At 45.7% G+C, this 144,179-nt stretch overlaps 4 protein-coding genes, 1 long non-coding RNA gene and 1 other non-coding gene across 7 annotated transcripts; 3 read left to right on the forward strand and 3 right to left on the reverse strand.

The window, feature by feature from the left end:
* The first annotated feature begins 229 nt into the window (after positions 1 to 229).
* On the forward strand, positions 230 to 4,650 carry LOC119946685 (tubulin beta-2B chain). The gene is made up of 4 exons (XM_038768101.1): positions 230 to 337; positions 833 to 941; positions 2,927 to 3,037; positions 3,356 to 4,650. Exons 1-4 carry the CDS (start codon positions 281 to 283, stop codon positions 4,417 to 4,419), a joined length of 1,341 nt encoding a protein of 446 aa, XP_038624029.1. The 5' UTR covers positions 230 to 280; the 3' UTR covers positions 4,420 to 4,650.
* Positions 4,651 to 37,315: 32,665 nt separating this feature from the next.
* LOC119946689 lies at positions 37,316 to 51,509 on the reverse strand. 2 transcript variants are annotated; one of them, XR_005456453.1, is made up of 3 exons: positions 51,408 to 51,509; positions 37,758 to 37,901; positions 37,316 to 37,490 (listed from the first exon to the last, which is right to left on the reverse strand). It is a non-coding gene; the product is annotated as an uncharacterized LOC119946689 (long non-coding RNA). The 2 variants fall into 2 exon arrangements; XR_005456454.1 differs by lacking the exon at positions 51,408 to 51,509 and adding an exon at positions 49,508 to 49,585.
* Positions 51,166 to 55,090, forward strand: LOC119946686 (tubulin beta chain-like). Its single transcript, XM_038768102.1, has 4 exons — positions 51,166 to 51,291; positions 53,110 to 53,218; positions 53,557 to 53,667; positions 53,856 to 55,090. Exons 2-4 carry the CDS (start codon positions 53,129 to 53,131, stop codon positions 54,942 to 54,944), a joined length of 1,290 nt encoding a protein of 429 aa, XP_038624030.1. The 5' UTR covers positions 51,166 to 51,291; positions 53,110 to 53,128; the 3' UTR covers positions 54,945 to 55,090.
* An 816-nt stretch (positions 55,091 to 55,906) lies between these two features.
* Positions 55,907 to 84,470, reverse strand: RIPK1 (receptor interacting serine/threonine kinase 1). Its single transcript, XM_038768082.1, is given in 13 exon segments — positions 55,907 to 55,934; positions 61,618 to 61,708; positions 63,626 to 63,702; positions 65,570 to 65,783; positions 69,441 to 69,467; positions 69,720 to 69,854; positions 69,974 to 70,138; positions 74,913 to 75,130; positions 75,133 to 75,142; positions 77,737 to 77,874; positions 80,012 to 80,186; positions 82,096 to 82,295; positions 84,465 to 84,470. Coding segments are annotated over 13 exon segments (1,467 nt in total). The 3' UTR covers positions 55,907 to 55,923.
* A 1-nt stretch (position 84,471) lies between these two features.
* Positions 84,472 to 89,986, reverse strand: NQO2 (N-ribosyldihydronicotinamide:quinone reductase 2). Its single transcript, XM_038768083.1, is given in 6 exon segments — positions 84,472 to 84,489; positions 84,789 to 84,864; positions 84,866 to 84,902; positions 86,461 to 86,625; positions 89,817 to 89,847; positions 89,906 to 89,986. Coding segments are annotated over 6 exon segments (408 nt in total).
* A 53,783-nt stretch (positions 89,987 to 143,769) lies between these two features.
* Positions 143,770 to 143,907, forward strand: LOC119946703. The gene has a single exon (XR_005456460.1). It is a non-coding gene; the product is annotated as a small nucleolar RNA SNORA7 (small nucleolar RNA).
* The last annotated feature ends 272 nt before the right edge of the window (positions 143,908 to 144,179 follow it).

Raw genomic sequence — 144,179 nt, forward strand, 5'->3', positions numbered from 1 at the left:
CTTCCTCTGGCCTCCTGGGCTCCCCGCGCGCTCATTGGCCGGCTCCCGCCTAGCGGGTCCGAAGCCCCGCCCCTCACGGCTCCGGCCCCCGCCCCCGCCGCAGCATTACGTCACCTCGTGCTGGAGGGGCGGGGCGGGGCCACCGCGGGGCTCCCGCCCCCGACATAAAGGGAGCCAGCGGGGCGCGGGGGGCTCGGAGTTGCGGGGTGGAGAGCCGCAGTGCAGTAGCCGGGGGAGATTGGCCCAGCCAGCCAGCCAGCCCGCCCGCCAGCCCAGCGCCATGCGGGAGATCGTGCACATCCAGGCCGGCCAGTGCGGCAACCAGATAGGAGCCAAGGTGAGGCGGGACCGAGACCCTTCGCCGGGGCCGGGGACGTCCCCGCTCTGTGCGGCGAAGGCAGGACCACGCCCCGATGAAAGGCACGGGGACTTCGTGGGGGCCGCCGCTGCTCCCCATCCCCGTCCGCGAAGGCGAACGGCTCCCTGGAGCTGATGCTCCCGAGGACTCGCCCCCTGCCGCCCCCCGCTAGCCCGGGGGCGGCGGGGGAGGTTGCATTTAGCCGGGAGAGGCCGCCGCGCGAACCGGGGGTGGGGGAGGGTCCTGCCGCGGGCGGAGTCGTGTCTCCGCGCCCCCGTCTCCCGCGGGGCCCCAGCGCACGCACCTGTTGCCCGAGTCCGCCCTGGACCAGCGGGGTCGGGGTGAGGTTGGGAGCGGTCAACACCGCTCGCCCCGGGACGGATTCCTCCTCCTCCTCTTCCTCCTCCTCCTCCCCCAAGGGGAGAGCCGGGGCGGGGGGCTCCTCCTGACTGACCCTGCACCCCCGAGTTGTAGTTCTGGGAGGTGATCAGCGACGAGCACGGCATCGACCCCACCGGCAGTTATCATGGAGACAGCGACTTGCAGCTCGAAAGGATCAACGTGTACTACAATGAAGCCACGGGTAACAGCCCCTCACTCTGCTGTGCCCCCGTGGTCCCTAGGGAGAGACCCCATCCTCCCCTCCTCGGCGGGGGCGCCGTTTTCTCTGGGCCCGGCCCATTGGACCCACCCAGTTCTGCCTCCTTTGTCTGGAAACGAGTGGGCTGGGGAAGCACTCTGCTAACTGCAGATGTGATGCTCGTTCGAGTTGCCCGCCCGCCCCCCCTAATCAAACCAACCCCAACGCTTAGAACCGTGTTTTGCACATAGAAATCACTTAATAAATGCCATTTTAAAAAAGTCCTTACCATCGGCGGTGGAGCGCTCAATCACCTTGCCCCCTCCTATCGTACCTCACTGATTTTTCTCCTACAACATTGTCTTCACACTCCCTCCACCAACCTACTCGCATCTCAGTCTCAGCCCTCTGTGCCAGGCCCATCCTCCCTCTGGCCTGGAACTCCCTCCCTCTTAATACCTGATGAACCATCACTGCCCCCACATTCAAAGCCTTATTAGAAGCACATCTCCAAGAGGCCTTTCCCAATGAAGCCATCCTTCTCCCACCTCCCCACCTCCCTTTCTCTATCACTTATGCTTTTGGATCTGTGCCGTTGAAGCATCGAATGTTTGTCCCAAAGTACTTAGGTGTATATTTGTAACTTACTGTAATGCCTGACTCCACCGTTTAAACTATAAGCTCCTGGGGGTCAGGGAGCATATTCATTCATTCACTCAATCATATTTTTTGAGTGCTTACTGTACACAGAGCACTTTACTAAGCACTTGGGAAGTACAAGTCGGCAACATGTAGAGATGGCCCTACCCAACAGCAGGCTCACAGTCTAGAAGGGGGAGACAGACAAAATATATTAACAAAATAAAATAAATATAATTTATTCATTCATTCATTCATTCAATCGTATTTATTGAGCGCTTACTGTGTGCACAACACTGTACTAAGCGCTTGGGAAGTACAAGTCGGCAACAATGGGCTCACAGTCTAGAAGAGGGAGACAGACAATAAAATAAAACATATTAACAAAATAAAATAAATAGAATAAATATGTACAAGTAAATAAATAAATAGAGTAATAAATATGTACAAACATATATATACATATATATATATATATATATACACGTATATACAGGTGTTGTGGGGAGGGGAAGGAGGTAAGGCAGGGGGGATGGGGAGGAGGATGAATGTGGATTCATTCATTCAATCGTATTTACTGAGCATTTACTGTGTGCAGTGCACTGTACCAAGCACTTGGGAACTACAAGTTGGCAACATATAGAGATGGTATTATTATTTGCACATAGTAAGTGCCTTATCAAAAAAAACCCAGAAGCATCGGAGGCAGGATTGGGCCCTAGGACCTCGGCCTCTCATGGCGCCGCCACTCACCGAAGTGGTCAAGCGGAAAGGTGCCCTTGTCCGGGGGCCGCAGCTGGAAGTTCTTGGTGCCGAAGGTCAAGATAATAATAATAATAACGGTATTTATTAAGTGCTTACTAAGTGGAAAGCACTGTTCTAAGTGCTGGGGAGGTTACAAGGTGATCAGGTTGTCCCTCGTGGGGCTCACAGTCTTAATCCCCATTTTCCAGATGAGGTAATTGAGGCACAGAGAAGTGAAGTGACTTGCCCAAAGTCACACAGCTGACAGTTGGCAGAGCCGGGATTTGAACCCATGAGCTCTGACTTCAAAGCCTATGCTCTTTCCACTGAGCCACGCTGCCTCTCTGATGTACTAGTAAAATTAATAGAGTAATAAATCTGTACAAATATATACAAGTGCTGTGGGGAGGGGAAGGAGGTAGGGCAGAATGGGGGAAACGTGTACTTTCCCAAGAGCTCTGCACCCAGTAAGCACTGAATAAATATGACTGAATGAATGTCTTACCAACTCTGTTCTATGATATACTTTCCCAAGTGCTTAGTACCGTACTCTGCACGGAGTAAGTGCTCCATAATCACCACTGATGGACCAATTCCTTGCACAGGTAACAAATACGTTCCGAGAGCAATCCTGGTGGACCTGGAGCCCGGCACAATGGACTCGGTCCGATCCGGACCCTTTGGCCAAATCTTCAGACCCGATAACTTTGTCTTTGGTAGGTAACTTCCGCTGGTTGGTGAACCACGTGTCAGTGTAGCCAGCCCCTCTTTGACCTTGCATCAGTGGGTGGTTGAAGTCGTGGGTCTGAGGGGCTAGTGCTAGAGAGAACATTTCCTACCACACAGAAGACTTGAGAGGTGGATTTCGTTTCCAACCCCAAACCACGTCCTTCTGTATGAATAATCGTAGATTCCAACCGCTGAATGTCTTAGTTGATGGTGATGATCCGACCTGGATAATAATTCAGTGGCTTGGGTGGGAATCTGGCTCCTAGTGACTGATAGAGGTGTGTCCCCCCCTCCCCACCCCACAGGCCAGAGCGGTGCTGGAAATAACTGGGCCAAAGGCCATTACACTGAGGGAGCCGAGCTAGTAGATTCAGTGCTGGATGTGGTGAGGAAGGAATCGGAAAGCTGCGACTGTCTGCAGGGCTTCCAGCTGACCCATTCCCTGGGTGGGGGCACTGGCTCTGGCATGGGCACCCTGCTCATCAGCAAAATCAGGGAAGAGTACCCGGACCGGATCATGAACACCTTCAGCGTGATGCCCTCCCCCAAGGTTTCGGACACAGTGGTGGAGCCCTACAATGCCACCCTGTCAGTCCACCAGCTGGTGGAGAACACAGATGAGACCTATTGCATCGACAATGAGGCCCTGTACGACATTTGCTTCCGCACCCTGAAACTGACCACGCCCACCTACGGGGATCTCAATCACCTGGTGTCGGCCACCATGAGTGGGGTGACCACCTGCCTGAGGTTCCCGGGCCAGCTGAACGCAGATCTGCGCAAGCTGGCCGTCAACATGGTGCCCTTCCCACGCCTGCACTTCTTCATGCCCGGCTTTGCGCCCCTGACCAGCCGCGGCAGCCAGCAGTACCGGGCCCTGACCGTGCCCGAGCTCACGCAGCAGATGTTTGACTCGAAGAACATGATGGCCGCCTGCGACCCCCGCCATGGCCGCTACCTGACGGTGGCCGCCATCTTCCGGGGCCGCATGTCCATGAAGGAGGTGGACGAGCAGATGCTCAACGTGCAGAACAAGAACAGCAGCTACTTCGTGGAGTGGATACCCAACAACGTCAAGACAGCCGTGTGCGACATCCCTCCCCGTGGGCTGAAGATGTCTGCTACCTTCATCGGCAACAGCACGGCCATCCAGGAGCTGTTCAAGCGCATCTCAGAGCAGTTCACCGCCATGTTCCGCCGCAAGGCCTTCCTGCACTGGTACACGGGGGAGGGAATGGATGAGATGGAGTTCACTGAGGCCGAGAGTAACATGAATGACCTGGTGTCGGAATACCAGCAGTACCAGGATGCCACCGCTGACGAACAGGGGGAGTTTGAGGAGGAGGAGGAGGGGGAGGATGATGCATAACTAGGAACTGAAGGAGATTTCTAGTCAAAGGATGGTTGGGTTCTTAAAAAGGTAGCCTCATTGTTTGAAAGCATGGTCTCTCTAAATGTGTTCTATGGTGCTCTCCATTGTTGCTGATCACCAGGTTTTTTTTGTAAGTTTGATTGCATCAATGTAAGAATTGTGATACTTCTGCCATACTGTTTAAAATGCTAAATTCTTCATAAACAACATTTGTGTCCTTACTGATAACGTGGCTCTTCTCTTTCTTTCTCCCTCTGCCCCACTCCTACTTTTCTTTTTAGCACATTATATGTTGATGGTATTTGTGGAACACGTACTGTGTGCAGAGCACTGTTCTGAGCTCTTGGCAGAGTACAGTACAACAGAGCTAATAGACACATTCCCTGCCCATAACAAGCTTAGTGTCTAGAGGATTACAAGTAGAAGCGACAAGGTGTGAAGAATCTTATCAACTGCCCTCCCTCCACTGATTTACATTTCATCAGACCGGGGTTTGGTTTTGGTAGTAAGGAAGGAATTGGAAAGCTGCGACTGTCTGCAGGACTTCGTGCTGACCCATTCCCTGGGTGGCGGCACCAGCTCCAGCATGGGCACCTTAACATATGTGTAGTTATGTTCTGACCAGGAGCTTTTAACAGCCCTGCCAAATTCATATAAGTACTTCTGGAGGGAAAAGGACTACAGCATCTCAAAGGCAGGTGTATTTGAAATGACAGTTTTTTTTGTTTGCTTTTTTTTTTTAGAAGTCTTCACCTAGAGTCACTGACCATGACTTGTTTAGCCTGAACTAATAATAATGATGGCATTTGTTAAGCACTTACTATGTGTGAAGCACTGTTCTAAGTGCTGGGGTGGTATACAGGGTGATCAGGTTGTCTCATGTGGGGCTCACAGTCTTCATCCCCATATTACAGATGAGGTAACTGAGGTTCAGAGAAGTGAGGGGATTTGCCCAAAGTCATAGCTGATTAAGTGGCAGAGTCAGCTTTAGAACCCATGAACTTCTCACTCCCTGGCCTGGGCTCTAGCCACTAGTCCACGCTGCTTCCCCTAGAGTTCGGTTCAGACTTGGCTTTCTTTCTAGAAATGAAAAGAAATGAAGTGAAATCTCTCCATATCAAGTAACTGGAATCTTTTGGAAGTAACATTTTTCAAAGGAAGGGATGGTGGCAATCTCAGTCATATTGGGTTGACCGAACGGATAATTCAGATTGAGCTAAGACCCTTTTGTGGTGCATGAGTATTAAGAATGAACTTGTTTCATCAGCAAAGACAACCTGTACCATAGTTGAGAAGCATTTATATTTGCTAAAGGTTCTTGGTTTTGGAGACCCAGAGTAACTATTGCCATAGAGAACAGCAGGTATAAAAATTCATATTGAACAGAGGACTGGATTCTAATCCCCACTCTGTCAATTGCTTGCTATGTGACCTTAGGCGAGTCACTTAATTTCAGTCCCTCTGTTACCTCTCTGTAAAACGGGGATTAAATCCTTCCTTCAACTAGCCCCATGTGGGACAGGGACTATGTCTGACCTGGTAAACTTAAATCTACCCCAGTGGTTAGAACAGGGCTTGGCACATAGTAAGTACTTAGCAAATACCATTAAAAAAAAACCAAAACAGATGGCCGTTGAGGAAGGTGCCATATTGGTGGGCTACAGTGGTTTCCCTGGGCTCAGTGGGTCCTGACCCAAAATCTGTCAATCATATAACCTGCCACTTAGAATGTTCTTTTTATTTAGGCATAAGTAAAACCTCTATATAAAATTAGGTCCTCACACCTGCCCAGCAAGAGGGGTGCAGGCCCATCAGCTAGACTTATCTTGGTCTAATTCAGAAGTAGAGGGGAGAGTCTTCACTGCCTACCTTGTAAGAAGGTGACATAAGGCTTCCAGCAGGACTGCCAGCCATTCTGTTAAAATCCCTGTCATCAAACAATGGGCCAGCTTGATTTCAGAGGGTAAAATGCCAGACTTCTCATTCAAGCAAATGGCACAGTTCTGCCCTATTCCTTTCATAAGCACGCGTTCTACAGTAGAATAGTAGTTCAAAATGTTGAAGCCTAGAAATCACCAGAATTTTTGGAATGCCTTTTGGGTGCAACACACATTAATGAATAGTAATGGTATTTACTAAGCACCTGCTGAAGATGACACACTACAAATTGCTTAGAAAAGTATAACAGAAGCAGAGGATGCAACTCTGCCCACAAGCTGTTTATAATCTATGGGGGAGACAGGCAGCCATGCATTGCACAGGTAACAATAGAAACCACAGCAGAAGCACAAATACAGTTTAGAAACAGGTAATCAAGTTAATTGAGAAAATTAAGTTATACTAATATATACCAAAGATCTAAGAAATGACTGATGTCACCTGACCAGTGAGCTGGGGATTAGTTCAGAAATGTCTCCCTTGGAATGCTGACAGATCTCAGTTTGGCTGACATGGGACTCTTTCAGTTCATCTATCACTCTGGTTGCTTCTTCTCTACTTCATTCTCTGGCTTCTCTTCCGCTTCTCAATCCCCTACTTTTTTCACTTTATGGTACACTCCCTTGAGAAAATCATTCACTGATTTGGGAGCTTCAGCTAATACTCTTCTGCAGATGACTCCCAAATCTACTTTGCTAGCCCTGACTTCTTTTCTGTTGGTCAATCTCACTTTTCCTCTTGCTTCCAAGATCTCACCTGGATGATCTGGCAGGATCTCAAAATCGACATGAGAAGCAGTGTGGCTTTGTGGAAACAGTGCAGGCCTAGGAGTCAGAGGATCTGGGTTCTAATCCTGGTTCTGCCACTTGTCTGCTGGGCCAAGTGGGCCACCTTGGCCAAATCCCTTAACTTCCCTGTGTCTCAATTTTCATATGTAAAATGAGGATTAAGACTGTGAGCCCCTCGTGAAACATGGAATGTAGCCAACCTGATTATCTCATCTCTACCTCACTGCTCAGTACAGTGCCTGGCACATAGTAAGTGCCTAACAAATATCATTGAATTTTTGGTTTCCCTCCTAAACCCTTCTCTCCTCTCAACTTGCCCATTTCTATTGTTAAGCACCACCATCCTCCCTTGTCACAGAAGCCCACAAACTTGGTGTTGTCCACAACTCTTCAATGTTTTTGAGCCTCTCATATTTAAGCAACTGCTAAATCCTTCAGATTGGCAGAAGGAGGGTGCATTCCAGACAAGGGGAATAGTGTGTGCAATGAGTCAAATATAGGAAAACTGAGAGTGAGGTTTGGGCATGAAAAGTGTAAGCTAAGGTGAAGTGGCAGCAAGTGCAGAGAATCAGGAAAACAATATATGGAGGCTTACCTAGAACAACATTCACTGCACCTATTGAATGCCTTCTGAAGGCCAGATCCTGGATTTGGTGTTTGGGAGAGGCAGAGAGTAGTTTGGTTCCTTTTCTAATATCAGGCTCCCAGGATATAGCTTGAACATCTGGCCCACAAGCAGTGTGAAAACTGAAAAGCTCTTTAGTGGAAATAGCACAAGCCTGGAAGTCAGAGGACCTGATATCTAATCCCAGCTCCGCCACTTGCCTGTTGTGTGACCTTGGGCAAGTCACTTCACTTCTCTGTACCTCAGTCCCCTCATCTACAAAATAGAGATTCAATAACTGTGCTTCCTCCTTCGTAAACTGTGAATTCCATGTGGGACCTGGTTATCTTGTAGAATGGTATAGTGATCAATCAATCAATCAGTCATATTTATTGAGCACTTACTGTGTGCAGAGCACTGTACTAAGCACTTGGGAAGTACAAGTTGCCAACATATAGAGATGGTCCCTACCCAACAGTGGGCTCACAGTCTAGAAGGGGGAGACAGAGAACAAAACAAAACATATTAACAAAATAAAATAAATAGAATAGATATGTACAAGTAGAATAAATAAATAAATAGAGTAATAAATATGTACAAACATGTATACATATATACAGGTGCTGTGGGGAAGGGAAGGAGGTAAGGCGGGGGCGTGGAGAGGGGGAGGAGGGGGAGACGAAGGAGGGGGCTCAGTCTGGGAAGGCCTCCTGGAGGAGGTGAGCTCTCAGTAGGGCCTTGAAGGGAGGAAGAGAGCTAGCTTTGCGGATGTGGGGAGGGAGGGCATTCCAGGCCAGGGGGATGACGTAGGCCAGGGGTCGACAGCGGGACAGGCGAGAATGAGGCATGGTGAGGAGATTAGTGGCGGAGGAGCGGAGGGTGCAGGCTGGGCTGTAGAAGGAGAGAAGGGAGGTGAGGTAGGAGGGGGTGAGGTGATGGAGAGCCTTGAAGCCAAGGGTGAGGAGTTTCTGCCTGATGCGCAGGTTGATTGGTAGCCACTGGAGATTTTTGAGGAGGGAAGTAACATGCCCAGAGCATTTCTGGACAAAGACAATCCGGGCAGCGTCATGAAGTATGGATTGAAGTGGGGAGAGACAAGAGGATGGTAGATCGGAGAGGAGGCTGATAACAGTACTGATCAGCTGATCAGCAGGATCAACTGATCAGCACATAGTATGCACTTAACAAATCGCACAATTAATATTATTATTGCAATATCAAGATTTTTATAAGTAGATGCCAATTTTGTCTTTAGTGAGCAATGAGTGGGACGTTTGTGAACCCTGGGATGTGATTGCCCTTAGTCTATTGAATGTATCCCATTCATCCGACTCCTCACTTGCATTGCTTCCTAGTTTGGGGCCAGCCTTGGCCTAGAGCCTGGTACATAGTAAGTGCTTAACCAATACCATCATCATCATTTTGGTGAACATGCTCCTTCTATGAGTCCTTCAATTGAGGATAGCACAAATATTACATTTTCTTTGCACCAACTCTCCCAAACTCTATTCCTCTCTCTATGTGCACTCTGTTTGCCATTTCAGAGATGGAAAGATGGGTGGTAACAAGAAGCAAATGGCGTCATCATGGTAACCATACATTGCAAATCCTTCTGTTTTTACTCTTCTTGTTCCTATTGTATATTTGTTAGGCTCTTACTCTGTGCTAAGCACTGGTACAGATACAAGATAATCAGGCCAGACACAAGCGCTGTCCCACAAGGGGGCTCACAGTCTAAGTGATTTTTCTGAGGTCACATAGCAGACAGGTGGCAGTTCCAGAATTCGAACCCAGGTCCTCTGATTCTCGGGTCCATGTTTTTTCCATTAGGCTGTACTGCTTGCTGTGGCAAGAGACAGCAAAAGCTAAGGGCCAAACATAAGATCTCCCGACGAGTCAAAGGCTCAGACTTAGATTATTGAGCCAGCTGCCATAAGTGACAATACTGAAAAATTTGGGGGTGAGAGTAGGTTAGTTTATGTAAGAGAAGGAAATAGTACCATAGACCAAGGAAAGGAGAAAGGGAACCTGAGGATATCAACTTTTTTTTTTCAACTGCTGTTCACTGGATGCTACATAGACCTATGGCAAGCAGCAAAAGCTTCAGCTCTTTTAGGGCCACTGCTAACTCAGATAGTTACTGAGTGTTTGCAGCAATTAGTTTGACAATCAACCAATCAATCAATTGCATTTATTGAGCACTAACTGTATGCAGCACCCTGTACTAAACCCTCGAGAGAGTATGATATAACAGAGTTGATAGACATGTTCATTACCTATAAGAAGCTTAGAGTCTAGAGGGAGAGACAGACATTAAAATAAATTATGGATATGTACATAAATGCTGTGGGGCTGAGGGTGGGGTGAACAAAGGGTACAACACCAAATTCAAGAGCAACACAGAAGGGAGTGGAAGAAGAGGAAATGAGAACTTAGTCAGGGAAGGCCCTTTGGAGGAGATGTGCTTTTAAAATGACTTTGACAGTGATCATCTGTTGGATATTAAGGGGAAGGGAGTTCCAGAGCAAAGGCAGGATGTGGACAAGGAGTTGGCAGCAACATAGATGAGATCGAAGAACAGATGATCAAGTTGGACACAATCTCCATCCTGCATGGGGCTCACAATCTAAGATGGAGGTGTTATGGGCATTATATCCCCATTTTATGGATGAGGAAACTGAGGTACAGAGAAATTAAGTGATTCAAACAGGGTCACAGCAGACAGGTGAGAGAGCCGGGCTTAGAACCTAGGTTCTCTGGCTCCCAGGCCAATAATTCATGTAATCCACTGATGCAAGGTAGGAGAATAGCAGTTCTTGGAAGCCTGTTCTGTAACCCTTTAAGTGAAAACTGCCCATGAAACAGCAGGGAGACACTGTTTGGGAAGTTGTGTACTGGAAATTGGTATTGTCTTCATTATTAGCTGTGGGTTTTTTCCTTTATAATTAGCTCTGGCCTAACTCTGTTTTGTTTTTCTCTGCCCCATCAGACATCTCTCTAGGGTGAGAATGATTTAGCTGTTGCTTGGCACATAATTAAGTCTTTCTCCTCAAGAGAGCAATGCTGGGTTTCCAGTTTGCTACCTGTGGCTGGAGAAGTCATGTGACTTACTTACTTGGCCTTGAGCTTAGTCTGTAGAGTGTTCTATCTTGTTTAACAAGGTCATCCCTGTGGCTCTGACAGAATTACACTCTTGAGTCCAGGGCTTTTCATTTACCACCTCAATGTCAACCACTAGCCTATTGGTTACAGCATAGGCCTAGGAGTCAGAGGATCTGGGGTCCTAACCCAACTCTGCTACTTGTCTGCTGCATAACCTTGGGCAAGTCACTTCACTTATCTGTGCCTCAGTTACTTCATCTGTAAAATGGACCATGTCCAACTTGATTACCTTGTATCTATCCCTGCACTCAGTACAATGCCCGGCACATAGTAAGCATTTAACAAATACCATAAAAAAAATAATCCCTGGCATCGGTTTTCACCCTAATGCTCTGGAATCCACATCAGTCTGCTTGCCAGATGTCCAGGGTCAGGAAATCTGCTGGTAACGGTAGCCAACTCCTGGACCCATTCCTGAGCCAGTGGTTCAGTAGAAATCCAGGGTCATATGGGTTGGGGGAAGAGAGGGAAAGAGAAAATCTGGAGAAGTGCCTTCTATCAAGCTGCTCCCTACCCTCTTCTCAAGCAGATTAAACACATATTTGCATGTGGAAAAAGTGAGGGTTCTTTGTTGCAGGGTCAAGCCTAGAATCTCTAATTCTGATCTCTAGCTCTGCCATCAGCAGAATACATTTCCAGAAAATCAGAACTCCTCAGGACAACCCAATGGGCCTAGTCAAGAGTGGGACTTCGATCTTCCTGAAGTCAAAGGCCTGAATCATCCTGAGAGTGATCAAGCCCGTTGTTGGGTAGGGACCTTCTCTATATGTTGCCAATTTCTACTTCCCAAGTGCTTAGTACAGTGCTCTGCATGCAGTAAGTGCTTAATAAATATGAATGAATGTATGACCACGGCTGAACCTCCTAAACCTTATGGGTCTCTTGAACTCCTGTAGCTTCCCTACTTTTATTTTCTGGGCAGAAGGCTGGGGAAGAGAAGCTGTACTGATGCAGAGGCAGATTAGCCTAGTAGAAAGAGCACAGGCCTGGGAGTCAGAAGGTCCTGTGTTCTAATCCCAATTCTGCCACTTGCCTGCTATCTGACCTTAGGCAAGGGGCACTTAAATTCTCTGTTTCTCAGTTACCTCATCTATAAAATGGGGACTAAGACTCTAAGTCCCACGAGGGAAATGAATGGTATCCAACCTGATTAGCTTATATCTTCACTAGCAGTTAGTATAGTACCTGGCAGATAGTAAATGATTAACACATATCATACTTTTTAAAAAAATCCTGGCACCGTCACTCACAGGCTATGTGTGTGACCTTGGGCAAACCACTTAACTTTTCTATGCCTTCAATTCTTCATCTGTTAAATGGAAATTAAATACCATAAGCCCCATAAGCAGAGCCCTGATTGTCTTATATATACCCCAGCACTTAGCACATAGTAAGCGATTAAAAGATACCACAATTAATATTCCCTCAGCTTGTGGGTCTCCCTGAATAGACAGAACTGTGCTGTGGTCCCAAGACTGAACTCCTTATCTTCCCTCCCAAACCCTGACCTCTCCCTGACTTTCCCGTCACTGTAGATGGCACTATCATCTTTCCCGTCTCCAAAGCCCACAACCTTGGTGTCATCCTTGACTTTGCTGTCTCCTTCAGCCTCACATCCAATCCATCACCAGAACCTGCTGGTCCCACCTCTGCAACATTGCCAAGATCTGCCCTTTCTTCTCCATCTGCACTGCTACCTTGCTGGTTCAATCTCTCATCTTATCCTGACTGCATTACTGCATCAGTCTCCTCTCTGATCTCCCATCCTGCTGTCTCTCCCCACTTCAGTCTCTAATTCACACTGCTGCCCGGATCATCTTTGTGCAGAAACACTCTGGCCATCTTACTCCCCTCCTCAAAAATCTCCAGTGGCTGCCTGTCAACCTATGCATCTAGCAAAAACTCCTCACTCTTGGCTTCAAGTCTTTCCATCACCTTGCCCACTCCTACCTCATCTCCCTTTTCTCCTTCTACAGCCCAGCCTGCACTCTCCGCTCCTCTGTCGCTAACCTCCTCACCGTACCTCATTCTCACCTGTCCCCCTGTCGACCCCCAGCCCAAATCCACCCCCTGGACTGGAATGCCCTCCCTCTGCACATCCGCCAAGCTTGCTCTCTTCTTCCCTTCAAAGCCCTACTGAGAACTCACCTCCTCCAAGAGGCCTTCCCAGACTGAGCCCCTTTTTTCCTCTCCTCCTCCCCATTCCCCCGCCCTGCCTCCTTCCCCTCCCCACAGCACCTGTATTTATGTTTGTACAGACTTATTGCTCTATTTATTTTACTTCTATTCATTCATTCAATCTTATTTATTGAGCATTTACTGTGTGCAGACTGCTGTACTAAGCACTTAGGAAGTACAGTTCGGCAACATATAGAAACGGTCCCTACCCAACAACAGGCTCACAAGTCTAGAAGGGGGAGACAGACAGCAAAACAGGACATGTAGACAGGTGTCAATACCATCAGAATAAATAGAATTATAGCTATAGAAACATCATTAATAAAATAAAAACAGTAATAAATATGTACAAATAAAATAGAGCAATAAATATGTACAAATAAAAGAGTGATAATAAATATGTACAAATAAAACATTAAGAAATATTTATAAATAAAATATAGTAATAAATATGGACAAATAAATTAAATTGTACATATTTACTAGTCTATTTTATTGATGATGTATTTATATCTATAATTCTATTTATTCTGGTGGTATTGACACCTGTCTACTTGTTTTGTTTTGTTGTTTGTCTCCCCTTTCTAGACTGTGAGCCCGTTATTGGGTAGGGACCGTCTCTGTATGTTACCAACTTGTATTTCACAAGCGCTTAATACAGTGCTCTGCACACAGTAAGTGTTCAATAAATATGATTGAATGAATGAACTCCATGCATTTCTTCCTTCCTGGGCTCCCAGGGCCACCTGGAGCACTCGTTTGTGTTGCTTGGGTTGCCGTGTCCTTGGGGAATCAATGCTTTTGATATTTACACCAGCAGAATTGGCTTTATGCACTGAGAGATTTGATCAATTAGAAACAGTATCATCTGGAAGTGAGGAGACCTGGACTCTTGTCCCAACTCTGTGTTACCTTGGCCAAGTCATTTAATACCTCTGTGCCTCAGTTTTATCATGTGAAAAGTAGGAAAATTCCTGCCTCTTCTCATTTCTTGGGGATGGCACAAGGATGAAATGAGTACTTTTTAAAATGAGAAGCTGTGTGGCCTAGTGGAAAAAGTATGGGGCTGGGAGTCAGAGGACTGGAGTTCTAATCCTGGCTCTGTCGAATACCACCTCTGCCACTTGTCTGCTGTGTGACCTTGGGCAAGTCACTTTACTTATCAGGGCCTCAGTTACCTCATCTGTAAAATGGAGGTGAAGACCATGAGCCCCATGTAGGACAACCTGATTACCTTGTAAATACCCCAGCACTTAGAACAGTGCTTGGCACATAGTAAGTGCCATTAAGTAGGTGCCAGTAAGTGCCATCATTATTATTATCATCATCATCATCACCAATCGTATTTATTTAGCGCTTACTATGTGCAGAGCACTGTACTAAGCGCTTGGGACGTACAAATTGGCAACAAATAGAGACAGTCCCTACCTGACAGTGGGCTCATAGTCTAAAAGGGGGAGACAGAGAACAAAGCCAAACATACTAACAAAATAAAATAAACAGAATAGATAAGTACAAGTAAAATAAATAAATAAATAAATAGAGTAATAAATATGTACAGACATATATACATATATACAGGATATACATATATACAGGATATACATATCATCATCATCAATCGTATTTATTGAGCGTTTACTGTGTGCAGAGCACTGGACTAAGCGCTTGGGAAGTACAAATTGGCAACATCTAGTTATGGTCCCTACCCAACAGTGGGCTCACAGTCTAAAAGGGGGAGACAAAACCAAACATACTAACAAAATAAAATAAATAGAATAGATATATAATAAAATAAATAGAATAGATATGTAAATATATACAGGATATACATATATACAGTCCCAGGAATCCTCCCCGGACCGAGGCTGGGTCATCCGGAAAAGGGGGAACCTTCCTCTCTGGACAAACGGGCCCAACGGCCACCGCCTCAAACCATCACCCGCACCGCTGCCGCCTCAAATGGCCGCTGTAAACCACCACCACCGCCGTCCAAACAGCCGCCGCCACCAATAATAATAATCCATTATTGTTTGGCCCATCCGCCCAGCTCGCTCTCTTCCTCCCTTCAAGGCCCTACTGAGAGCTCACCTCCTCCAGGAGGCCTTCCCAGACTGAGCCCTTTCCTTCCTCTCCCCCTCGTCCCTCTCTCCATCCCCCCCATCCTACCTCCTTCCCTTCCCCACAGCACCTGTATATATGCTTGTACATATTCATTACTCTATTTATTTATCTATTTTACTTGTGCCTATCTATTCCATTTATTTTATCTTGTTAGCATGTTTGGTTTTGTTCTCTGTCTCCCCCTCTGAGATTATTACAGTATGACTTGGACAAATCACTTCACATCTCTGTGCTTCAGTTACCTCGTTTATAAAATGGAGATGAAGACTGTGAGTCCTATGTGGGAAATGGACTGTGTCCTACCTGATTATTCTGTATCTACCCCAGTGCTTAGTACAGCACCTGGCACATAGTAAACACAAATACCACTAAGAAATGAGTGATAATAATAATTATAGCATTCATTAAGCATTTATTATGGGCCAGGCACTGTATTAAGCACTGGGGTGGATACAAGCAAATCCAGTTGGACACAGTCCATGTCCCACATAGGGCTCACAGTCTTCATCCCCATTTTACAAATGCAGTAACTGAGGCACAGAGAAGTGAAGTGTCTTGGGGTCACCCACCTGAGAAGCACTTGGGAAAAATACTTGGGAAAAATAAAAGTGATCTACAAATTCCGTTCACTGAGTCCTTGTTTTCATGAATTCTTTCCCCATATTCTGGGGATGAGGGTAGTGTCTTGTGATGCAGGCACTGCCCCTCCAAGTTTGGAGAGCTCAGAGTGAAACAAAAGGCGATGGGCAGGCACAAGTGCTGAGGAATGAAAAACCTTCCTAAATGAATGTCCTGACCAGCTGATCATTCCCATCCAAGCTGCTGATGTTGGGCCCAGGAGCCACTTGAAGGCCAGGGGAGTGGCATCATGACTTTTATTTGAGGGGCAATCAAAGACCAAATTATAGTCGACTACACCACCATTGACTGCAATCACATGGAGAACCTGGGACATCTAATTAAACCACTGACATCAAGAAGGTTCCAAGGAATCTGAGTGCATAACGACAGTTTAGACGGCACAAAATCTTAGGGTTTTCAAAAATACTCATTTATTCAATCATATTCATTGAGAGCTTACTTCATGCAGAGCACTGTACTAAGTCCCTGGGAGAGTACAATACAACAATAAACAGACACATTCCCTGCCCTCGATGAGCTCATGAGAAAGCTGGGAGGCAAGGCTTTTGGTGAGATTTGCATTCTCCTGGAAAGTTTCCAGTTCAAAAGATCAGATTGAGCAGTGTTGTCATCCTTAAGAACCTAGCCTGGTCTTGTTAACACACAAAAGAGGCTGAGTGGCCTCGTTGCATTTGGCTCGGATTTACTGTCTTTCTTCAATGTATGTTGCCAACTTGTACTTCCCAAGCGCTTAGTACAGTGCTCTGCACACAGTAAGTGCTCAATAAATACGATTGAATGAATGAATGAATGACTGTGATCATAATATTTCTATTTCCCTGCAGCTGACTGTTCTAATGCCTAACCCACTGATAGTTTTCATCTGAGGCCATCTGGGGTGATTGGATGTGTTTGTATTTCTTTTCTTTCAAGACACTAAACAGAATAGTAAAACAGATTCTACATTAGCAACCAGTTAATGGTACTTATTGAGCAGAACACTGTATTAAATCCGTCTGGGAGTACACTAGAGTTAGAAGAGATGGTCCCTCCCCTTAAGAAGTTAATATAGTGAAGCAGGTAGATTAAAAAATTAATTACAGAAAGGAGGAAGATGAAAATGGAAACTAAGATGAGGAAACTAAGACACAGAGAAGTTCAGTGACTTGCCCAAGGTCAAACAGCAGACTTGTGCTGGAACCAGAATTAGAACCTAGGTGCTCTGACTCTCAGGCTCGTGCTCTTTCAATTAGGCCACAGTGTTTCTCTGCTGGCTGGATATGTGGATGAGAAGTGTTTAAATCATGGAGTGTGTAGGTACAGAAAAGCTACTGGTGGTTGTGAATAGGTAATTGGGAAAACTTCCTGGAAGAGGTGGGATTTCAGAAGAATTTTGAAGATTCGTTCATTCATTCATTCAATTATATTTTTTGAGCGCTTTCTGTGTGCAGAGCACTGTACTAAGCGCTTGGGAAGTACAAGTTGGCAACATAAAGAGATGGTCCCTACCCAACAATGGGCTCGCAGTCTATAAGAGGGAGAAAGACAATAAAACAAAACATGAAGACAGGTGTCAAGTCATCAGAATAAATAGAAATAAAACTAGATGCACATCATTAACAAAATAATTAGAATAGTAAATATGTACAAGTAAAATAAATAGAGGAATAAATCTGTACAAACATATAAACAGGTGCTGTGGGGAGGGGAAGGAGGCTGGGCAGGGAGGATGGGGAGGAGGAGAGGAACAAGGGGGCTCAGTCTGGGGAGGCCTTTTGGAAGAGGTGAGCTCTCAGGAGGGCTTTGAAGGGAAGAAGAGAGCTAGCTTGGCGGATCTGCAGAAGGAGAGCATTCCAGGCCAGGGAGAGGACGTGGGCTAGGGGTCGACAGTGGGACAGGCAAGAATGAGGTACAGTGAGGAGGTTAGTTGCAGAGGAGTGGAGGGTGTGGGCTGGACTGTAGAAGGAGAGAAGGGAGATGAGAGGGGGCGAGGTGATAGAGAGTCTTGAAGCCAAGAGTGAGGCGTTTTTGATTGGTTGACTGGTAGCCACTGGAGATTTTTGAGGAGGGGAGTAACATGCCCAGAGTGTTTCTGCACAGAGATGATCCGCGCAGCAGTGTGAAGTATAGACTGAAGCGCGTTGAGATTGGAGGATGGGAAATCAGAGGGGAGGATGATGCAGTAATCCAGTTGGGATAGGATGAGAGACTGAACCAGAAAGGTAGCGGTTTGGATGGAGAGGAAAGGGTGGATCTTGGCGATGTTGCGGAGGTTAGACCTGCAGGTTTTGGTGACGGATTGGATGTGAGGGGTGAACGAGAGAGTGGAGTAGAAGATGACACCAAGGTTGTGGGCTTGTGTGATGGGAAGGATGGTAGTGCCGAGATGGGGAGAAATGGTGGATTTCAAGGAGAGAAAGTTTTAGGCAGGAGGAAAAGTATGGGCAAGGGGTCAGAGGTGGAAGATAATAATAATAATGGCATTTGTTAAGCGCTTACTATGTGCAAAGCACTGTTCCAAGCGCTGGGACAAGAACATGGCACCATGAATAGATAAGCTACTACTATCTACTTTACTGCCTGTCTCCTTGTTCTGTTTTGTTGTCTGTCTCCCGGTTCTAGACTGTGAGCCCGTTGTTGGATGGGAATTGTCTCTATCTGTGGCCGAATTGTACTTTCCAAAGTGCTTAGTACAGTGCTCTGCACAGAGTAAGTGCTCAATAAATATGATTGAATGAATGCATAAGCTGTAGAAGCTTGGTGAGTGTGAGCTGGGGTTTTCTGGGAGAACAGAGTGGATAACTAAGATGGAGATTCGGAGCCCATGTTCAGGAGTTTGTGCTTGATGAAGGAAAGAATAAGGAACCAGTAAAAGTTTTTGAGGAGAGGGGACATGTAACTCGAGCAGCAGTCAAATACTGTGATCCAGGCCAGGGGAGGGGCTGTGCCTTATCTAATTATCTTTTACCTAATTCAGCACTTAGCACAGTGCTTGATGTATAGTATGCACTTAATAAATGTCATTAGTAGTAGTAGTAATGATAAGAAGAACGGTCTGGAGAGGGGAGAGATTGGGGTGATCATTCATTTATACATTCAATCGTATTTATTAAGCACTTACTGTGTGCAGAGCACTCTACTAAGTGCTTGGGAAGTACAAGTTGGCAACATATAGAGACGGTCCCTACCCAACATCAGGCTCACAGTCTAGACGGGGGAGACAGACAACAAAACAGAACATATTAACAAAATAAAATAAATAGAATAAATATGTACAAGTAAAATAAATAAATAGAGTAATAAATATGCACACACATATATGCATATATACAGGTGCTATGGGGAGGGGAAGGAGGTAAGGCGGGGGGATGGGGAGGGGGAGGAGAGGGAGAGGACCAGTGAGGGGACTGGTACTATAGATATGGCAAATGTCTGGACCAGGGCAGTGGCCATTTGGATGGAGAGGGAAGGATGGATCCAGGAAATGGTATGTATGGAAACATCAACAGATTGAATGTGAAGGGTGAAAGAGAGAGAAAGACTATGGCCTCAGAGACAGAGAGATTGGTGATGTTTTCAACTGCAATGCAATAGTTAGGTGGAAGAGTGGATTTGTGGAGAAGAAGTGCCAGCTGGATGCCCATGTGGGCATGTCCTGAAAGCAGAAGAAATGTGAAATTTCAGAGGAGGTGAGAGTTTAGTCCTAGGGAGAGAGATTTGGGAGTCATTCGCATAGATGTAGTAGTTGAAGCTCACTAAGGAAATTCAGGAAGCAGCATGGCCTAGTGGATAAAACAAGGACCAGGGATTCAGAAGTCCCTAGGTTCTAATCCCGGCTCTTCCACTGGTCTACTGTGTAACCTTGGGCAAGTCACTTCACTTCTCTGTGCCTCAGTTATCTCATCTGAAAATGGGGATTAAAACTCTGAGCCCCATGTGGGACATGGACTGTGTCCAACCTGATTAGCGTGTATCTAACTAAGCGCTTAGTGCAGTGCCTGACACATAGTGAGCGCTTAACAAGTACCATTAAAAATGCGTACAACATGAGAAGAGAAGGAGATCTAGAACACAGACCCAAAAGAAACCCACACACCTGTTATGAATGGGAAATAGCTAATGAAGGGAAGAAAGGTTTTATGTCACCAGTCTCTGAGGTACCTGGCTACCTATTTCCAATCTATCCAACTAAGCCTAACAGTCAGAACAATACAATCGTCCATTCATTCTCAGGGCTATTTGCCCTACAATTCACTCCCATCTCCCCCATAGTGCAAGTGAGGCTATTTGGCAAAGCTACAAAATATCTTAAGCTGAAAATAGACATCATTCTCCCTTTCATGCTGATCTGGATAGGGCAGCTCCTTGACTATTCCGATTTATGGTAAGGATCAAAGCAAACATTATGTAGTCAGTTTGGGCAGGAAAAAGGTGATGGGGAAAGGCAGGAAGAAAATGAACAGGAGAAGGTAACAGGGTGGAATCGAGCAGCCTGCAGGGGCTTTGGGGACATTGCTTATGCCTGTTTCCTCTTCTCTGCAGCTCCAGCTCCCCACAGGGTGCCCCAGAAAAGTGTGGTCATTGATCCTTCTCCAAAGATTGAGGGCCGGGGATTGAGTGAACAGGAAAGGAAAAGTCCAGTTATCCAGCTGACAGGGTTAAAGCCAGTTTTAGAGTATGGGCTAGTGGAAAGAGCCCAGGCCGAGAGTCAGAAAACATAGCTTCTAAATCCCCATTCTGCTGCTTGCCTGCCTGCTGTGTGACCTTGGGAAAGTCACTAAATTTCTCTGTACCTCAGTTTCCTCATTGTAAAATGGGGATTCGATACCTCTTCAACCTCCAGGCTATGAGGGACAGGGCCTGGGTCTGTCCTGATCATCTTGTATCTACCGCAGCACTTTGTACACAGCTTGGCACCTAGTAAATGCCTAACAAAAGAACAATTAAGAGTCTTCTTCTTATTACTGTTCTCCCTGGAGGAAACAATGGCCAAGATTGCTTCAAGCTGGTATAGGGGGAGTTGGAGGGGGAGGTGAGTGCCTACACAGAGAGGAAAGACTCTAGACTGTAAGCTCCTCGTGGGCAGGGAATGTGTCTGTTTATTGTTACATTGTACTCTCCCAGGTGCTTACACCACAGTAAGCGCTCAATAAATATGACTGAGTGAATGAATGAGTGAAAGACAGGATCCTAGTGGTTAATGTATGAGGGGCAGTTCAAGGACCACCTTCAGTGTGGAATCAGAATGCCAAAAGCAGAGAGTAACTTTCCAAAGTGTAAAAGGTAGTGAAGAGGAGGGAGAGAGAAAGGAGTGTGTTACGAAGCCTGTGCATCTCTGGTCTTTGTCTTCAGTCAAACTTGGAGCTCTGGTGGAGTGTGGTACCTCAAGGCCCACCTGGCCACAATCTGCCTCCGATCTACATGATTGCAATCAAACTGTGCTTTTTTAGAAGATCATCTTCATACATTCATTCATTCAATCACATTTAGTGAGTGCTAACTTTGGGCAGAGCACTGTACTAAGTGCTTGGGAAAGTACAACATAATAAAAAACATACAAATTCCCTGTCCACAAGCTTATAGTCTAAATGGGAAGATCGTGCTTTTAGGTCCTGCCAACTGGATGAGTTCAAAGGGTTATTCTGAAGGCACGGAATCCATTGCAATATGGATTCTTCTTAAACTAGAGAAGCAGCCTGGCCTAGGGGAAAGAGCATGGGCCTGAAACACAAAATACTTGGGTTCTAATCCCAGCTCCACCATTTCTCTGCTGTGTAAATTTGGGCAAATTGCTTAACTTATCTGGGCCTCAGATTCCTCATTTGTAAAATGGGGATTAAATCCTACTCCCTCCTTCCTAGACTGTAAGTCTCACAAGTGGCAGGGTTTTTGTCCAACCTGATTATCTTGTGTCTATCTCAATGCTTGGTAAAGTGCTCAGCACATAATAAGCACTGAACAAGTACCATAATAATAACAGTAATAATAATATTGTCTTAATAATATGATGATAATAAAATTATTATTATATTTTATTATTATTATTACATTAGAGATCCTTTTCCTCACACATACCACAGTTAAAATCCACTGAAACACTTCAGCTGAGAGTCTTCAGCATTAAACTCCACAGGGACAAAAAACAAGACGTTTTCCATGGTCTCTGGCCTTATCCCTAGAACTCTTTGTTTCATATTTTGAAAGAACTTGAAAGTGTTGACAGAGTGAGGGACATATTTATTTGACATCTACTCTGGAGGAAGAAACTCAATATGGAGAAGCCTTGAATGACAAATAACAGTAGTACAAGGGTAATCATTGTAAAAATACAATATTATTAGTTCTGTCAACTTCATGCTTTGTTTTTCTACAGCACTTTTGAAGAATCTAAAGTCCTTAATTTGCATAATTTTCACTAATTAAAATATGAGAAGCAGAGTATCCCAGTGGAAAGAGCATGGAGCTAGGACAGAGGACCTGGGTTCTAATCCTCACTCTGCCAACTACTTACTGTGTGACCTTGGGCAAGTCACTTCACTTCTCTGTGCCTCAGTTCTCTCATCTGCAAAATGGAGATTCAAAACCTGTTCTCCCTCCTACTTAGAGGGAGTCCCCTGTGGGGAATGATTATCTTGTATCTATTCTAGTGCTTAGTATAGGGCTTGGCACATATTAAGCACTTTAACAAATACCACAGTTTTGTGTGGGACTAGGATCAATCAATCAATCAATCAATTTACCAGACATGGTGGATATATAATATCTATGCTTCTGTTCGGCCAATTACCTCTCCTAAGGCCCCAGAAGAAGTCAGTGACTGAACTAAGAAAGGAACATAGGAGAATTAGTACTCATTTTGAGTTCTTAATCTCTAGATTGTCACTCCCTCCAACCTCCTGCTTAAGGGCATTTGTCAAATGAAAAAATCTTCTTGGAGAATGATAGCCTTTAAAAATATGACAGAGGGAAATATGATAAATAAATCATTACTTATCAAATTTCATGTGGTTAGAACTCACTGTCATGAAACATGAAACACTGTAAGCTTCTCAAATTCAGGGATCATGTCTACTACCCTGGATTGCACTCGCTCATGTGCAGCAGCAGGTGATAGGGAGGATCAGACTTGGATGGTGACTAATTTTGCTCCTTCCTGCTTCTGATGTGAGGACTTGACTTCCATCACCAAATACGATCACACTGTACCCCAATGAAAGGAAGAGGTTTCCTTCAAGAACCCACTTCCTCCTGCCTCTCACTACTTCCTTAAGAAGCAGAAGCACCCACAGAATGAGCCTTTCTTCTCAGCAGCTATCAGTCAGGACTTTTGAGCAATCCAGACACAAGGCAGCAACTACCCAAGAGTTTGGGAGGAGATTAAAGTCTCCTGAATCTCCAGAGAGACGATCCCTCTGTGGACCAGGTTTGGAGCAGACAGCGTTGGTAGGTTTCAGTCGGATTCCTAGAGGCAGCAGAAGATTGCCAGAAGGGGAGTGGCCCATCATGCCTTTTGCTTCTTGTAACTTAGAAGAAATGGAAGGGTAGGAAGGAATCCCTGCTGTGGTGAAGAAACAGAGAACCTGAGAGTGCCAGCAGTTATAAACAGAGGAAGTCGCAGAAACCCACTGGGCAAAACCACTAGTGAATCCAGGTCAAAATCCACCATCAAAGCATTGGGGATTCTAAAGGCCATGCAGAAATATATCGGGGAGAATCTTGGCAATGCCATCTACTTGGGGAAACTAGAGTGGAAATCTGGCCATTTTTTTCCTTTCTTCCTATTACTGCAGCAGTTCCGGAGGCTACAGGGTGGTTACCTTGGAAACTACTTGCATGAGAAATCTCAGGAAATGTGACATCAGACTGCATGAAATGTGGATTAGAGCTGCTTCTCTGCAAAGGCTGTTCATTTGGGCTATAGGGGAACACTGAACACTGAAAGCAGCTAAGACTGCAATCAGAAGTCTTAAAATAGCTATTCTCCATCAAAGACCAGGCCTAGATCCTCATATCTGTTGGTCAGAGGATTCTAGAGTGGGTTCAGCCAGTGAATGGAGCAGTTGGATGTCCTTGGAGGGGTAATTTTACATCTCTGTTTTTTAGGTTCACTGGGTGTAAAGTGAAATGAATAATGCTGGTTTATTCGTTTTGGTCAGGGAAAGTGTCTGTTTATTGTTGCATTGTACTCTCCCAAGCACTTAGTACAGTGGTATGCACACAGTAAGCACTCAGTTTATACAATCACTCATTCTATCTCCTCTGGATTACTGCATCAGCCTCCTTCCTGACCTCCCCACTCTAGTCCGTACTTCACTGTGCTGCCCAGATCATTGTTCTATAAAAATGTTCAGGATATGTTACCTTGATCCTCAAAAAACTCCAATGATTGCCTATTCAACTCCACATCCAAAAAAAACTCCTCACCATTGGCTTTAAAGCACTCCACCATCTTGCCCCCACATACCTCACCTCATTTCTATCCTTCTAAAACCCAGCCCACACACTTTGCTCCTCTAGTACTAACCTTCTCACTGTGTCTCAATCCCCCGTCTAGCCGCAGAGCCCTAGCCCACATCTTGCCTCTGGCCTGAAACACCTTCCCTCCTCAAATCTTACAAACAATCACTCTCCCTGGCTTCAAAGTGTTATTGAAGACACATCTTCTCCGGGAGGCCTTCCCAGACTAAGCCCCACCTTTCCTCATCTCCCCTTCCCTTCTGCATCACCCTGACATGCTACCTTTGCTCTTCCCCCCTCTCAGCCCCATAGCCCTTATTTTCATTCATTCATTCAATCGTATTTATTGAGTGCTTACTGTGTGCAGAGCACTGTACTAGGCACTTGGAAAGTACAAGTCAGCAACATGTAGAGACGGTCCATATCCAACAACGGGCTCACAGTCTAGAAGAATGTACATATACATACACATATATACATATCTGTACTTTTATTTATTTGTATTGATGTCTGTCATCCCTCCTCTATACTGTAAGCTCACTCTGGGCAGGGAATGTGGCTGTTTATTGCTGTAATGTACTCTCCCAAGCGCTGACTACAGTGCTCTGCACATAAGCACTCAATAAATACAATTGAATGAAATGACTTTGCTGGATCTCACAAAGATGTCCTGTAGTTTGGGGAGTGTCTGTCAAGAGTTTAGAGCACCCAAGGATGAGTGAAGATAATCATTCAGTGGTATTTATTGAGCACTTACTATGTGCAGAGCACTATACTAAGCACTTGGGAGAGTAAAGTGTATAATAATAATAATGATTGTTGAGATTTTGTGTATTTACACCCTGTCATTTCCCTTGTCTGTAATTTATTTTAATATCTATCCCCCTCTAGAGTGTAAGCTTCTGTGGGCAGGGATAATGTCTACCAACTCTTTTATATTGTTCTTTCCCAAGTGCTTAGAACAGTGTGCTGCAAACAGTAAGCACTCAATCAATACCATTGATTGATTGTTTGATTGATTGATTTGTGCCTGCAAAGGAGGAGGAGAAGCAGAAGAAACAGGAAGAGAAAGAGGAGGAGGAGGAGGAAGAAGAGGGGAAGGAAACTTGTAGGGAGGAGAGAGAACTTTCCTGTTCCTTTCCTTTCTCTCTCTTCCTTCTTTCCTTCCTTCCTCTTCTTTCTTGCCTTATTCCCCACTTCTTTTCCTCCCTTTTTCCTGCCTCTTGTCCTAATAATAATTGTGGTACTTGTTAAGTGTTTACTATGTTTGTCAAGCTGGGGTAGAAACAAATCATCAGGTTGGACACAGCACCTTAGTCACCAGGGGCTCACAGTCTGAAGGGAAGTGAGAACAGGCATTTTATGCTCATTTTACAGATGAAGAAACCATGGCCCAGAAAAGTTATGTGACCTGTCCAAGATCAGATAGCAGGCACTTGTCGGGCCTGGGATTAGAACTCAATTCTCTTGACTCTCAGGCCCATGTTTTTTCCACTAGGCCACACTATAATAATAATAATAATAATCATGACATTTGTTAAGCGCTTACTATGTGCAAAGCACTGTTCTAAGCGCTGGGGGGATACAATGTGATCAAGTTGCCCCACGTAGGGCTCACGGTCTTAATCCCCATTTTTACAGTTGGGGTAACTGAGGCTCAGAGAAGTTAAGCGACTTGCCCAAGGTCACACAGCAGACCTTGTGGTGGAGGCGGGATTGGAACCCACGCCCTCTGCCTCCAAAGGCCAGGCTTTTTCCACTGAGCCACGCTGCTTCTCTTTGCTCTATTCCATGTCCCTCTCCACACTTCAAGTGAAAACTGCCACCCTTGATTGTCTCCTCTCCTCATCTTTCTGTCCGATTCCAGACATAATCATAGCTGAAGTGAGAACCAATAGGAAAATGCGGGAGTAAACCAGGAATCTATTGAAATAGCCTTGTACGGGGAGAGGTGGTTTTATCAGTCACTCAATCAATCATTTTTTGAGCACTTACTGTGTGCAGAACACTGTACTAAGCATTCATTCATTCAATCGTACTTATTGAGTGCTTACTGTGTGCAGAGCACTGTACTAAGCACTGACAGTACAGTATAACAGAGTTGCTGGTCACATTCCCTGCCCACAGGGTGCTTACAGAGGGGGAAACAGACATTAAAATGAGTTTATATCCAAGTCTTGCAGGGCTAAGGATGGGGTAAATAAAAAGAACAAATCCAAGTCCACGGAAGACCAAGAAGGGAGAGAGAATAGAGGAAATGAGGCTTTAGTCAGGGAAGGCCTGTTGGAGGAGATGTGATCTTAATAAGGTTTTGAAGGTGGGGACAGAGATCTTCTGTCAGATATGAAGGGGGAGGGAGATCCAGAAAAGAGGCAGAATGTGGGCAAGTGATTAGTGGTGAGAGAAATGAGACTGAGATTCAGTGAGTAGGCTGGTCCTAGAGGAGCAAGTGCACATGTTGGATGTGGTAAGAAATCAGGGAGGTAACATAGGAGGGGGCAAGGTGATTGAGTGCTTTGTAGCCAATGATGAGGTGTTTCTATTTGACGTGGAGGTGGATCAACCAATCAATCATATTTATTGAGTGCTTACTATGTGCACAGCACTGCACTAAGCAGTTGGGAGAGAACAGAATTAGCAGACATTTTCCCTGCCCATATAGAGTTTACCGTTTAGAGGGGGAGAAAGACATTAATATGAATAAATAAGTCATTTATGATACATAATTTAAAGAAACATACACAAGTGCTGTGAGGTTGGGGGTACAGAGAATATCAAATGTACAAAGGAAACAAATTGAAATGCAGAGACAATGCAGAAAGGAGAGTAAGCCAGGGAAAAGAGGGCTTAACTGGGGAAGGCCTCTTAGGGGACATGTGACCTTAGTAATGCTTTCTAGGTGGAGAGAGTGGTGATCTAGTGTATATGAAGGGGGGAGGGATTTCCAGGATAAGGGAGCATGTGGGAAAGGGGTCAGTGGTGAGATATATGAGATCAGGGCACAGTGAGTAAGCTAGCACTAGAGGCGTGGAATGCAGACTGGGCTGTAGTAGATTAGTGAGATGAAGTAAGATGGGGCAAGCTGGTTCAGTGCTTTAAAGCCATTGGCAAGGAGTTTCAGTGGATGGGCAACCACTGGAGGTTCTCAAGGAGTGGGGAAACATGGACTGTATGTTTTTGTAGAAAAATTACCTGGGCAGCAGAGTGAAGTATGGACTGGAGTGGGGAAAGGCTCCTGGAGTAGGGAAAGGCAGGGAGGTCGGCAAGTAGACTGATGGATACCTGCTTACATCAACATAGTAGCTGTTTGGATGGGGAGGAATGGGCTGATTTTAGCAATATAGTAAAGGTGGAACCAACAGGATTTGATGACAGACTGAATGTGTGGGTTGAATGAGAGAGATGAGTTAAGGATAACCTTCCCACCCAAACTCCGTCTTCCCCCTGACTTTCCCATCACCTTTGATGACAACACCACCCTTCCAGTCACCTCTCTCTCATTCAATGCACATATTCAATCTATCACTAAATCTCATCGGTTCTACCTGCACAACATTGCTAAAATCCTCCCTTTCCTCTCCATTCAAACTGCTATCATGTTAAACCAGGCACTTATCCTGTCCCACTGAGATTACTGTATCAGCCTCCTTGCTGATCTTCCTGTCTCCCATCTCTTCCCACACCAGTCCATACTTCACTCTGCTGTCTGGATCGTTTCTCCATAAAACATTCAATCCACATCTTCCCTTTCCTCAAGAACCTCCAGTGGTTACCCATCCACTTCCGCATCAAACAGAAACTCGTTAACATCAGCCTTAAAATACTCAATCACCTTGCCCCCTTCTCCCTCACCTCACTACTCTCCTACTACAACCCATCCCGCACACTTAGCTCCTCTAATGCTAAACTTCTCACTGTGCCTTGATCTCAACTATTTTGCCACTGACCTCTGCCCACATCCTGCCTCTGGCCTGGAATGCCTTCCCTCTTCATATCTGACTGACAATTACTGCTCCCTGTTTCAAAGTCATATTGAAGGCACATTTCTTCCAAGAGGCCTTCCCTGACTAAACCCCCTTTTCCTTTTCTTCCATTCACTGCGTTGCCCCCGTTGCTCCCGGATGGATCCTCTCCTCAGAGCGCCGCCACAGACGCCCGGGACTCCGTTCCCGGGAGGCCCACCCGCCCGCCATCACACCGTGCGGCCTTGTTGCTCCTGGAAGGATCCTCTCCTCAGAGCGCCGCCATAGACTCCCGGGACTCTGTTCCCGAGAGGCCCGCCCGCCTGCCATCACACCATGCGGCCTTGCTGCTCCCAGAAGGATCCTTTACTTAAAGCGCCTCCATGGACTTCCGGGACTCCGTTCCCTAGAGGCCCACCCGCCATCACACCGCGTGGCCCCCGCTGCCCCCGAAGGCTCCTCTCCTCCGAGCGCCTCCATAGACGCCCCCTGCTTCCCCCCCCCCATTTAAGTGACTTTCCTTATAGTGCCCCCCAACCCCCCTTCCCGGTCCGGTCCTGACTGCTTCCCCCCCCCACCCGGCCCCCCGCCACGCCACCCCGGGAAAAAGGCCCCTTGTTATCACCAAGTTACATTAACGACAACCTCATTCGCACCTACTCAGCCTTCCTGTCCCGCCATCGAACCCCGGGCCAACGTCCTCCCCCGGGCCTGGAATGCCTTCCCTCTGCCCATCTGCCAAGCTACCTCTCTTCCTCCCTTCAAGGCCCTATTGAGAGCTCATCTCCTCCAGGAGGCCTTCCCAGACTGAGCTCCTTCCTTCCTCTCCCCCTCGTCCCCCTCTCCATCCCCCGCATCTTACTTCCTTTCCTTCCCCACAGCACCTGCATATATGTTTGTACATATTCATTACTCTATTTATTTATTTATTTTACTTGTACCTATCTATTCTATTTATTTTATTTTGTTAGTATGTTTGGTTTTGTTCTCTGTCTCCGCCTTCTAGACTGTGAGCCCACTGTTGGGTAGGGACTGTCTCTGTATGTTGCCAGCTTGTACTTCCCAAGAGCTTAGTACAGTGCTCTGCACACAGTAAGCGTTCAATAAATACGATTGATTGATTGATTCCTTTCTGTGTCACCCCGCCTTGCTCCCTTTATTCATCCCTCCCTCCCAGCCCCTCAGCACTTATGTACATATCTATAATTTTCTTATTTATAATAATGCCTGGCTCCCCATCTAGACTGTAAGCTCGTTGTGGGCAGGGAATATGTCTGCTTATTGTTGTATTCTCCCAATTGCTTAATACAGTGCTCTGCACATAGTAAATGCTCAACAAATTTGATTGATTGATTGATTGACTGTGAGGATGGTGGTGCTTTCCCACAGTGGTGGGAAAGTCATAGAGAGGACAGTGTTTAAGTGGGAAGATAAGGAGTACTGTTTTAGATAATTTGAGGTGTCAGTGGGACATCCAAGTAGAGATGTTCTGAAGGCAGGAGGAGATACGAAACTGCAGAGAATGGATAGAGATCAGGGCTGGAGATGTAGATTTAGGATTCTACCACATAGAGATGGTAGTTGAAGCCTTGGGAGTGAGTGAGTTCTCCCAGAGAGTGGGTGTAGATGCAGAATAGAAGAAGACCCAGAACTGGGCCGGTTCTCTCACAGTTAGAGGGTGAGAGGCATCATCATCATCATCATCATCAATCGTATTTATTGAGCGCTTACTATGTGCAGAGCACTGTACTAAGCGCTTGGGAAGTACAAATTGGCAACATATAGAGACAGTCCCTACCCAACAGTGGGCTCACAGTCTAAAAGGGGGAGACAGAGAACAAAACCAAACATACTAACAAAATAAAATAAATAGAATAGATATGTACAAATAAAACAAACAAATAAATAGAGTAATAAATATGTACATACATATATACATATATACAGGTGCTGTGGGGAAGGGAAGGCGGTAAGATGGGGGGAATGGAGAGGGGGACGATGGGGAGAGGAAGGAAGGGGCTCAGTCTGGGAAGGCCTTCTGGAAGAGGTGAGCTCTCACCAGGGCCTTGAAGGGAGGAAGAGAGCTAGCTTGGAGGATGGGCAGAGGGAGGGCATTCCAGGCCCGGGGGATGACGTGGGCCGGGGGTCGATGGCGGGACAGGCGAGAGCGAGGTACGGTGAGGAGATTAGCGGCGGAGGAGCGGAGGGTGCAGGCTGGGCTGTAGAAGGAGAGAAGGGAGGTGAGGTAGGAGGGGGCGAGGTGATGGACAGCCTTGAAGCCCAGGGTGAGGAGTTTCTGCCTGATGCGCGGATTGATTGGTAGCCACTGGAGATTTTTGAGGAGGGGAGTAATATGCCCAGAGCGTTTCTGGACAAAGATAATCCGGGCAGCAGCATGAAGTATGGATTGAAGTGGAGAGAGACACGAGGATGGGAGATCAGAGAGAAGGCTGATGCAGTAGTCCAGACGGGATAGGATGAGAGCTTGAATGAGCAGGGTAGCGGTTGATATGGAGAGGAAAGGGCGGATCTTGGCAATGTTGTGGAGCTGAGACCGGCAGGTTTTGGTCACGGCTTGGATGTGAGGGGTGAATGAGAGAGCGGAGTCGAGGATGACACCAAGGTTGCGGGCTTGTGAGACGGGAAAGGTGGTAGTGCCTTCAACAAAGATGGGAAAGTCAGGGAGAGGGCAAGGTTTGGGAGGGAAGACAAGGAGTTCAGTCTTCGACATGTTGAGCTTTAGGTGGCGGGCAGACATCCAAATGGAGATGTCCTGAAGGCAGGAGGAGATGCGAGCCTGGAGAGAGAGGGAGAGAGCAGGGGCAGAAATGTAGATCTGGGTGTCATCAGCGTAGAGATGATAGTCGAAGCCGTGGGAGCAAATGAGGTCACCAAGGGAGTGCGTGTAGATCGAGAACAGAAGGGGACCAAGCACTGAACCTTGGGGAACCCCCACAGTAAGAGGATGGGAGGGGGAGGAGGAGCCTGCAAAAGAGACTGAGAAAGAACGACCGGAGAGGTAAGAGGAGAACCAGGAGAGGACGGAGTCTGTGAAGCCAAGGTCAAATAGCATGTTGAGAAGAAGGGGGTGGTCCACCGTGTCAAAGGCAGCTGAGAGGTCGAGGAGGATTAGGACAGAGGCAGAAAGGAAACCTGTGAAAGAGACTGTGAACGGAGGAGAGGCTAAAAAGTTTACTACAATAGAAGAGGAAGTTTCTGTGCAAGATGAGATGGGATGGCCATGTTCCATGGGGAATGAGATTTTAAGCAGTTGGGTGGGGGTGAGGTTTTTGTAAAATTTGTACTGGAAGCTAGCTAGCTCAGGGTTTCCAATACAGTTCTGCTTCTTCCCATCAAAATAAGGTTAATAAAGGAAAAAACTGCAGAATTTGTTAAGTTCCTAGTATGTGCAAGCACTGTACTAGCAATGGGGTAGACACAAGATAATCAGGTCAGACACAGTCCCTGCCTCAAATGGGGTGCAGAGTCCAAGTGGGAGGGAGAAGAGTGATTGAATCCTCATTTCAGAGATGAGGAAACTGAGGCAAAGACAAATTAAGTGACTAGCCCAAGGTCACATGGCAGGAAAGTGGTAGAACTGGGATTAGAACTCAGGTCCTTCAAGGTCCACATTTTTTCTGCTTGGCCATGCTGTTGGGAAAATACTCATGAGATACATACTCCATTTTAGAAAGTGCCCAGGCTTGCTGTATGTCTCTCTGGGGCTGCCTGGCCATCTCCAGTAGCACTGAGCTAGCTGCTAGAATAGAATAATCTGGGTTCTAATCCCAGCTCTGCCACTTGTCTGCTGTGTGACCTTGGGCAAATCACTTAACCTCTCTGTGCCTCAGTATCATCATCTGAAAAAAAAGATAATTTCTGCCTCTTCCTATTTCTCAGGAATGGCATAAGGATAAAATGAGAACATTTTAAAATGAGAAGCAGTGTGGTCTAGTGGCAAAAGCATGGGCCTGGGAGTCAGAAAATCTGGGTTCTAATCCCAGCTCTGCCAACTGCCTGCTGTGTGACCTTGGACTAGGCACTTAGCTTCTCTGTGCCTCCTCAGTTATCTCATCTGAAAGATGGGGATAAGACTGTGAGCCCCATGTCCAGGGACCATGTCCAACCTGATTAGCCTATAGCACCCCCAGCATTAGTACAGTGTCTGGCACAGAGTAAGCACTTAACAAATACTATTAAAAAATGGGTAACTAATGCCACAGAATGTTCCATAGCATTGGTTTCCGCCCACAACTGGGAGGTCCCCTCTCTCCCTTGAGCTTTTATGGATTGTAAGATACAACCATGCCTCAGTGCAGGAAGGTGAAAAGCCTTAAAACAGCTTGAGAAGCCTTTCCTAAGGCTGAGGAAGGGGTGGGAACTGGAGTGGGGGTATGGCCCCTTCTCCTTCCATGATCCAGGGAGAATTACTCAGCATTCCTGCAAGCAGCTAGGAGAGGACTTGAAGCATTTGGCAGCTTGGCTCCCAGCACAATCCCAGTCACTGCAGTCATTCCACCTCATGTGCCACAGCCCGGAAAGCAGACCTGAGTCACCTCAAAAACATCTTTTAGACTGTGAGCCCACTGTTGGGTAGGGACTGTCTATATGCTGCCAACTTGTAGTTCCCAAGCACTTAGTACAGTGCTCTGCACACAGTAAGCGCTCAATAAATATGATTGATTGATTGATTGATCGATTGATCAGGCAGGAAGCATTGCTCATCCATCCTTCCCGTCTCACAAGCCCACAACCTTGGTGTCATCCTCGACTCCGCTCACCCCTCACATCCAAGCCGTCACCAAAACCTGCCAGTCTCAGCTTCACAACATTGCCAAGATCCGCCCTTTCCTCTCCATCCCAACAGCTACCCTGCTCATTCAAGCTCTCATCCTATCCCGTCTGGACTACTGCATCAGCCTTCTCTCTGATCTCCCATCCTCGTGTCTCTCTCCACTTCAATCCATACTTCATGCTGCTGCCCGGATTATCTTTGTCCAGAAACGCTCTGGGCATATTACTCCCCTCCTCAAAAATCTCCAGTGGCTACCAATCAATCCGCGCATCAGGCAGAAACTCCTCACCCTGGGCTTCAAGGCTGTCCATCACCTCGCCCCCTCCTACCTCACCTCCCTTCTCTCCTTCTACAGCCCAGCCCGCACCCTCCGCTCCTCCGCCACTAATCTCCTCACCGTACCTCGCTCTCGCCTGTCCCGCCATCGACCCCCGGCCCACGTCATCCCCCGGGCCTGGAATGCCCTCCCTCTGCCCATCCTCCAAGCTAGCTCTCTTCCTCCCTTCAAGGCCCTGGTGAGAGCTCACCTCTTCCAGAAGGCCTTCCCAGACTGAGCCCCTTCCTTCCTCTCCCCATCGTCCCCCTCTCCATTCCCCCCATCTTACCGCCTTCCCTTCCCCACAGCACCTGTATATATGTATATATGTATGTACATATTTATTACTCTATTTATTTGTTTGTTTTATTTGTACATATCTATTCTATTTATTTTATTTTGTTAGTATGTTTGGTTTTGTTCTCTGTCTCCCCCTTTTAGACTGTGAGCCCACTGTTGGGTAGGGACTGTCTCTATATGTTGCCAATTTGTACTTCCCAAGCGCTTAGTACAGTGCTCTGCACATAGTAAGCGCTCAATAAATACGATTGATGATGATAATGATGATGCTCATGGACTGGCCGGAGACACGTTCCAGATTGGGAAGTACAAGTTGGCAACATATAGAGACGGTCCTTACCCAACAATGGGCTCACAGTCTAGAAGGGGGAGACAGAGAACAAAACAAAACATATTAACAGAATAACATAAATAGAATAAATATGTACAAGTAAAATAAATAAATAAATAGAGTAATTAATACGTACAAACATATATACATATATACAGGTGCTGTGGGGAAGGGAAGGAGGTAAGGCGGGGGGGATGGAGAGGGGGAGATGGGGGGGCACCCTCTTACTTAGACCGTGAGCCCCTTGTAAGGCCGGGACTGTTTCTGACCTCACTGTCTTGTATCTACTGTCTTGTATGGTCTAAACACCATGCCAACCTCGTTCACTTCAAGTTTATCCTTTCCTGCCTTAACTCAGCCCTCTCTTCTGCCAGACAAAACTATTTCTCCTCCCTTATTGACACCCATGCCCATCACCCCCGCCAGCTCTTCCGTACACTCAACTCCCTTCTCAGGCCCCCGGTTCCTCCCCCTCCTCCTTCCCTCCCCCCCAACGATCTGGCCTCCTACTTCATTAACAAAATTAAATCCATCAGGTCCGACCTCCCCAAAGTCTCTTCCCCCCTTTCTCCATCCCCCCGGCTCTCAACACTCTCTGCTACTCTCCCATCCTTCCCAGCAGTGTCCTCAGAGGAGCTCTCCTCCCTCCTCTCAAGTGCTACTCCGGCCACCTGTGCTTCTGACCCCATTCCCTCTCATCTCATTAAATCTCTCGCTCCATCCCTTCTCCCCTCCTTAACTTCCATCTTCAACCACTCACTCTCCACTGGTTCCTTCCCCTCTGCCTTCAAACATGCCCATGTCTCTCCCATCCTAAAAAAACCCTCTCTTGACCCCACCTCACCTTCTAGTTATCGTCCCATATCCCTCCTGCCATTCCTTTCCAAACTCCTTGAACGAGTTGTCTACACTCGCTGCCTAGAATTCCTCAATAACAACTCTCTCCTCGACCCCCTCCTGTCTGGCTTCCGTCCCCTACATTCCACGGAAACTGCCCTCTCAAAGGTCACCAATGACCTCCTGCTTGCCAAATCCAATGGCTCCTACTCTGTCCTAATCCTCCTCGACCTCTCAGCTGCCTTTGACACTGTGGACCACCCCCTTCTTCTCAACACGCTATCTGACCTTGGCTTCACAGACTCCGTCCTCTCCTGGTTCTCCTCTTACCTCTCCGGTCGTTCTTTCTCAGTCTCTTTTGCAGGCTCCTCCTCCCCCTCCCATTTTCTCACTGTGGGGGTTCCCCAAGGTTCAGTGCTTGGTCCCCTTCTGTTCTCGATCTACACGCACTCCCTTGGTGAACTCATTCGCTCCCACGGCTTCAACTATCATCTCTACGCTGATGACACCCAGATCTACATCTCTGCCCCTACTCTCTCCCCCTCTCTCCAGGCTCGCATCTCCTCCTGCCTTCAGGACATCTCCATTTGGATGTCTGCCCGCCACCTAAAGCTCAACATGTCGAAGACTGAACTCCTTGTCTTCCCTCCCAAACCTTGCCCTCTCCCTGACTTTCCCATCTCTGTTGACGGCACTACCATCCTTCCCGTCTCACAAGCCCGCAACCTTGGTGTCATCCTCGACTCCGCTCTCTCATTCACCCCTCACATCCAAGCCGTGACCGAAACCTGCCGGTCTCCGCTCCGCAACATTGCCAAGATCCGCCCTTTCCTCTCCGTCCATACCGCTACCCTGCTCATTCAAGCTCTCATCCTATCCCGTCTGGACTACTGCATCAGCCTTCTCTCTGATCTCCCATCCTCGTGTCTCTCTCCACTTCAATCCATACTTCATACTGCTGCCCGGATTATCTTTGTCCAGAAACGCTCTGGGCATATCACTCCCCTCCTCAAAAATCTCCAGTGGCTACCAATCAATCTGCGCATCAGGCAGAAACTCCTCACCCTGGGCTTCAAGGCTCTCCATCACCTCGCCCCCTCCTACCTCACCTCCCTTCTCTCCTTCTACAGCCCAGTCCGCACCCTCCGCTCCTCCACCGCTGATCTCCTCACCGTACCTCGTTCTCGCCTGTCCTGCCATCGACCCCTGGCCCACGTCATCCCCCGGGCCTGGAATGCCCTCCCTCTGCCCATCCGCCAAGCTAGCTCTCTTCCTCCCTTCAAGGCCCTGCTGAGAGCTCACCTCCTCCAGGAGGTCTTCCCAGACTGAGCCCCTTCCTTCCTCTCCCCCTCGTCCCCCTCTCCATCCCCCCATCTTACCTCCCTCCCTTCCCCACAGCACCTGTACATATGTATATATGTTTGTACATATTTTTTTACTCTATTTATTTATTCATTTAATTTATTTGTACATATCTATTCTATTTTATTTTGTTAGTATGTTTGGTTTTGTTCTCTGTCTCCCCCTTTTAGACTGTGAGCCCACTGTTGGGTAGGGACTGTCTCTATATGTTGCCAATTTGTACTTCCCAAGTGCTTAGTACAGTGCTCTGCACATAGTAAGCGCTCAATAAATACGATTGATGATGATGATGATTGGTATCCCCCAGTAGAAGGTTTGGAAAATATGCCAAAACACAGGTATAAAATGATGTTTCATAACGATTCCTTTGTCAGTTGCCTTGTGTGAGACAGTGTGTTCCCAGGTCCTGGAAGGGAGCCCCCACTGTGGTGAATTATTAAGCACACAGAATGCAGAATCATTGTTCCCGCCCATTTGCAGCAAAATGTACCTTCTGCGGCTCCCTAAATCCCTCTGCTCTCCTTTCAAACTGAACAGAAAAGCTTCCTCCATTTGAGTTTACCCTTCCACCAAATGTCCATGAGACCCTAGAAGAGATACTCCAGCTGAACTGGGACCCTCTACTCAGTCCTGACCCCTCCAATTTGCCCCCTTTCCTCCTTACTCCCTTCATCTCACTCTTCCTACCTTCAAGACCTAATTAACATCACATCTCCTCCAAGAGGCTTTCCCTGCCTAAGCCCTAATTTCCCGTACTCCAGACTGTGCCACCCTTGCACTTGGATTTGTACCCTTAGACTCCATAAAAGTTACCTACATATCGGAATGTATTTTAATATTTGTCTACCTCTCTAGACGCTAAGGTCCTAATGGACAGGGAACAGGTCAACAAATCCGTTATAGCATATGCTTCTGGGCACTTAATACAGTGTTCTGCACAAAGTTAAAACTCAAAAAATATGATTGATCAATTCCTGGAATAATAATAATAATAATAATAGTACTTGTTAAGCATTTATTATATGCCAAGCACTGTATTAAGTACTAGGGCAGATACAAGATAATCAGGATCCACATGGGGATCACAGTCTAAGTAGGTCTGGTGGTCTCTGTCTCTCTCTTTTTCACTCTGACTGAAGCCCAAAGTGGAAGTTGGAGTCAGATGACCGCAGTTTTGTACTGTATCTTGTTCTCCATGTTCTGCTTGAGTGCTTGAGCTTTTCCCCGGCTTCTCCCAATGAAGCCTAATGGTGAGCTTCGCCGCTGGTCCCGAAGACCAATATTTGCAGTCACCTTAAAAGGAGAAAAAGCAGGTTTCAGAATCCCCGGGGAAAACAGCCAGTCTCCAGCCTGACGGAATTGAATCCTAGAGGCTGTTGGTTAAAACTGGCATTAACAACGCTTTGTCCAGGCTAGTCTCCCCACCTACCTAGGTCCCAGGGCCTCCCCTCCAAAGAGACCTTGTTCAGGAAATTGATGCCAACTGGAGTTCAGTTTCATGAGCCATCCTCCAGATCCAACCAATCCCACCCCTCAAATTCTACCAAACTTTCTTCTTACCTCAGTGGTTCCTCTGGGCCGGTGGGTAGGGGCAGTCAGGTCTCTATGAGGTGTTGTCAGGAGAGGTGGGGTGGGAAGTCAGATCTCCATGAGGTAATTCAGGAAGAAGGCCGAATTCTTCTACTAAACCAATTCTGTGTGTGGCTTGACAGTAAGATAGGAGGGGAGCAAAGCAAGGGAAGGGGAATAAATATTTATTTATTTATTTATTTTACTTGTACATTTCTATCCTATTTATTTAATTTTGTTGGTATGTTTGGTTCTGTTCTCTGTCTCCCCCTTTTAGACTGTGAGCCCACTGTTGGGTAGGGACTGTCTCTATGTGTTGCCAATTTGTACTTCCCAAGTGCTTAGTACAGTGCTCTGCCACATAGTAAGCGCTCAATAAATACGATTGATTGATTGATTGATTGATTGAGGGGAGAAAAGGATGAAGTTGGGGTTTGAAATCAAGTAAGCCAAATCAGTCAATGGTTTTGACTGAGACTTACTGTGTGTAGGGCACTGCACTAAGCACTTGAGAGAGTACAGTGCAGTAGAGTTGGTAGAGACATCCCTGTTCCTGTCCTCATAGTACAGAGGGAGAGGCAGAAATGAATACAAATAAATAAATTATGTATTATTATGTATTATTTTGCAATTATCAATTATTGGGCAAGGCAGGCCATTTAGTCAGATACCTTCGAAATCAGGTCTGCCTCTTTAACAAGGGCCAAATGGCCTTCTAGAGGCTGGGAAACTAGAGATTCAAACCAATCAACATTCTTAAAAAGTACTAGACATTTTCTCCTTTTTCGCCTATACCCTCTAACCCAACCCTCAAACTCACATCAACGAAGGGGTCAATTCTCAGCTCCACCAAAAAAGAAGCAAAATGCTGTGCCTGGGCAAAAACTTCTGGGTAAATCTGGGATCAGACAAAGCAATCACTCTGTTCCAGTGTCAGATCAGGGCCTTCTGAACATTCAGAGTGAAGATGGATCATGGAGTGCTACTTATTCCCCTCCACTCCCACCCTCTCCATCCCGAGAGTAAAACTACCAAAAATGGGAATATCAAGAAGACGCTTGACTGTATCTGTATCTGTATCCAGTGAACCAGAGATGAGACTTACTCTTCTTTGTCAGGCCTTGAAGTGGTTACAACTAGCATCAGCAGTTCAGGGTCAGAAACATACACTGTCTACATTGTCCTATCAGGATATGGCACTTCCAGGAAAGGGGGCAGAAGAGATGAATTTTGTAAACTGTTATTAGCGAGCGCCAATGACGAATGTTTTAGACTTTGAATGGTGTGACTATCTAATGCATATGTAAGCACATTCTTTATGTTTAAAACTAAAAATTCTATAGTCACAAAGTTACCAGATCAGCTACCCCTTCTTTGCAGAAGGGTATTTACAAAGAAGGGAACAGATTAAATGTTTCCCTGAACACAGACTGCAACATTCTCTATCTTAATAAGGAGATACTTTTATATAAGGCATGAATAGCATTCTGACATTGTGGGAGGGAAAGTAGGGAAAAGAAGGAGAGCGGGAAGGAGGAGATGGTTCTGCCGTTTGTAACTTTATGTATTTTTCATGTTGTGTGACCCGGACAAGTCACTTTATATCTCTCTACCTCGGTTTCCTCATCTGTAAAATGGGGGATTCAATCCTGCTTTCCCTCCTACTTAGGCCCGTGAACCCCATCTGGGACAGGAACTGTACCCTTTCTACTCAGCTAGACTCACTCGCTCCCCTTTCCCTTCGCCGACCTCGTACCACTAACCCACAGCCCTGGATCACTGCCACTGTCCACCTCCTTCACTCTTATCCTCGAGCTGCCGAACGCTGCTGGAGAAAGTCTAAACACCATGCCAACCTCGTTCACTTGAAGTTTATCCTTTCCTGCCTTAACTCAGCCCTCTCTTCTGCCAGACAAAACTATTTCTCCTCCCTCATTGACACCCATGCCCATCACCCCTGCCAGCTCTTCCGTACATTCAACTCCCTTCTCAGGCCCCCAGTTCCTCCCCATCCTCCTTCCCTCACCCCCAAAGATCTGGCCTCCTACTTCATTAACAAAATTAAATCCATCAGGTCCGACCTCCCCAAAGTCACTCGCCCCACTTCACCAACCCCCCCCGGCTCTCAACACTCTCTGCCACGCTCCCATCCTTCCCAGTAGTGTACTCAGAAGAGCTCTCCTCCCTCCTCTCAAGTGCTACTCCGACCACCTGTACTTCTGACCCCATTCCCTCTCATCTCATGAAATCTCTCGCTCCATCCCTTCTCCCCTCCTTAACTTCCATCTTCAACCACTCACTCTCCACTGGTTCCTTTCCCTCTGCCTTCAAACATGTCCATGTCTCTCCCATCCTAAAAAAACCCTCTCTTGACCCCACCTCACCTTCTAGTTATCGCCCCATATCCCTCCTACCATTCCTTTCCAAACTCCTTGAACGAGTTTTCTACATGTGCTGCCTCGAATTCCTCAATACCAACTCTCTCCTCGACCCCCTCCGGTCTGGCTTCCGTTCCCTACATTCCACAGAAACTGCCCTCTCAAAGGTCACCAATGACCTCCTGCTTGCCAAATCCAACGGCTCATTCTATCCTCATTCTCCTCGACCTCTCAGCTGCCTTCGACACTGTGGACCACCCCCTTCTCCTCAACACGCTATCCAACCTAGGCTTCACAGACTCTGTCCTCTCCTGGTTCTCCTCTTATCTGTCCGGTCGTTCATTCTCAGACGCTTTTGCAGGCTCCTACTCCCCCTCCCATCCCCTTACTGTGGGGGTTCCCCAAAGTTCAGTTCTTGGTCCCCTCCTGTTCTCGATCTACATTCTCTCTCTTGGTGACCTCATTCGCTCCCATGGCTTCACCTATCATTTCTACGCTGAGGACACCCAAATCTACATCTCTGCCCCTGCTCTCTCCCTCTCCCTCCAGGCTCACATCTCCTCCTGCCTTCAGGACATCTCCATCTGGATGTTGCCCACCACCTAAAACTCAACATGTCCAAGACTGAACTCCTTGTCTTCCTTCCCAAACCCTGTCCTCTCCCTGACTTTCCCATCACTGTTGATGGCACTTCCATCCTTGCCTTCTCACAAGCCCACAACCTTGGTGTCATCCTCGACTCCACTCTCTCATTCACCCCTCACATCCAAGCCATCACCAAAACCTGCCGGTCTCAGCTCCGCAACATTGCCAAGATCCTCCCTTTCCTCTCCATCCAAACCATTACCCTGCTCATTCAAGCTCTCATCCTATCCCGTCTGGACTACTGCACCAGCCTTCTCTCTGATCTCCCATCCCGGTGTCTCTCCCCACTTCAATCCATACTTCATGCTGCTGCCCGGATTATCTTTGTCCAGAAACGCTCTGGGCATATTACTCCCCTCCTCAAAAATCTCCAGTGGCTACCAATCAATCTGCGCATCAGGCAGAAACTCCTCACCCTGGGCTTCAAGGCTGTCCATCACCTCGCCCCCTCCTACCTCACCTCCCTTCTCTCCTTCTACAGCCCAGCCCACACCCTCCGCTCCTCTGCCGCTAATCTCCTCACCATGCCTCATTGTTGCCTGTCATCACCATCATCATCATCAATCGTATTTACTGAGCGCTTACTATGTGCAGAGCACTGTACTAAGCGCTTGAGAAGTACAAATTGGCAACATATAGAGACAGTCCCTACTCAACAGTGGGCTCACAGTCTAAACGGGGAAGACAGAGAACAAAACCAAACATACTAACAAAATAAAATAAATAGAATAGATATGTACAAGTAAAATAAATGAATAAATAAATAGAGTAATAAATATGTATAAACATATATACATATATACACGTGCTGTGGGGAAGGGAAGGAGGTAAAATGGGGGAATGGAGACGGGGACGAGGGGGAGAGGAAGGAAGGGGCTCAGTCTGGGAAGGCCTCCTGGAGGAGGTGAGCTCTCAGTAGGGCTTTGAAGGGAGGAAGAGAGCTAGCTTGGAGGATGGGCAGAGGGAGGGCATTCCAGGCCAGAGGGATGATGTGGGCCGGGGGTCGATGGCGGGACAGGTGAGAACGAGGTACGGTGAGGAGATTAGCGGTGGAGGAGCGGAGGGTGCGGGCTGGGCTGTAGAAGGAGAGAAGGGAGGTGAGGTAGGAGGGGGCGAGGTGATGGACAGCCTTGAAGCCTAGGGTGAGGAGTTTCTGCCTGATGCGCAGTTTGATTGGTAGACACTGGAGATTTTTGAGGAGGGGAGTAATATGCCCAGAGTGTTTCTGGACAAAGATAATCCGGGCAGCAGCATGAAGTATGGATTGAAGTGGAGAGAGACACGAGGATGGGAGATCAGAGAGAAGGCTGATGCAGTAGTCCAGACGGGATAGGATGAGAGCTTGAATGAGCAGGGTAGCGGTTGGGATGGAGAGGAAAGGGAGGATCTTGGCAATGTTGTGGAGCTGAGACCGGCAGGTTTTGGTGGCGGCTTGGATGTGAGGGGTGAATGAGAGAGCGGAGTTGAGGATGACACCAAGGTTGCGGGTTTGTGAGACGGGACGGATGGTAGTGCCTTCAACAGAGATGGGAAAGTCAGGGAGAGGGCAAGGTTTGGGAGGGAAGACAAGGAGTTCAGTCTTCGACATGTTGAGCTTTAGGTGGTGGGCAGACATCCAGATGCAGATGTCCTGAAGGCAGGAGGAGATGCGAGCCTGGAGAGAGGGGGAGAGAGTAGGGGCAGAGATGTAGATCTGGGTGTCATCAGCATAGGGATGGTAGTTGAAGCCGTGGGAGTGAATGAGGCCACCAAGGGAGTGTGTGTAGATCGAGAACAGAAGGGGACCAAGCACTGAACCTTGGGGAACCCCCACAGTAAAAGGATGGGAGGGGGAGGAGGAGCCTGCAAAAGAGACTGAGAATGAACGACCGGAGAGGTAAGAGGAGAACCGGGAGAGAACAGAGTCTGTGAAGCCAAGGTCATATAGCGTGTTGAGGAGAAGGGGGTGGTCCACAGTGTCGAAGGCACCTGAGAGTTCGAGGAGGATTAGGACAGAGTACGAGCCGTTGGATTTGGCAAGCAGGAGGTCATTGGTGACCTTTGAGAGGGCAGTTTCCGTGGAATGTAGGGGATGGAAGCCAGACTGGAGGGGGTCGAGGAGAGAGTTGTTGTTGAGGAATTCTAGGCAGCGCGTGTAGACAACCCGTTCAAGGAGTTTGGAAAGGAATGGTAGGAGGGATATGGAGCGGTAACTAGAAGGTGAAGTGGGGTCAAGAGAGGGTTTTTTTAGGATGGGAGAGACATGGGCATGTTTGAAGGCAGAGGGGAAGGAACCAGTGGAGAGTGAGCGGTTGAAGATGGAAGTTAAGGAGGGGAGAAGGGATGGAGCGAGAGATTTCATGAGATGAGAGGGAATGGGGTCAAAAGCACAGGTGGCCGGAGTAGCACTTGAGAGGAGGGAGGAGAGCTCCTCTGAGGACACTGCTGGGAAGGATGGGAGAGTAGCAGACAGTGTTGAGAGCCGGGGGGTTGGAGAAGGGGGGAAGTGACTTTGGGGAGTTCGGACCTGATGGATTTAATTTTGTTAATGAAGTAGGAGGCCAGATCGTTGGGGGTGAGGGAAGGAGGAGGGGGAGGAACTGGGGGCCTGAAAAGGGAGTTGAATGTACGGAAGAGCTGGCAGGGGCGATGAGTATGGGTGTCAATGAAGGAGGAGAAATAGTTTTGTCTGGCAGAAGAGAGGGCTGAGTTAAGGCAGGAAAGGATAAACTTGAAGGGAACGAGGTTGGCATGGTGTTTAGACTTTCTCCAGCAGCATTCAGCAGCTCGAGCACAAGAGCAAAGGAGGCGGACAGTGGCAGTGATCCAGGGTTGTGGGTTAGTGGTACGAGGTCGGCGAAGGGAAAGGGGAGCGAGTGAGTCTAGCTGAGTAGAAAGGGTAGAGTTGAGAGCAGTGATCTGATCATCAAGACTGGGTAGAGAGGAGAGGGCGGCGAGGTGGGGTGTGAGGCGCTCTGAAAGATGGGTGGGGTCCAGAAAGCGGAGATCTCTGTGAGGGAGTAATACAGATTTACAGGGGAAAGGAGTGTGAGTGAGGAGGCAGGTGAGAAGATTATGATCAGAGAGAAGGATTTCAGAGTTGGTGAGGGTGGACACAGTGCAGCGATAGGAGATGATGAGGTCGAGGGCATGACCAAGTTGGTGAGTGGGTGAGGTGGGGTGGAGGAAGAGGTTGGCAGCGTCAAGGAGAGATAGAAGGCGGGTGGCAGAGGAGTCGTTAGGGATATCCATGTGGATATTGAAGTCTCTGAGGATCAGAGTGGGCATGGAGAAGGAGAGAAGGAAGGTGAGGAAGGGGTCAAAGTAGTTAAAGAAGTTGGAAGTGGGGCCGGGAGGGCGGTAGATGATGGCTACAAGAATCTGGAGGCGGTGGTAGAGGCGAATAATGAGGGCTTCAAAGGAAGGGAAGGAAAGGGAAGGGGGAGGAGGGATAGTGTGAAAGCGACATTGGGGGGCGAGAAGGAAACCGACACCTCCTCCTTTTCCGGTGAGTCTGGGGGAGTGGGAGAAGAAGAGGCCTCCACTGGAGAGAGCAGCAGAAGAGACCGTGTCGTCTGGAGACAGCCACGTTTCAGTTAGGGCAAGGAGGAGTCGAGAGCTGGAAAGGAATAGGTCCAGGATGAAAGGGATCTTACTTAAAACGGAGCGGGGGCTCCAGAGGCCACACTTGGCAGCAGCTGTCGAGGGAGGGGAGGGAGGGGGAAGGTTGTGAGGGGTGGGAAGGGTTTGGATTGGGATGAGTTGGCGGGGGCCTGGGCAGGGAGAGTGGGAAGGGGGGTGGCAATGGGAAAGGAGAACTGGGATGGGGTGGGGGTGGGGAGAAGGGGAGGGAGGGGGCCGGGAGGGAGGAGTGGAGGACTGGCGCTGGTACAGAGGGATCCTTGGTAGGGGGTGAGGGGGAGTGGTCTTTGTGGGGAAGAGGGAGGGAAAAAGCTGGGTGGGAGAGGGGAAGGGGAAGGTATGGAATGGGAATGGCAGTTGGGAGCAAGGGAATTGAAAGTTCATGGTGAGGTCAGCAGGGCGAGTGACAGTACAGCGGGAGGTTAGCAATTGAGATGCAGAAGCAATAAAACAGTAGCAATGATATAAGTAGGTGATGGCATCACAGGGTGTAGTTAAACAATCAATATGCTATGGCAATAATAAAATTGGCAGATAATGATGTCACAGAGAGCAGATACAAAATAGTAAGTGCTGGAGTAGGGTAAGCCTGTTAAGGGAGGTCAGGGAGCAGAGATACCTGGGGAGAGGAGCGAACAGATAACTAGCATGGGAGGGCTGAGGAGGTGCGAATGAGGTTGTTGTTAATGTAACATGGTGCTAACAAGGGCTTTTTACCTGGGGGCAGGGGGAGAGTCAGTCAGGACCAGACCGGGAAGGGGGGGGGATGGGGGGCACTTTAAGGAAGGTCGCCTAAGGTGGGGAGGAGGGGTGGAAGCAGGGGGCGTCTGTGGGGGCGCTGTTATGGCGGGCGGGCGGGCCTCTCGGGAACGGGCGTCTATGGCCGCGCTCTGAGAGGATCCTTCCGGGAGCCTCAAGGCTGCGCGGTGTGATGGCGAGCGGGCGGGCGGGCGGGCCTCTCGGGAACGGAGTCCCGGGACGTCGACCCCGAGCCCACGTCATCCCCCTGGCCTGGAATGCCCTCCCTCTCCCCATCCACCAAGCTAGCTCTCTTCCTCCCTTCAAGGCCCTACTGAGAGCTCACCTCCTCCAGGAGGCCTTCCCAGACTGAGCCCCTTCCTTCCTCTCCCCTTTGTCCCCCTCTCCATCTCCCCCGTCTTACCTCCTTCCCTTCCCCACAGCACCTGTATATATGTATATATGTTTGTACATATTTATTAGTCTATTTATTTATTTATTTTACTTATACATATCTATTGTATTTACTTTTTTTGTTAATATGTTTGGTTTTGTTCTCTGTCTCCCCCTTCTAGACTGTGAGCCGACTGTTGGGTAGGGACTGTGTCTATATGTTGCCAACTTGTACTTCCCAAACGCTTAGTACAGTGCTCTGCACACAGTAAGTGCTCAATAAATATGATTGATTGATTGATTGATCCAACCTCATTATCTTGCATCTACTCCAGCACTTCATAAAGTGCTTGGCACACAGTAAGTGTTTAAGAAACTATTACAATAATTATTATGTTTCTGCTTCTCCCTCCCCTGTTGTGCTCTTCCAAGTGCTTACCCACTGGTGATGATCCCAGTAGTTATGCCATGGGAACCATGCGCTTTGCCTTTTTAAATACTTTAACCACTTACTGTAGTGACCCCCTCAGTAGCTGGGGAAAGTGCATTGTCTTTATGTACTGATGGGTTTTCTGTATTTCTCAGGGCCTCAACTTCAATAATAAAAAATATATTGAGGAGAATATTGAAATTTTGCTTCCATCTCTTCAAGATAACCCTTGGTCTGTGATAAAGCTAGTGTTTATATCCATTCTTAGGAGATGCTATGATAGCTTACATGACTTTCTTTTCTCTTTTCCAATGTGTAATCTTTCTCAGTTTGGGGACAGTCTTTTCCCCTCTGGCTTTTCGCCATTTGCTGCATTTGCTTTTTAAAGTTTGTTTTACGGTATCTGTCAAGCACATATTACGTGCTAGGTACCGTACTAACTGTCCCTTAACTCGTCTTGCAAGTTGACAAAAGCTCCTATATGTCTCTCCTTTGCCAGAGTCATGAGGTGGTGGTGTCGGTGCAGAATCTGTTTTGCTGCATGGATTTTTTTTTAACTCTGAGTCATTCTCACTGAACCAACGTTGGTGAGTCTGTCAGACCAAACCCAGTGTCTTGACAGCAGTCTGGTAGAAAGTATTGCACACAAACGCCCATCCGCTGTTTATGTTGGAACCTGATGGGGTTCCCTCTTCCAACAGGCCTGTTGCAGTATTGCCATGGAACCTCTTGCTGATGTCTTCGTTCTCCAGATACCTGACAATAGCCTCTTGGCAGTTTCAAAGCCACTTTTTGATGCATAGCCACATAGCCATAGTCACTGTGAGCTTGTGGCAGATCAGACAACTGTCCGACTGATACACGCCTGTTGTGAGCCATTCATTCCTCAGATCCTCTGTGACAGTATGATGTAGTCATTGAGATGCCACTGTTTAGGTAGCTGGTGCATCCAAGATCAATCAATCAATCAATCATATTTATTGAGCGCTTACTGTGTGCAGAGCACTGTACTAAGCGCTTGGGAAGTACAAGTTGGCAACATATAGAGACAGTCCCTACCCAACAGTGGGCTCACAGTCTAAAAGGGGGAGACAGAGAACAAAACCAAACATACTAACAAAATAAAATAAATAGAATAGATATGTACAATTAAAATAAATAAATAAATAAATAAGATGTTTTCCCTTTGTTTGGCAGGCAGTAATAACTGTAATAATAGTATTTATTAAGTGCTTACTGTGTGCAGAGCACTGTACTAAGCACTAGGAGAAGAAACACAAGTGGGAATTAAACATAGTCCCTGAACGTCATGGGGCTCATAACCTAAAACACATTAGGTCTCTGTGCTTCGGTTTTCTCATCGGTAAAATGGAGGATTCAGTACCTGGTGGAAGGTAGTATTGGTGAACCGAGATAACAGTCACTGAATAAATGTACGCCAACCTCCTTCTGATCGTCAGCACTTTATATGGTCACAGAAAGAGCACAGGCTTAGGAGTCAGGGGACATGGGTTCTCATGCTGGCTCCGCCACTTGTCTGCTGTATGACCTTGGGCAAGCCACTTAGCTTCTCTGTGCCTCTGTTACCTCATTTGTAAAACAGGGGTTAAGACTGTAAGCCCCGCGTGGAAAAACCTGATTACCTTGTATCTACCCCACTGCTTAGAACAATACTTGACATGTAGTAAGTGCTTAACAAATATCATAATAATAATTATTATTCTCATAACTTTTTTCTTCACTGTGCAATCTGAGTAGAACTCCAGTGAAGAATTACAAATGTTTTAGAATGTTCTTTCCATAATGTACATCTGTCTAGATTCATTCATTCGTTCAATTGTATTTATTCAGCGCTAGAACACAATTCACAGATCAGCACAAGGATATATGGTGTTAAAAAAATAGTTGCATACATGCATGCAAATTGGTTAAAGCCTGTGTATTACACTGTAATATACTGCCTCACTAATACAGTGCTCTGCACACAGTAAATGCACAGTCAACATGATTGAATGAATGAGTGAATGAAAGTTTATTTTCCTCAGAACCGTTCCCAAAGTGCTTGCAACTGAAGTTTGGGATTCAAAAATGGAGGAGAAAATTGACCAAAGAGCCTGCAGTTTTCCTGAAAATGTAATTACTTTCTCTATGCCAGAGCCTCGTTAGTACCTAGCTGCCCTTTGTTCTAAATCCAGTGAGCAGTTTGTCCCTCACTTCGAAACTTGAAGTGCTTAGCAAAGCTAAGCTGTTGTTTTAGTTACTCCTCTGGGGTCAGTGGGAGAGGGCACGAAGGAGTCTTCCGGTTATTAAAACGTCTACTTTTTTTTTCCCACCGCTAAAAAAACTTTGTTTACCAAGTGTACTTGTACTTCCAACTTGTACTTCCCAAGCACTTAGCATAGTGCTCTGCACACAGTAAGTGCTCAATAAATACGATTGAATGAACAAATGAATGAATGAATCTAATGACCAATATCTGGAATCACTTACTTGTATAGGACTTTTATTTAAGGGAAGGGGAAAAGGGTATTGCATTATCAGAAGGGCATGGAGCTGAGGGGTTTTTTTTTAGTAGAGGTGAATGTTTTTGCAGAGTCATTCACATTCCGAGTCATTCACACTCTTTAACCCATTCTCCAGGTACCAGCAGCAAGCATTGAGAGACTCCAGTGGGGTTAGGGGAAGGCATTTATGGTTGGAGGACAGAACATATCTCTGTGTTTCCTTACCAGAGGAGACATAGAAATTAAGGAGTCCAATCAAGTCATGGGCTAAGAGGGATGGAGGAAACACTGCAGGTTATTAGAATCGGAGAGAGGAAAAACCAACATGAGTTGTGGAGTTGGAAGAATTCTCTCCATTCAGAAAAGTTATTCTATTCTGTGCCCAGGATACCCAAGGCACACTTCTCTCTGGGTGAAAGGGAAGGAGTGAGAGGGTGTAGCCCTGCCTAAATCTCCTCTCAGGGCCACGGCCCCCCCCCCCATGGGGGGTTGGGGGAGGTAGAGACGGGTGTCTTTGCATCAGGGGGCCAAAGTGGGTGTTCCATTGCTATATGTTGTGTCTGTTATATTGTTGTGTTGCACTCTCCCAAGTGCTTAGAACAACGTTCTGCACACAGCAAGCACTCAATAAATATGATTCATCGATTGATTTACAGAAACAGCATGGTGTACTGGATAGAGCATAGGCCTGGGAGTCAGGGGGTCATGGGTTCAAATCCTGCCTCTGCCACCTGTCTGCTGGGTGGCCTTGAGCAAGTAACTTCACTTCTCTCTGCTTCAGTTACATTATCTGCAAAATGGGGATTGAGACTGTGAGCCTCACGTGGCACAGGGGCTCTGTCCAATGACTCCAGCTTTCAATACAGTGCCTGGTACATACTAAATTCTCAACAAATCCATTATTATTATTATTACTGATTTTGCATCCTCAAGTCAGTGCTTCCTGGATATTAAATTTCTTCCAACTTTGCCCCCATCCTGCATAGGCTTAGAATGAAAAGTCAACCCCAATGCGGAGGCAAGTGTACTTACATATTTACTTGTCTGAAGCTCCAAGCAGGTGTAAATCAGAATAACAAACGCTGACAGCAATTGAAGCTTTAATCTAGAGTGAGCCATCACCTGGGAGTGATGGTAGGTTTCCGTGAGGGAGTTTCTTGTCATGAATGAGGTTTGCAAGGAATAATAACCATGCCCTATAATGTGCATATACTTAGGAAATGCCTCTTGCCAAAGGTGCTTTAAGTGCTACCTTTGCAAGGGTTACAACTGTTGCAATTTTGGGGTTTTATAGGGCACCTGTCCTCCCACAAGTAGGCCGCCTGACTCATTTTATCCTTTCAACATCCCCGATAAGGGGAAGGCATTACTGCTCCATTCTATAGATGGAGAAACCGAGGCCCTCTACCGTGAATGATGTCACCCACAACCTGGGAGAAGCTAGACTGCGAAGCAGGTCCTTGGCGGCAGCCTGGCCGCCAAGAGAAGACGGCCCTGCCTTCAGTGACCCCTCGGCTTCAGGGCACCCCTTTCCATTCTCCCTTCAAGTGGCACCCCGATTGGACCCACCCACCCACCCTAGGAGAAGCAGGGTAAGGTTGAGGCCCCGGTGGCCAGGCTTCCCCTGTGAAAACCTTGGCTTCAGGGGATAACGGTGATGACTATAATAAAGATGGCATTCACTAAACCCTTACTATGTGCTAGACACTGGGCTTAATAACAATAATATTTGTTCAGCACTTATTATGTGCCAAGCACTGTTCTAAGCACCAGGGTAGATGCAAGGAAATCGGGTTGTCCCTCATGGGGCTCAGTCTTCACCCCCATTTTCTAGATGAGGTGACTGAGGCACGGAGACGTTAAGCGACTTGCCCAAAGTCACACAGTTGCCAAGTGGCGGAGCTAGGAGTAGAACTCACGACCTCCGACTCCCAAACCCGAGCTCTTTACCCTAAGTCAGGCTGCTTCTCAATACCGAGAATTGGTGTGTCCTAGTGGACGGATTACGGGCCCGAGGGGCAGAAGGACCTCGGGTCTAATCCTGGCTCCGCTACTTGCCTGCTGTGTGACTTTGGACACACTTCACTTCCTCCGAGCCTCAGCTACCTCACCCATAAAATGGAGATCCAGACCGTGAGCCCCACGTGGGACTGGGACTGGGTCTAACCTGTGTCTTTTGTGCCTTTTGGGACGGTGCCCCCGGCCACCCGGAGTGGCCCTGGCCACCGTCCCCCGCACCGGCCGGAAAACGGACCGGAGACGGGGGGAGAGCAGGTGGCCACTTCCCCGTTGCCGGAGCCCCTCCCTGCGCTCATTTTCCTCGGGCTCCCGCGCCCTTTCCCAGACTCCTTCTCATCCATTCCCTCCCTTCCTCCTCCTCCTCCTCCTCCTTCCAGCCTCGCCCTGCGCTCCATCCCTTGGGGCTTCCGCACTCTCCTACTCCCGCCCGCTCTCCCCGCTCTCCGCTCCCCATCGTCCCCTTGCTCCTCCCGCCAGCCGCGCTCCCGACTTAACCCGTCCTGGCCAGCGGGAGCGCGCCCGGCCGCTGGGGGAGGGGCCCCGGCGCCTGAATGAGTCAAAGGGGCGGAGTCCTCTCCGCCCGCCCCGCCCTCCCCGAACACCCCCCACTTGAAAAGAGGGAGCCTGGGGCGAGGACGCGCCCAGCTGCAGGGTCGGGTTCGGGTTCGGGATAGCGAGCAAGAGCAGGACTGGGACCAGGCAGACAAGCCGGGGAAGAGTTCGTTTTCAAACCGACCACCATGCGGGAGATCGTGCACATCCAGGCCGGCCAATGCGGCAAACAGATAGGGGCCAAGGTGAGGGGGGGGGTGGGGGATGGGGGGTCCCCCTCCGGGAAGATGGAAGGGGGTGAGCAACAGTGCGGGCGACCCCCCACCCCGCCCCGCCCCGCTCCGCCCGCGGGTGACCTCACCTCCCGACCGTGCCCTGACTGCAGTCTCATCCGCAGGAGCCGCACAGCCCTGCGCCGATGCCCTCCCCGCAGCCACCTCACCTACGCCCTCTTTAAAATAAACCGAAGCAGGTGATCTCCTTCTCGTTCATCCCCCTTCTCCTCCCAAACGGGAGGAGAACATGTGTCGGTTCACACGAACGCTTGGTGCCTGGGGCACGTAGCCCGTGACGTGCCCATTCCTGTCATTGCCTCGCACGATCGGGAACCGCTAGGCCACCGGATTGCAAACCGTACCGGATTCTCACCACGTCAGTTTACAGGGAGGTATTTTGTATCCAAGCGAGGGCTCGGATCGTTTCCTAAGCGTTGTGATCGTGTCGGTACAGTCATCAGAAGACGGACGCGTAAGCTGAGGGGACGGGTCAGGTGAGGGAAAGATAGGGTTTTCCTAAATCGCCACTAATGCCCATCCTGCTGCTCCCCCATTTCTTGCTGTCAATTTTCAATCGATTTCTCACCCACAGACAAACCACAGAATGATCCCAGGGCAATTCCTCACCGTGACTGGCTTTCCATCCGCTCCCTGAAAGGTGTCTGGAGACGGGCATCTGGGTCAGAGATATAAAAATGGTGCTGCTTGGATGGGCTGGGTGGGGCTTTTGGCCAAGAGAGATCCAACCTCACCCACGGCTTCAAGGCTCTCCATCACCTCGCCCCCTCTTACCTCACCCCCCTTCTCTCCTTCTACAACCCAGCCCTCACCCTCCGCTCCTCTGCCGCTAATCTCCTCACCGTGCCTCGTTCTCGCCTGTCCCGCCGTCGACCCCCGGCCCACGTCATCCCCCTGGCCTGGGATGCCCTCCCTCTGCCCATCCGCCAAGCTAGCTCTCTTCCCCCTTCAAGGCCCTACTGAGAGCTCACCTCCTCCAGAAGGCCTTCCCAGACTGAGTCCCTTCCTTCCTCTCCCCCTCGTCCCCCCTCCATCTCCCCTGTCTTACCTCCTTCCCTTCCCCACAGCACCTGTATATATGTATATATGCTTGTACATATTTTTTACTCTATTTATTTATCTATTTATTTATTTTACTTGTACATATCTATTCTATTTATTTTATTTTGTTAATATGTTAGGTTTTGTTCTCTGTCCCCCCCTTCTAGACTGTGAGCCCACTGTTGGGTAGGGACTCTCTCTATATGTTGCCAACTTGTACTTCCCAAGCGCTTAGTACACCCAAGCGCTCTGCACACAGTAAGCGCTCAATAAATACGATTGATTGATTGATTGATCCAACCAGTGGAAGAAAGTAGCAAAATTCCTTTAGCTCCTGGGAATAACCGTGATCTCTGTTAAAAGCGCTTACTAGGAGTAGTCTGTACTACTCCCCTCACCAGGGTTGCTTTATCGATGAGAGATCCTGCCATTATTCAGGTTTGGGGATTCCCTTCAGTCCCTCCATGATGTGCGTAAAAATCAATTGAACAGATGGAGGCTTCGTCGGTGCAGATTCCGTGAGCATCCTATGTTCCGGCGCTTGCCGGATCTCCCTGCACCTCAACTGCTACCGCTCTCTGCTCAAAAGAGTAAGAGCCATAACTACCCTCCTCATCATTGTGAAGAGGAAGCAGGGAGAAAAACGGCCATCTTAACATTTGCCTGGGTGATACTGGAATTCCTGTTTGCCTGCCTCTCCAATAATTTATCTCAACTTATTTATTTCAGTTTTGGGAGGTCATCAGTGATGAACACGGTATCGATCCAACTGGCAGTTACCATGGTGACAGTGACTTGCAATTGGAGAGAATCAACGTTTACTATAATGAAGCCGCTGGTAACTCATAGTACATTCTATCCCAAGTCTTCCTTATGCCAGGAAAATGGAAGTGCATTTGACATATATACAAAGGCTAGACATGGGCCCCTTTCCATTCATTATCACTGTCGATCATCAACCCTTGAAGCTGAGGAGGCTTTGCTGGGATCTGTTGATAGATCTTTTTAATCTTTCTAAAAAAAAGGAAAAGCCTCCTGTTCTCTTTCTGTGTCTCCTTTGTCTGGAGTGCTGGAGTTTTCTCCAGTGAATTGTGGCAAGGAGCTGTACTGAACACAGCCCTTTGCTGCTATCTCTGCTGACCGTGGATCTGACGCTGGCTCTTCTTCCTCCCACAGGTAACAAATACGTTCCGAGAGCAGTCCTGGTGGATCTGGAGCCCGGCACGATGGACTCGGTCCGATCTGGACGCTTCGGCCAGATCTTCAGACCTGATAACTTTGTATTTGGTAGGTAATTCCAATTCCACTCTTCCTGAGCGAGTTCAAAAATGACCAACTGCCCATGGCATTTAAAAGTCAATGATCAACCATCTGGTTTGCTTGAAATCACCATCCATAATCCTTTAATTGTCACTTACTGGAAAACATTTCAATTTTTCTAATACAGATTCTTTCCCCACCCTCCCACATTCCAGAGCAGTGCTGGAAATAACTGGGCCAAAGGCCATTACACTGAAGGAGCTGAGCTAGTAGATTCAGTGCTGGATGTGGTGAGGAAGGAATCGGAAAGCTGTGACTGTCTGCAGGGCTTCCAGCTGACCCATTCCCTGGGTGGGGGCACCGGCTCTGGCATGGGCACCCTGCTTATCAGCAAAATCAGGGAGGAGTACCCGGACTGGATCATGAACACCTTCAGTGTGATGCCCTCCCCCAAGGTGTCGGACACAGTGGTGGAACCTTACAACGCCACCCTGTCGGTCCACCAGCTGGTGGAGAACACGGACGAGACCTACTCCAATGACAATGAGGCCCTGTACGACATTTGCTTCCGCACCCTGAAACTGACCACACCTACCTACGGGGATCTCAATCACCTGGTGTCAGCCACCATGAGTGGGGTGACCACCTGCCTGCGGTTCCTGGGCCAGCTGAACACGGATCTGCGCGAGCTGGCAGTCAACATGGTGCCCTTTCCGCTCCTGCACTTCTTCATGCCCGGCTTCGCACACCTGACTAGCCATGGCAGCCAGCAGTACCGGGCCTTGACCGTGCCCGAGCTCATGCAGCAGATGTTTGACTCGAAGAACACGATGGCCACCTGTGACCCCCACCATGGCCGCTACCTGACGGTGGCCGCCATCTTCCGGGGCCGCGTGTCCATGAAGGAGTTGGACGAGCAGATGCTCAACGTGCAGAACAAGAACAGCAGCTACTTCACGGAGTGGATACCCAACAACGTCAAGACGGCCATGTGCGACATCCCGCCCCGTGGGCTGACGATATCTGCCACCATCATCGGTAACAGCACAGCCATCCAGGAGCTGTTCAAGTGCATCTCAGAGCAGTTCATCGCCATGTTCCGCCGCAAGGCGTTCCTGCACTGGTACACGGGGGAGGGCATGGACGAGATGGAGTTCACTGAGGCCGAGAGCAACATGTACGACCTGGTGTCGGAATACCAGCAGTACCAGCATGCCACCGCCAATGAACGGGGGAGTTTGAGGAGGAGGAGTGGGAGGATGATGCTTAAAGAAATGCCTGCCGTCATCACACCACTGAAATAAGCGTGGTCTATCTTATTCATTTACCATGGTGCTCAGTTTGCCTTGTCAGAAATTAACATCGTCAAGTAATAATGTGGAACACTCTAAAAAATGATGGTCATGTGTAAGTTCAAATACTTCTACTCATAAAAGGCATGTGTTCAAAGCAGTGTCTTGACTATTTTTTTTCAGAAAACTAATTCCTAATCTATGCTATTAAAATGATAACAATTTTTTTGTATCATGACAGCTTTTGACAGTGCAGCTTTGCAGCCTAACTCCATGTTCTCTCCTGAGGAAAGAAACAAAAGTATATCAACTTCTTCCAATCCTGTCTCAGTTTAAATTGTTTACTGGCACTAATCACTGGGGCTCAGCAATAAAGAGCTGTAGGTAAGATGTCTAGGCTGAGCTGGTGCAGTCATGGACATAAATTATGCTTGGATCACTACTTTATTAGCTTGGGGAATTGAGTAACTCCTGGTGGCCCTGTTTACCCAACCATAAAATTGGATACAGTAACATACATCACCGGGAGCTGTGAAGACCAGTGAAAGAGTGTATTCATGACTCGGAAAGCACTGGGAGAAAGATGCAAGGTATTTATTAGTGACCATGGAATGTAGTCATGACAGGCTAAAATAATCACAAGATTAACTCAAAAGGAAATAAGAGAATGATTATTCCAGACTTAGTCTATAATTACATTGTGTAGCTGTGGTAAAATTTGTCATTTAACACCAAGGCATTCTAAAAGACATTCCTTCTGAACTTATCTTCCCCATTGCTTAGTACAGACAAAATAGAAATACCACTATTACTCATGATTAGGCAGGATCTCATTTTCTTATTTTAAATGGGCACTACAACACTGGTGCTGAAGTGAGTTTCCCATTGTGGCTTGACATGCTCCAACCATTTGTTCACTGTAGAAAGTCTTCAACTAATTTGCTGAATTCATCCACAAAGCATAAATGCAGGTTGTGCTTAGCTTCTGGCATTAGATGAAACCTAAAATGGAAAAGTAGATGAATTTCACACATTCAGTAAATTATTTAAAAACTCCTCTCCTCCACCATACTATATATATATATATATATATATATAGATATATATATCTGCTCATAGAGGGTGAATGGTCAAACACCTGGAATACTCATTGTGGGCACAGCAGATGTCTACCAACTCTATTACATTGTATTCATTTATTTATTGAGCACTTATTGTGTGCATAGCACTATATGAGGTGCTTGGGAGAGCACATTACAAGACTAAATGGATACATTCCCTACCCACAACAGCCCACATCCAGAGGGGGAGGCAGACATTAATATAAAGGAATAAATTACTCATATATACATAGCTGTATGTACTTGTATTCTCCCAAGTGCTTGTAATAATAATAATAATGATGGTATTTGTTAAGCACTTACTATGTGCCAAGCACTGTTCTAAGTGCTGGATGTAGAGCACACTTGTACTCTTCCAAGTGCTCAGTACAAGCCTCTGCCCACAGTAAGCACTCAATAAATATGATTGATTGTTTGAGGGCAGGAAGTGTGTCTGTCATCTGTGCTCTCCCAAGCATTTAATTCAGGGCTTTGCTCACACTCAGCGCTCAAACCCTTCTAGACTGTGAGCTCGTCCTCCTAGACTGTGAGCTTGTTGTGGGCAGGAATGAGTCTATTTGCTGTTATATTGTACTCTCCCAAGAGCTCAGTACTACTGAGCTTTGCACACAGTAAGTGCTCAATAACCACGACTGAATGAACAAATGAGTGCATAACATTTATCTATGTTAAATTGTTGTTATTGATGTTGCCAACTTGTACTTCCCAAGCGCTTAGTACAGTGCTCTGCACACAGTAAGTGCTCAATAAATACGACTGATTGATTGATTGAGTGATTGATTGATTGATTGATTGATTGATTGATGGACTAAACTCCTGCCTCCCGGTTTCTCTGCTGCACCAATATTTAACTCAGCCCTGAATGAACACTGAGCCAAAATGAGCTCCTGAAGACAGAGGGGTCAGCTGCAATTGGCTGGCCCTTGGGACTGCTTAGTCCAAGGTGGGACACCAAGGCTCTTCCCAGTCTGGCCCTGTGAACCCCTCAGGGCACAGCCAAGAACACATTGCCTTCTGGTGGACTGAATTAGTGCATTGTTTAGCCATGGAGGGTGGGAGCGGAACATGGAGTCTCCAAGACAAGGGCTCGAGCCTGTCTCTGTGCCGGGTAAAGGCTCCATGCCACCCCCTCCCTTGCCTCAGGGCTTGGGGTTGCTGGCCACCTGCCACCCTCCCTCACTCCGAGACTGTTTGGAATGTGCGGCGGTGGCCCTGGGGGAGACACGAGTGGGCTGGCCTCTTTCTGCAGTGCTCTTGGGGTGGAACTGGCCTGCTCTATGGATTCTGCTATTTGCTTTCACAACCCACCTCTTCAAGAGAAACAGCGTGGCTCAGTGGAAAGAGCACGGGCTTTGGAGTCAGAGGTTGTGCATTCAAATCCCAGCTCTGCCAATTGTCAGCTGTGTGACTTTGGGCAAGTCACTTAACTTCTCTGTACCTAAGTTCCATCATCTGTAAAATGGGGACTAAGACCCTGAGCCCCCTGTGGGACAACGTGATCACCTTGTAACCTCCCCAGCGCTTAGAACAGTGCTTTGCACATAGTAAGCACTTAATAAATGCCATTATTATTATTATTCTCGCTGCTTCTGGAGCACCAGCAGATGTGAAGAAAAAAACACTCTCTCTTCCACAGTTTGGTGCTGTTCCAGTTCCCAAACAGTGATTTTTCTTTTCTCTGAAGAATATTTAACTCTACAGAGGTATGATTATTGCTTAACCTTTTGTTTTGGGGAACTTCTTCTGGATGAGTCATCTTATTTTCAATCAATTCAAAAGATTTATTGAACATGTAGTGAGTGCGGAGCACTGCACTTAATTCTCGGAAGAGTACAGTTGAATTAGTAAATGTCATCTCCGTCCTGACTGCTTATTGAGTGCACAGCAATGTACTAAACACTTGGGAAAGTACAATACAATAGAGTTGGCAGACATGATCCCTGCCCACAATGAATTTACAGTCCACAGGGGGAGACAGACCTCAAAGTAAATTACAGAAAGGGGAAATAGAATAATAATAACGATAATGGCATTTATTAAGTGCTTACTAAGTGCAAAGCACTGTTCTAAGTGCTGGGGAGGTTACAAGGTGATAAGGATGTCCCACGGGGGGCTCACAGTCTTAATCCCCATTTTACAGATGAGGTAACTGAGGCCCAGAGAAGTTAAGTGACTTGCCCAAAGTCACACAGCTGACAATTGCTGGAGCCTGGATTTGAACCCATGACCTCTGACTCCAAAGCCTGTGCTCTTTCCACTGAGCCACTATACATATTCACTTACATATACTTAATGTAAGTATAAGACTACTTGCATTCATTCATTCATTCATTCATTCATTCAATCATATTTATTGAGTGCTTTCTGTGTGCACAGTACTGTACTAAGCGCTTGGGAAGTACAAGTTGGCAACATGGTCCCTACCCAACCACAGGCTCACAGTCTAGAAGCGGGAGATAGACAACAAAACAAAACATGTGGACAGGTGTCAAGGAATCAGAATAAATAGAAGTAAAGCTAGACACACATCATTAACAAAATAAATAGAATAGTAAATATGTACAAGTAAAATAAATAGAGTAATAAATCTGTACAAACATATATACAGGTGCAGTGGGAAGGGGAAGAAGGTAGGGCGGGGGGATGACGAGGAGAAGAGGAAAAAGGGGGCTCAGTCTGGGAAGGTCTCCTGGAGGAGGTGAGCTCTCAGTAGGGCTTTGAAAGGAGGAAGAGCATTAGCTTGGTGGATGTGTGGAGGGAGGGCATTCCTGGCCAGGGGGAGGACGTGGGCCGGGGGTCAATGGCGGGATAGGCGAGAATGAGGTACAGTGAGGAGGTTAGCAGCAGAGGAGTGGAGGATGTGGGCTGGGCTGTTGAAGGAGAGAAGGGAGGTGAGGTAGGAGGGGGTGAGGTGATGAAGAGCCTTGAAGCCGAGAGTGAGGAGTTTTTACTTGATATGTAGGATGACTGGCAGCCACTGGAGATTTTTGAGGAGGGGAGTAACATGCCCATAGCGTTTCTGCACAAAGATGATCCGGGCAGCAATGTGAAGTATAGCCTGATGTGGGGAGAGACAGGAGGATGGAAGATCAGAGAGAAAGCTGATGCACTAACCCGGTCGGGATAGGATGAGAGATTGAACCAGCAAGGTAGCAGTTTGGATGGAGAGGAAAGAGCAGATCTTGGCTATGTTGCGGAGGTGAGACCAGCAGGTTTTGTTGATGGATTGGATGTAAGGGGTGAACAAGAGAGAGGAATCGAGGATGACACTAAGTTTGAGGGCTTGTGAGATGGGAAGGATGGTAGTGCCATCTACAGTGACAGGAAAGTCAGGGAGAGGGCAGGGTTTGGGAGGGAAAATATGGAGTTCAGTCTTGGACACATTGAATTTTAGATGGCAGGCAGACATCCAGATGGAGATGTCCTGAAGGCAGAAGGAGACCTGAAACTGAAGGGAGGAAGAAAGAGCAGGAGCAGAGATGTAGATTTGGGTATCATCAGTGTAGAGATGATAGCTGAAGCCATGGGAGTGAATAAGTTCACTAAGGGAGTGAGTGTATATAGAGAACAGAAGGGGACCAAGAATTGACCCTTGAGGAACCCCTACAGTAAGGGGATGGGAGGGGGAGTTGGAGCCCACAAAGGAGACTTTGAATGAATGGTCGGAGAAATAAGAAGAGAACCAGGAGAGGACGGAGTCTGTGAAGTCAAGGTTGGATAGCGTGTTGAGGAGAAGGGGGTGGTCCACAGTGTTGAAGGCAGCTGAGAGGTCGAGGAGGATTAGGATAGAGTAGGAGCCATTGGATTTGGCAAGAAGGAGGTCATTGGTAACCTCTGAAAGGGCAGTTTCAGTGGAGTGTAGGGGCAGAAGCCAGATTGGAGGGGTTCAAGGAGAGAGTTGGCATTGAGGAATTCGAGGCAGCAGTTGTAGACAACTCGTTCAAGGAGTTTGGAAAGGAATGGTAGGAGGGAGATAGGGCGATAACTAGAAAGGGAGGTGGGGTCAAGCGAGGGTTTTTTTAGGATGGGGGAGATGTGGGCATGTTTGAAGGCAGAGGGGAAGGAACCAGTGGACAGTGAACGGTTGAACATGGAAGTTAAAGAGGGGAGGAGAGAAGGGACAAGAGATTTCATAAGGTGAGAGGGAATGGGGTCTGAAGCACAGGTGGATGGAGTAGCACTTGAGAGAAGGGAGAAGATCTTATTTGAAGATGCTGTTGGGAAGGATGGGAGAGTAGCACAGAGGGTTGAGAGTTGGGGGGTTGGAGAAGGAGGAGGAATGACTTTGGTGAGCTCAGACCTGATGAAATTAATTTTACTGATGAAGTAGGAGCCCAGATCGTTGGGGGTGAGGGATGGAGGACAGAGAGAAACAGGGGGCCTGAGAAGGGAGTTAAATGTACAGAAGAGCTGACGAGGATGATGAGCATGGGTGTCAATAAGGGAGGAGAAATAGCTTTGCCTGGCAGAGGAGAGGACAGAGTTAAGGCAGGAAAGGATAAACTTGAAGTGAACAAGTTTGGCTTGGTGTTTAGACTTTCGCCAGCAGCGTTCAGCAGATCTAGCATAAGAGTGAAGGAGGTGGACAGCGGCAGTGATCAATCAATCAATCAATCAATCAATCAATCGTATTTTATTGAGCGCTTACTGTGTGCAGAGCACTGTACTAACCACTTGGGAAGTAGAAGTTGGCAACATATAGAGGCAGTCCCTACCCAACAGTGGGCTCACAGTCTAGAAGGGGGAGACAGAGAACAAAACCAAACATACTAACAAAATAAAATAAATAGAACAGATATGTACAAGTAAAATAAATAAATAAATAGAGTAATAAATATGTACAAACATATATACATATATACAGGTGCTGTGGGGAAGGGAAGGAAGACAGTGGGGATGGAGAGGGGGACGAGGGGGAGAGGAAGGAGGGGGCTCAGTCTGGGAAGGCTGAAGAAAGGAGTCCAAACGCTTGCCCACAATCAGATGGTGGAAGAGCTGGGGTTAGAATCCACAGCCCTTAGCCAGGTTGTTGCTTAGCCAGGCTACGAAGTCTGCAAAGTTTTAAAGTACTCTAAGCACACCTTTCTCAGTGGAACTAGTTAGAAGGAATTTCTCAGAGATCTGACATCATTATTCAAAAGCACTCTGATGACTGGACAGTATCAGTTTTTGTAATCTACCAATAAACTTGCCATAATCAATAAAAGTCTAACTGTTAGCCCAACAGAAACCAGGGCCTACATGCTGTGCCTACCTGGGTTTGAAAGAAATTGGGATTCTGTTCGATTTATGCTTTACACTAGTATTTCCGTTTTGCAGGCCCTCTGCCAAAAGGCCAGGCTGGGATTTCAGCAGGTGAGCCTTTCAAAAATAACATAACCCTTAAATCAGATTTGATTTTAGCTGTCAGAAAAAAAAAGTTGATTGTCTGACGCACATTCCCTGAAATACAGCTGAAGGGGTTTACAATTATCCTCCTCATTCAAGATGCACATTCCATAATGGAGGGGGTTGATACGAAAAAACCTGATCTAAAGTGAAGGTGCGAAATCATGAAAAGTTACCTGGAGGTGTGCTGCTTGCATGGTAAGGTACCGAGTCGATTTGGAGTGAGTGCATCCTCTGCACGATTTCATCTGGGGCAGAATACTTTTTCTACACATGTATGCATGCATGCACGCACAGAAAAACAACATATATTTTAATAAGCAATTGATTAAATCAATATTAGAAGAGAAGTTGAGATAGAGTATATCACATGGCTCATAAAATTGCGGGGGGGCAGAAGGGGTGTAAGCACATATAGCCTAATGACTCCTCTGAATAAGAATATACAGTTGCAATAAGGAAAATAATAATAACAACAATAATAATGTCACGTGTTAATTACTTACTATACACCAAGCACTATATACTACTAAGCACCGTGGTAGATACAAGACAATCATGTTGGACTCAGTCCCTGTCCTACAAGGGGCTCCCAGACTAAGCCGGGGAGAGAGAACAGATAATTAATTCCCATTTTACAAATGAGGAAACTGAGGCCCAGAGAAGTGAAATGACTTTCCCATGGTCACACAGCATGCAAGTACAGAATGATCCTCACCATTAAGCTTGATGGTGGAGATCAATTTATCAATGGTATTTATTGAGTGCCCAAGTGCAGAACACTATACTCAGCGATTGAGTTGAATTCTCCCCGGGGAACTATGGATGAGCCTCGGTCCTGAGACTCGAAGACCAAGTCCTTGTGAGAAGAAACTGATTATAGTGCTGGTGGTTTGTGCAGTGATGCTCTCACTTTCCTGTTAGTCATGTCTCCATTGGGGCACTAGGAAGAGCAGTGAGTGAGTAGGTGGAAAGGAAGGTATCACACCCAGAGGCTAAAGTGTTTTATCTCTCAAATGACCTGGGCACAATGCCAATGTTGTGTCATAATGCTGTGACTCGGAAGACATTTGCTTCAGTAGCCGTAGTGAGCTTTGCCACCAGTTGGTAACCTCCTTAAGGGCCGGAATCCTATCTACCAACTCAGCTGTACTCTCCTAAGTGCTTAGTATATGCCCTGTACACAGAACATGCTCAATAAATACCACTGACTGATTGCACTGTGGAGAAGGAATAGCGTGGCTTAGTGGAAAGGGCATGGACTGGGAGATGGAGGACATGGGTTCTAGTCCTGGCTTTTCCAGGACCTTGGGCAAGTCAATTAATTTCTCTGGGCCTCAGTTACCTGATAATAATAATAATAATAATAATAATAATAATAATAATAATAATAATAATAATAATAATACTGGCATTTGTTAAGCACTTACTATGTGTGTAGCACTGTTCTAAGCACTGGGGGGATACACAGTGATCAGGCTGTTCCACCTGTTCTCCCTCTTACTTAGATTGTGTCCTGTGTGGGACAGATTGAATGAATGAATGAATGACAGGGACTGAGTCTGACCTGATTACCTTCCCCAGCTCTTAGAACAGTGCTTGACACTCAGTAAGCGCTTAGCAAATACCATAATTATTACTGTTATTATTACTATCATCATCATCATCATCATCATCAATCGTATTTATTGAGCGCTTACTGTGTGCAAAGCACTGTACTAAGCACTGGGAAGTACAAGTTGGCAACATATAGAGACAGTCCCTACCCAACAGTGGGCTCTGCCCACATTGGTCAGCTCTTTTTCCCAGGATTCTGAATAGCCCTGTCCACCTCTTGGAATGCCCAAGGTAGGTCTTTCTCAGAAAACATCACCGCTGGTGTCATTGTCCCAACAGATGGAACCGAGGATAGAACTCAGGTCTCCTGAACCCCAAAGCAGAACTCTTTCCATTGGACAAACAGCAAAGGGTATGTGTCACTGGGTGTGTAGACCAGAAGCAATGCTCACACTCAGAAGACAAGCCCTTCTGAACAGACTCACAGCTTATACTCATTGCTTTGACTGTGGCTAATAGAAAAGATAGTAAAAAAAGTCTCAGGTATATTACTGTCATTTTCATGTTTGAGATATTGCCCTATTTTGGTTCGAACCATCATTTCTAAGCACCTAGCATTTTACTTACTTTCAAATTAATCACATCTGTCTCCACATTTTTATCAAAATGTTTCTGGTAAAAAGGACTGAATCTTTGGTGAATTCCTATAAATAAAAGGCAATTATCAATTCTTTAACAAAGATTTTTTTGGTACGTAGGCAAAAATATTGAACTGAAATCTTTAGAATATCAAATTCTCCTAAATACTACACGTAGATACATAAACTTTATTAGAAATATATATGAGAAACCAGCATTTAAAAACTTCAAAGGATGATCTGGTACTTTAGTGACTCAGAGGTATGCATACAGAATCATTTTTATGAGCCAAATGATGGCAAATCAAAACTGAAGAGAGGCCTCTTTGTTATTTCTGGATTTAACTAAAGATCGATTGGGCACTAGAGAAAGAAATGGTAAATCTCAGCCTCAGTGAGATAGCTGGAGTCAGGTCACTGTCGGGAGTGGAAAGGAAGTTGTTGGATGGTTTTGGGTCCCCAAGAGAAACAGGGAGACTTGAAAGTAAAGTAGGTGCAAGGAAGAAGCAGCAGCAGAGTGCTAAACCAGAGTGACCAAAAGCCATGTAGTTTTCCCCAAGAAAGGTGAAAAAGGAGATGCCAGGGTATTTCTACTTTAACACCTTTCCCCATCAGGAATTCAGAGATTGATTTCCCTTTTCCATTCCCTTTTATTCTGCATCAGGGGTGAGGGCAGTCAACAGCTAACTAAAGCCTCAATTCTGCTAACTTCCAGCCCACTGAGTATAGCGACACTGAGGGAACTCTATTCTCAGTGACCTTGAGATTAGAGTCCTCTGTCCCCACACTACACTCTCTTCCCCTGTCATTTCCCTCTCCGTTAACATGCTCCCCACTTCCCGATTCCAACCAGCTGTTTGGAGGAGGAAGAATTAAATAAGCAGTAAAAGGGCAGCATGATCTAATGAAACGAGCAAGGCCTGGAAGTAAGAGAACCTGGGTCCTAATCCCAGCTCTGCCAAATGCTTGCTGTGTGACCTTGGGCAAGTCGCTTAACATCTCCATGCCTCAGGCCTCCTGTTCTTCCTCCTACTTAAACTAAGAGTCCCATGTTGGTCAGGGGCTGGGTCCAACTTAATTCACTTCTATCTAACCCAGCGCTTAGAAAAAGCATTTGACATATAAGTTCTTAATGAATATCATTAAAAAAATCAAATAAGGGAAGTTCCTGACCTTATAAATTATCCTAAGAAGTCAATAGAAGGAAGCTGAAGACATGCAACTGGAGAAGCCGAAGGAGATATCTCTGCTCTGCCTATTCAGAGGAGGTGAAGACAGAAGGGGATAGGATCCAGAGCCAGAAAGGCAGTTCTAGGGACATAAAACTGGGTGGAAGAAAACATGAGAAAGGATTGGAGCAGAGATGACTTAGGAAACAAAGGTCTTAAGAACTAGTTTCCTGAAGACTTGCAGCTGGTCCATAGTGGACTGAGTCAGGGGATTGGTACCACCCTTCTGAGAAAAAGGAAAAGGGTGGATTCCTTGGCAATCGCTAGTACCCTGTGCCTTCCTCCATCAACCCACCAGCAGCAGGTGCCCTGGATCACTAAAGGATGTGCAGAAATGGATATGTCTATCTCATTGGCAAGGCAAAACATGAGTCCTGTTCACGCTGGTCAGAAGAGAGAAGACACCAAACAAGGAAAAATAGTGAATGGAGGTGCACAGGGAATACACCATCATCAGAAGTCAAAAGGAGCAAAGAGTATACTATAAAGATTAGTGAAGCAGGGTTAAAGGGGGAAATGAATAAAATGAGGTGATTATTGTTTGCTCTGGGCCTAAGTAGTGACCTCTTTTAAAGGAAAAAATTGTTGAAAAGCTCCAGGATTCTACTTGAAATCAGAAGGAAATTGGGACTTCTTTTTGCTAACTGAAAATTGAATTCCAGTCAGCATCCTACCTGAAAAGAAAGGGAATTCATACCTTTAAATGTCTTCTGGATCCTTCCAGCATTGTTCCATTAGGTCAATGATTTCCTTTGGGCAGCTCTCCCTGATGTCCTCCATGTTTGGCCTGTTACCACCTATAATGCCCCAGATAGCATCTGCAACACAAAGAGATGACTCATTAGGGTCTTTCTCTTCAAGTGTTTCTTTCCCATAGGCGTTTGTTCCCTCCGGGATTTGACTGCCTGAAGTCTGTAGCTGGAAGCAGCATGGCATAGTGGATAGGGCGTGGGCCTGTGAGTCAGAAGGTCATGTGTTCTAATCCTGACTCTGCCACTCGTCTGCTGTGTGAAAGTCATTTCACTTCTCTGTGCCTCAGTTACCTCATCTGTGAAATGGGGATTGAGGCTGTGAGCCCCATGTGGGACAGGGACTGTGTCCAACCTGATTTGCTTGTATTCACCCCAGCACTTAATACAATGCCTGGCACATAGTAAATGCTTAACAAATACCATAATTATTATTATCCTATCCCTAATCTATTTTAAGATCCGTATCCCCCATACACTCTAAGTTCCTTTTGGGCAGAGATCGAGTCTACCAGCTCTGTTGAACTGTATTTTCCCCAAGTGCTCAGTACAGTGCTCTGCACACAGTAAGTGCTCACTAAATATCACTGACTGATTAACTGATTGGTATCCATACTGGGCTTTTCAGTTGCCCACACTCACAGGTGAATTTCAATGTCAATGGTGTCTGATTATGACAGGAAACTTTCAATCCTTAGTACTTACTGAACATCCGAGAGTGTTCTGTACTAAGAGCTAAGGATACTACAAAAAAGAGTTAGAAGACATGATTTCTGCCCTCAAGGAGTTTACTCTGCAGTGATCAAGAGGTATATTTATATTAATGTATGCATATACGTGTGTGTCTACCTATCACCAGATAGATATTGTGCCTTATAAGCACAACAGGCATGACGTGATGAGTTTATGCATTCCCTGATGGAGATGTCCAAGAATAACTTGCTTCTTTGGCTGGGAGACAGTTCACTTGGCTCTCCTTGTTTACATTCTTGACAAAAACCGCAGTACAATTAAACGCTTGCTTTAATACCCGGGCCTTGACAGCATGTGCCCATTGACAAACGCTTCTTTCGACATCACACTGCGTCCTCTGCAGATGGATGTGCTTTGTCAGAAGACTGTCTCCTGCACCCCTAATATCATTTTAATCAACACATGTAGTTATGGAAGATTAATAATAACAGTAATGATTGTATTTGTTAAGTGTTTACCATATGCGAAGCACTGTTCTAAGCGCTGGGTTGGGGGGGGGATACAAGGTAATGAGGTTGTCCCAAGTGGGGCTCACAATCTTAACCCCCATTTTACAGTTGAAGTAACTGAGGCACAGAGAAGTGAAGCAACTTGCCCAAAGTCACACAGTTGAGTATGTTAACAAGAGCAGACTGCAACCAAGGAGGCTTCCAGGTAGAACATATGGGCAGGCACACTTGGGAAAAAGCTTATGAAGTTTATAGCCCATTCACTGTGAGGGTCTAATCCTCTAGACTGTAAACTCCTTGTAGTTAGGGAATGTGTTGTATTATGCTCTCTCAAGTGCTTAGTACAGTGCTCACACTATAAGCGCTCCATAAATATGACCGATGGACTGATTTTCAGTTGAATAAAGGAAAGTTCCATTCCTGTTTCCCTGCCTCTGTCTCTGCCTCCCACTATTAACCTCTTCCTGGGCCACCCCAGCCTGAAGGCAGAACAAAATACCTCCTGTGCCAGTGTGACTTGGAATGCTGGAAGCAGCAGCACACAGGTAGATCTACATTTCATTGTTCTCTGCATTTACCCCTCCCAGATCTTCTCCCCGACTGCCTAGCCCAGAAGGGAGAAGGCAGCAACTCCAAGAGGTCAGAAATCATGTTCACTTACTCTACCGTACTCTCCCAAGTGCTTACTACAGTGCTCTGCACAGAGTGAATGTTCAGTAAATACCACTGAATGATGGCAGGAAGAATTGGAGGGAGGCTGTCCAAATCCAACACAATCCCAAGTGTTCAGTCTGGTCCACCTGGCCTCCTCTCACTGCCTCCCTTGTATAAAGTCTCACATGAACTCCTCGCCCCTCCAAATGGAGAACTGTTCATCTAGCAATGTTGATTCCAGGCACACAGCTCCCAGACTCCTGGCCACTGATATAGGTATTTTGTGGTACAAAAGAGGGTGAAAGTGTGTGGTTTCCAGTACAAAAAAAACTGTTCAAATATGGGATTATGTTTAAAAAATGGATCCAATTCTAGAAATCCAGGAACAAATGATCTATTTATATTGTGCCTAAACAGTAGTAACCTAGATATCCACCTTTTCATTCATCAGCCGATTTTTCCAGAACCAATCAAATATTGAGGGAGGTCTGGATCAGTACTCCTTAGTTCTTTTTCCCAATCTTTCCTGAATCTCTCATTTTTTCCTGCCTTCGGGACATCTCAACCTGTATGTCTTTCCAATACTGCAAACACAATTCCTCTTCCCACCCAAATCATCCTCCTCAGTCTTTCCCATTGCTGTTGAAAACAACGCTATCCTCCTTATCTGACAAATACATAACCTTGGCATTATATTTGACTAACCTCTCTCATTCGACACACATATTCTATACGTCACCAAACTCTACAATGTCACTAAAATCCACCTTTTCCTCTCCATCCAAACTGCTACAATGTCGATCCCAGCACTTAGCCTCTCCTTCCCTGACTGCTACATAAGCCTGCTCACTAACCTCTCTGACTCCTGTCTCTCCCTGCTCCAGTCCCTACTTCACTCTGCTGCCTGGATCATTTTTCTAAACAAAGTTGAGTCCACATCTCCCCACTCATCAAGAACCTCCAATGGTTTCCCCTTACAGCTCCAAATTGAGCAGAAACTCCTTACCATTGGCTTCAAACCACACAATCAATCTGTCCCCTCGTACCTCACCCATCTCCTCCTACTGCCCAGCTCATACTCTTCGTTCCTTTAGCGCCAGTTTGCTCACCATGACCTGATCTCATCTAACCCACTGCCAAGCCCTTGCCCATATCCTACCTCTGGCCTGAAACTCCCTCCCCCTTCATATATAACAGATCACCGCTCTCCGCACCTTTAAAGCCTAATTAAAATCACAGCTCCATTAGGAGGCTTTCCCTGACTAAGCTGTTTTGTTCCCTACTCCCTTCCCTTCTATGTCACCTGTGCACTTAGATTAGGCACATAATAATAATAATAATGGCGTTTATTAAGCGCTTACTAGGTGCCAAGCACTGGTCTAAGCTCTGGGGGGATTACAAGGTAATCAGTTTGTCCCATGAGTGGCTCACAGTCTTAATCCCCATTTTACAGATGTGGCAACTGAGGCACAGAGAAGTTAAGTGACTCGCCCAAAGTCACACAGTTGACAAGTGGCAGAGCTGGGATTAGAACCGACAACCTCTGACTTCCAAGCCCATGCTCTTTCCACTAAGCCACGCTGCATCTATTCACCTCATCCTCAACCCCACATCACTTATAGACATATCCAGTGCTTAGAACAGTGCTTGACACATAGTAACCATTTAACAAATACCATTATTATTATATCTATGATTTATTATAGATAAATAACTTTATTAATAATAATATTAATTTATTATGTCTCCCCCACTAGACTATGAACTCCTAGGAATATGCTGGGATATATCTATTAACTCTGTTGCACTGTGCTCTCCCAAATGCTTAGCACAGTGTTCTGAGCACACACTAAGCACTCAATAAATCCCATGGATTGAACTGAGTCTCTACAGCCCCTCAGGAGATCTCAGGAATAGAGGCAAGTAGCCCTAGCAATGATTCTGGATAATTGTGGATTCCGATTCTTTACCTGTTTCTGCCACTTGGCTACATGAGTCTAACAACCCACATCAGACATCCTCCAAGAGAGTTCCCATATGCCTAGATTCTCCAGAAAAATTCCACCAAGACAAGGTAGGCTGGGAATATTATATCCTCTTAACCAACAATTACTCCCCCCTTCCTTCGAAGCCCTACTGAAGGCACATCTCCTTCAAGAGGCCTTCCCTAAGCCCTCCTTTCCTCTTCTCCCATTCCCTTCTACGTCGCCCTGACTTGCTTCCTTTATTCATCCGTCAGGAGCCCGGACGGCGGCGGCGGTCCAGTTGGGCGGCGGCGGCGGCGAGCCATGGGCGATGCCAAGGAGGACGAGGCCGTGGGCAGAGAGGCCGTGCTCTGCGAACTGCATCAGATCCACCGGACCACCCGCGCGCTGGTGCAGGAGCTGCGGTTGTTGGCCAAAGTGACGGAGCCCATGGAGAGGAAGCTACTTCACTTCCAGGACCAGGCCCTGGAGTCCCTGGACATTTGGAAGACGCTATTCGCCGCCGCAGGTCACCGGACAGTCCCGGGTGCCACAGTAGCCGGAGGAGGAGCGGCGACGGGCATTTCCGCGTCGGCACCGCCCACCAGGACGACGAGGCCCGAGCCGCTCCCTGCCCCGTCGGAGGGCAGCCCCCTGCCACCGACGGACACTGCCCACCCCCTCGGGACGCGGATTTGTTCGGTCTTGCATCCCGGCACCAATAAAGGTGAATAACGCTCACCAGAGAAGCAGCGTGGCTCAGTGGAAAGAGCGCAGGCTTTGGAGTCAGAGGTCATGGGTTCAAATCCCGGCTCCTCCACTAGTCAGCTGTGTGACTTTGGGCAAGTCACTTCACTCCTCCGTGCCTCAGTTCCCTCATCTGTAAAATGGGGATGAAGACTGTGAACCCCCGTGGGACAACCTGATCACTTTGTAACCTCCCCAGCGCTTAGAACAGTGCTTTGCAAATAGTAAGCACTTAATAAATGCCATTATTATTATTATTATTATTATCCCCTCTTCCCAGCCCCACACCACTTATGTACCTACATATCTATAATTATTTATATTATTGTATGTCTCCCCCTCTAGATGGCAAACTCACTGTGGGCAGGGAACATGTCTGTTTGTTGTTACAGACCCTCCCAAGCACTTAGTACAATGCTTTGCATGTGGTATGCACTAAATAAATACGACTGACTGTTTTCGGTGAACACGCTGGCGATTTCTGTTAACTGCTCTCTGTGATGTCATCATCTATTTTATTATTCCCATCGAATGTTAATTGCTAACGTCTCTCGATGATGTCATCATCTGCTTATTCTACTGCCATTGCATGTTAATAATAATGATAATAATGGCATTTATTAAGTGCTTACTATGTGCAAAGCACTGTTCTAAGCACTGGGGAGGTTACAAGGTGATCAGGTGTCCCACATGAGGCTCACAGTCTTAATCCCCATTATACAGATGAGGTAAATGAGGCACAGAGAAGTGAAGTGACTTGCCCAAAGTCACACAGCTGACAATTGGTGGAGCTGGGGTTTGAACCCATGACCTCTGACTCCAAAGCCCTGGCTCTTTTCCACGGAGCCATGCTGCTTCTCTGTTAACATTGTTAACAATTAACAATGTTAATTGTTAAATGCTCTCTGTGATGTCATCATCTGATTATTTTTTGCCATCACATAGTAGTTATCTGCTCTCTGTGATATCATCATCTGCCTATTTTATTATTGCCATAGCATGCTAATTGTTAACTAACCTGTCATGTCAGCACCTACTTATATCATTGCTATTGTTATTGCTACTGCATTTCAATTAACCTCCGGCTGTGCTGTCATTTACCTTGCTGACCTCACCATGAACTATCAATTCCCCTGCTCCCAACTGCCATTCCCATTCCTCACCTTCCCCTTCCCCTCTCCCACCCAGCTCTTTCCCTCCCTTTCCCCCCCCCCCACCACTCCCTCTCACCCCCTACCCAGGATCCCTCTGTACCGGCTCCAATCCTCAACTCCTCACTCCCAGCCCCCTCCCTCCCCTCCGCCCTGCCCCCACCCCATCCCAGTTCTCCTTTCTCATCACCACCCCTCTTCACACTCTCCCTGCCCAGGCCTCCGCCAACTCATCCCAATCCAAACCCTTCCCACCCCTCGCACCCTTCCCACTCCTTCCCCTCTCTCCACAGCTGCTGCCAAGTGTGGCCTTTGGAATCCCCGCTCCATTATAGGTAAGCTCCCTTTCATCCTGGACCTATTCCTTTCCAGTTCCCTACTCCTCCTCGCCCTAACTGAAACATGGCTGTCACTGAATAACACAGTCTCTTTTGCTGCCCTCTCCAGCGGAGGCTTCTTCTTCTCCGAGTGGGAGAAGACTCACCCCCAGACTCACCGGGAAAGGAGGAGGTGTCGGTTTCCTTCTCGCCCCCCAATGTCGCTTTCGCACTATCCCTCCTCCTCCTTCCCTTTTCTCCCCTTCCTTTGAAGCCCACATTATTTGCCTTGATCACCCCCTCCACATTCTTGTAGCCATCATCTACCGCCCCTAAGGTCCCAACTCCAACTTCTTTAACAATTTTAACCCCTTCCTCACCTTCCTTTTCTCCTTTTCCATGCCCACTTTGATCCTCGGAGACTTCAACATCCACATGGATATCCCTGGTGACTCTTCTGCTGCTCGCCTTCTGTCTCTCCTTGACGCTGCCAACCTCCTGCTCCACCCCACCTCGCCCACTCAACAACTTGGTCAAACCCTTGACCTCATCATCTCCTTTCGCTGCATTATCTCCACCCTCACCAACTCTGAAATCGCTGTCTCTGATAATAACCTTCTCATCTACCTCCTCACTCACACTCCTCTCCCCTGTAAATCTATATTACTATCTGACAGAGACCTCCGCCCTCTCGTCCCCATCCATCTTTCTGAGCGCCTCACACCCCAACTCGCCTCCCTTTCCTCTCTACCCAATCTCGATGTTCAGATTACTGCTCTCAACTCTACCCTCTCTACTAAGCTCGACTCCCTTGCTCCCCTTTCCCTTCGCTGCTCTCGTACCACTAACCCATAGCCCTAGATCACTGCCACAGTCCGCCTGCTTCACTCTTATGCTTGAGCTGCTGAACGCTGCTGGTGAAAGTCCAACACCAAACCAACCTCAGTCACTTCAAGTTTACCCTTTCCTGCCTTAACTCTGCCTTCTCCTTTGCCAAACTATTTCTCCTCCCTTATTGACACCCACGCCCATCATCCCCATCAGCTCTTCCATACATTTAACTCCATTCTCAGGCCCCCTGTTCCTCCCCTCCTCCTTCCCTCACCCCCAACAATCTGGCCTACTACTTCATTAGTAAAATTAACTTCATCAGGTCTGAGCACCCCAAAGTCAACCCTTCCCCTTCTCCAACCCCCCAGCTCTCAACCCTCTCCGCTACTCTTCCATCCTTCCCAGAAGTATCCTCAGATGAGATCTTCTCCCCCCCTCTCAAGTGCTACTCTGGCCTCCTGTGCTTCTGACCCCATTCCCTCTAATCTTATGAAACCTCTCACCCCGTCCCTCCTCCCCTCCTTAACTTCCATCTTCAACCGCTCACTCTCCACTGGTTCCTTCCCCTCTGCCTTCAAACATGCCCACGTCGCCCCCTTCCTAAAAAAACCCTCTCTTGACCCCACTTCCCTTTCTAGTTATCGCCCTATCTCCCTCCTATCATTCCTTTCCAAACTCCTTGAACAAGTCATCTACACCCACTGCTTCGAAGTCCTCATTGCCAACTCTCTCCTTGACCCCTTCCAATCTGGCTTCCATCCCCTACATTCCACAGAAACAGCCCTCTCAAAAGTCACCAATGACCTCCTGCTTGCCAAATCCAATGGCTTCTACTCTATCCTAATCCTCCTTGACCTCTCAGCTGCCTTCGACACTGTGGACCACCCCCTTCTCCTCAACACGCTATCCAACCTTGGCTTCACAGACTATGTCCTCTCCTGGTTCTCCTCTTATCTCTCCAGCCATTCATTCTCAATCTCTTTTGCGGACTCCTCCTCCCCCTCCCATCCCCTTACTGTAGGGGTTCCTCAAGGGTCAGTTCTTGGTCCCCTTCTGTTCTGTATCTACACTCACTCCCTTGGTGAACTCATTCACTCCCTTGGCTTCAACTATCATCTCTACACTGATGACACCCAAATCTACATCTCTGTCCCTGCTCTCTCTCCCTTCCTTCAGGCTCGGGTCTCCTCCTGCCTTCAAGACATCTCCATCTGGATGTCTGCCCGCCATCTAAAACTCAATATGTCCAAGACTGAACTCCTTATCTTCCCTCCCAAACCCTGACCTCTCCCTGACTTTCCCATCACTGTTGATTGCACTACCAACCTTTCCATCTCACAAGCCGGGATAACACCTTGGTGTCATCCACGACTTTGCTCTCTCGTTTACCCCTCACATCCAATCCGTCACCAAAACCTGCCGGTCTCACCTCCGCTACATCACCAAGATCCACTCTTTCCTCTCCATCCAAACTGCTAGCCTGCTGGTTCAGTCTTTCATTCTATCCCGACTGGATACTGCAACAGCCTCCTCTCTGATCTCCCATCGTCCTGTCTCTCCCCACTTCAATCTATACTTCACGCTGCTGCCCAGGTCATCTTTGTGCAAAAACACTATGGGCATATTACTCCCCTCCTCAAAAATCTCCAGTGGTTACCAGTCAATCTATGCATCAGGCAAAAACTCGTCACTCTTGGCTTCAAGGCTCTCCATCACCTCACCCCCTCCTACCTCACCTCCCTTCTTTCCTTCTGTAGCCCAGCCCACACCCTCCGCTCCTCTGCTGCTAACCACCTCACTGTGCCTCGTTCTTGCCTGTCCTGCTATCGACCCCCGGCCCACATCCCCACCCTGGCCTGGAATGCCCTCCCTCCACACATCCACCAAGCTACCTCTCTTCCTCCCTTCAAAGCCCTATTGAGAGCTCACCTCCTTCAGGGGGCCTTCCCAGACTGAGCCCCATCCTTCCTCTCCCCTTCCCTATCCCCCCGCCTTACTTCTTTCCCCTCCCCACAGCACCTTAATATATGTTTGTACAGATGTATTACTCTATTTATTTTACATGTACACATTTACTATTCTATTTATTTTATTTTGTTAATATGTTTTGTTTTGTTGTCTGTCTCCCCCTTCTAGACTGGGAGCCCGTTGTCGGGTAGGGACCGTCTCTATATGTTGCCAACTTATACTTCCCAAGCGTTTAGTACAGTGTTCTGCACACAGTAAGCGCTCAATAAATATGATTGAATGAATGAATGAATGTTATGTTATAATTCTTTTCATGCTTCAGGCACTGGACATATTTTCAAGATCAGACTACAATTCTCTGATTTCCAAGGAAGAAATCCTCTCAGTTTTAAAAAGTGCATTCTCAATGTGGGGGTACTGATTTCATATGAAAAAACTAGTCAATTAAAAAGCCCAAACATCTAATGTTCATATGGCTCCTTATTGGCAAAAACTGGCCAGAGCACAATGGTGAAGCTGTACACATCTGATTTCACTGCGGTCTTGGTGTTGAAGTTGCTCAAGTGCTCAGGGGCCATGTAGAAGAGGGTACCAGCAGCTGGCTCGGGGGCGCTGTTCATTTTCCTCTGCCTATTGTTTTCCTCTTTAGTCAGCCTACTCCATGTTTTGAAGGTGGCAACATCAGATTGGCTATCTGCAAAACAGGATCAAATCAGAGTGGCGGTTCTGCAGGTTGCAAGCAAAATGTGGGCAGGGCTCCACTTGGAATAATAATTGTGATATCTGTTAAGCACTTACTGTGTGCCAGGCATCGTAATCAGTGCTGACGTGGATACAAGCAAATTGGGCTGGACACAGTCCCTGTCCCACATGGGGCTCACAGTCTTAATCCCCACTTTATAGATGATGGAACTGAGGAACAGAAAAGTGAAGTGACTTGCCCAAGGTCCCACGCAGGCAGGTGACAGAGCCAGGATTAAAATCTGGGTCCTTCTGACTCCCAGGCCTGGACTCCATCCACTAGGCCACACTCTTCTCCAAAAAATCTGCAGTGAAGCCAAACCTTGCATAAACCATAGACTTCCCAGTACATTTCAGATTTAGGTTTGTTTTCCCAGGAATTGTGCACCACACAGTTTTATGGTTTCCTAACAACCAAGAGACTTTTTTTTTCTCCAGAAGTTTCTTCTGAGCTTACCAGCTATTTAGGGGTTTTTCTAAGGCCTCTATCAATCAATCAATCAATCAATCGTATTTATTGAGCACTTACTGTGTGCAGAGCACTGTACTAAGCACTTGGGAAGTACAAGTTGGCAACATGTAGAGACAGTCCCTACCCAACAGTGGGCTCACAGTCTACAAGTGGGAGACAGAGAACAAAACCAAACATATTAACAAAATAAAATAAATAGAATAGATATGTACAAGTTAAATAAATAAATAAATAAATAGAGTAATAAATATGTACAAACATATATACATACATACAGGTGCTGTGGGGAAGGGAAGGAGGTAAGATGGGGGATGGAGAGGGAGTGAGGGGGAGAGGAAGGAGGGGGCTCAGTCTGGGAAGGCCTCCTGGAGGAGGTGAGCTCTCAGTAGGGCCTTGAAGGGAGGAAGAGAGCTAGCTTGGCAGATGGGCAGAGAGAGGGCATTCCAGGCCAGGGGGATGACGTGGGCCGGGGGTCGACAGTGGGACAGTCGAGAACGAGGCATGGTGAGAAGAGGAGCGGAGCAGAGGAGCGGAGGGTGCGGGCTGGGCTGTAGAAGAAGAGAAGGGAGGTGAGGTAGGAGGGGGCGAGGTGATGAAGAGCCTTGAAGCCCAGGGTGAGGAGTTTCTGCCTGATGTGCAGATTGATTGGTAGCCACTGGAGATTTTTGAGGAGGGGAGTAATATGCCCAGAGCGTTTCTAGACAAAGACAATCCGGGCAGCAGCATGAAGTATGGATCGAAGTGGGGAGAGACATGAGGATGGGAGATCAGAGAGAAGGCTGATGCAGTAGTCCAGACGGGATAGGATGAGAGCATGAACGAGCAGGGTAGCGGTTTGGATGGAGAGGAAAGGACGGATCTTGGCAATGTTGCAGAGCTGAGACCAGCAGGTTTTGGAGACAGCTTGGATGTGAGGGGTGAATGAGAGAGCGGATTATCTCATAAAGCAACCAGATGCTGTGAGAAAGCAGAAGGCACATCTGACAAGAATGAAAACAATAACAGGCCATGGCTGGAACTCTAATTAACTTCTATGACACTGGAAAACTGTCAGGATAATAGTTTCAGTTAATATAGTATTCTTCTTTCTTTTCAGGTAACTCGTGCCGGCTTCGGTAGCAAATATTGATCCGGTAGTCAGTCTCCACTGAACAGTTTCTTCCACTGGTTACCCCAAAAACCATTTCATACCAAGCAATATGCAGCCCCAAGAGTTTCATTATGCAGTCAATACTCTTGAGTACAAGGGCTGTATGAGTACAACGACTTCTTGTCTTTTGGAATTGCTGGCCGGACCTAAGGGGAGGAGAATAGTATTTATAATTGTTAAGCACTTACTGTGTGCTAATAAGGGCTGGAAGAGATACAAGATAACCAGGTTGGATGCAGTCCCTGGCCCACATAGGGCCAACAGCCTAATAGGGAGGGAGAACAGGTAATTTAATTCCCACTTTAAAGGTGAGGAAAATGAGGCACAGAAAAGTCAAATGATTTTGTCCCAAGTCACACAGTGGTTAAGTGGTATGGCAGGGGATAGAAGCCAGTTCCTCTAACTCCCAGGCCCATGTTCTGTCCACTGGGGCACAATGAGAAGGGCAAAATGAAAGGAGGGAGATTTAAGGGCTATGAAAAAAATGGAAAGGGTAAAAAAAGGCTGATGGGCAGAGCAGTGATGGGAGTAAAACAAGTAGCAGAATGACACGAGCAATGCCAAGACAGTTCAGATCAATGTTCTATCTTTGCCCCACTGGTAAAAAATGTCCAAAATGAGATCATGAGAAGAAAGCAAAGATCAAAACTCCCTTTCTCTGGAATTGCGGGTACTCATGATACAAATCTGGGTTATTAGAATTTAGAGCAAGGCTCTTAAAAGTGGTCTTTATGAGACTGCAGTAATTCCTGGAAAATCAATCTTTCATTGCTGACACTGTAGAATTTAAACCTTGGTCCCCTTGCTTTTCACCCTAACCATCAACTGCTAAGATTTTGGAGTAACCACCAAGTGCGAAGATCACCTGATATATACCTATGTACAGACTAAGGGTATTGCCTCTTTTCTGGGAGTATACATTCACCTTAATGTGAAAGTCATCATCAACAAGGATGTTTTCTGGCTTCAAGTCTTGGTGGATTACACCTTCTCCATGCAAGTAGTTCATTTCTTTGATGATCTCCAGAATAGCTCTCCGTTACACAGACAAGGGGATACTGGTCTAAAACAAAGTGATAACATCTTTTCAAAGACAATAACAATAGGTTAGACAAGACAATGCTCTATTCATTCATTTATTCATTCATTCATTCATTCAATCGTATTTATTGAGCACTTACTGCGTGCACAGCACTGTACTAAGCACTTGGGAAGTACAAGTTGGCAACATATAGAGACGGTCCCTACCCAACAGTGGGCTCACAGTCTAGAAGGGGGAGACACAGAACAAAACAAAACATATTAACAAAATAAAATAAATAGAATAAATATGTACAAATAAAATAAATAAATAAATAGAGTAATAAATATGTACAAACACATATACATATATACAAGTGCTGTGGGGAGGGGAATGAGGTAAGGGGGGAGATGGGGAGGGGTAGGAGGGGGAGAGGAAGGAGGGGGCTCAGTCTGGGAAGGCCTCCTGGAGGAGGCCTAGCAGGCTAGTGAATGGATCCCCAATAATTTATTCAACAAGCTGTCTCCTCACAGGTGAATTTTCTCTATTTCAACATCACATTTACAACCATCAGGTAGTTCCCTGTTCAGTGAAATTGTTTTTTCTTCTAGGTCCTAAGGCCTTAATCATAGTAATGGAATTTATTAAGTGCTTACTTACCACATGCCACATACTGGGGAAAGTAATGGGATGGGGGTTCACAGTCTAAAATCCCCCTTTTAAGGGTAATAATAAAATTGTGGAATTAAGCACTTACTGTGTGCCACCCACTGTTCTAAGCACTGGAGTTGATACCGTATAAACAGATCTGACCCAATCCCTTTCCCACATGGGTCTCACACCCTAAGCGGGAGGGAGAACAGAAAGTAACTGAAGCACAATGAGGTTAAGCGACTTGCCCAAATCTATACAGCAGGCCTGTGGCAGAGCTGAAATTAGAACCCAGGGCATGAACTACAGAGGAGCCTCTAGATCAAGGACCTGCAGGAGGGCACTGATTATCATGCTGGTGGTATTAGCAGTGCCTTAGACATTCTCTCACTTCTCCACATTATGTTCCCAGTGGGACAATGGAGGGACAAGCAAGTTGGGGAGTTGAGGACTGACTACTAAGTGGAATTAACAGAATGTGATTCACCTGGGAGTATTACTTTCCTTCAAGTTTTCATTAATAACAACAATTACAGTATTTATTAAGCATTTAGTATGTGTCGAGCACTGCTCTATGCACTGGGGTAGATTTGAGTTAAGCAGGTTAGACACAGTCCCTGTCCCACAGGGGGTTTACAGTCTAAGGAGGAGGGAAGACGAGTACTGAATGCCTATTTTACAGTCGAGGGGACTGAGGCACAGAGAAGTTAAGTAACTTGCCCAAGGTCGCTGAGGCAGGTGGCGGTGCTTGGATTAGAACACAGATCCTCTAACTCCTAGCCCCATGTTGTATTAGGCCACATGACTGCACTGTGCATTAGGACTTCAATTTTCCACATTGTCCAACACATGGATCTCAGAGTCCTCTGGAATGTTTTCGTTGGAGACTGAAGGGAAAGGGAAATGGTGCTGCACTGGATTGCAAACTCCTTGAGGGTAGGGATTATGTCTACTATTTCTACTGCACTCTCCCAAGCACACAGTTCAGTGCTGTGTAGCCAGTGTGTGCTCAATAAAGTCTTCTAATTCATCGATCATATAGTTCCCCTCGGGCCCAAGTCTCCCATGATGGTGGGTACATCTAAGTAAGAGCTACAGTCCTGGATTTCTGTTTGGGTCCCAAGACCCTGGAATTCCAACCTGAAAGGGATTTGGGGTACATTATAAGAAATGAGAAATGTGGTGCTTGCTTAGTTTTGAAAGGGAAGTTTCCAGCTTCCTATTGCCCTACTTGTTTCACATAGGCTCCCAGATCAAAGGATGTTTCTATTCACAACTTAAGAATAGCACGGTTTCACGATGTGGTAAATGGACCCAAGACAATCCTAGATAGGAAATATTTTTCCATTTACATGTAAATATTTGTAAATTTGTAATACCTGTGAATGTCATAGTTGTAGCAATGCTCTGGTCATAAATTCCACCAGGCCAGTGTTTGGGGTAAACAAGTTACAGGAGTTTCTAGATCTGAACATTCTCAAACATCAGAATGCAAACCATAATGGGTGGCACACAACCAACTCCGAACATGTAGAAAACAGTCACACAATGAGTTAAGCACCTTCATCAAGTTTCCCTTCTGCATGTATTCCACCACCAGAGAATAGTTGCCATCTTTCAAAATAAAGCCTAGGAGCTTCACTAGCCTACTGTGACTCAGTTTGTGCATTATCTTCCCTTCTTCCAGAAGGGAAGCATTATACCTGAGGAAAGAAAACAGAAGGATGACAAAACGTAATATTTATAATTGTATTTGTTAAGCGCTTACTATGTGCCAGGCATTATACTAAGGGCTGGGGTGGATACAAGTAAATCAGGTTGGACACAGTCCCTGTCCCACGTGGGGCTCACAGTCTCAGTCCCCATTTTAAAGATGAGGTAACTGAGGCACAGAGAAGTAAAGTGACTTGCCCAAGGTCACAAAACAGACAAGTAGCAGAGCAAGGATGAAAACCCAGTTCAGTTTTAATAGCTTCACAGCTAAATTCACAGCTTCTTAACCAAAATTCACTCAATCCTAGACTGGGGAGGGCAGGGACACTTTCTCAACCACTCCAAAGAAGAGCAGGAAGCAGCTTGCATGAATAGTTGGGTCAGAGAGGTAAAAGCAAAATGCAGAAAGAAAATGCTCCTTTGGGGGGTACACGATGATGGAGACTCCTGGCGACAATGACGAGTAAGTGTCGGTCTGAGACTTCAGGACTGAGAGGACTAAAAGGGCAAAGAGAAAGTTGGTGGGAGGGCAGCACATAGGGAAGTGCAAGCCAGAGTTACCCATTTAAGGCCAAAGTGAGCACAGCCCAGGGCTGTCTCTGTGGTCTTTGACGTTTACGTTAGCCAGCTACTTTTCAGGATCCCAGTTGGACCCATCCATGCCCTCGGTGGCTGTCCAGTAAGAAATCTTCACCTCTGAGACAGAAGAGTCCCAACTAGTGGAGCTAAGACTAGAACCTTTGCCTGCTGATGGTCACAGTTGTGCTCTTTCCATGGACCAATAACAGGGCTTACAGTCGAACAACGATTTTAGCAGAAAGGGCCCTGGCCTGGGCCTACTACTGACTGGCTAGTTATGAAACCTTAGACAACTAACTTGACAAAGTTAATGAACCACCTCTACACAGAACTTTCTTTTTTTTAAAAAAAATGCTATTTGTTAAGTGCTTACTATGTGGCAGACACTGTATTAAACCCTGGGGTAGAAGCAAGATCTTCAGGTTGGACACAGTCCATGTCCCACCTGTGCCTCATAGTCTAAGTCAGAGGGAGAAAGAACTAATTCCTGTATAACAGGTGAAGAAACTGATGCCCAGAGAAGTTTAAGGGTCTTGACCTACATCACACAGTAGACTGGAGGCAGAGTTAGGATTAGAACTCAGGTCCTCTGTCTCCCAGGCTCATGCTCTTTCCACTAGGCCATGCTGCTTCTCCACATGGTGCTCTTAAGAGCACTGTGCCTCCTTACCAATTACCTTCAAACCCAAAGAAGATTCCCTACATGGACTTCCGACACCAGTCTGATCTCCCTCTTCTCTAGCAGCTGAAATGGGAGGGAGGTGAGGAAGACAAATCCTCTTACAATCCTGCTAGTGAGCACACATCTTGAGAGCGGGATCCTCTCTATTATAATAATATAATAGTACACGTTAAGTGCTTACTAGGCATCAGGTACTGTGCTAAGTGCAAAAGTAATACAAAAAGAACACGTACCTTATTTCCTTTTAAGGGGAAAGTCTGAACAGCTAGTGGGATTCACTTTGGTCAGCATATCAAAACATAAAAGCACTGTTGCCTAACAGAAAGATTAAAGGCCTGGGAGTCAGAGCACCTGGGTTCTGCCGCTTACCTGCTGTATGACTATGGTCAAGCCACTTAACTTCTCTGGGCCTCAGTTCCTCATCCACAAAATGGGGAGTCAATACCTGTTCTGTGGGATCTAATTATCTTGTACCTTCCCCAGTGCTTAGTTCAATTCTTGGCACATTACAAATACCACAATTGCTACTATAAAATCAACCCAGCAGGTGGAGCCACGACAGTGAGCTGCAGCAGCTACATACTCATTTCTACCGAAGGAAGATACGAGAACTCCCCCTCCCCTTGATTCCAACTTACTCGGTGTGCTGGGGGCTGGTGTACACGTTTTTCAGCATCACCAGCCCACGGCTCCCATGGAAACACAAGGAAACCAATCCAAACCCTCCATTGTCGAGCTGTTCTTTCTCCAGCAGGTCGTCACTACTTATCTGCAGGTTGGCCAATGACATGTCTGTACTTCTCATGAGGCCCAGCCTCTCAGCACCCCAGACCTGTCTCTGCGGCAGTCAAACCGTAAAGAAGGCAGAGAACATACCGTTTGAATGGGACCCATCAATATTTGAGAATCTATGCAGCTACTCTTTGAACATGTATTTGACAGATTTGTTTCTGGCAACAACTGTGAGAAGCAGAGTTGCTCAGTGGATAAAGCACAGGCCTGGGAGTCAGAAGGACATGGGTTCTAATCTTGGCTCAGCCACATAATAATAATAATAATAATGATAATAATAATGGTATTTGTTAAGTGCTTACTATGTGCCAAGCACTGTTGTAAGTTCTAGTGGAGATACAAGGTAATCAGGTTGTCCCATGTGGGGCTTACAGTCTTAATCCGTATTTTACAGATGACGTAACTGAGGCACAGAGAAGTTAAGTGACTTGTCCAAAGTCACACAGCTGACAAGTGGAAGAGCCAGGATTAGAATCCACGACCTCTAATTCCCAGGCTTGTGTGACTCTGGGCAAGTCACTTCACTTCTCTGAGCCTCAGTTATCTCATTTGTAAAATAGGATTAAGAGTGTGAGCCCCTTGTGGGATGGGGATGTGTCCAACCTGATTAACTTGCATCTACTCCAGTGCTTAGTACAGTGTTTGGCACATAGTAATCAGTCAGTCCATTGTGGTCAGGGAACGTGTCTGTTCACTACTATATTGTACTCTTTCAAGCACTTAGTATTGTGCTCTGCACACACTAAGCACTCAATAAATATGACTGAATGAAATCCAATTGAATGAGTTAAGTGTTTAACCATGTGCACTGCACTGTATTCAGCACATGGGAGATTAAGATATAGCAACAAACAGACACATTCCCGTGACACAGTGAGTTTACATTCTGGAGGGGGAGATGGACATGAATATAAGTAAATGACTTATACTTAAATATATACTATATATATTTATATACTATATACTTAAATGCTGCGGGGCTGGGAAGGAGGATGACTAAAGTGAGCAACTCAGGGTGACATAGAAGGGAGTGAGAGAAGAAGAAAGGAGGACTGAAGTTGATTGATGTGAAGTCACACAGCAGACAAGTGGCAGAGCTGGGATTAGAACCCAGGTGCTTCTGACTTCCAGGCCCAGGATCTATCCACTAGGCCACGCTGCCTGGGCCTGCAGTCTGAGCCACACAAAGCTGTAGGGCTGGGCTGACCCCTTCAGCTTGGACCCACGGCCTCTCTCTTCCTCCCCAACCACTCCAGCTGTGGTACCAGAGGGAGGGAGGGACAGCAGAGGGATGAGAAGAGTGAGTGAGTGGGCCTCAGTTGCTTCTTCCACCCTGGAAACCAGGCGACACGTGCGTATCTGGGTGGAAGGGGACATGGGTGCCGGGGGGCTGTGCTGGCCAGACCAGATCCTGCCAGCCAAACTGGGCCAGGCTGGCCAGACTGGGCCACGCTGGTGAGAATGACCTCCCTCAGTTCCACCTCGCCCAGGAAGACACAGCAGCGATGAGCCCAGTTGACTTGGGACGGGACTGTCGGGTGAGGAGCCTCTGACTCCTGAGAGAAGATGCATATAAACAGCTAAGATTCTTTGCTCCAGTGTTGGTGAGGCACTTGAAGATCACTATTACTGCTGGACAAGACTTTACCCAGACTCTCCTTCCAAACTAGGACGAGAACATACAACTCAGTTCCCCTTGCCAACTCCAGGTTTTGCTGCCTTTATATGTAGCTTGGGTTTAGCTGTAGGAGAATCCCCTTTCACCCTTCTCTCATGCTGTCTTCTGGTGGTGATGGAGAAGTAGAGTTCCCTGGGGCCTAATTTGGCTGCCAGAAGAAGAGCTTGGTACCTTAGAGGATACTTACAGGAAACTTGCCCAAGGTCACACAGAAGACAAGTGGTGGAGTCAGAATTAGAACACAGGTCCTTCTGACTCCCAGGCCAATGCTCTAGCCATTTGACCACACTGCTTCTGCACTTCTGCTGTTTGAGAGACAGGCCTGAACTTCAGTAGAACAGTTTCACTCTCTAGGCAATTTGGAGTTGCGGGCAGGGAATGTGTCTGTTATACTGTTAGAGTGTACTCTCCAAAGCATTTAGTACAGTGCTCTGCACACAATAAGCATTCAATAAAAATGATTAATTACTTTATTGTGAAAGGACTATAATTCTCTTCTCTGCCTGCCCGTCTGTCCCCACACCCACTTTTCTCTACCTCCATCTCACCTCTGGAATTGAACCTTCAGAAGAAAGAAAAAAATGAAAATAAAAGAAATTGAAAGTTTAAAAAGAAAAAAAAGGGACTACTTTAATTCTCTTCACCACCCGTCTGCCCCACCTCCATAATGCTTCAGGCCTGCCAGGGGTGGGACAGCATCATGACTTGGGGAGTGGGAAGCCAGAACCCCTATCAGGGCACTATAACAACTATGGGAAGAGTGGCCCAAGTAGTCTGAAGGCGTTATCATAGTTCCCAAATCTCTATACAACCAATGGTGTATGGAGTTTCTAATATGGGGCTATGTATTCCAGCACTGACCTGGAAGATCACCAGATCTGCCTCCTGCGCCTTCTTCTGCTCCTCTACCACACTGCTGGCCAAACGCCCTGTCTGTTAAGCCATAATTGAAGCTTTCTGGGTTGTGCAGGGAACCTGGGGAGAATTGGATAGGATTCTGTTCCTCTCATCACCAGTAAGTGTGGAGATCCCAGAGATCCCAGGGGAATGATCCCAACCTGTTTTGGCTCACAGCTGCAGGCTTTTCCTTGTACTATTACATCTGTCCACTTGTCTTTTTGTGGGGGTTTTATGGGGGGGGGTGGGGCTGGGGAAGGGGCAGGGGGCAGCTGATGGATCTCTAGACTTTACCTGACCAAAGGATTCACTTTGATGGCTAAGTTCGGAATGGATCATGGAATCCTATTCATCCTCTGGGAACAAATTGAGTCATTTTCCAAAGTCTTCACTTTCCAGGGACCTGTGATCTCTGTAGCCCCAATAAAGCTGCTCCTATCTGGGTCTCTAGTAATTTTGATTTTTGAAGATGATGGGTAAGAACAATCCAATCTTTTCTTTTCTTTAGTTTTCCCTTCCTTCCTCCCTCTCTCTCTCTCCCTCCCTTCCTTCCTTCCTCCCTCTCATCCCAAGTCTTGGCACTTTTTAGGATGGTTGGGAAGCTTTGGGTGGGTTGGAATGGGTGATAGCCCCCTGAACACTCTAGAAGTCCCCTTTACCACTGACTTGTGGATTCTAAGTTTGTCTTTTATGTTCTTTTTGTATTTATATTATTTCATTTTACCTCCTGTACCTGTCACCAAACCCTTCCCCTCAGCATGGCTCAGTGGAAGAGCACGGGCTTTGGAGTCAGAGGTCATGGGTTCAAATCCTGACTCTGCCAATTGTCAGGTGTGTGACTTTGGGCAAGTCACGTAACTTCTCTGTGCCTCAGTTCCCTCATCTGTAAAATGGGAATTAAGACTGTGAGCCCCACGTGGGACAACCTGATCACCTTGTATCCCCCCAGCGTTTAGGACAGTGCTTTGCACATAGTAAGCACTTAACAAATACCATCATTATTATTATTCTTACACTGTGAATCCCTGGAGAGCCTGGGACTGTGTCTAATTCTCACCTGGGTAACCCTAACACTTAGGACAGTGCTCCATACATAATAAACACTTAATAATGTTTAATAATTAATGATAATTATGGTACTTGTTAAGAGTTTACTATGTGCCAAGCACAGTTCTAAGTACTAGGGTAGGTACAAGTCAATCAGATTGGACACAGTCCCTGTGAAACATGGGATTCACAGTTTGAGTAGGATTTAATCCCCATTTCGCAGATGAGGTAACTGAGGCACAGAGAAGTTAAATGACTTGCTCAACGTATACAGCAGGTATGTGGCAGAGCCAGGATTAGAACCCAGGTCCTCCGACTCTCAGGCTCGTGCTCCATCCAGTAGGCTAGGATGCTTCTCTGAATATTATAAAATAAATACTATATTTACTATGTATATGTATATATGAACTAGTTCAGACCTATAGAGTAGGTAAAATCCACCTCAAACCATCAATTTTGGTAAATTCAAGTTTACATTGTGATAAAGACACAATCACAGTGAATTCTACCCACCAGGGATGTAGGGCCACTTGACTGCATGGGAGAGGGAGAAGAGAGGCCTCTGGGTTTCCGCCGGGTTGCTTCTCACCAGAGATATCTTTCCTCATTGCTCTCAGATCAAACTCCATTGGGTAAAGATCAGACACAGTGACCTGGAAGCCTTATTTGCTTAGTATCACCACTGCGATGTCCTTCAAGGATCCATTCAGGCTCTTGGGCTCTTGATGAGCATAGACTATTAATACATTCTTTCCTGGAATTTAGAGGAAAAAAAGTTTCTCTGATGGAATTTCTTTGTCACAGTTAAATTTTCCTAACTGTAATTCGATAAGGGGGAGAAAAAAAGTGTGAAACCATCTACTGACATCACCAAACCTCAGCAGGATCAACCATCAATAAATCATATTTATTAAATGCTTACTGTATGCAGAGCACTGTATGAAGTGCTTGGGAGAGTACAAACAATAGAGTTGTTAGACTTGTTCCCAGTCCACAGACAGCTTCATCTAGAGGGATATAAATAAATTATGGATATGTACATGAACGCTGTGGGGCTGATGGTGGGGTGAATAAAGTCATAAAGTGTTTCGTGCAAATCTGTTTTTTGTGCCAGACATTGAACTGAAAACTGAGGTGAATATAAGAAAATCAGGTTGGATTCGGTCCATGTCCCACATAACGGGTGCGATTCACGATGTTTTTCTGGACTTTGTTCTACAGCCTGTTATGAAGTGTGATCTTTCAAAATGATCCTGTTATTTTTTTATGGCATTTTAAAAATGCTTATTACATGCTTGGCACTGTACTAAGTGCTAGGGTAGATACAAGATAATCAGATTAGTTACAATCCATGTTCCACATGGGGGTCACAATTTTAATCCCCATTTTACAGACTTTCGCCAGGTCACATAGCAGACAAGTGGTGGAGGTGGGACTAGAACCCAGGTCCTCTGACTCCCTGTTCACTTCACTCTGGGCCACGCTGCTTCCCTGGTTTCAAGTAACAGAAACTCTCTTCATGAAGAGTTACTCCTTACACCAAACGTATTCCCAATATACCAAATTGATTTGAGTCTAGGTCATGGCTTATCTACAATTTTTAGATAACCAACTATGGAGCATCTAAAGTGCTGTAGGTAGCTCTTAACATCCTTCTCTCTAGATGGCAAGGCAGACAAGATCAAGGTCCACTAAGTAGTGAAGAAAGAATCAGTTTGAATACCTTTTTCTTCCTCTTCCTCCCTTTCCCCTTTGCCTCTTTCTCCCCTCTTCCTTCTTCCCTCCATTTTTCTGCCCACCTTCTCCTCCCTCTTACCCCCCGAGGTACCCTCAGGCCTCTGATTCTCTACTCCCTAGTTTGTTCCCACACTCAAACCAAAGAGTGGGCCCTCCTGCTTCTCACCTGTCATGTTCCTGATGACCAATTTTTCCTAGAGGCGCCTTCCTGGCTGAGAGCCTTGTGAAGATGAGGACTTCCAAAAACTCTGGATTCTGTGTTTAATAGAAACAATACAGGCAGTAGCTCAGGCACTTAGGTAAAGGTGAACTCTGATCTGAAAGAAAAAGCACAAGTTGATGAAGAAGAGCAAGTGATAGGCTGGGGAAAGGGCAGAGTTTTCAAAGGTGGAAAATAATGAGAATTGTGGTATTACTTAAGTGCTTATTATGTGCTAAGTGTAGAGGCAGATGCCATGCAAAACGTTTTGATCAGACACAGTCGCTGTTCCATTCGGGAATCATAGTTTAAGGGGGGTTGGGTGGGGGGCGCAGTGGAGAACAGCTGTTTCATCCCTATATTACAGATGAGGAAACTAAGGCCCAGAGAAGTGACATGACTTGCCCAAAGTCACACAGCAAGTAAGTGGCAAAGCTGAGTTAGAAGCGGCATGGCTCAGTGGAAAGAGCATGGGCTTTAGAGTATGAGGTCGTGGGTCCACATCCTGGCTCTGCCAATTGATAGCTGTGTGACTTTGGGCAAGCCACTTCACTTCTCTGGGCCTCAGTTACCTCATCTGTAAACTGGGGATGAAAGAGTGAGCCCTCTGTGGGACAACCTGATCACCTTGTAACCTCCCCAGTGCTTAGAACAGTGCTTTGCACACAGTAAGCACTTAATAAATGCCATAAAAAAAGACCTATCCCATTTTCTTAGCCTTCCAATTTCTTCTGGATAAAAGCATTCTTTTAGTCAAGCAAGATAGACCCAGCAAAACCTGCCCCCTTAGTCACTAGGCCTCTACTGTAAACATTTTCACATCTGGGGGCAGAAGTAGGCATAAGGAAATCTTTGGGTAGTTGTGGTGCAAAGAGGCAGATGAATTATAGGCAGATCCTCTTCCCCCAACATTATATTCATTGCAAATGGCACAATGCTATTAAGTCACTGTAACACAAGGTTGCATTGTTGCCAACAGCTACTGGGGCCTTTGGGAATGGGAAAAGTGAGGGAATGGGAAGGGAGAAGAAAAATGGAGAGGAAGGAGAGGGAAAGAGAAGGAGAGAAGGTAGAAGGGAAAGGGGGAAGGCAAAGAAAGGAGAGGGGAAAGAGAGGGAAGGGGAAAGAAAAGGGGATGAGAAAGGAAAGAGAAGAATGGAGGAAGGGAAAGGACTCCATTCATTCATTCATTCAATCACATTTATTGAGAGCTTACTGTGTGCAAAGCACTGTACTAAGCACTTGGGAGAGTGCAATACAACAATAAATAGACACATTCCCTGCCAGCATTCTGGAATTAGTCAGTGCCAGCTGGCATTGGGCCCCCATCCGCAGGCTCTCTCAAGGTGCACACTGTGGGGTGCTCTTGGCTCCTATTCATATGAGGGGCATTGAGAGCCTCCTTCCCTGCCCCGCTCAGCTGGTCCACCTCAGAGATTCCCCCCGACCACCGCTTGCTGTAGGCAGGTAGGTGGGCTGTACCAGGGCTACCAGAACACAATGAGCTCAATTTGACTTTCAGGGGGTGGGTGGGCTGGGAGATACCATCTTGGCTCCTCCTCAGGACCTGTTGAGCACCAGGGGGTGGGGCAGCCCAGCTATTTCCCAACGAACTTCCTGCGCAGCTTTCTGCTAACAGTTTCCCTCTCCCAATGCTGAGTCCATGGGTGAGAGCCAGAGCTCAAGAAGAGCAGCTTTTGATTCCAAGAAGAGCTACATGTAGCTTGTGAGTCATGGGTTCTCAATTCCTGCCCTCGAAAAGCTGTGTACTTTTCTTTCCTTTCAGCCATGACACCGACACTTCCTGTTTAATGCCTGGGCTCCACTCCACCTCACCCAAGCCCCCCTTCCACCCAATCTAGTCCCCGGAGTAAGGAGCAGTTGGCATTCTTGGTAGACAGACCTCTTTTTGGTGACACTGCCCAGCTGCTGTCCAAAGATGCATGCATGTTGTGTGTGCTTGTGGAAAGACTGCCAAGAAGAAAACCTTTAAACGGTTCCAGACTCACCCCCAGAGCAGCAGGTTCCAAAAGCACCAAGTCAAAAGCTGCTTCAGAGACTGTGGCTCATTCCAGCAATCTGACAATCAGATTGATACCTGCTGCTCCGGGGTGAGGTGATGCTGCTTTGCTGCTGCTCTCTGGGCCAAAGAATGCCCTTCGTTGATAAATAACTGCATCACAGCATTAAAAGCAGCACGATTAGTACTACCTGAAAATAGACCAGCCCACTTTCTCCTTGAAAAGGAAGGAATGTCGGCCAGTGGCAGGTACTCCCCGTGCTGTCTGATTTCTCCTCCTCTGCCAGATCACTATTTTCAGCTCCTTTTTGAAAAAAAAAAATATGATATTTGTTAAGCACTTAGTATGTCCCAGGCATTGTACTAAGAGCTGGGATAGATTCCATTTAATCAGTTGGACAAAGTCCCTCTCCTGCATGGGGCTCATGGGCTTTTAGGCCATGTTTCCCCACTCCTCAGGAAATGCCGGTGGTTGCCCATCCACCTCCGGATCAAACAAAAAACTCCTCACCATTGGCTTCAAAGCACTCCATCACCTTGCTCCCTCATACCTCAACTCGCTACTCTCCTACTGCAACCCAGCCTGCACACTTCACTCTTCTCATGCCAACCTTCTCACTGTACCTCGATCTTGTTTATCTCACTGCTCACCCCTCACCCACATCCTGCCTCTGTTCTGGAGCCCCCTCCCTCCTCAAATCCGACAGTTACACCCCCACCTTCAAAAATGTGCCTTATTGAAGGCACATCTCCACCAAAAGGCCTTCCTTGACTAAGCCCTCCTTTCCTCTTCTCCCACTCCTTCCACGTTGCCCTGACTTGCTCCCTTTATTCATCCCCCTTCTCAGCCCCACAGCACTCATGCCCATATCTGGAATATATTTCTTTATACTAATGTCTGTGCCTCCTTCTAGACTGTAAACGCATGGTGGGTCGGGAATGTGTCATTGTTATATTGTACAATCCCAAGTGCTTAGGACAGTGCTCTGCACACAGTAAGTGCTCAATAATGTTTAAATGAAATAACCGAGGTGCAAAGACATTAAAGCACTTAGTCCAGTGCTCTGCACACAGTAAGTGCTCAATAAATACGATCGAATGAATGAATGAATGAATGAATGAATGAATGAATGAATGAATGAATGAATGAATGAATGAATGAATGAAATGACTTCTCTAAGGTCACCCAACTGACAAATGGCAGAGCGGCATTAAAAACCAGGTCCTTCTGACTCCTAGCCCTTTGCTCTATCCATTAGACCATGCTGCTTCCTCACAAACACTGAAGTGCACCTGAATGAAGCAGAGTTTCCCAGTGGAAAGCGCATGGGGTTAGGTTCTAATCAGGCAAGTCACTTAAATTCTCTCTTCAGTTTCCCCATCTCTAAAATAGAGATTAAGAATCTGTTCTCTCTCCTACTTAGACCATGAGCCCCATGTGGGACAGAGATTGCATCCAATCTGCATATACTGTATCTACCCCAGCTTTTAGTACAGTGGTTGGATTATAGTAAGCACTCAACTAATATAATAACAATATTTATAGTTACAATTATCCAATCCAATTCTAGGCCCAGAAAGTCCCGGAGGCCACACTGAGTTTTGGGACCGTATTCCCTGAGGAAAGAGACCAAACAGTAATTCTGCAACTAGCCTAACTCCACCAATGGGATTCCCAAATGCCTGAGGCCATTACTTGGCAGGTGATAGCAGAGGGAGGTGTTCCAAACTGGTTTCTTCTGGGGATCAGCACTGTACTAAGCACTAGGGTAGATAAAAGGCAATCAGCTTGGACACAGCCCATGGCATAGGGCTCCCAGCCTTAAAACCCATTTTACAGATGCAGAAAATTGCCACTGAGAAGGTACATGTCTTGCCCAAAGTCACTCAGAAGGAAAATGGTGGAGCCGGGATCAGAACCCGGGTCAGAAGACTTCCAGGCCTATGATCTATCCACTAGCAATGCTGCTTCTCACAGGTGAAGAAGGACTCTCAATGTAGAGGTCCCTTAGATCCAGCCCCAGCCCCACCTGGTCAGTTTAATTGTTGATTAGCCATGCTGTGCCCTTGGTACAAGAAGTAGCAGTAGTTGAAATAGTAAAGGTGCTTATTGAAAGTGTAATCAATCAGTGGTATTTACTGAGCACTTGCAGGATACAATGCACTGCATTAGCTTGTTGTTGTCTTATGCCATTGAGTCGTGTCCGACCCGTAGCAATGTCATGGACACATCTTTCCCAGAACGCCCCACCTCCACCTGCAATTGTAGTGGTCGTGGATCCATTGAGTTTTCTTGGAAAAAATACGGAAGCAATTTACCATTGCCTCCTTTTGCAAAGTCAACCTAAGTCTCCACCCTCGACTCTCTTCCAAGCTGCTGCTGCCCAGCACAGGTGTTTTGACTTGTAGTAGATTGCCTTCCATTTTCTAGCCACTGCCCAAGCCAGAAATAGAATGGACATATCTCTGCTTGACTCTCCTTCCTATAGTCGGACTGGTAGAGTACTGGAAACTCTTCAGGTGCAACTCCAAGAGGTGACTGCATTAGCACTTGGGAAAATTCAATGGAAGTCTAAGACACACTCCTTTCTCCCTAACAGCTTACTTTCTAATGGGAAAGACAGAACAAAAAATATTGACATATCTGGTAATCAAAATAAATAAATTTACTGTACAATTAATCATACATATGTGCATAAGTTCTTATGGACAAGGAATATGTTTACCAACTCTGTTACATTGTTATATTGTCCTCTCCCAAGTACATTGCTCTGCATACAGTAAGTGTTTAATAAATGTGACTGATTATTTATAAGGGCTGAGGAGGAAGCAGTGTGGTCTAGTGGATAGGGCATGGGCCTCAGAGTTGGAAGGACCTGGGTTATAACCCTGGCTGTGCTGTGAGTCTGCTGTGTGACCTCAAGTAAGTCGCTTTACTTCTCTGTGCCTCAGTTACCTCATCTGTAAAATGGGGATTAAGACTGGGAGCCCAATGTGGGACAGGGACTGTGTCCAACCCAATTACCTTGCATCTACCCCAGTGCTTAGTACAGTGCCTGGCACATAGTAAAACACTTTAATACAATAATTATTATATAAGCATGTAAGTGTGAGAGGTAGCTGAAGAGACGATATGACTTGGGTTTTGACAGTTAATCAGGGAAGGAGGAGGAGGGGGATGGGAAAGCACTGAAGGGGAAAGAAGCTCTAATCTCTTTAGATTTAGGTGAGGAGGGACTTCTGAATCTAGACTAACCAAGTAGACGAAGGCAGAACTTTGGAGAAAATTTCAGGTGCCCCAGGAAGAACTGGAGGAGCAGTGTGGCCTATTGGAAAGAGCATGGGTCTAGGGGTCAGAGGACCTGGGTTCTAACCCCACTCCTCCATTTTCCTGCCTAGTGACTTTGGGCAAGTCACTTACCTTCTTGGTCGCTCAGTTTCCTCATCTGTAAAATGAGGATTCAATACCTGTTCTCCCTTCACTGGCAGCTCCATAAGTGGGACAGGGACCGTGTATTTACCCCAGGACTTAGACCAATGTCTGACACATAGTAAGTGCTTAAGAAATGAGAAAGAACTGACTGGACTTTAGTAGCTCCTGTTCATTTATCCAGTCGGGGTTTCCACAGGTGAGGCCAGTTTTGCATTTGTAGCTCCCACTTACCGGAAATTAAAATTGTGTCAACTAAGGAACATTTTATGGACTGTCAGGGTAACACGTACATCAGTGAAACAGAAGTGAATACAAATATAAACTGGCCCTCTGACAATGGAAGAGAAGAGAAAAACAGTCGTTGCCAGCTAACATTAAACAGCTCAGTGGCTCAGAATCAAATGGGAAATTTGCTTTTGACCTCCAGTTTCCTGTTTGAAAGGGTCAGAAGAATAGAATGAACGATAATTCATCTTCAAGGTCATGGTTGAAACATCTGCAGCCTGAGTTCTAAGATTTCTTCTGAGAAATCTCCCTGGGCTTTGTTATCTGTGGGAGAGGCAAAAATGATAATAATGATGGTATGCTTTAAATAATCACTGTGTGCAAGCACTGTGCCAAGTGCTGGTAGGTACAAGCTAGTCAGATACAGTCCCACAAGGAGCTCACAGTTTAAGTCAAAGGGAGAACAGGTATTATATCCCTATTTTACAGATGAGGAAACTGAGGCACAGAGAAGTTAAGTGACTTGCCCAAGGTCACACAGTGGACAAGTTACAAAAGATGGAATTAGAATCCAAATCTCTTGACTCCTGCTCCTGTGCTCTTTCCATTAGGACACACTGTAGACACTAGACTGATTGTATGCAACTAGAGAGTCTTCTCTTATGCTCCTCATTAACCCAACCATAACTAAATAGTAACCCTGTTGTAGTTACTCTCCCAAGCGCTTGGTGCAGTGCTCTGTACCTGGTATGCGCTCACTAAATACAATGGATTAACTGATTGACTATATCCAAAGGTATTTCTGCTCAATGTGGAGGAAACTTTCACTTAGTAGCAAAAATAAGTCATTTCATGCCATCTAGTGTCAATACCTCAGTATTGCTTAGAAAAATGATTTCATTATGGGGGGTTAAAAGCGTTTGATTTTTAAAAGTTTGGGGAAATATTTAATAGAAATGTTAAATTCTCTACAGCACACTCCTCAGACACTAAGAAATATTTAAATGTATAGATAGAATGCTCTAAAATTCCGGGATCCAAAATGCAATGATTTCCTTGCTAGAGAATAGAAATTCAGAACTCTTCCATCCCTCAGGTGGACAAAGAGTTTCATCACATTTTCCTGTAAATGGGATAGTAGAGAAGGTGAGGGAATCGAGTGGAATTTCTGGACCAATGCTTCAACACACAGCAGAGACTAGGAATGCTGACTGAAACAGTGATATTTTTCTTTACTTTAAAAAGAAATATTTGTTAAGCTCTTATTATGTACCAGACCTCGTATTAAGCACTGTGGTAGATACAAGAATCAGGTTTGACACAGTCCACGCCCCACAAAGGGAACAAAGTCTTAATCTTTATTTTCCAGATGAGGTAACTGAAACATAGAAGTGAAGCAACTAGCCCAAGGAGGAGTGGAGGAACAGGATTAGAACCGAGGTCCTCAGATTCCCAGGCCCTTGTTCTTTCCACTAGACCATGTGCTGCTTCTCATATGGGTTTTTTTTTTCAAATTACTTCTTCGCCATTGAGAAAGTGAACTGAACATTAAAGAGCTAATGTAAAGGCGTGCACATGTATGCTGAGTGCTCTCGGAATGGCAGGTGGAAGAGTGAACTCATGGAAGCTCACTGAAGCAGGGAAGCCCTGTGTTTTGTTTGATTTTCCCCAGCGGGTGGGCAGCTGGCTAGAGCAGTGAGGGTACAGATGATGGAATAACATCTGCTCAGGCCTCCTTCCTTTTCCTCTTCCTCCCTCTCTGACTGCAGTAATATGGTGAGAGAAAGAAGCAGTTCTGGAAAGAGTGTAGAAGATGAACTGGTCATAAACCTTGCTTGGAAAGACCACTTCAGCTAGGCTGCTTTACATATACTGATGTAGTTCTTCTTTCCAGGAGGGCTCTGGACCCATTGGCATCTGCTGAGGTTCATGTCAAGCCTTCAGGTGAAGTGGTGGAATTGGGAAGCGTATGTTTTTTCTAACTTTATATACAGACATATATGACCCCCTTCTAGACTGTAAACCTGGTGTGGGCAGGGATTATCTCTCTCTGTTGCTGAATTGTACTTTCCAAGCACTTAGTACAGTGCTGTGCACATAGTAAGCACTCAACAAATATGATTGAATGAATGAATGAATGTGCTGTGGCTAAGAGAGGAAAGATGAATGAAGAAGTAAGTCTGAGCGCCACAGAAGGGAGTGGGAGAAGAGGAGAGGAGGGCTCAGTCAGGGAAGGCTTCCTGGAGGAGATGTTTTTAAATAAGGCTTTGAAGTGGGGGAGAGCAATTATCTGTCTGATTTGAGGAGGAAGGACATTCTAGGCCAGAGGTAGGATGTGGACGAGAAGTTAGTAGCAAGATAGACAAGACCGAGGTACAGTGAGAAGGTTAGCACCTGAGGAAAGGAAGTTCACCAGCTGGGCCATAGTAGGAAAGCAGCAAGGTGAGGTAGGTGGGAGCAAGGGGATTAAGTGCTTTAAAGCCAATGGTGAGTTCTTGTTTGATGCAACCACTGGAGTTTCTTAAGGAGTGGAGAAAAATGGTCTGAGTGTTCTTGAAGGAAAATAATTTGGGCAGCAGAATCGAGTATGGACTGGAGTGGAAAGAGACAGAAGGCAAGGAGGTCAGCAAGGAGGCTGATACATTGATCAAGGCAGGATAGAATAAATGCTTGCATTAAAGTGGTAACAGTTTGGATGGAGAGGAAGGGGTGGATTTTGGCAATATTGTGAAGACAGAACTGACAGGATTTAGTGATGGCTTGAATGTGTGGGTGGAATGAGAGAGAGGAGTCAAGGATAACACCAAGGTTATGGGCCTGTGAGACAGGACGGATGGTGGTGCTGTCAATAGTGATGGGAAAATGAGCAAGAGGAGAGGGTTTGGGTGGGAAGATAAGTTCAATTTTGGCCATATTAAGTTTGAGGTGATGGGAGGACATCCAAGTAAAGATATCTTGAAGGCAGGAGGAAATGCAAGATTGCAGAGAGGGAGAGAGAACAGGGCTGAAGATGTAGATTTGGATGTCATCAGCATAAAGGTGACAGTTGAAGCCATGTGAGTGAATTAATTTTCCAAGGGAATGGGTGTAGTCTGAGAAAAGAAGGGGACCCAGAACCGAACCTTGAGGGACACCCACAGTTAGGGGATGGGAGGAAGAAGAGAAGCCTGTAAAACAGACTGAGAATGAATGGCCAGAAAGATAGGAGGAGAATCAGGACAAAACAGTGTCAGTGAACCTGAAGTTGGATAATATTTCCAGGAGAAGGGAGTGGTTGCCAATGTCAAAGGAAGTTAAGAGGTTGAGGAGGATTAGGATGGAGTAGAGGCCGATGGATTTGGAAAGAAGGAGTTCATAGGTGACCTTTGAGAGGGTGGTTTCTGTGAAGCAAAAGGGATGGAAGCCAGATTGGAAGGGAGTCAAGGAGAGAATTAGAGGACAGGAACTTGAGGCTGTAGGTGTAGACAGCATGCTCAAGAAATTTGGAGAGGAATGGTAGAAGGGAGATGGGATGATCACTGGAGGGACTCGTGGGGTCAAGGGAGGATGTTTTTTAGGATAGGGGAGTTATGGGCATGTTTAAGCGTGGGGAAGAAGCCATTGGAGAGTGAACAGTTGAAGAATGGCAGTTATAGAGGGAAGATAGGAGGGGGCAAATGTTTTGATGAAGTGCAATTGAATGGGGTTGGAGTGCTCAATAAATACAATTGAGTGAATGCACAGGTGGAGAAGATGGATTTTGAGAGAAGGCAGGAGATTTCATTCATTCAATCATTCATTCATCCAATCGTATTTATTGAGTGCTTACTGTATTCAGAGTCCTCTAGAGATATTGCTGGGAAAGATGGGAGAGTTGAAGAAGGAACAGGAAAGGAGAGGGTCTGGAGAGGGTCAGAGAAGATTTTTGGGAGATCATGCCTGATAGTGTCTATTTTGTTGATGAAGTAGGTGGCCAGGTCACTGGGGGCATGGGATGGGGTAATGGGAGGACAGGAGGCCTGAGAAGGGAATTAAATGTCTAGAACAACTAATGAGGACAATGGGCATGGGAGTCAATAAAGGCGGAGACATAGTTTTGGGGGCAGAGGAGAGGGCAGAGTTAAGCCATGCAAGGATAAACTTGAAATCGATGAAATTGTCCTGGTATCTCGATTTCTGCCAGCAATGCTCTGTGGCGCAGGCACATGAGCTAAGAAGGCAGACTGTAGAGGTGATCCAGGGTTGTGGGTTAGTAGTGGGAGATCGACAAAGGGATGGGGAAGTGAATGAGCTGAGTTCAGCAGGGAGGGAGGTTATTGAGCGTGTCAATTTGGTCGCTAAAGGGAAGATAGTTTGGGTATGGAGGCTAAATGGGGCATGATGATTTGAGAAAATTGAATGGGGTCAAAAGATTGGAGGTGTCTGTGGGGGAACAGTACAGATTTATGGGGAGGAAGTGTGTGGGAAAGAAGGCAAGAGAGGAGTGGTTGTCAGATAGAGGGATTTCAGAGTTGGTGAGGTCAGTGATTGTGCAGAGGCTAGAGATGAAGAGATCTAGCCTGTGTCCAATTTGGTGAATGGGTGAGGTGGGGTGGAGCAGGAGGTCAGTGGAGTTGAGGAGTGATGGAAGGCGGGCAGCGGAAGGGTCATCAGGAACTTTTACATGGATATTGAAGTTCCCAAGGATCAATTTAGGTAAGGAAAAAGAGAAGAAATGTGAGAAAGGGATGTAAATGCGAAAGAAGTTGGAGGTGGGACCTGAGGGTGGTAGATGACCACTCCAGAGTGGGTGGTAAAGGCAGATGATATGGGCTCTGAAGCAAGGGAAAGAAAGGGGTGGGGGGAGGTGGAATGATGTCAAAGCAGCACTGGGGTACAAGAAGGAAGCCGACACCCCCTCCTTTCCCAGTAAGTCTGGGGAAATGGAAGACTATAAGGTCCCCTCTGGAAAGAGCAGCAAGGGTGACCGTGAAATCTGGGGAGAGTCAGGTTTCAGTAATGGCGAGGAGGAGGAGTGAGTAGTAATTAATAACTCATATTTACTGAGCCCTTATAATGTGCAGAGCACTGCATTAAGCACTTGGAAAATTACAAGAGAGCAGAATTTATCAGACATGTTCCCTGTCCAGAACGAGCTTGGGAGAAGGCTAGAGTAGTGCTTTGCACATAGTTAAGGCTCAACCAACCAGGTGCTGTGATTGGCTGAAAAACTGCTCAGCCAATATTACATGTCCCTGTTCCCCAGCAGCCCCTCATTACATACATTTCTCCTTGAATGCCACACACAAGAATCGGCAGTGCTGTGGCAACTGTTTGAACATACCTAGGATCTGATCCTGGCTCTGCCACTTGTCTGTTGGAGGACCTTGGATAAGTCACTTAATTTATCTGTGCCTTAGTAAAATGAGGATTATATCCTACTCCCTCCTACCTAGACCATAATCCCTCCCATGTGGGGCAGGGACTATGTCCAAGCTAATTATCTTGTATCTCCTCTGGCACTTAGAACAGTGCTTGGCACAAAGTAAATGCTTAAACAAATACCATTATTATTAATATTAAAAGGAGGGGCCACAAGGCCAAGTGGATAGAGCACGGGCCTGGGACTCAAAAGGACTTGGATTCTAATCCTGGCTCCACCACTTTTCTTCTGTATCACCTTGAACGAGTCACTTCACTTCTCTGTGCCTCAGTTCCCTCACTTGTAAAATGGGGATTAAGACTATGTGCCCCATGTGAGACAGGGACTGTATCCACCCTGATTATCTTGTATCTACCCCAATGCTTAGTGCAATGCCTGGCATACAGTAAGTGCCAGGTATTGAATTTCCACTTTAAAGAAGAAGAAGCTGCAGTCCAGAGATGTCAAGGGACTTACCCAAGGTCACCAGATACCACCCAGCACTTAGTGGGGGCATGAATATCCTCCTTAAATTATAATGTAGTAACCTTAAAACAGGGAGCACCCAGTTCCTATTTCTGACTTTAGGGGTATCAGAAAGGAGGAAACTGAAACTTGGGGCCTTAGCAGGCCTAACTGCTCTGAACTTGAGCTCAGAGATAAAGGTTGCAGGGAGCAGAGTAGGCTCCTGTGTCTCTGCTTCCACCCAAGAATGGGGATGGTGTTGCACTCTGTATATTTAAATCCAGTGATGTTATCACTGGAGACTACTTAACTGACTAAGGGAGACAGGGAGAGTTGTTACAAAATGATCTGTGTTTACTGTGTGTAAATGTGTAAACACTGTACGAAGTGCTTGGGAGAGTACAATGTAGCAGAGTTGGTAGATACATTCCCTGCCCACAAGAAGCTCATAGTCTGGAAGGGGAACATTTTCCTCACACGCTCAAGCCAAATGAGGGAGTCTACACCAAAAAACTACTGAAACAAAGGTATCCAATCTGAGCGCCCCTTAAATTTAAGTTTTTGAAAAGAGAAAGAAGGAGAAAGAGGCAAAGAGATTGGGGAAGATAGGTCCAGAAAGAGACAGGAATTTAGAGAGATAAGTTGAGAGATCCAACGAAAGGGAAAGAGAGAATTAATGGCTAGATGAAGGCTCCTTGAGAAGGCGGCATCTTCTTTGAAACTCAGGAGGCAGGTGTGTGATAGAGGAGGTTTCCATTTGGTAGCTACAAAACCATGGTGTGTGTCAGGTTAAGTGCATGACTTCCAAGTGGGGCTGGCTAGTTCTGGTTTAAAAATGGCAGGATTTTGAGCCCTTGCCCCATTTTGCAGAAGGAAAAACAGGAATAGGAGGTGACACCATGGCCTGTAACATCCGGCAGGTCAACACTGGAGGTTTTGGCTTGCTGAATTCTTTTAGGGGTAAAACTCTTACACAGGTTTTTACAGGTTTACTTTCCAGAAGGAAACCCAAACTCTGATACTGCTTGTATCATCCTAGTGGACATTTCAGCAGTTTTGCCTATTCAAAGTTATCCATAGCCCTTACGTACACATTGATTTTTGTAATTGTAGAGTACAAAAATATGTTTGTATTCATTCACTTATCCATCTATCCATAATAATCAGTTGAATCTCTCTTTTCCCTCAAGTGTAAAGTTAATTTTTTTTTCTGTCAATCTCCCAGGGTGGACACAGTTGGACACATAGGCTCCTTGAAGGCAGGGAGCTTTGTCTTTTAGTAGTAGTAGTAAAAATATATTTTGAACACCAACTTGGTATGGTGCACTGTACTAAACACTGGGAAAAATACAGAATAAAGACGTGGCATAATCCCTGTCAATAAGGAATTTACTCTCTCAAATGCTTACTACCCAGTAGGTACTCAATCACTCCTGCTTTTCAACATCCCAGCCCAGGGGAAGACAAATGGAGAGAGGAGGAGAAGGTTTTAAAGAGCTGCTTTGAATATACCACCCTCATCATCTACCTTAAGAGCTCTGAGCTCTAGCCTCTGAACCCTCATAATTGAGGAATTTCTCCCCACTGCTTCTCCACTGTCAGACCTCAGGCCCATAACTTAACAGTTTCAGGAGCCTTTTTTTGGTAGGAAAACAAGTACACGTTTTTTCAGATAAAGATCTTAGGGATAAGGAAACTTCAATCCCTTATTTAAAGGAACTTTGCTTGTGTAAATCAACATGATGTAACAGGCAATAGTTTGGTGATGTCACATGCTATTTTTAGAGAGAGGATTCTGACTCTTGAGTTGAGATAAGATTTCTCTTTCCACTGAAATATGCTTAGGTGAGGTCAAGGCTATTTTAGTTGGTGCTGAAGCAGAGGTTTCACATTATAACCCAATTACTCTTTGAAATAAGTTCACCTAGAATGTTGCCTACACAAATACACTGTATACGTGCACACCTTCACATCTGTACTTTCTACTTCCTGGTTTTTCTTTTAAATGAGAGCCACGGGGCCTACCCCCTGTTAGCCACACACCACAACAGCGATTTCCCTGAAACACGGTGACTAGTCTCCCAGATCCACCACCGCACCTTGCACGTTTTAAAGATCACTTCCTTTGCATACATCTGCTGGGCTCTCCTGTCCCTTCCTACTCCCCCCCTCTACCCGACTAACTCTGAACAGCAGAGGATACAAACAAGTTGAGAAATTTCCCCTGATCCCTATTTTGAATGCACATGATTCAGCATCCTTTTTGATCATTCTGTTATTCTGGACCTGGGTTTTTCTTGGTCTTTACAGGGACCTTTATCTGTGAAGCTGCTCTGTATGACTGATGTGACATAGGAAGTGCTCATGTCAGTGATTCAGTACCAGGTTTTCAGATTCCAGACTCGAATAGTACAGTTCCTTCATCACCTTACATGTAGCTGACTGTACTAGAGCTGGCTCTCATCTTATCCTCTCTCCCTCAATGCAAACATGGGCCCTGCTTTCCTTTCAACAGAGGCGAGTCCACAGAGCACCAGGGAGGTATTCAGTCCTGGATTAACTAAATGCCCAATGACTCTGGTCCAGAGGTCCCACTCAGCCTCCCCTGTGAGTTCAACCTATGCTATGAGGAGGCAGAAACAATATCAGGTTTCCAGAAAGTCCAGAGGGATGGCACCCAGATATAGGAGCCAGGCTCTTCCTCCCCATCTTTATCGAAGGCCTAGCCCAAACGACTTGAACTGTTGAAAAAAGGCAGCCCCTCCTTCCAAAATGGACTAGAGACCTGACTGCAAATGCAGTCAGGGAGAAGACCACCTGAGAGGCTATTTTGTCACTGCCTCCTCTGGCAGGCTTTGGCGGCACTAATCAAAACACCCACTGTACCATAGATCATGTGTCAAGACTCAAGAAACCCTTTTCTCCCTAGTAACCTTAGTCTCTGCTCCGCTGTGCAGAGAGGAAAGTGACACAAACAGAAATTTTATGGTCAGAATGGTTTATGAGGAGATAATTCTTACCATTTGCAGATCATTATACTTACCGCTTGGGAGAGGACAAAATAACGAAGTTGTTAGATACGTCCACTGCCTATAGGGAGCTTACAGTCTAGAAGGAGAGAGACAGCTAAATAAGTTAAGGAAATGTACATAAGTTCTGTGGAGCTGAGGGCAGGATGATTATCAAGTGCTTACAAGGGTACAGATCCAAGTGCATAGACAAAGTACTAGAATTCCTCCTTTCTAGTACTTAGATAAGACAATGGAAGACTGGTGTGCATGTGTATGCATGCCTATGTGTGTGTGGGGGTGTTTGCATGAGCACATGTGTGTATTTGGGAGAAAGGGATTAAAGGAAATACATAGTTTTTCATCTGTAAAATGAGGATTGAGACTGGGAGCTCCACATGGGACAGGAACTGTGTCCCACCCAATTTGCTTGTATCAACCTCAGGAGCTTAGTATAGTGCCTGGCACATAGTTAAGCACCTAACAAATGCCATTATTATTATTATTATTATTATTATTATTCTTGTTCCATTTTTTACACCCAGTAACTAGATGAAACAATCAATGAATAGATTTGATAGTTTGATAGTGGTTCTTTAAATGTTTTTTTTAAATTTGGTGGGAATTACTTTTATGGTTTTTTGTTAGATCTGGGACTCTAGTTGGTGGGGCTGGGTTCACAGTCTGAGGGAGGCTGAGTTATCATGATAGTGGCATGTCCTGGTCAAGGTTGGGTGGGATGATCCTGGCCTAAGGTAACTGGAAATCTCATTATTGAGGCAGAATGGGGATAAAGGGGGCAGAGAGATGGGAGGGGGTCAGAGAGAGGAAAGAAAGGGAAAGGAGAGGAGAGGAAGGGGAGAAGGGAGAAAGCAGAGAGGGGAAATGAGGAAAAGAACAAGAGAGAAGGAAATGGGAGAGTAAAAGGTTGGTGGGGGGATACTTACCACCACTGTCTCCTACCATAAATAATAAATTACAGATAGGGGACAGAGCAGTGAATAAGGAGATGTACATAGGTGCTTTGGGATTTGGGGTGGGATGAGAATCATAGTGTATAAGGGCATAGGTGATGCAGAAGGGCAGGGGGATAGGGTGGAATAATGAGAGGTGAATCAAGGAGGCTTTTTGGAGAAGATGTGATTTTAGTAGGGCTTTGAAGATGGGGAGAGCAGTGTTGTCATCCAGCCAGCACATTTCACTCCTCTAGTGCTAACTTTTTCACTGTCCCTCATTCTCATCTATCTCTCTGATGACCTCTTGGCTATGTCCTACCTCTGGGCTGGAATATCCTGGGATATCATAGCCCAGATGGTGGACCACCACCCCCCTTCCAAGTCCCAGACCCCATAGTGGATCCAGTACTAAGAGCTACCACCTGAATGGCCTGACCGAGAGTCAGAGGACCTATGTTCTAATCAGAGCTCTGCCACTTGCCAGCTGTCGAAATAAAGTAATTAGGTTTAACACAGCCCCTGCCCTACAATGAGCTTAAAGCCTAAGAGGGAGGGCAGATATTTAATCACCATTTTACAGATGAGGAAACTGAGGCCCAAGAAATGAAGTGACTTACCCAAGGTTGCACAGCAGACAAGTGGAGGGATTAGAACCCAGGCCCTCTGATTGTTAGGCCCATGTTATTTCCACTAGGCCATGCCATTTCTCCTGCCTCTTCCCTCCCTTCCCCAGAGAGACAAGACCACCTTTATAGCAGGGGTTGTCTCACAGCAGAACAGCTTGAACCCCAAACTGAGAATCACATCATGACAAATTCCACACCCAAAGACCTAGCAGTCTTAGGGTCACGCAGACCAAGAATAAAAATTGCTCAATATAACCTTGAAAAAGAAGCAAACTCACCAACTCCACTGAAATAGAGAAGCAATAAAACTTGCTACTATTGTGGGGGTTCCTAAAGCAAGGGACCAGGTTCACATCCTTCTGGGGGTCTCTGTCCTAGATAGTGGAGGATTCCAGGTGGGCTGCCTATTACTGAAAGACCTTAGGAGGCATTTGGTTATTGACCCCCTGATACAGGCAGTGATGAGTTTTAGGAAGGTTACAGTGGTGGTTCTGTGTCAGTTTGCAGGGTGGTGTTCATTCAGAAGGATCCCTCCTTAGTCTAAGGCCCTGGGTGGTATTTTCAAATGCCTTCCCCAACCCCATACCCACACCTCAACTCAAGAACCACATTTTGCTCCAAGTTGTAAGACTAACAACAGATAAATGATACCAAAATCCTTTGGAAAAATTAAAAAGTGCTATACAAATTCAGGGAATTTCCATTATTACAATTCCTAGGAGGAAGGAGACACATAGAAGTAACTAGATCAAGAAAGCAATTGACCAAACTTTGGAAAGAGGAGCATTTACAACAGATAAGTAATAGCAATAATAAAAATAATAATAATGATAAGAAGTGGCATTTGTTAAGCAACTAACACCTTAATAAGTGCTGGGGTAGATACAAGATAATCAGGACGAATAAAGTCCTGTCCCACATGGGGCTCTGATTCTAACGGGGAGGGAGCATTGCTAAGAAAAACAGACACAGTGTTCTTGCTTTTTTTTTAGACCTCTTAATTTTCCTATGCAAAATATGGAAAATAATTTTCAGTTACCCATACCATAGGTAAAACATCTGTAATAGCCCAAAATCAAGTGACAAGGTATAAGCTAATAAGTGTAGCAGAAACTAGAGTATTTGAGTTTGTTTTGTCACGTTTGAGCAATGTCAAATCAATGACCAACCATCAGCTAGAACTTCCTGGTGGCTCTATGTGGCCACTCTGGCAATGACCAGGCTTCTGAGTTTATTGATATTGCAGAACTTAAATCAATTGTATTTACTGAGGGCTTACAGTGCAGAGCACTGTACTCAGCACTGGGGAGAGTACAATATAACAGAGTGAGTAGCCATGTTCCCTGCCCACAATGAGCTTACAGCCTAGAGGGTAAAGCTTCTCAAAGCCACCAGAAACCTCAGGGGAATTTAGAAATTGAACAAGTTAATGATGGCTGAGCTCACTGGTTGTCTATTAAAAATATTAGTCAATCAATCATAGTTATTGCATGCTTATTGTATGCAGAGCACTGTACCAAGTGCTTGAGAGTATGATATAACAGATATGTTCCCTGCCCACAGGAATCTTGCAGTGTAGATGGGAAGATACACTAAATTATGGATATGAACATAAGTTCTATGGGACTGAGAGTGTGCTGAATAGAGGGTGTGAATCCAAGTGTAGTCTGGAGAAATCTGGCATTCCTGTGGCAAGGTCCAAGGCACTGCCAGAGGCATCCTAATCCTCTTTTCTTCCTATTTGGAGTTATGGGGAGCCATAGTGTTCTTTGGGAACTGAGTGGAAGAGATGGGGGTCAACAGAGTGTAAGACAAGATGGGGGTCAACAGAGTGTAAGACAAGATGGGGGACAACAGAGTGGAAGACAAGATGGGAGACAACTGAGTGGAGACAAGATGGGGGATAGCTGAGTGGCCTTAAAATCAAGTCCAGTATAACTGGCCAATGCTGCACTGGGTTTAAGAGAGGGAGGGGGCCCCAAAACAGGTTGGCATTCTTTCAGAGCATGCCACTGATAGCACATCTATCTGCTGAAGGAGTCCTGGGGGCACACAACCAGTTATTAGGACAGTGGGGCTTGGGGAGTGCACCTCAAAAAGGAGGGAACCTAGGCAGGATGGCCTAGGGGAAGGGAAAGTCTTGTTAGGAAACCCCACTGGAATAGCATGTACAGGGTTAAGTGCTCAATAAACGATTGATTGATTTTGATTGTTTCCAAAGGCCCTTGCCCCACCAACCCCCCACCACCTCAGCCCACCAAATAGACCCTCTCTCACTTCCCTGGCAAATATAGTCTTGCTGCCTGATTAGTAGGCTCTGTGCTCAAAATCCTCTGTGCTCTGATTAGTAGGCCTGTGCACTTTTCATTAGGCCCCATGTCTTCTCTAATTTGGGAATACCTTACCAGAGCTCACTATAGCCCTAAGTTTGGGATCCCAGGGGCTGGGGGAGAACCCAGTGGAGGTCTTTAACTCAGCTCTATCATCAAGCAGAACGCTAGAAAACAGTGCTTGGCTGCAGGAGAATCATCCAACAAGGGTCAGGCCTTCTTCAGCCACCACCTTAGGAGTGACAGCCATGAAGCATTGAGGAATCAAACAGGAAGACTGTGGGATCTGTACCCTTTAAGCACTTGATCTTCACCCCTCTCTCAGCCCCACATCACTTTTGTTCATATCCATTATTTATTTTAATGTCTGTCACACCCTCTACCCTGTAAGCTCCTTGTGGGCAGGGTATGAGTTTACCAACTCTGATGTATTGGACTCTCCCAAGCATTTAGTACATTGTTCTGCACACAGTAAGTGTTCAATAAATGTCACTGATTGATTGGTTCATTGCCTTCTTAGCAGAAGGGTGCCATGGTAAGGTTCATAGTGGAACCAAGTCTGAGAAACTGGTGCTGAGAGCAAAGCACAAATTCCCCCTGTTGGTTTGGCTCTGATACCCTGGTTTCTGGGTGAAGAGAAACAGTAGCAGTGAATTGAAAGGCTAACTGAGAAAGGGGCCAAAGCGTAGTGAAAAGAGAAAAGAGAAAGGAAAAGAGAAATCATCCTAAGAGTTTGAAAGTGGCAGTCTGCCACAGTACCACTATCTGTTTCAAAGTGAGTTCTTTAAGATTTGTTATTTCTCACCTAATGATGCTGAGGCATTCTCCCTGGCTCAAAATGTTGGAAAAAATGGAAAAAAATCCCAATCCCGAAGACTCTGGGAGCTTCAGGTATGAGGAGATGTACTTTGACTTGCTGAATATTGGGATGATTCTTCTCTTGGTGTTGTGACATCCCGGCTTTTTCATTGTTTATTATTCTTGAGTTTTATTTTTCCATTACTCCTCCCTTGGGCCCTCCTCCAAGAATTTCGAGCTTCTCGAAGATTTCCCACAATTCTCGAAGATTTCCCACAATTGTTTGTATTTTCTTAGCATGACTCCCCATAGACACATTGTAATAATTTTTTTTCAATGGCATTTTTTAAGCACTGACCATGTGTCAGGCACTATACTAAGCACTAATTAGCTTGAATACAGTCCCTGTCCCACATGGAGCCCGCAGTCTAAGTAGGAGGGAGTTGGATTTAATCTCCATTTTTCAGATGAGGAAACTGAAGCACAGAGAAGTGAAGTGACTTGCCCAAGGTCACTCCAAACAGACAGACGGCAGAGCTAGGATTAGAACCCAAGTCCTCTGACTCCCAGGCCCATGCTCTTTCCACTAAGCCATGGTGCACTTGCTAAGTATTTACTCTGTGCCAAGTACTGTCCTAAGCACTGGGGTACATACAAGATCATAAGCTCAAACACAGTCCCTGATTTCCACATGGGATATTTGATTGAATGACTGACAAATATATGACAAACCAGAATACACCACTAAGGTAACTCATTTTGTCTAGCACTGTTCTAGAAAAAAAAAAGTCTTTGTTCATCCAAGAGAATAATAATAATAATAATTGTGGTATTTAGTGCTTATTTTTGCCAAGCATTGTGTTTAGAGCTAGGATAGATAAAATATTGTGAGATCACATACAGTCCTTTCCCAAATGGGGCTCACTACCTAATAATAATAATTATGGTATTTGTTAAGTGCTTACTATGTGCCAGGTACTATACTAAGTACTGCAGTGGATACAAGCAAATTGGTTTGGACAAAATCCCTTCCCACATGGGGCTAATAATCTCAATCCCCATTTTATAGATGAGGTAACGGAGGCACAGAGATGTGAAGCGACTTGTGCAAAGTGAGTGGTGAAGTTGGGATTTAGAACTCAAGGGTACTCACTTGATGGGCTGGACTCTTTCCACTAGTTCATGCTGCTTCTCTTCCAACAAGTATCCAGACTGCTTTTATTCCCTTCGTGCTATTCAAATATTCAGATATTTCTCACAAATGCTAGCAACTACTCCTTTGGGCTGCAAATGCCCATGCAAGAAAATGAACGTTCCCCTCAGTTAGAGTAAATGCCACCAAGATCTTCATCCCTGGATTTTACAAAAGAAGCTGACACTGTCAACAGACCTGGGTCTGGACATACTTTGCTGTCCAGAAAATCGTCACTATCTGAAGCCTTCCCTGGTAATACTGCTGGTCGAGTCAGAATAGAAAATTATCTGCCTGATATGACCCCATCACTGGAGCAGTGGAATATGTCTGATACTGTGCCACCTATTTTGTTCTGACAATCAATTGAATTTATTGAGCACTTGCTATATGTAGAACACTCTATTAAGCACCTGGGAGAATGCAATACAACAGAATTAACAGACATGTTCCCTGCCCAAAACGAACTGACAAGAGACCTCAAAGCAGGCACCTCAATATAGTTCTGATCTATCAGAAAAGTCTAATGAAATTGTTTTCTGAGTATCATCAAATGTCTTTAAAACTCATCCATGCTGTATGCTGAAGACTGCTTTAAGGGCACATACCCAAAAAGATATAAAGATTGAATAAGTACTACTTTTTTGTGTTATTTGTTTAAGTGCATATTGCGGGCCAGGCACTGTACTACACTGTACTGCTAGGCATTGGGGTAGATAACAAGGTAATCAAGTTGGGCACAGTTCATGCCCCACTTAACTTAATACCCACTTTACAAATGAGGTAACTAAGGCACAGAGATGTTCAGTGACTTGCTAAAGGTCACTCTGCCGACAAGCGGTGGAGCAGGGATTAGCACCCCTGTCTTTCTTATCCCCAGACTCATACTTTATCCCCTAGGCTGCTGCTACTACTACTACCCACCTCCACTATTACCACTACTACTTCACAGAGACCTACTAAACACATAAAGAAAGTTAGTGATACATAAAATCCACACCTAGGAAACCCCATAGATTGCCAAACTGTTCATTAGTGGCATCGAACGCAATGCTATCTAGGCAGTGTCCTGTGCAATAATGCCCAGATGGGCAATTGAACAGAAATCCAAATCAAGGAGTATGACTGACAAAGTGTGGCAACACCAGGGTATCAAGCTCAAATCAAGCTACACAGGTCAACAGTGCTTGGCACACAGTAAGTGCTTAACAAATGCCATCATTATTATTATTATTCAAAGCTGAGATAGCATCTAACCTTTTAACAGAGAGGCACACCTGGATTCTCCATCAGTTTTGTCCATCACTTATAAGATATACTCAGCATCAAATGGTATGGGAGGTCCTGGAATACCAACACTGAGGCAATTCAGCTCCCCTGGGTGGGACTCTTGGAGAGAATGGCTGCCTGACTGTAGGACACCCGAAACAGCAGCCATATGGAGAACTGGAATGGGGCATATTGAAGCAGAGAGGATAGGTAAATAAAATATGGAGTAAAGCATAACCTCAAAGATTACTCTGACAATAGTAATAGACAAACCATTATGGCCAGTGCAAACAGGTGAGTTATTGCTCTACTTGAGAAGAGGTTTCAGGGAAGATAAAGGTGCCAAGTGCAATGAAGGACTACCCATTCTATAGATCCATTGAAGGTTGTATATTAATTATTTTTGCCATGCAAAGCAGGATCTAAGGATCAGCAATGTAGTCTTTGAATTTGAAGCACATCTTTTTCTTTGAACACTCACCCACCCCCGCCATTGGAATTAATCTCCCTTTGCTAGTGAATGGCTCTACATTTGTAGGTCCAGTCAAAGGCAACAGAGCTAAACAAGGGGCCCACAAAGGATTTTTTAATCAAGTGACCATGCTATTTGGTGAAATCCTCCAAAATAATCTGAAAACTGCAGCAGTATTTTGCCTCCTCAACTATTAGCTAGGTGGTTTAAACTTCATTAGTTCCCACTCCTAGTGATGAAGGGGGAAAGGTGGGGAAGGAGGACAGTGGGACATTCCGGTGAGCCCAACTTCCACATCTGCCAGAGTTGCCTTGATTTTTCTTCCTCTCCCCTCTCCTCCTCCTCCTCCTCTCTTCTTTTCTGTTTCTCTCTCGGGTGGTACCTGCAGGGGGTGTGTGTTGTGGATGGAATTGCCCTGGGCAGGCATGACTCCTCCTATGGAGCTGGGATGAAGTTGCCTCAGTTTTTTCTTTCAGGGACACCCATAGACCAGTTTATATGGAGATTATCAAAGGCACACCTGTACTGCGTACACAGCTATTCCATCTATTTATCTATTTTGATGGTATTGATGCCTGTCTACTTGTTTTGTTTCCTGTCTCCCCCTTCTAGACTGTGAACCCGTGTTGGGTAGGGATTGTCTCTATCTGTTGCTGAATTGTACTTTCCAAGCACTTAGTACAGTGCTCTGCACACAGTAAGCCCTCAATAAATACGATGGAATGAATCAATGAACCACTTTGTTATTGATCAGTCGTGTTTACTGAATGCAGAGCACTATACTAAGCACTTGGGAAAGTGCAATATAACAGACACATTCCCTACTCACAGTGAGTTTACAGTTGAGAGGGGGGATACAGACATCAATATAAATAAATAAAAGGTATGTATGTAAGTGCTGTGGGACTGAGGGAGGGGTGAATAAGGCATGAAAATCCAAGTACAAGAGTGATTCAGAGGGGAATGGGAGAAGAGAACATGAGAGCTTAGTTAGGGAAGGCCTCTTGGAGGAAATGTGGTTTTAATAAAGCTTTGAGTGTGGTGAGAGTGATCATCCGAATCTCTTGAATCTTGTGAGACTTTTTCCATTCCTGATGAAAGGTCAGAAAAGTGACTATCTGAAGATGGACTTGTCTGTAAGAGATGAGAGGAGATGGTATTTAATGACACTAGTTCTTCTCACTGTAGAAGTGAGAACTCTCATGTGGTCACTGATTCTCCATGTGATTGAGGGCAAATCTCTGTACCTCTTTATGCCTCACCACCTCATTGTAGATGGGCATCATGGAATTCCCACCAGATAATGTTGGTAAAAGATGGAAAAAATCAATGGATAGAAGATGGAGGGTGCAATTTACACTTGATAAATGCTCAACTGAATCCTTCCCCTTGTCCACAAGAATCAGTATTCCTTTGATGTGGAGGGGAGTGAAGTCTCTCAGCCTTCTTCAGGAGTCTATACTTTGCTCAGGTGTAGGGAAGGAGCAGCAGGTGCCCAAGGGTCATGAACCTGGTATTGTACTCTCCCAAGCACTTAGTACAATGCTTTGCACAGAGTAAACTTTCAGTGAAATTATTGATTGATAGTAGATGGACACCAACAGAGGAGTCCCTCCATGCCTATGTTTACAGGCACAAAATGGCAGCCTTAGGTAAGGAAACAGAGGCAGGGAATCCTGGGCATCTCTCATCTCTAACTCTGCCCTGACTATACTTGATGTGTGCAAGTGCATAGTTTAGAACAAGTCCCCCTCCTCTCCCCTGCGCCAACAGGTGCTGCCTCAATGTCTAAAGCAGATGACTCCCTAGCCTATTCTCATCCATGGGGAGAATCAGTCTTATCATAATTGAATTCATCTCTGGTTGAAATACTGGGGTTGAATTATTTTCTAAGTGACTATGCTTGATCTAGAAACCTAAATAACAAGGCCCTACTTCCAATTTCCTGCTTTTTCATGTACTTTCTGACATGGTTTCAAGCAATTCATCCTTTCTAGATATGTAGAGTGATTTACATTTCACAGGAAGGAGATGTGTGGGGGGGTGTAAGAAAAAGGAAAAGAGATATGAGATAGGCCAGATAGGCCAGAAAGTCTCTCTCGGCCTCAAAAATCTCCAGTGGCTACCAATCAATCTGCGCAACAGGCAGAAACTCTTCACCCTCGGCTTCAAGGCTCTCCATCACCTCGCCCCCTCCTACCTCATCTCCCTTCTCTCCTTCTACAGCCCAGCCGCTCTCCGCTCCTCTGCCGCTAATCTCCTCACCGTACCTCGTTCTTGCCTGTCCCACCATCAACCCCCAACCCACGTCATCCCCCTCGCCTGGAATGCCCTCCCTCTACCCATCCGCCAAGCTAGCTCTCTTCCTCCCTTCAAGGCCCTACTGAGAGCTCACCTCCTCCAGGAGGCCTTCCCAGACTGAGCCCCTTCCTTCCTCTCCCCCTCGTCTCCCTCTCCATCCCCCCGTCTTACCTCCTTCCCTTCCCCACAGCACCTGTATATATGTATATATGTTTGTACATATGTATTACTCCATTTATTTATCTATTTATTTATTTTACTTGTACATATCTATTCTATTTATTTTATTTTGTTAATGTGTTTGGTTTTATTCTCTATCTCCCCCTTCTAGACTGTGAGCCCACTGTTGGGTAGGGACTGTCTCTATATGTTGCCAACTTGTACTTCCCAAGCGCTTAGTACAGTGCTCTGCACACAGTAAGCGCTCAATAAATACAATTGATTGATTGATTGATAGATTGGCATCCTTTAATTCCAACATAGTTAACAGGTTAGCAGTTCCTTTATACACTAGAGATAAATTTTAGTTTCAAATGAGAAAGATGACTGAAAGAGAAAATGTGACTAGAATTTTGGCTACAAACTTAAATTTATCCAACTAAAACTCTGTTTCCTCTTAAAATTCTTCCATTTTACTCTATGAAAAACTCCCAATAGCCATTCAAGAATAAAGGGTCTTGTTCTTGCACTGTTCACCTCCTCTCACTCCTCAACTCCAATAACCTCTGGCTCTATCCTGGCCTAGTGGGTAGAGCATGGGCCTGGGAATCAGAAGGACCTGGGCTCTAATCCCAGCTCTTGTCTGCTATATGACCCTGGGCAAGTCACGTAACTTCTCTGGGCCTCATTGACCTCATCTATAAAATGGGGATTAAGACTGATCTTAATGTGGAACAGGGACTGTTTCCAACCTGATTACCTTATAATATACTCCAGCACTTAGTGCTTGAGACATAATAAGCACCTAACAAATACCATCATCATCATCTTACCTCACACACTCACCAACTTGGGTAAATGTTTAATCTTATCATTTCTGAAATTCTTCTATCAAGCCACAACCTTCTCCAGCGTGGCACAGTACAAAGAGCACGGGCTTCGGAGTCAGAGGTCATGAGTTCAAATCCCGGCTCAGCCAATTGTCTGCTCTGTGACTTTGGGCAAGTCACTTCACTACTCTGTGCCTCAATTACCTCATCCGTAAAATGGGGATTAAGACTGTGAGCCCCCTGTGACAACCTGATCACCTTGTAATCTCTCCAGCACTTAGAACAGTACTTTGCACATAGTAAGCACTTAATAAACACCATTATTATTATTATTCTTATCTCCTCTTTTTCCCATACACCCACCCCTGACAAACATGTCCTATTCCCACACAGAGCCATCCAGCCTCTTGACCCCTTCCAATACTCTAAAGTCATCATGCCTCATTTGGTCTCCATACCCAAACTACCTTCTGTTGATTCACAAATTGACATCCTCAACACCGCTCTCTACATTGAGCTCAAACCACTCCCTCCTTCATCCCTCTGCCAATCTCATACCCCTATCCCGCATACTTAGATCACCTCCATGGTAATGCTTCTCTGCTCTTGTGCTCGAACTGTGGAGGGTGGAAAGCCAGACATCTGTTTGACCTCACCTACCTTAAACTCATTCTCAGTTTCAATTCTGCCTTCTCCTCCACCTGGCAACAGTGCATATTCTTTCTAATTGAATCCTAAATCCACTGGCCCCACTGTTTCAGACTTTTAACTCCCTTCTCAATCCTCCTGTCTCCCTCCCTCTGTCATCTCTTTCCCCTAATGACCTGGCCACAGACTTTATTAACAAAATTGAAACCATCAGGGGTGACATACCTAAAATCTCCCCTGAAACTCTCCAGTTCCCTCAACTCCACCCTTTTTGATTCTTCCAATGTTCCCAAGAGGAGATCTCTTGCCTCCTCTCAAAATCTACCCCCTCCACCCATGCTTTGGATCCCGTACCTTCATACCTTATTGAAACACCAGCTCTCTCCCTTCTTCCCTCCTCTTCTTTCCCACTGCTTTCAAACATGCTTACTTATCCCCATCCTCTGTCCTAAACAAACACTCCCCTGATCTCCCATTACCACCCCATCTTCCTCCTACCATTTGTCTTCAAACTCCTTAAGAGACTTGTCTCACCCACTGTTTCCATTTCCTTTCCTCCAATTCTCTCCTTGATCCCCTCCAATCTGATTTCTGCTCCCTTTACTCCATGAAAGCTCTCTTTAATGACCTTCTTCTCACCAAATCTGACAGCTTTTACACCATCCTAAATCCTTTCAACCACTTAGCAGCCTTCAGCTGTGGTTAGCCCCCTTGTCCTTAAAACTTCACTGACATTGTTTTCTCTTGGTTCTCCTCCTATCTCTCTGACCTCTTCTTCTCAGTCTCTTGCAGGCTCCTCCTCTGCCTCCCACTCTCTGAGAGTAAGGAACACTCAAGCCTCAGTTCTGGGTTCCCTTCCATTCTTCTTCTACACCCACTCCCTTGGAGAACTCACTTGCTCCCATGACTTCATCTACCACCTCTATGTGAATGATTCCTTAATCTCCAGCTCTGACCTCCCTCTTTCTTTTACCTTCAGGTTGTTTCTATTTGCATGTCCTGCCAACACCTCAACTAAACATGCCCAAAACAGAATTCCTTATCTTCCCACTTAAACTCTGTCCTCTCCATCTTTCCCATCACTGTAGACAATACCACTATCCTACCTATCTCACAAGCCTGTAGCCTTGGTGTTGCCCTTGACTCATCCCTCTCACACAACCCACAAATTCAAACTGTCTCCAAATCCTGTCAGTTCTACCTTCACAACATTGCTAAAATCCACCCTTTCCTTTCCATCCAAACTTTACTATGCTGATTCAAACACTTACCTTATCCAACATGTGCCTTCTCGCTAAACTCCCTGCTTCTCCCCACTCCAGTCTGTACGTCATTCTGCCACCCAAATCATGTTTAGTCCATTTCTCTCCACTCCTCATGAACCTCCACTGGGTCACCCATCCAGCCCCACATTAAACTGAAACTCCTAACCATCGGCTTCAAAGCACTCAATCAGTTCATTCTCAATCAGTTCACCCTCCTACCTTACCTCACTGATCTGCTTCCTCAGCCCAGCCCTCACACTTCACTCCTCTAGCTCCAATCTGTTCATTGTACCCCAATCTCATCTATCTTGCTGCTGACTCCTTTTCCACTTCCTCCCCGTGGGTCCCCCTCCCCCTCCATATATGCCAGTCCACCACCCTCCCTACCTTCAAAACTTTATCAAGATCATATCTCCTCCAAGAGGTCTTCCCTGACCAAACCCTCTTTTCCCCAACTCTCTCTCCCTTCTGGATAGTCTATTCACTTGGATCTGTAACCTATTGGTGTTTCATATTTACTCCACTCTCAGACTCATAGCACTTAGGTACATAAGTATAAATTATTTGAATTAATGTCTGTCTTCTGCAGTAGGTTGTAAGCACCTGGTATCTGGACCGTGCCTACCAACTCTGTTATACTGCACTCTTTCAAGCATGCCCCACTTGGGGCTAGCAGTATTCATCCTCATTTTATGGATGAGGAAACTGAGGCCCAGAGAAGTGAAGTGATTTTCCCAAGGTCACACAGAAGACAAGCGGCAGAGGCAGCATTAGAACCCACATTCTCTGACTCCCAAGCCCAGGCTCATTCCGATGAGCAATGCTGCTTCAAACATATTTATTCAATCATATTGATTGAGCACTTTCTGTGTGCAGAGGACTGCACTAAGTGTTTGGAGAGTACAATTTGGCAACAGATAGAGACAATTCCTACCCTACAAAGGGCTCACAATCTAGTGGGGGGGAGACAGACACAAAACAAAGCAGAACTAGTAGACAGGCATCAATATATATGGAATTATATATACACATCATTAATAAAATAAATAGAATATGCATATATACAATAAATACATATTTATTGAGTGCTGATGGTGAGCAGAGCACTGCCTCCGCTGCTTGTCTGCTGTGTGACCTTCACTTCTCTGGGCCTCAGTTCCCTCACCTGTGAAATGGGGATGACTGTAAGCCCTAAGTGGGGCAACCTGATTATCTTGTATCTCCCCAGTGCTTAGAACAGTGCTTGGCACCTAGTGAGCGCTTAACAAATACCAAAATTATTATTATTATTACCACCTCTTCCCCACTCCACAGTACTTGTGTATATATGTACATATTTACACCTGTCTACTTGTTTTATTTTGTTGTCTGTCTCCCCCTTCTAGACTGTGAGCCCGTTGTTTGGGTAGGGACCATCTCTATCTGTTGCCAACTTGTAAGTGCTCAATAAATATGACTGAGTGAATGAATGAATTTAGCATGGGGCTCTGCACACGGTAAACACTCAATAAATTCCGTTGCTTAACAGGCAAATTCCTCACAGTGTAAGTAAATTAACACAACAGAAATTTTAAAATGTACCAAAAAGTGGCAGGGTATATTGTTCTGAAGCTTAAAAACCAAAACAAGTTTTTGGTGTTTTTTTTTTTATGGACACTAGAAATCCCTAGAAAGGAAGAAGAAAGTTTCTGAAACACTTGATAGCCAACTCTTTCAACCACTAGAGGTGCTAGAGAAACAGCATTATTTAAAAGGATGAGCAATGCAGGGGCATTTTCACTTGTCCCATTGAAGAGTCAGCTTCTTGGGGGGAAAGAATGTGTCACTTCCTTATTGTAAACTTGCAATGAACCAAAAGGATTTACTGAACACCTACTATATACTAAGCACCTAGGCAAGCACAAGAGAGAGGGTAAACAAATTTCCTGCACTTGAGCAGGAAACACTTGAGTTGCACTTGAGCTGCACTTGAGTTGAGGAGACAAACACTAAAAAAAATTACAAATAGGAAGATGAAGACAAAGACAATTTGTATAAGAGTTGGGGATTAGGAAATAGGATAACCAACAAATGTATACAAATGCTTGGATGAGTACCTAAGTACTTAGGTGATTCAGATGTTTAAGTGGCAGTTTGGGGGCAGACAAAACCCCAAGAATAAGAAATTAATTGGGGAAGGCATCCTGTAGGAGGTCTGATTTCAGAAGGGTTTTGAAGATGGTGAGAGATGTGGTTTATTGGATTTGAAAAGGGAGTTCCAGGTACTGGAGAGGGCATAAGTGAAATTTGAGAAGAATAAAGAGTGTTAGCACCTGGAGAGTTTCCAATACTCTACCAGCCTCGGCTTTGGGAGGAAGAGTCCAGCAGAGGCATGCCCATTCCATTCCTATCTTGGCCAGTGGTTTGCCAGTGAAAGCAATCTGCTACAACCAAACTTGCTGGACAGCAGCGGCATGGGAAAGCGTTGAGGGTGGAGACTCAAGTTTACTGCACGGAAGGAGGCAATGGTAAATGACTTCTGTATTTTTTTACCAAGAAAACTCCATGGATACTCTACTAGAATGATTGCAGATGGAGGTGAGGCATTCTGGGAGAGATGGGTCCATGGGGTCACTATGGGGTGGAAAAGACTCAAAAGCATATGACAAGACAAGACAAAAGGTCAATGTTCAGGAGTTTCTGTTTGATATGGGGAGCAATGGGTAATCATTTGAGTTTTTTTGAGGAGTAAGAAGGTGTGGTCAGAATGATATTTTAAAAAGCAGCCTCTGGCAGCAGAGTGAAGTACTGACAAGAAAGGGGAAAAATTGGAGGCAAGGAGAACACCGAGGAACCAGGTCTTCTGATTCCCAGCCCCATGCACTTTCCACTAGACCACACTATTTTCCTTTCCCTCATCAGCAAAATGGGGATTCAATACCCGTTCTGCCTCCCCTTTGACTGTGAGCCTCACATGGGACCTGATTATCTTCTATCTAACCCAGATGTTAGTATAATGTTTGGCATATAGTAAGCACTTAACAAATACCATAACTATTGTTATCATCCCTGTAGTTGTGATGCCGTGGCCAGTAGCAGTGAGTATCTATGGCCTGAAGAAATTCCTCATTGGTGCTGCATTGAAATCTGACCTAGGAGAGATGTTTTTTAGGCAACACTTAGCCAAAGAACTGATTTGGAAGTAAAGTTTGTGAAGAAACACTCCAATGCAGGTACCTGATCTGCTGTGGAGACTAGGATGGACTCTCAAATGGCTCCGACGGGGCCTGAACTTTCTAGCTCGTTGCTGGTTTTGCATTGCAAGGGACAGAGCTGAAATCAGTATTCTTGCTAATCATATATTATTTTTATCCAAGCATAGCGTTCAAGTGAAAATGAAATTAGCGATATTCAGAATGATTTTTTTCCTTAATGGCATTTGTTAAGTTCTTACTATGTGCCAGGCACTGTACTAAATGCTGGAGTAGATACAAGATAATCAGGTTGGACACAGTCCGTGTTCCAAATGCTGTGCATAATTTTAATTGTCATTTTACAGATGTAGTAACTGAGGCACAGAGAAGGTAAGTGACTTGTCCAAGGTCATAGAACAGACAAATGTCAGAGCTGGGATCAGAACCCAGCTCCTTCTGACTCCCAGGCCCATGCTCTATCCATCAGACAATGCTGTTCCTTATTTGGATTTAGATCTGTGATCTTTGGACATTTGATATTCACCCCACCCTCAGCCCTACAACACCTGTGCATCTCTGTTGTACTGTACTCACCCATGTGCTTAGTACAGTGCTCTGCAGACTGTAAGCAATTAATAAATACCATTGATGATGAAGATGATTATTCTGATATCTATTGTACAACTAGACAAATTAAGGACTGTTATATTACTAGAAAAATCGGTGCTCTAAGTAGTTAATAATATTTATTGAGTATTTACTGTGTACAGAACACAGTATTAAGTGCTTGGGGGAGTACAGTATAACAAAAACGGACACATTCCCTGCTCACAAAGAGCTTACAATCAAGAGAGGGATCTAGAGGATTGAGACGCACCAAAGGACTAGAGGCAGAAGTTTACTGCTCTTTTTCCTGTTTCCAGAGTGTCATTACCTCTCATAAACCACTGCTCTTTAGAAACACATTTACCTGCAAACAGTGACTACTGAAGAAGTTACAGTCATTCTATCCTGACTGTATATTTTCCATTTTTAATGAAGTTCTTGATTGTTTGTAGCCTGATTTTTGTTTTAGGTCTCTGGGTTGTAGAGACATACTAATTTGCACAATTGTTCAAAACATCACCTTCCCACCCAAACCCTGTTCTTCCCCTGATTTTCTTCTCACTATAGATGACACCATCACCCTCCTTGTCTCGTAAGCCTATGCATGTCTTCTTCTTTTTATTGTTATAATAATTTACTGTGTGTCAACCACTGTTCCAAGTACTGGGTTAGATACAAGTTAATCAGGTTAGATACAATTCCTGTCCCTCATGGGGCTCACAGTCTAAGGAAGAGAGAGAACAAATATTTAATCCCCACTACACTTGGCATTATCCTCAACTCAACTCTCTTCAATCTGCATAATCTGTCATGAAATCCTGTCAGTTCCACTTTCACATCTCTAGACGCCACCCTTCCCTCTCCATCTAAGCTGCTACTACACTGATCCAAGCATTTATTTTCTACCTTGCTTATTGAATCAGTCTCCTTTTTGATCTCCCTGCCACTTGTCCCTTCCCTCTCCAATCCGTAATTCACTCTGCTCCCCAAATCATTGTCCTGAAAAACCATTTAGTCCTCATTTCTCCCCTCTTCAAAAACCTCCAGTGACTGCCCATCCACCTCCATATCAAACAGAAAGTTCTTATCATAGGCTCCAAGGCACTCAATCTCTCTCCCTCCTCCCATACCTTGTTGATCTCCTATTATAACCCAATCCACACACTTTGCTTCTCTGATGCCAACCTTATCACTAGACCTCAGTCTTATCTCTCACAATACCGAATCCTCATCTACATCAACCCTCTGCCCTGGAACTCTCTCCCCCTTATATCCAACTGTGAATCACTCTCCTCACCTTCAAAATCCTCCTAAAATCACAACTATTTCAAGAGGTCTTTCCTGACCAAGCCCTCATTCTTCTACCTGCATTGACTATGTACTTGGCTGTGTTCAAACTAAGGACTTTGCCATTCATAACAGCCCCACAGCACCTATTACACATATCCTTATTCTCTACTATTATCTGTATTCATAATCAATCCATGGTATTTATTGAGCACTTATTACATGCACAACACTATTCTAAGCACTTGGGAGAGTACAATACAACAGAATGAACAGACATACCCTGTCCATTATTTTAATCTCTGTCTTCTCCTCTAGACTGTAAGCTTGTGGGCAGGGATTGTGTCTGCCAACTTCATTGCTTTTAGTACAATGTTCTGGGCACAATAAGTGCTCATTAAACACCACTACCTGATTGACTGACTGATTGTTTAACTGCACCAGTCAATCCAGGTGAATACTGATGGCTCTATCTTAGAAATGACAAGGGAAATATATGTTTCAATCTGTCTTATGGATTTGTTCTTGTGCTTAACTCCTTGGTATAATGGTGCTTTGTTAATTTAAAATTATACATTTATATTTATCTATCTATATCTATAGCTGTCATTTGAGGTCAAACATGACCCTACTGATGGAAAATATTATCGTTTGTGGGTGTAGTGTGAGTAACCTGCATATTGAGTGCCGGTTAAGAATGCCCTTACTACAGAGCTGTATTTCAGTATTTGGTAAGTGCTTACTATGTGCCAGGTACCATACTAAGTGCTGGGGTAGGTTCAAGATACTTAAGTTTGGACACAGCAGTCCATGCCCACACAGGGCTCACAGTCAATCTCTATTTTACAGATGAGGAAACTGAGGCACAGAGAAGTTAAGTGATTTGCTCAAGGTCACACAGCATACAAGTGGCAGAGTCAGGATTAGAACCCCGATCCTCTGACTCCCAGGCGCATGGTCTTCCCACTAGATTACTGAAGATGCCTGATACTGTTTTTGTTTTTCTTTTATGGCGTCTTTACTCCATCCTGGTTATCAAAAGGTAGGTTTCCAAACAGAATGCTTTCAAAAGTTTCCCATATTGGATAAGCACGGAAATTGAACTCACACCCTTATCCAAATGTGATACTGACTACCTAACTTCAGATGTTCGACTCTGTTTGGGAGGGAATTGCAGATTCATTGTTGGTTAAGTGCCATTTCAGTGGGAAAAGCTAGACCAGTTCAGAGAACTGCTTTTAGTCAGTAGCTCAGGTCTGGTTCATTTCACCTGATTGCCCAGTGAAACGAAGCACCCTTCTATGCTGAAACTTACGGTTGAATTAGTGAGCTTTGACCACGTTCACTGTGCTGTTCAGTCACTGCACAATGAAGCAGGACATCCACAAATGCCATGCCTCCTTTGGCAGTATGATGGTTTTCCAAATCCCCATGGGGCGATGACTCTGTTTTATAAACTGCTGACTCAATACACTCCAAAGCTTTCTTGTGCCCAGGACAGAGTTAATTCACCATACAAAGAGATGTCTTTTCTCCCAGATCTAAAGTGATTCTTCTGCAAAGACTCTGGGGGTACAGCTCTGCAGCTCCTGGGGACACCCAGCTGACCAATAATAATTGTGGCATTTGTTAAGTGCTTACTATGTCAGGCACTAAACTAAGTGCTGGGGTAGACATAAGATAATCAGGTTGGACAGTCTGTCCCAGATGGGGCTCACAATCTTAATCACCATGGTCACTTTGGCACAGAGAAGTAAGGTGTCTTGCCCATGGTCATGCAGCAGATGAGTGGCAGAGCCGGGATTAGAACCTGATTCCCAGGCCTTCACTCTATCTATGAGGCCAATGCCCCTTCCTCATCCGCCAAAGGATTCCATCTGGTGGGAGCCCACCCCTCTCTGCTGGAGCCTCTTGGTCGCTCTTGTACAAGATTCCTGCTGTAGGCCACCAGAGTCTCTAAGCCCACTGATAGGCCAGAAAACCCTGTGGCCAGAGACTATAAATCAATCAATCTTTGGAATTTACTGTGCACTAACTGTGTGTAGAGCTCTGTACTAAGCTCTTGTACAGTAGAGTTGGTATGACCTTGGATGATCTGTAGAATCCCTGGAGATCATCCAGGCTGAGCCGGTTCCCTGTAATCCCTAACTCTGGAAGCCCCCAGAGAGCAGGATCTTCACCAATTGTCCTGTCCCCTCTAGCCCAGGAGGTTGGTGAGTGCTTGGGCCAGGTAAACCATCCTAACTTCAGTGGGGAAAATGGTAAAGAGCTGAGTTCCAGGCATGAGGCAATCACACAAGCCAGAGGTTTTGCGGTGTTCTAGAAGTCTCCTGTTGCCAATGTAATAATTCCAGCTGTAAATCACACCCTGTGAAAACTAGGGGACTAACTTTATCAGGGTATTATGATAAAGGATCACTGAGAAACAAACAGGAAAATGAAGCTCCCTACTTTTTTTAATAGTATTTGTTAAGCATTTACTATGTGCCAGGCACTATGCTAAGCACGGAGGTACAACAGGTACAACGCACTAAGCAGCTTGGAAAAGAGTCCATGTACCCCAGCACGCTGACAATCTTAATCTCCATTTTACAGATGAGGTAACTGAGGCACAGAACTGAAGTGAGTTGCCTAAAATCACACAGTAGACAAGTGGCAGAGCCGGGATTAGAATCCAGGTCCTTCTGACTTCCAGGCTCTAATCACTAGGCTACAATGCTCCTTCCTTGTGGACAGGGAACATGTTTACCAACTCTGTTATATTGTACTCTCTCAAGTACTTAGTACAGTGCTCTGCACATTTTAAGTACACATTTTAAGAACACATTTTAAGTGCTCAATAAATACAATTGTTGATTGATTGAAATGAAAGTGATGCTGTTTGCCGCCAGCTGGGTTAGATCAGCAAAAAGTGTCACTGTGGATCCCAGCATTGTTTCATAGAGAAGCAGCATAGTCTAATGGGTAGAGCATGGGCCTGAGAGTCAGAAGGACATGGGTTCTGATCCCAGGCTTTCCTCTCCTCTGCTGTGTGACCTTAGACAAGTCACTTCAGTTCTCTGGGTTTCAATTTCCTCATCTATGAAATAGGGATTAAGGCTATGAACCCCAAGTGGGACAGGAACTGTGTCCTACACAATTTCCTTGTACTCATTCATTCATTCAATCATATTTAGTGAGAGCTTACTCTGTGCAGAACACTGTACTAAGTGTTTGGGTAGTACAAGTTGGAAACATATAGAGATGGTCCCTACCCAGCAGCGGGCTCACAGTCTAGAATCCACCCTAGTGCTTAGTACAGTGGCTGGCACATAGTAAGTGCTTAACTCATACCACAGTTATTATTATTATTATCATTACATAGACTCAGGTGTCTACTGGGAACTAAGGACTCCACCTCTCAGAGCCCCGGAGAAGCTGAACATTTTCAGCCTGGCCGGGCACCTCAGAGCTGAGCCTGAAGTGCTCTGAGCTGAACTGAGAGCGCATACCTCATGCTGCTGCCCGGATTGTCTTTGTCCAGAAACGCTCTGGGCATGTTATTCCCCTCCTCAAAAGTCTCCAGTGGCTACCAATCAATCTGCACATCAGGCAGAAACTCCTCACCCTCGGCTTCAAGGCTCTCCATCACCTCGCCCCCTCCTACCTCATCTCCCTTCTCGCCTTCTACAGCCCAGCCCGCACCCTCTGCTCCTCTGCCACTAATCTCCTCACCGTGCCTCATTCTCACCTGTCCCACTGTCGACCCTCGGCCCATGTCATCCCCCAGGCCTGGAATGCCCTCCCTCTGCCCATCCACCAAGCTAGCTCTCTTCCTCTCTTCATAGCCCTACTGAGAGCTCACCTCCTCCAGGAGGCCTTCCCAGACTGAGCCCCTTCCTTCCTCTCCCCCTCGTCCCCCTCTCCATCCCCCCGTCTTACCTCCTTCCCTTCCCCACAGCACCTGTATATATGTATATATGTTTGTACATATTTATTACTCTATTTATTTATCTATTTTACTTGTACATATCTATTCTATTTATTTTATTTTTTTAATATGTTTGGTTTTGTTCTCTGTCTCCCCCTTCTAGACTGTGAGCCCACTGTTGGGTAGGGACTGGCTCTATATGTTGCCAACTTGTACTTCCCAAGTGCTTAGTACAATGCTCTGCACACAGTAAGCATTCAATAAATGATTGATTGATTGATTGAAGTCTGAGGGAACCAGGTCTAGCCCAGCCCTGAGACAACCCAAAGCCAAGAACTCAGTGAGGGCCTTCTGCAGGGCCTTGAGGAGGGGGTGTTCAAAAGGTGGAGCTACCTGCCAATGCAGTCATTCTGCCTGTAAATAACTCCCCCAGATACATAGAAATGAGTGTAGCCAAAGGAGGTGGGAACAGAGCAGAGCAGAGTGAAAAATAAAGGGAAAGTCAGGGTGATGGATGTGGGAGAAGCATCAAGTACTAGTGGAAAGAGCACAGACCTGGGAGTCACAGGACCAGGGTTCTCATCCCCACTTTGTCACTTCTTGCTGTGTGACTTTGGGCAAGTCACTTAATGTTTCTGTGCCTCACTTTCCTCCTCTGAAAAATGGGGATTCAATATCTGCTCTCCCTCTTAGACTGTGAGCCCCATATGGCCACTGATCACAGTCAGCCAGCCACCAGTCAGCACAGAACCTGGAGCGATTGTCCTGATCTACCTTCCCCTAGGGACCGACTGCCTAACGCCTTGGCAAGAAAACTGAAGATGCTGTTTTTGTTCCTGTTTGGGAGAACTAGCTTCTTGTTGCTTGCTAACAGTCTTTGGATTGAATCAAATTCAGAGAGCCTCTGCCACACTAAAATATTACTTATCCTTGGAGAGTCAGGACTAATAGCTTCTAAGAATTAGAGCTGAATGAACTCACCACTTGCCACCACTTGTAAACTCATTTGGCCTCTGCCATATGTAGGTGCCTGATTGGCTGATTTCATTACTAGTTCAGATAGGGGCTTCTTTAAGAAAATTGGCTATGTTGAAGGAGAGCACACAGTAAAACATAACCTTTTTAGAAATAGCTCATCACTGACATCTTGAATTCATCTTGACCCTAGTTGCTTGCTGGGACATTAGATACAAATAGTCCAGGAAGAAGGAGGCTGACAAATATTTCTGGCTTGAATCAGAAGCTCTCCCAAGGAATCGACAATGTCCCTGGTCCAGCTGAGTTTCTAATCAATTTGGGTTATTTGCACCACTTCCTCATGAGTGGAACTTTGAGTCCCAGAATACCTTGCCACTTCAAGATCTGACAGGCTGGGTTCTAGCAGCTTCTAGCAGTTACAAAATGGTGTGAACGTTCCCATTTATTGATTTCGATCTCCTACTTCGAATAATTCATCAGTGCTCTTATTTTGAAGTAATTCTGTGATGCTGTGTTCCTTTTAAAGCCAAGAAATCTTGTCATCTTTCTCAAATACGTTCCCAAGCCTGGAGTATGGCATTGTTTAACCATATCTTATCTGGGAGAGGTATTCTTAAGGGAGTGAGTTTGACCACCATATTCAAAAATATTTTGGGCCTCATTCTATATAAAAGACTGAAAGGCATAACTCAGGGGTAAATAGGACACCCTTGTTTTAATAAAAGAGGAACCCAAGATTTGTAGTGGTTAAGCTCTCCAACTGTAAGCTCATTATGAGCAGGGAGCATATCTGCTAATTCTGTTGTATTATACTCTGCCAAGCACTTAGTACAGCACTCTGCACATAGTAAGTGCTCAATAAATAAATACCATTGATAGGTTAGGCAGCTTTACTGACTCACACTGCAGGTCAGGTATGAGATTGGAATTAGACTCAGATATTGATAGGAGTGTTCCTCTTAATAATAATTGTGGTGCAGATGACTGACTGGGAAATAATATGAGCAGTCTAGGTTCAGTCTCTGTACCGCATGGGACTCCTAATCAGCATTGCAGGGAGAATAGGTGGCAAATCCCCATTTTACGGATGAGGAAACTGAGGCACCGGGAAGTTAAGTGACTTACACAGGTCACCTATGAGGACCCAGCTGGGATGAGAACCCGTGTTCTCCGACTCCTAGGTCCTTGCCTTTCCCCTAGGCCACAGTTTTTCCTTTGGGGGAGGGAAAGCTCTACAGGCCAACAGATTAGTGATGGGGCTTGGCTGATAATGAAGTTTCCACATTCATCCTGTCAATTTCCCTGCTCAGATCTTACAGGCTAAAGCAAGATGAGGCTTGACGGCAGAGCAGTGGCTGGATGGGGAAATCTCCCAAGGAAAGCAGGTGTGTGCTGATTGATTTTTTCCGTTGGTGGTACCCTTCTTTCTGAGTCACTTTTCAACCAGTGGCCCCTGGCCTATTGGGGTTAGCAGTTCCATTCGGCAGCGCCATCTTTCAAAGGAGGACACACAGGAGCCACGTCTCTGAGAAGCCCATCGGTTACAGTTCACATCATCATCATCATCATCAATCGTATTTATTGAGCGCTTACTGTGTGCAGAGCACTGTACTAAGCGCTTCGGAAGTACAAGTTGGCAACACATAGAGACAGTCCCTACCCAACAGTGGGCTCACAGTCTAAAAGGGGGAGACAGAGAACAAAACCAAGCATATTAACAAAATAAAATAAATAGAATAGATATGTACAAGTAAAATAAATAAATAAATAAATAGAATAATAAGTATGTACAAACATATATATATACAGGTGCTGTGGGGAAGAGAAGGAGGTAAGATGGGGGAATGGAGAGGGGGACAAGGGGGAGAGGAAGGAAGGGGCTCAATCTGGAAAGGCCACCTGGAGGAGGTGAGCTCTCAGTAGGGCCTTGAAGGGAGGAAGAGAGCTATCTTGGCGGATGGGCAGAGGGAGGGCATTCCAGGCCCGGGGGATGATGTGGGCCGGGGGTCGATGGCGGGACAGGCAAGAACGAGGTACGGTGAGGAGATTAGCGGAAGAGGAGCGGAGGGTGTGGGGTGGGCTGTAGAAGAAGAGAAGGGAGGTGAGGTAGGAGGGGGCAAGATGATGGAGAGCCTTGAAGCCCAGGGTGAAGAGTTTCTGCCTGATGCGCAGATTGATTGGTAGCCACGCAGATTGATTGGTAGCCACTGGAGATTTTGGAGGAGGGGAGTAACATGCCCAGAGCGTTTCTGGAAAAAGACAATCCGGGCAGCAGCATGAAGTATGGATTGAAGTGGGGAAAGACACGAGGATGGGAGATCAGAGAGAAGGCTGATGCAGTAGTCCAGACGGGATAGGATGAGAGCTTGAATGAGCAGGGTAGTGGTATGGATGGAGAGGAAAGGGCGGATCTTGGCAATGTGAGTTCACATGAGTTCGACCCAAACTTTCATAAAGGAAAGCAGCAGGACGTTTCAGTCCCTGAGTTTCGCTTTGACTCTGGGATATTTAAACCTAAAAATAAACGTAAAACCACACTGCCCCAGGTGAGTTTCATTGTTAAACTATCAAAATTTATTTGGATCCACCCCACAGAGATGTGGGGTGATATCTCTGGGGAGGCAAGTTTAGACAAGGGAAGGAATTATAGAATGAGTCACGAGGGTGTCAATTCACCAATCAAAAATGGTATTTATTGAGTGCTTACTATGTGCAAAGCACTGTACTAAGCACTTGAGAGAGTACCACAGAGTTAGCAGACATGTTCCCTGCCCACAGTAAGCTTACAGTCTAGAACAACAGTCTCAATCAATGATATTTACTGAGTGCTTGCTGTGGGCAGAACACTCGTGGGCTGGTGGATGAAGCCTGACTTAGGAGCCAGAAGACCTGAGTACGATTCCTGGATCCACCACTTGCCTGCTGTGTGAACTTGGGCAAGTCATGACATCTCTTTGCCTCAGTTTCCTCAAATGCAAAATGGGGATTCAATACCTGTTCTTCCTCCTATGCAGACTGTGAGCCTCAAGTGGAACAGGGACTACATCTGTCCTGATTAACTTGCATTTAGAACACATACATAGTAAGTGCTTAACAAATACCTTAAAAAAGTGCTTGAGGGAATAGAATATATTTGGTAGACATGATCCCTTCCTTCAAAGGGCTTACAGTCTAATGAGATGGTAAGACAGTCTATCTCCAATCAATCAATCAATCAATCAATCAATCCAGTATCTATTATCAGCTTACTGAGTGCAGAGAACAGGGCTAAACCCCTGGGAAAGCATGACTCAGTAGCATTAGTAGACATAATCCCCGCCCACAAGGAGCTTACCATCTAGAGGGGTAGGCAGGCATTTAATTGAATAAATAAAATAAAATAAACAAAATGATCTGATCCTGTTTTCTGCTCCTCAGGGGGCATCTTTACTTTTCTCTTACAAGGAGTTGCTTTAAAGGTGGAATTCCAATTGATTTAATGGCACCCAATTTGTCTGGGTGCTTCTGGGAGAGGGAAGGTGAAGAGGGGAAGAAAGAATGAGCAGAGTGTACAGGAAATGATGCTTATTTGATCCAGTGAAAACTGGAATAAATAATAATTTTGATTTTCGATAAGAACTTGCTATGGGCCAAGCAGTATACTAAGCATAAGGGTAGATACAAAATGATCAGGTCAACACAGTTCCTATCCCATACGGGGTTCACAGTCTAAACAGGAAAAGAGACCAGGTATTTAATCACCACTTTACAGATGAGGAAATTGAGGCACAGAGTAGCCCAAAGTCACCCAGTTGGTAAGTGGCAGAGCCACGATTAGAACCCAGCTCTCCTGATTCCCAGGCCCATGCTTTTTCCACTAGGTCACGCTGCTTCACATTATCATCAACCCACTTCAGCTGTTTCTATCCTTACAAATAATCTCTCCTCCTCATTTCCCCTACACTTTCTAACCATAAAACCTTGAACAGAATGGAAAATAATGTGCCTTTAAAATCTCATACAAATGGCACAAAATAAGGAGAATATTACAATAGTTCTCAGTAAATGTCAACCGCAAAATGACCTAGGAATTAAATATAGAGGGTCAACATATGTTATTCCTGACAATTTATTTGTTTCCCCATGAAATCAAGGGAATTCCAAGATAGGCCTTATCTTCCCAAATTCTATAGATGACATGCCAGCCTCATACATTCTTCAAAGAAATTTTTACATTGAGTAATTGAAAAAAAAGAAATTTACACTTAAATTTAAACCTAAATTTGCATTGGATTCTAAGCTTATTGTGGCAGGAAATGTATCTATCAACTCTGTTGTATTGAACTCTCCAAAGTGCACACAGTAAGCACTCAATAAATACCACTGATTTACTGAATTGATTGATGGATTAATTAAGATTTCCCCCAGTATTTTTCAAATTTTGCACACTGAAGGACACCCACCTCTTGGCTCCATACCCACTCTCTTGTGGGACACTTATCTATGCACACAGCTTCCACTCCAACCTTTAAGGGGATGGCTCCTCAATTTAAATGTACAAGGGAAGATTCTCTTATTGGTGTCATTTGTTAGTATCCAATCAATGAATTAATGGTATTTGTTGATAATTTACTTTGTGTAGTGCACTATACTAAGCCTTCGGGAAAGTACAGTACAACAGAGTTGGAAGACCCGATACTTGTCCACAAGGAGCTCCAGTTCAACTTTCACAACATCGCTAAAATCCACTGGTCTCCATCCAAACTGCTACCATTTTACTCCATGCACTTATCCACCCCATGGTGACTACTGCATCAGCCTCCTTGCTGAACACCTGTCTCCCATTTCTCCCTACTCTAGTCCATACATCACTCAGCTACCCAGATCATTTTTCTACAAGAATGTTCAATCCATGTTTTCCTATTCAAGAACTTCAGTGTTTCCCCATCCATCTCCACTTCAGAGACTCCTAATCATCATTTCAAAGCATGCAATTACCTTGCCCTATCCTACTTTACCTCACTGCTCTCCTACTACAACCCTGCCCACACACTCTGCTCCTTGAATGCTAACCCTACTTACTGTACCTCGATCTCATCTATCTTGCTGCCGACCTCTCGTCCACATCTGGCCACTGTCTTGGAATGCCCTCCCTCTTGATATCAGACAGATGATTAGTCCCCCCACCTTCAAAGCATTACTGAAGACACATCTCCTCCAGGAGACCTTCTCTGACTAAGCCTCATTTCCTCTTCTCCCACTCCCTTCTGCATCACCCTCACACTTGGATTTGCTCCCTTTTTTCACCCCTCCCTCAGCCCCGCAGCACCTATGTACATATCTGGAATTTATTTATTTATATTAATGTCTGTCTGCCCCTCTAGACTTTAAGCTCACTGTGGGAAGGGAACGTGCCTACCAACTCTATTATACTGTACTCTCCCAAGACCATAGTGCAGAGCTCTGCACATGGTAAGAACAGAGAACAGCTCCTAGGGGGAGACAGACATTAAAATAAATTAGAGATAGGGGAAATAGTACTCAGAAAGAATCAGCCTGTGACACCCCCCACCACCGCCCCTTCCCCACACACCCAAATGCCCTCCAGCCCCAGGCTGTGGGGAGCCCATAGAGTGAATAATTACAATAATAATAATAATTATGGTACTTGATAAGCCCTCACTCTGTGTGAAGGAGTGTTCTAAATGCTGGAGGAGACACAAGTTAATCAGGGTGGACACAGTTCCTGCTGCCCCATATGGGGCTCACACTCTTAATCCCCATTTTATAGATGAGGTAACTGAGGCCCAGAGAAATGAAGTGATTTGCCCAAGGTCACAAGGCAGACAAGTGGCAGAGCTGGGATTAGAACCCATGACCTTCTGACTTCCAAGCCTGCACACTATCTACTAAGCCATGCTCCTTCTCATGGGAGGTGAATAGAAGGGGTCCCCAGAGGAGAAGGATACAATGAATTACTAGAAGAGGACCCAGGTAGGAAAACGTGCTTGAATTCCGTGCTCCAGATGGCCCTTCTTTGGACAGGGATGATCCTTCGGTTGCTGTTCCTGAACTGGCCTGATGTTTGGGATACAGAATACAAACAGCGGCTGGTATGGGGCTTGCCCACCTCCTCCAGCCAGCTAGCCACGCCACTTGTGGGAGCAGAGGAGATAGCAGCCTAAGTTGCTATGTGGGGCACCCACCTTCCACCCAGTGGGAAAATCCTCTTCACTAGCAGACTCAGATCATTCCCACGAGCCCCTGAGGTAGCCAGTAGCAATGGATTAGCTCACAGCCAAGCATGGGTACTAGCTGAAGAACAGGCCCTCCCTGTGTTTGGAGTCCCATCCATGGCTCTCACTTCTTGACATCCAGTGGCCCAGGCCCTGGCCCCCAGTAAAGGATTCCTGAAGCCCACAGCCCTTTTCATGTGTTTCTCTGGTCACCTGGGTCAGGGGGCTCCAGATACAACTGATTTCAAGGAAAGACTCAGCCATGCTGAGCCATGACCCTCTCTGCCATGCTGCTCTCCTAGCAGTGGCAGAAGTTGAGGGTGGTACTTCTTTCTGAGGTACTTTCATCTGAGTATCTGGCATGATGGAACTCAGCAGCCCACCATTCCTCATAGTAGGCAAGCTTCTTGTGGGCAGGATGATGATGATGATTTGAAATATGCTGACTTGAATATGGTGATTTAAAGTCCATTTTAATTTAGCATTAATGACATCTGTTTAGCACAGATGACAGTATACTATTGCTATTGTTCTGGTAAATTTGGGGGATCCTGAAGAGGCAGCATGGCCTAGTGGAAAGAGCACGAGCCTGCCAGGCTCTGCAACTAGCCTGCTGCGTGACCTTGAGGAAGTAACTTAATTGCCCTGAGCCTCATCTGTAAAATGGGGATTAAGGTCCTGTTCTCCCTCCTACTTAGACTGTAAGCCTCCTGTGGGACAGGGTCTGTATCCAACCTGATTAACTTGTATATGCCCCAGTGCTTAGTACAGTTCTTGACATAGAGTATGTGCAAGGCATATAGTACAGTGCTTGGCATATAGTATAAATACAAGTTAGTAGATGTATAATAATATTTATGTAAGTACTCTGGGGCTAGGGTGAGCAACAAAGTACTTTAAGGTGTACACAGCTAAGTTCATAACTGACACATTGAAATCAAGGGTATTTCAAAGATCAGCCTAAAGCTGCAGTCCTGACCTCACCACTTTCCAGTTCCATATTCCCTTCTCACTCTGAGATATCTCTTCTTTGATGAGAAGATCTATGAGGTTCTATTACCTCAACTCTCTTTAAAATTGATTTCCACAGCATCTCTCTTACTTGTTCCCCTCTTCAAGAGCATGGGCACTAAGAGGATCTGGGTTCTAATCCTGACTTAGACAGTTACCTGCTGTGTGATCTCGGGCAAGTCACTTAGCTTCTCTGGGCCTCAGTTTCCTCATTTGTAAAATGGGAATTCATTACCTGTTCTCCTTCCCTCTTAGACTGTGATCCCCACGTGGGACCGGGTCTGTGTACAAGCAGGTTATTTTGTATCTACCTTGTCACTTGGCACACAGTAATCTCTTAACAAATACCACCATGATTAATCCTTGCCCTCACTTTAAATCAAATGGAGAAGAGAATAGACGTAGTCAAACCACACAATTGTGAGAATGATATGTACTGGTGAAAAAATAAATAAATAACAGTGATAAATAAACAGATCAAAAAAGCAGTCCTGAGGTGACTGAGGGGATGATATAAGCAGGAAGGTGGTTGATTAGTCAGGGAAGCCCTCCTGGAGGAGGTGGCTTTGTAAAATCAATCAATCAATCAATCAATCAATCAATCGTATTTATTGAGCGCTTACTATGTGCAGAGCACTGTACTAAGCGCTTGGGAAGTACAAATTGGCATCACATAGAGACAGTCCCTACCCGACAGTGGGCTCACAGTCTAAAAGGGGGAGACAGAGAACAGAACCAAACATACCAACAAAATAAAATAAGTAGGATAGAAATGTACAAGTAAAATAAATAAATAAATAAACAGAGTAATAAATATGTACAACCATATATACATATATACAGGTGCTGTGGGGAGGGGAAGGCGGTAAGGCGGGGGGATGGAGAGGGGGACGAGGGGGAGAGGAAAGAAGGGGCTCAATCTGGGAAGGCCTCCTGGAGGAGGTGAGCTCTCAGCAGGGCCTTGAAGGGAGGAAGAGAGCTAGCTTGGCGGATGGGCAGAGGGAGGGCATTCCAGGCCCGGGGGATGACGTGGGCCGGGGGTCGATGGCGGGACAGGCGAGAGCGAGGTACAGTGAGGAGATTAGTGGTGGAGGAGCGGAGGGTGCGGGCTGGGCAGTAGAAGGAGAGAAGGGAGGTGAGGTAGGAGGGGGCGAGGTGATGGAGAGCCTTGAAGCCCAGGGTGAGGAGTTTCTGCCTGATGCGCAGATTGATCGGTAGCCATTGGAGGTTTTTGAGGAGGGGAGTGATATGTCCAGAGCGTTTCTGGACAAAGATAATCCGGGCAGCAGCATGAAGTATGGATTGAAGTGGAGAGAGACACGAGGATGGGAGATCAGAGAGAAGGCTAGTGCAGTAGTCCAGACGGGATAGGATGAGAGCTTGAATTAGCAGGGTAGCGGTTTGGATGGAGAGGAAAGGGCGGATCTTGGCAATGTTGCGGAGCTGAGACCGGCAGGTTTTGGTGACGGCTTGGATGTGAGGGGTGAATGAGAGAGCGGAGTCGAGGATGACACCAAGGTTGCGGGCTTGTGAGACGGGAAGGATGGTAGTGCCGTCAACAGAGATGGGAAAGTCAGGGAGAGGACAAGGTTTGGGAGGGAAGACAAGGAGCTCAGTCTTCGACATGTTGAGCTTTAGGTGGCGGGCGGACATCCAGATGGAGATGTCCTGAAGGCAGGAGGAGATGCGAGCCTGGAGGGAGGGGGAGAGAGCAGGGGCAGAGATGTAGATCTGGGTGTCATCAGCGTAGAGGTGATAGTTGAAGCCGTGGGAGCGAATGAGTTCACCAAGGGAGTGAGTGTAGATTGAGAACAGAAGGGGACCAAGCACTGAACCTTGGGGAACTCCCACAGTAAGAGGATGGGAGGGGGAGGAGGAGCCTGCAAAAGAGACTGAGAAAGAACGACCGGAGAGATAAGAGGAGAATCAGGAGAGGACGGAGTCTGTGAAGCCAAGGTCAGATAACGTGTTGAGGAGAAGGGGGTGGTCCACAGTGTCAAAGGCAGCTGAGAGGTCGAGGAGGATTAGGACAGAGTATGAGCCGTTGGATTTGGCAAGCAGGAGGTCATTGGTGACCTTTGAGAGCGCAGTTTCCGTGGAATGAAGGGGACGGAAGCCAGACTGGAGGGGGTCGAGGAGAGAGTTGTTGTTGAGGAATTCTAGGCAGCGCGTGTAGACAACTTGTTCAAGGACTTTGGAAAGGAATGGTAGGAGGGATATGGGACGATAACTAGAAGGTGAGGTGGGGTCAAGAGAGGGTTTTTTTAGGATGGGAGAGACATGGGCATGTTTGAAGGCAGAGGGGAAGGAACCAGTGGAGAGTGAGCGGTTGAAGATGGAAGTTAAGGAGGGGAGAAGGGATGGAGCGAGAGATTTCATAAGATGAGAGGGAATGGGGTCAGAAGCACAGGTGGCCGGAGTAGCACTTGAGAGGAGGGAGGAGAGTTCCTCTGAGGATAAAAGGGCTTTAAAGGAGGGTAGGGGCATAATTTGGTGAACCAAAGAGGAAGGGAGGGAGAGGGAAAGGATATTTCAAGCAAGGGAAAAGGCATGAGCAATGGTGAAGAGGTGGCAGAGTGCAGTGAGGGATTCTGGAATGCAGTTAGTCAACGAATACTGAAGCGATGCTTTTTATATCACGTCTTGGCTGGGTCTGGGGAGCAGGAATGGGGATCAGGCCAACAGATAAACATTTATAGGCACCATAAAGCAAAACCTCAACCATGTGGTATAGCCGTGAAAAGTTTGGGAAATGCAGAAGACAGAACAGCTTGGCATACAGCAATTGGAGAAGGAGCGTGGCTCAGTGGAAAGGGCCCGGGCTTTGGAGTCAGAGGTCATGGGTTAAAATCTGGCCCTGCCACTTATCAGCTGTGTGACTTTGGGCAAGTCACTTAACTTCTCTGGGCCTCAGTTCCCTCATCTGTAAAATGGGGATGAAGACTGTGAGCCTCCCGTGGGACAACCTGATCACCTTGTTAACCGCCCTGGTGTTTAGAACAGTGCTTTGCACATAGTAAGCACTTAATAAATGCTATCATTATTATTATTAATTAGAATGGTGGGGTTGTTCTTAGGCGCTTCACGAAAAGTCCAACCCAGAGAGGGAGAAGCGAAGTGGGCTTTGTGACCTGTTTAAGGAACATGGTAACAAAAGCCACTTTGCAAGTGCATTACATGGATTTGTCAACCACATTCACACCAACTGATAAACACCTTTCCATCTGCTGACCTGAAAGACAGCCCAATTCACACCCACACACAAACACAAACACACACATAACTAGTGTAACTTGTAACTTTCTAGACTGTGAACCCACTGTTGGGTAGGGGCTGTCTCTATATGCTGCCAACTTGTACTTCCCAAGCGCTTAGTACACTGCTCTGCACACAGTAAGCACTCAATAAATACTATTGCATGAATGAATGTAGGCTAATCAAATACAAAGTGGACTCACAATTTGTATTAGCACATCTTAAGGTGGTAGAATTGGTTCAGCAAAATCTTTTGGGTCAAACCAAGTTGAATGGTACTTGTAAATGTGCGGAGTCCTTCTTTGTCTTTCTAGCCTGACTTTCATCTGTGGGTTTCTATTATCTTTCTGTACTTAAAGCATCTTTTCTTTCTTTCCCTTTACCCCAGCTCCAACCCACCCTCTCTTCTCCCTCTCAAATCAAATGATCAAATCAAATCAAATCAGCTCAAATGGTATGGGCATTCTGTAGTTACAACAAATGCTTACTGACTGAGACTCCATGGGCTACTTGGAGGTAGGCCAGTGAGCACTGGGGCTGGGCAAGTCAATCAGGACGGGGAAGGTAGTTTGTGAACAGAAGCTGTAATCGACTAAGTATGGGCTTGAAAAAATTCCTATAACTTCCAAAGGGTATGTTGCTGGATAGCCTGACTCATGATTTTATGTTAATCTGTGGGTTGGCATTTCCTTTGAACATAAAGCAGGCCTTATCAAATTCCTAGGTGTTTGGAGAGTTGTCCGATGTTGTCCTTTGGAACTCCTTGAATTCACAAGAAGATTATCCTTCCATGATGAGTATCTGCCTCAGTTCAGTTTCCTGAGCTCCAGCTTTTGATAAACAAAGAAAAATAGTTTTTTTTTAAAAGACACTTCATTTTCAGATGTTTATTTTGGGTGAATTGATTTCCCTGTGACTCTCTAGCTTTCTTTTTCCCTAGCTCTCTCATTTGCAGTTGAGGGTATGAAGACATCAGAGTGGAATAGAAACTACCAGATTACATTCATTCATTCATTCATTCATATTTATTGAGCACTTGCTGTGTGCAGAGCACTGTACTAAGTGCTTGGGAAGTACAAATTGGCAACATATAGAGACGGTCCGTGCTCAACAACGGGCTCACAGTCTAGAAAGGGGAGACTGACAACAAAACAAAACATGTGGACAGGTGTCAAGTCGTCAGAACAAATAGAATTAAAGCTAAATGCACATCATTAACAAAATAAATAGAATAGTAAATATGTACAAGTAAAATAAATAAAGTAATAAATCTGTACAAACATATATACAGGTGCTGTAGAGAGGGGAAGGAGGTGGGGTGGGAGGGATGGGAAGGAAGAGAGGAAAAAGGGGGCTCAGTCTGGGAAGGCCTCTTGGAGGAGGTGAGATCTCAGTAGGGCTTTGAAGGGAGGAAGAGAGCTAGCTTGGCGGATGTGTGGAGGGAGGGAATTCCAGGCCAGGGGGAAGATGTGGGCCGGGGGTCAACGGCGGGACAGGCAAGAATGAGGTACCATGAGGAAGTTAGCAGCAGAGGAGCAGAGGGTGCGGGCTGGGCTCTAGAAGGAGAGAAAGGAGCTGAGGTGGGAGGGGGTGAGATGATGGAGGGTCTTGAAGACGAGAGTGAGGAGTTTTTGCTTGATGTCTAGGTTGACAGCCAGCCACTGGAGATTTTTGAGGATTCCACCTCAATGATTCCACCTCATGATTCCACCTCAGTGCGGATGCTGAAGTAAGTCTTAGGTTCAGAAGCAGTGGAGTGTGAGCTTTATTGCCATTAGCATGGCTTGAATCTAGAAAAGCAACCCATTGCTTATTCTGGCCCGAGACAGCACATTGTCTTGCCCTGAGTACCAGCATGGTTAAAACTCAATTATTTCTGTTTTTACCTGGTTAATAGCAGGGATATTTTCTGACAAATTTTGTGCCTAATCATTTAAATTATTGGCTTTCCTTGGCCTAAGGTACCAAATTGCTTATGGTCATCTGAATTCTTCAAAAAAATACATCTGATTCTCTATAATTCACATATTTTAGCCACATATTTTGCCTAAGATGCTCATTTTCAACTGTTAGCCAGATAATTCGCTTGTTGAAAAAGACCAGAGTTCTTTAAACAGGATAGTACTAAACACTTTTATTCTAGTGAGAGTAGTGTTTGTCATATAGTCATGGTTGTAATTTATTTGCATTCAGATCATCTCTTCTCCACCCTCTAATTGGGGAGCAAAACTGCAACACTCACAAACCCTCAGTAGTTTTAAAATGATTTGGTCCATTTAAACATGCCACAGCTAAAGAACTACTCACTCCTCTATCAATCAATGGTATTTATTGAGCATTTACTATATGCAGAGCACTGTAGGAGAAGCAGCGTGGTTCAGTGGAAAAAGCATGGGCTTTGGAGTCAGAGGTCATGGGTTCAAATCCCGGCTCTGCCAATTGTCAGCTGTGTGACTTTGGGCAAGTCACTTAACTTCTCTGTGCCTCAGTTACCTCACCTATAAAATGGGAATTAAGACTGTGAGCCCCACAAGGGACAACCTGATCACCTTGTAACCTCCCCAGCGCTTAGAACAGTGCTTTGCACATAGTAAGCACTTAATAAATGCTATTATTATTACTATTATTCTTACTAAATGCTTGGGAGAGTACACCATAAGAAAGTCGATAGACATGTTCCTCACCCACAATGAGCAAAAGGGTAGCAAAGAATGTCCTGAAAAAGATCTGGGTTTTTCAGGAGGGGAAGGAGGAGGCAGTAAGAGGAAGTGTATAGTAGTTTTGGTATGGCAAAACCCAGGCTTTCATAAGCACATTTCTCCTGTACCCTCTACACCCATCCAATAGCTCTTCCAAAAGCCAGTGTGTCAACGGCCCGGCAATTAGTCTTCATTCACTGGATGTTGGCTGATTGATTAATCATGCTCTCCAATCCCCTATTCTGCCATCCAGGACTGGATCTGTCCACCAGGGTGCTAGGATAATAATAATAATAATAATAATTATGGTATTTGTTAAGTGCCTACTATGTGCAAAGCACTGTTCTAAGTGCTGAAGTAGATACAAGGTAATCAGGTTGTCCTACGTGGGGCTCACCGTTTTAATCCCCATTTTCCAGATGAGGTAACTGAGGCACGGAGAAGTTAAGTGACTAGCCCAAGGTCACACAGAAGACAAGTGGCAGAGCTGGGTTTAGAACTCACATCCTCTGACTCCCAAGCCACTGTGCCAAGCAGTATAACTAAGCCACACTGCTTCCCCAGAGTATCTATAAGGGCTGAACTGGGTTATGTCCTCCTTTGATTTGGGAGTGGCTCTCATGTTTACAGGAACCAGAGAGACAGCTCTGGATCAATGGATGGGTTCAGGGGTAAGCTCACTGTTTCTGTTTATTGTGAATGTGTCTGTTTATTGTTCTATTGTACTCTCCCAAGCGCTTAGTACAGTGCTCTATACACAGTAAGTGTTTAAAAAATATGGCTGAAATCTGACTGAATGAACTGAACACACTTGATGTTCTTACAGATTTTCACAGTCTGTTTTTGGGAGTCCTTATGACATCACTACGCCATGTTACGTCGTATATCACTCATCTGTTGTATTAAGGTTAGCTAAGAGGTGTCCAGGGTTCTTTATTTATTACTGGATGCCCTAGATATTTCTGCATGAACAGATATTCACCTATCATTCTTTACACTGAGCACTATATTAAAAAATAAAAGAAAACACAACAGATCAAGCCCCACACCTCACACTGGTCCCACCCCCAAGTTCTCCTCCCCAGGTGAGATTAGCTGGAAAGGGAAGAGATTAATGACTGCCCTGTTTATTTCACCACAGTGAAGAATGCTTTAAAAATCAGCACCTGGAGGCTACTAACCAGGTTGTGACAGTAGCAATAGCAGTTGCAGCTGTAATAGTGATGGACCTGAAGATAGTAATAATAATAATAATGTAATAATGACGGTATTTGTTAACCACTTACTATGTGCAAAGCACTGTGCTAAGTGCGGTAATAAGCCTTCAGCAGTTCCACTATTTATCTTCAGCAACAGTTTTTGGGTTGGCTGGAATTTAGCTCTTTCCCTCATTTTTGGACAAGGAAATCTGTAGTACAACTGTGCCAGGAGAGGAAAGAAGGAAAGGAGGAGGGGCGTGGGTTTTTCAGGTGAAATGGTGAGCACATAAAACAAATGAAAGGAAATAGTATGAATCCTTGGAGAGGTGGGAAAAGGCGGAGATGGTTTGGGCCAAATCTAATGGAGATCAGATGGTTCATAATAATAGTAATAGTAATTATGGTATTTGTTAAGTGTTTACTATGTGCCAGGCACTGTACTAAGGGCTGGGGTGGATACAAGTAAATCGGGTTGGACACAGTCCCTGTCCCTACATAGGACTCACAGCCTTAATCCCCATTTTTCAGATGAGACAACTGAGGTGCAGAGAAGTGAAGTGACTTGGCCAAGGTCACTCGGCAGACAAGTGATGGAGCCGAGATTAGAACTCATGCCCTTGTGACTCCCAGGCAAGGTTAACCAATAAAGTGATTCCTGCAGAGCAATTCAAACGACTCTAGGCTTTGGGAAATGTTTTCTACTGAATTTATCTCTGGTTTTCTTTGGAAACTGTCATGGATTGCTACATCAATAGAGCTATCATATCTTTATCATGTGGATAAGGCCTGAGTCTCCCAACTGCCTGGGGCCTGTGACGATTCACAGCCACTCACTCCTCTAATGCTATTTGTCTTCATCACTGTTGCTAAGCTACCTTAAAGGTCAGACGAAGATAGCAAAGGAAAGGGATTAAGTTAACCCTCATTTTAGTTATTCTCCCCTGATATTGATATTTGCTTTTGTAAAGCCAGCACACAAACTACCCACAGGGTAGTGCAGAATAAGTGTAATAAAGAATCTAAGCAATTTTCTTGATAATTTAGGCAAAATCCATGATTTTTATCTTTGAAAGAACCAGATGACTGAGGGAGAAGTCTGAATGTTTTTCCTGGGCACAATTATTTGGATAACTGCCTCTTTTCTTATGGCATTTGTCAAGCTCTTACTAAGTACCAGGCACTCTACTAATTGCTTAGATAGATACAAGCTAATATGTTTGGATATAGTCCATGTCCCATGTGGGGCTCAGAGTCTTAATCCCCATTTTACAGATTAAGTAACTGAGGCACAGAGAAGTTAAGTGATTTGTCCAAAATCACACAGCAGGCAAGTGTTGGAGCCGGGATCAGAACACAGGTCCTCGAAGCCCAGGCCTGTGCTGTATCCACTAGGCCACATGGCTTCTCAATTTCTCCTCTTGATTTCTCATTTCACTTTGTTAGCATATAACTTATCAAAATCTGCTTTAGGCTCCATGAAATTTTCTGCCAAAATGGAAATACTCAAGCATTTGTTTAAAGAGGCATGAGGTGATTCTCTTCTTACCCTTTGCACTTAAAGTGCTCTTTACAGTATCACCCCGCTGTGATTGTTTATTATGTGTTGATGGTAAAAGCTTCTTTTTAGTTTTACAGTGCATTCCCAGGCAAAGCCTTAGCCTTTAAACCTCCTGACACTCATGTCAGCATAATCTCAGCAGAGAAAACACCATTTGAACAAATATAGATGGACATCAGTCTTCAAACTATTTGGATGAGATTCTTTGAAAATTCTTTGAAAGCCCAATTTATATGTGTGTCTTGGTACACCAATGTGCACCAAGATTAGGGAGGCCACTTAGTAATAAATAATAATAATAATAATAATAATAATAATAATAATAATAATAACAATGGTGATATGGTACTTGTTAAGCGTTTACTATGGTTTAAGTACTATTGTAAGTGCTGGGGCAGATACCAACCCATCCTGCACACCACTCTTCTCTAATGCTAACCTTCTCACTATAACTTGATCTCATCTTTCTTGGCGCAAACCTCTGCCTCTGGCATCCTGCCTCTGGCCTGTTGAGATGCAGTGTTGCCTAGTGAAAAGAGCACGGGTCTGAGAGGGTTTTTTTAATTCCTGAAGTTGACTGTGAGCCCACTGTTGGGTAGGGACTGTCTCTATATGTTGCCAACTTGTACTTCCCAAGCGCTTAGTACAGTGCTCTGCACAGAGTAAGCGCTCAATAAATATGATTGATGATGATGATGATGATGACTGGTAATTCAGTCAATCAATCCATCAATCAGTGGTATTTCTTGGGTACTTACTGTGGGCAGAGCACTGAACTAAGTGCTGGGGAAAGTACAATACAATAGAGTTGGTTGACATATTCCTGGCCGCTAGGAGCTTACAGTCTACAAGAAATTCCTCAGGCTGCATTCCTTCGACTTGAATAACTGAAACAGAAATTGAGTTGCTTCGGGTAGTTCGTTCAAGTAGTAGTTCAGGACTTAAACTTGATACTTTCCCACTTATCTGCACAATTTTCTGTGCTCTCTCAACCTATGCAGGCAAGAAAGCCTGGCCATTTTCTCTTGAGCTTGCAACAAAGGAGACATTACAGTAGTCTCCAACTTGTCTATCTCACCACTGACACCTGGCCCACATCCTCCTTCTGGCCTGGAATTTCCTCCCACTCCATATCTCACAGTTCACTACTCCCCTCTCAGAGCCCTATTAAAAATCTCATCTTCTCCCAGAAGTCTTCTCTGACTAAGCCCTAATTTCCTTTATTCCTTCTCCCTTCTATGTCACCTTTGCAACAGGGCACCTGATGTTCAGCCCACTCTCGTTACCTCAGCACTTATGTACATATCCATAATTTGTTTTAATGTCTATCTCCCCCTCTAGGCTGTAACTTCCTCTTGGGCAGGAAACAGGTCTACCAACTCTCTTGGATTGTACTCTCCCAAGCACTAAAGTTCAGTACTCTACAAACACAGTAAGTCCTTAATAAATATCATTGATTGATTGTCCATCAACCCCGACTGAAATCTCAAGAATGCAAGAATGGTCTTCTCTCATTCAGGGGTAGATTTTCAAGAGGAAGAGAGAAAATACTCTGTTAATAGAAATGGTCCATTCCCTAGAAAAGCAGCATTCTAGGAAAATGAGACTATGGAATTCGATTTCTGTGTGAAGGGAGATGGAATTTTCAACATATAGCCCTTAAGAGTTTTAGAGATGGTTCATAGTCTAGGAATGAGAAAGTGGTCTTGAAAAATCTCATTTAAGAGTCTTTCACGTCATGCTGGGAAACTAATATAATTTTCAATTGACTATTGATATTTCTAGGGCTCATTTTAAAAATCTGAATAAGAACTAGGAGTAGATTATTCTTAAATAGCCTTTACTTAGGATTCCAGAGTTGGCTCTCTATTTACATCACATTATATTCATTTGGATGTAATAATAATAAAAATAATGATAATACACATTCAGGAGGCAATTTGAGGGGTGGCATCAGACGAAGGGAATGAAGAGAGGCAGTGAAGAAAGGCAGTGCAGTCTAGTGGAAAGAACACAAACCTGAGCATCAGAGGACCTGGATTCTAATCATGGCTCCTGTCTGAGTCTGTCTGTCTGTCTGAGGAAAGAGTGCGGGCTTGGGAGTCAGAGGTCATGGGTTCAAATCCCAGCTCTGTCAATTGTCAGCTGTGTGACTTTGGGAAAGTCACTTAACTTCTCTGGGCCTCAACTACCTCAACTGTAAAATCGGGATTAAAGACCGTGAGTCCCCCGTGTGACAACCTGATCACCTTGTAACCTCCGCAGCACTTAGAACAGTGCTTGGCACATAGTAAGTACTTTAAAAATGCCATTATTATTATAATTATTATTGTTATTATTATTATTATTATTATTACAGTTCTCTACATAGAGTAAGTGCTCAACGAGTATTGTGGGTTGACTGATTTTTCCATGTAAAGTAAGTGAAACAACCCAACCCAGAGTTGGGTGGCTGCATTTCACTACCTGGTCAAAGCATCTAATTTACCACCTGCAATCTTTGAATAACTAACCTATCATTCTCTTAGTAATCACTATATAAATAAAATAATAAAATAATAATGACATTTGTTAAGCACTTACTATGTGCAAAGTACTATGAGGGAACTAAGACACAGAGAAGTTAAGTTGGATTAAAGACACACACTCAAATTGCATCCCATTCATCAATTTCCCCTTAATACAGTATTACACTCCCTCTCAGGGTCACCCCTGGAGAGTTTCCAGTACTCTACCAGTCTCCACTACAGGAGGGAGAGTCAGGCAGAGGCATATCCATTCCATTCCTAGCTTGGGCGGTGGCTAGTGAGTGGAAGGCAATCGGCTACAAACCAAAACTCACCAATGCTGGGCAGCAGTGGCATGGGAGAGAATCAAGGGTGAATACTCAAGTTTACTATGAGAAAGGAGGCAACAGTAAACAACTTCTGTATTTTTACCAAGAAAAGTATATGGATACACTACCAGAATGATTACAAATGGAAGTGGGACATTCTGGGAGAGATGTGTCTATGGCATCGCAATAGGTCATAGATGACTCGATGGCATAAGACAGACAGACAGTATTATATTGTGTTCAGTACATTCGGGTTGTTCTTCATTTT

This window comes from Tachyglossus aculeatus, chromosome Y2, assembly GCF_015852505.1.
Source record: "Tachyglossus aculeatus isolate mTacAcu1 chromosome Y2, mTacAcu1.pri, whole genome shotgun sequence".
In the NCBI taxonomy this organism is placed as follows: domain Eukaryota; kingdom Metazoa; phylum Chordata; class Mammalia; order Monotremata; family Tachyglossidae; genus Tachyglossus; species Tachyglossus aculeatus.

What these genes read in the sequence shown, in the direction of transcription:
- LOC119946685 (XM_038768101.1), top strand. Translation starts at nt 281, where the DNA reads ATGCGGGAGATCGTGCACATCCAGGCCGGCCAGTGCGGCAACCAGATA. An exon ending in GTACTACAATGAAGCCACGG is followed by an intron (nt 942 to 2,926) that starts GTAACAGCCCCT and finishes TTCCTTGCACAG; the next exon opens with GTAACAAATACGTTCCGAGA. An exon ending in ACCCGATAACTTTGTCTTTG is followed by an intron (nt 3,038 to 3,355) that starts GTAGGTAACTTC and finishes CCCACCCCACAG; the next exon opens with GCCAGAGCGGTGCTGGAAAT.
- LOC119946686 (XM_038768102.1), top strand. Translation starts at nt 53,129, where the DNA reads ATGAACACGGTATCGATCCAACTGGCAGTTACCATGGTGACAGTGACT. An exon ending in TTACTATAATGAAGCCGCTG is followed by an intron (nt 53,219 to 53,556) that starts GTAACTCATAGT and finishes TTCCTCCCACAG; the next exon opens with GTAACAAATACGTTCCGAGA. An exon ending in ACCTGATAACTTTGTATTTG is followed by an intron (nt 53,668 to 53,855) that starts GTAGGTAATTCC and finishes CCCACATTCCAG; the next exon opens with AGCAGTGCTGGAAATAACTG.